Consider the following 144,179-nt stretch of genomic DNA (forward strand, 5'->3'; position numbering starts at 1 on the left):
TTTGCATATGTGTAAACGTAGTCATAAGTTAATTTGCCCTGAATCGGCAGTATTCTTAGACAGTTGAGTGTACAGCTGTGAGAAAGAATTGTTTATGAATCATCCCCCAAGAGATGATTGCCCTATAATTTTAAAGCATCTTTATCAGTTTCTTAAACGGTTTTCTGAAGGTATAATTTTCTCATTTAACTCCACCCTTGATGTCACATTTACATGTAAAAACTATGATACACCTGAGCTACCCTTTACACTAAAATTGAACAATAGTGGATTAACCTTGAATGCCGCACATTGTGATTTATCATGTGAACTATTTGATATGCCTAGTGTGTTGCCAACTACATTTCATGCAACTGGACATTTGCCATTAACTAGAATGTTATCTGTTTATTGCAACGATTCATACATATTAACATATGGAAAGCATTCTTTATCAAGTTTTTCTGTAGACAATAATTTGATTAAGGACATCCATGAAAATGTAATCTCTTCAAATAATGAGTTGAAATTCACTGAAGCAGCAAATAGAATTAAGTCCTTCGATTCCTCCACTAATGTTAATGCTTACTTGATTGTCAGTATTGTGTTTTTATTGCTTTTATTAATTTGTCTTTTTTCAACAGAATTTGTCATGTATGAAATTGTCATCTTGAAGGCACGCTTCTCTGTACCAAATGTTACTGTGGCTGCAAATGAAATACATGTTGCAATGCCTTCTGATGCCACAAATGGCGAAATAGATTCATAACTCCCAGGAGGTCGTTTTGGGCCGCCTATGGTTGCTCTTTTTCTCTGGGGAGAGTGATGTAAGGGTCTACCGATTGTGTGCAGCCGTACGGTATGTTAACGCGCGCCTGCCAGCCGACCTGTCTGGAATGCTGAGGATTCGCGTGGTCAGTAGACCCCCATCCGGCCGCACTGCGACGGAGAGTACGCGACTGGCCGCGGGCAGTATCAAATAGCGCGGCCTCGGGCGCAAATATGTCTCTTTCCTTAGCTCACCATGTAGCCTTTCGATACAACCGTAATTATCCAGTGTTAGGATCTCAGACACAGTGATGACGGGTGCGCGTAGCATGCGTGTTTTATAATCCGCCTTTGTTAATCAAACTGTTTAAACTTACTTCTCGTGTTCGCATATTGCCATACCTCAAGGACCCACTGCTTACAAATTCTGACAAAATATTCGTGTAATCATCATCTGGGGTAACAACACAGACTAATCCCCTTATAATATCACAATCTTGATTCCAGAAGGCCTGCTCGACTGAGAATGCTATTTATACATTCACTCATCAAATAATACAAGCCTTAAGTAATAATATATCGTCAGTTGTTATTTTTTATGATCTTTCCAACGCATTTGACTGTGTAGATCATGTTACACTACTCAGGTTTCATGGAATTGGTGGCTTTACACACAACTGATTTATGTACGTCCATCCTTCTGATTAGAGGTTTGAGGGATTTGGGCCGTTCACTTATATAATAGAATGGATGCTATTATTATATGGCTACCAGTTTCGGTGCTTTAGTGCACCATCTCGCCTTAGCTGATGCAGAGAGGGTTAACTCCAGTCGTATACACGATTCATCAGTGGCCAGCATCTATGAACTGGTTTTCACAGACAACCTGTAACAACAATGTCGTGTCTCGAACAGCCAACTAGTCCATAGATGTTGGCCACTAATGAATCGTATATACTATTGGAGTTAACCCTCCCAGCGTCAGTTAAGCCCTGAAGATGGTGCACTGAAGTACTGAAACTGGTAGCCATATAATAAATAACATCTTAAGGATGGCTGTAGGTGTTCCATTTTATTACATTACACACAGTTTGTTTAAATCATATTTAACAAACAGAATGCAAAACGTTGTACTGAATAATTAAACCAATTTTGAAAGAGCAGAAAATTTTAGTGACTGAGGAGACAAAAGGAGCTTCACAGGATTCAGTTCTGGGTGCACTCCTATTTCTTATATATGAGAATGACCTTCCACTTAACATTCAACAACCAGAATTGGCACATTCTGCAAATGGTACTAGTGTTATAATAAATCCCATTAGAGAGAAAGCAACAGCAAAGATTGTTATTGATCTTCTTCAGAACAAATTAAGTGGTCCCTAGAAAATGGACTCTCCCAAAACATTGAAAAACAGTACTGTATAATAAAAAGTCATACCAACAATTGATGTAGCACATGAAAAGAAGTCAGTAAATACGGTAGAATTCTCCAAATTTTTGGGTGTACATACTCATGAAAACTTGAACTGGAAGAATCGTATTACTGAGATTCTTAAACAATTAAGTTCGGCTACTTTTTCTCTTTGAATAATGGCTGGTCTTGAAAACAAAGGAATTAACTTCATGACATATTTTGCATATTTTCACTCAATAATATCTTATGAGATAATTTTCTTTTCTAGGGTAACTAACAGCTTAGAAAGTAAGTATTGAATATACAAAAGTAAACAGTAGGAATAATACACGGCATTCATCCACGAACATCACGTAGTTACCTCTTCAAGGAGTTACACAACACACATATTCGCCAATGAAATTCATCTACATCAATACTCCAAAAGCCCCTGATGGTGTGTGGAGTAGGGTAACTCTAGTATCACTAACTGATCCCCCTTCCCTGTTCAACTCGCGAATGGTGCGTGGGAAGAATGATTGTTGTTAAGCGTCTGTATTGCCTCTAATTTGTGTTGGAAGCGTCTCAACAGCGCGACAGATCAGGGCGGGAGTGCCACAGGGGTCTGTACGCAGGCCCCTGCTATGTACTCTGTACTACGTAAACCCTGAGAGTTGGTCTGGCGTTATACGCCAATGACATTGCGCTGTTCACGCGCCATGTAGGTATACACATATAAAGATATCACCTGCAGCAAGCTTGCAATGGGCTTAGAGCTTGGGACACAAAGTGGGGACTCAAAATGAATGCAGCAAGAAGCAAGGCTTTAATCATAACAAGAAAAACGCTACCAGCAGACTTAGTACAGATTCGCATCACGCGAGGCCCCATCTTGGGTGCGTACCGTAATGTACCTAGACATGGCCCTCGATAGACATTTGCCGCGCGGGATTAGCCGAGCGGACTAAGGCGCTGCAGTCATGGACTGTGCGGCTGGTCCCGGCCGAGGTTCGTGTCCTCCCTTGGGCATGGGTGTTTGTGTTTGTCCTTAGGATAATTTAGGTTAAGTAGTGTGTAAGCTTAGGGACTGATGACCTTAGCAGTTAAGTCCCATAAGATTTCACACACATTTGAGCATTTTGATAGACATCTAACGTGGGGACTGCATCTCTGAGAGGTCGAGGGGAAAGTGCTGGGGCGTATGACAACGCTCTACCCCATATTAAATCCCAGTTCGACTCTACATGCAAATTGTGGAGTAACATTGTATCTGGCCCTTATACGGCCTGTTCTAGTATACATTGCTGTAATGTGGGTCAATGCAGCCAATAAACATATTGACACAATACAGTGGGTACGAAACTAAGCTTTACACCTTGCACTACATCTCCCAAGGCGTAAACCGAGTACCAACGACGTGCCTGAGATGGTAGGCGTACCATTTCTAATTAATATGTTTAAATAGACTGCTCGTCAATTTTACACACTGGCGCAGCAGTCAGAGAAAAGGTATATCGCCAATCTGGACAACCAGGTCCACTGAGGACCGACCATTCGCTGGCCAGACATGCTACTCGAACAGTAATTATGTGACAATTAGCAAGAGCAGTTGTAGAGTCCAGATACCTTCACAAGTCAACGAGTGTATTGTACGTCGCACTAGTCTCTCTGTGTACTCCCAGAATGATAAACTCGTAACTACTTGAGAATGGCCATAGTGGCCGAAAGAGCCCGTGGTGATCAAGAATACAAGTATAGCCGGTGCTGCTATTTGATTTCAAATATCATTTTTATTCCATTTGCTCGTTGCCAAGTCCAAATCTATTTGTTTTCTTTTGGAAAAAGTAGTAATAACACACATTTTTGTGTCAGTGTTGACACTTTATTTAGCAGTCATAGGCCTTCAGCAGGAACAGAATAACACTGAGCAGAAATGTGAATCGCTAGTATATCTTGTAATAATACACTGATCTATCCCAAAGAGAATCAAGATAGCCAGAAGAGAGGGGTGATTAATATGCTCGTACCACGAGCAAGACGAATATGTGAGCCACAGCACCTCTTGTGCGATGTACAAAACTAGGAAAGTGTTCTGAGGCGCAATGGGTAAACCACAAGTTATATTAGTAGTATAACAGATTCAAACATTAGGCAAAGTGACAAATCAGAAAAAGAAATGCCGGGTACGACCTTTCTGCCATACATTCTCATAGTGACTGACAGAATCGGCCGTATATTTAAAAACCGACAAAGTAGATCAAAGAGTGTCTCAGATCGGCAAAGTAGAAAAGGGACCCACTGGTAACGACGGGAATATACCGCATATCATGCATATGTGGAAAAGTTTATGTTGGAATGATTGGACGATCAATCAACACCAGGATCACAGAAAATAAGCAACATTGCAGGTTGGGGCAGTTGTAGAAATCACCTGTGACAGAGCACGCACTGTACGTAATAGAATTCGCCGACATGAAAGTTCTGGCTGTAGTGAAGAACTATCACACCTTCTTGTTCAGAGAAGCTATAGAAACACATAAACACGAAAATAGCTTCAACAAAAAAGAAGAAAGCCTCAAAGTAAACTGATCCTGGCTTCCCGTGCTGCAGTGAACTACCTTCACAAGCAGCCAGAGAACCGCACCGTAAATGATCGTGGAGAAGCCCTTGGACGTTTGCCCGCGTACATATAGTTTGCGGCCGCGAGCTCGGCTCCAGTTCACGCCAGCAATGGAGTGTGAAACTTTGACAATGCCAGCCACTCGTGCTGCTGAAACGTCAGAAAAACCATCAGACAAACGTCGGCCAAAGAGCTGGAGACAGAAGCCAACAGGCAGTTCGTCAACAAGTGACCACAAAAGCCTTGAAACCTTTGTATTACTCCTCAATGGGGAGGAGGTTTGCAGATTGTACCGACGCCTTGACCAACGACGGAAAAAGAAACCACGATTGATGTCCTCTCTCGTGCTGGGATGAAGGTCCTACACTGAAGTTCTTGAAATGTCAGCACCTATTCACCACCACCCAAGCACATCGTATCTATGTCAGAATGGAACAAGCTTCACTTCGTGAGTGAATTCACACAACACAGAGAGACTCGGCAAGAATGGATGAGGAACTTTTGGACATTTTCTATGAACTAGCAAAATGCATCGAGAAGTAGTGGAACGAGGGGGACATCGCTTAACATTCCATTGTTGCCAGATGATTCAAGATGGCGGCGATGACGTCATCCCAGATGGCGTCGTGTAGATTTGGCAACAGCGCATGATGTCATTCAAGATGACGGATTTTGGCGGGAAGATAGGTCAATTGGCTACCTCCACTAACCTAACCTTCCAGAAAAAATGGCGGGAAGTTCAAATTCCAACAGGATAATGTCACTCCTAAGAAAATCGCTGGAAGATAAGTCACTTGAGGTTTCACTGCTAATCTAAGAAAATCATGTGAAAAAGCTCAATGGTCTACCTTCACTAACCTAAGTCACCCGACCGCCACGTCCTCCTACGAAGCCGGCCGGTGTGGCCGTGCGGTTCTAGGCACTTCAGTCTGGAACCGCGTGACCGCTACAGTCGCAGGTTCAAATCCAGCCTCAGGCATGGATATGTGTGATGTCCTTAGGTTAGTTAGGTTTAAGTAGTTCTAAGGTCTAGGGGACTGATGACCACAGATGTTAAGTCCCACAGTGCTCAGAGCCATTTTAACCATTTTTTTTCCTCCTGCGAAATGGCGCCAAGTTTGAATTTAGGCAGTAAACAAAGCTCACTTGGGGTTTCGCTACCAATCTAAGAAAACGGTTGCAAACGAAGCTCACCTCCACTAACTTAAGTCACCAGACCGCCACCTCTTCCTAGCGGCTGCTGGTAAAAGGACTCAGCCCGCACTAAGCTGATGGAGAGAGAAAGGAGTGTACTTTATTTATTTGGGAGTAATTTATTTAGGGATGGAGTATATGTATCACAGAACACATGCACAGACATGCCCCACAGCATACAGACCTGCAAACCACTCCTACATAACTCATTTATAAGGCTCTACACACACACTTGCTAATTGTAAACCGTCAAAAATAACACCCTGCACAGCCTACAGACATGTGAACCACTCGTAAATAATGCAATACGTTTACGTCCAGATAGCCAAACAATTCGTAAATTCTCAAAATAATAATCCATCTAAAAGACTCTGCTTGCTAATCGTCAACTGTCGAAATCGTACACCAGTCCTTATTTAAACAATTAGAGTTGTTTGGCTCTCTGGACGTAAATGTATTGCACTATTTACGAGTGGTTTGCGTGTCTGTAGACTGTGCAATGGGTTATTTTTTACTGTTTACAATTAGCAAGCATGTGTGTCTGTAGAGTCTTATACACGAGTTATGCAGGAGTAGCTTGCAGGTCTGTACGCTGTGGGACATGTCAGAGCACATGTTCCATCCATAAATAAATTGCTCCAAAATATATAAACTAGCCATCGGCCTAGTGCAGGCTGAGTCCTTTTACCAGCAACCCCTAGGAAGAGCTGGCGGTCTGGTGACTCAAGTTAGTGGAGGTGAGCTTCATTTGCAACAGTTTTCTTAGGTTGGTAGTGAAACCCCAAGTGAGCTTGGTTTACTGACTAAATTCAAATTTGGCGCCAGTTCGTAGGAGGAAGTGGCGGTCGGGTGACTTAGGTTAGTGGGGGTAGCCCATTGAGCTTCTTCACGTGATTTTCTTAGATTAGCAGTGAAGACTCAAGTGACTTATCTTCCAGCGATTTTCTTAGGAGTGACGCATTATCCTGTTGGAATCTGAACTTCCCGTCATTTTTTCTGGAAGGTTAGTTTAGTGGAGGTAGCCCAATTGACCTATCTTCCAGCCAAAATCCGCCATCTTGAATGACATCATGCACTGTTGACAAATCTACATGACGCCATCTTGGATGACGTCATCGCCGCCATCTTGGATACATCTGGCTGCAATGGAATGTTAAGCGATGTCCCCCTTGTTCCACTACTTCGTGACACCTGGAACAAGGTCGACAGCGTCACCCACAGGGGCATGCAGAACGAACTCGAGCGCTGCACTGAGCAATAGAAGAAAAAGTTTGCAAGATGCCAGAAGCAGACTGACAAGGCGATTCCTGACATGTCACGGCCGGCCGAAGTGGCCGTGCGGTTAAAGGCGCTGCAGTCTGGAACCGCAAGACCGCTACGGTCGCAGGTTCGAATCCTGCCTCGGGCATGGATGTTTGTGATGTCCTTATGTTAGTTAGGTTTAACTACTTCTAAGTTCTTGGGGACTAATGACCTCAGCAGTTGAGTCCCATAGTGCTCAGAGCCATTTTGACATGTCACACACAGTAGTCTACCTCAATACTGAATAACTGACCGAAGAGGAAGTGTCTATCCTTCAAAAAGGAGGGTATTTTGCTATCATCCTGAGTACTATACCTATGGAGGACATCATTGCTAATACCGAAGCGGCCATTCGGGCCCTTCCTTGTGAAAGAGCAGAGGAAGTACGCACTGAGGCAGCCAGAATACTGCACCGAGCAAAACCACCATCTTCTAACCTGAAGAAAGAAGAGGTACAAGCAACTAAGAATCTTAGTGGCGACAAGAGTATACTGGTACTGCCTGCCGATAAGGGAAATGCGAACGTCGTAATGAGGCCCGAAGATCATGAGCAGAAGATCTGGGAGCTTTGCTAGAAAAACGACAGCATCAATAATACAGTGCAACACTGCTATCCAGTGAGATTCCTCTATTTTAACTGGTCTTGCAGCTCTCTGTCAATGCCTCCGCTTCCAAGAGAAGTCTCCAGAGCCTTCAAGAGCAAAAATAAAATTTATGGTTTGATGAATTTTCGTGGGCAAGCAATTTTTCACTAAGCTTTTTTCCAATTAACAATCCCTTCCTCTTTGGCTAAGAATGATTTCGACTCAGAATCTGATCCTAAGTGATAAGATAATCTGCAGGGAATGCAATATAAAGCGTTTTTGCTCTCACTATAACCTAGCCATGATCTTTTAACTTGTCCCATTTTTTAACCGCTTTATAAACCAATCTTTACTTAAACTGCGACCTTCTCTAAAGCTCTTACTGATGTCAGGATCATGTTCATTTTCTGTTCTCATTTTTATAATGTTACATCTTTCAGAGTCAGAAAACCTCTTCGGCCATGTACCAGGATCGTTAAACTCAAAGTGAAACTCAGAAGTTTCATCCTTTTGCTGAACAGTAGCTGATGTTCCAGGAAGTAGTGTTTCACATTTCTTCACAGTGTCATCTATTACCTTCGTACACGGGCCATCTTCGGTTTCACCTGAAACCAAAAAATATATAATGATACTGAACTTGAGAGATTTACTGTCTTTGAGTAATTTGTTTACGTCCTTCTCTGTTGTGGTAGTGTTCCAGTAACTGTAAGGGATTGATCCCTGAATCAATCAATATGAAGTGGTCCAGTGAGGATTGATTGACCATTTTTAAATATTTTAATTTTTTATGTGATTACCCTATAATTGAGAAGTTCAAAACAGCTTTAAAAAATTACCTTGCCCCGTTAGTCAATGGCGGCCATTTTTATTTGTAAGTGCAAGACGATTTTCCAGTTTGGAGACGTTAGAGATAATTTACAGATCTTTGATTGGGATTAAGTTACAACTTTGCAATTGGTACACTTGTTTTTAGAAAAGGCTACTTTACAACATTGTTCATTACACAAAATACCCTAAATTCAATTTATATTATATAATCTTACCTGATGTTTTGTTTTCTTTGCTGACAGCAGGCTTTGTGAAAAAGGAATCCAATTTTCTTGTCTGAGATAACACCTCACTTATTTTTTTTCTTCTTCTCTTCTGCTATTTTTCTATACATCGCCCCACTACTCCGTTTTCGACCATCCATTACTATACAAGTTATTAAACAAATTTTAATACACAACACAAGAACAATAGATATTAATACAACAGAAAACAATGATGCGCCATGTAACGCCGTCGCGCCCCAACAATAAATAGCGACGGGAGAAAGTAGGTTGGGCGTGCATAATGTCTGAGAGCTCTAGTGTGAAACTATTCCCTGTCAGCCGGTGTTGACATCTTAGCCGATTTTCGGCTGGTGCTCGCCGATTTAAGGAAAATGTTTTTGATAGTCGACAGCTGAAATTCTGGCAGTTTTCTTGTATTGCTGCACATACAATTAAATAATTTAATTTAACTTACTTGATCCACATTGTTATTAAAATATTAACACTCAAGCATGGAGTTCCAATAAGTTAATAATGGTATTAATATTTTGAATGAACCATTAGAACAGATAGCTTAATACATTATTTGAGTCAGTATTCTGATTGTTGCTGCCAACTGTGTGACGCCTGGTGCAATAAGGCTGAAGCGCGACAACAGTGGTTTCTCGAATAACTATCGCACTTCATAGGCGCAGCCAGTATTTGATTATGGGACGGTTTTTCAACAAATTGGCATTGTAATAACGTAAACTTGTAATAGAACTCTAAAAGGCACTAGCACTGTATGTATTGCATCTTGATCTGCCCATTTCATTCAAAAGAACTGTTTGCTAGATAGTCACAATAGCATGAATGTAACATTAAGGAGCTTCCTAAGAAAAAATAAATAGAACCCCCCAAATTTGCCGCCTCCCTCCCCCCCCCCCCCCCCCCCCCCAAAAAAAAAAAAAAATCTGCCACCCGGGGCAGAGGAGCAATGGGTACTCCACAAGTTATAAGTTATATTAGAAGTATAACAAACATTCGGCGAAGTGACAAATCAGAAAATGAAATGTCGAGTACGGCCTTTCTGCCATACTTTCCCATAGTGACGGACAGAATCGGCCGTATATTGCGCAAACGCGGCGCAAAGGCTATTTACAAACCGACAAACAAGATCGAAGAGTGTCTCAAATCGGCAAAGGAGAAAAGGGACCCACTTACAATGCCGGTAATATACCGCATACCATGCAATTGCGGAAATGTTTATGTTGGAATGATTGGACGATCAATCAACACCAGGCTCACAGAACACAAGCAACATTGCAGGTTGGGGCAGGTGGAGAACTCAGCTGTGACAGAGCACAGTCTGTGTGAGATGGACTACGTACTGGAATTCGCCGACATGAAAGTTCTGGCTGTAGTGAAGAACTATCACGTCCACTTGTTCAGAGAAGCTATAAAAATACATAAACACGAGAATATCTTCAACAAAAAAGAAGAAAGCCTCAAAGTAAAAACGGATCCTGGCTTCCCGTGCTGCAGCGAATGACTGCATCAAGCACCAAGAGAACCGCACCCTAAGTGATCATGGAGAAGCCCTTGGATGTTGGCGCGCCAGGTACAAAAGAGTGGTCTTATGCCAGAATAAACTAAGAGAAATATTTTAAAAAATGCTGTGCTATTCACAGTTTTAAAATGGTGGGGCTTCATTTTGTCTTAGGCCAAAACGAACTTTCTGACAACTCGCCCCGTTTCGTTGTTGAGGCAAGGGATTTCTTTGGCAGAAGGTTGGTACATTTCATTATGTTATTCCAAACTGAACCATGGGACATCACAATATGGCTACTGCGATACATAGCTCGGTCGCTACTAATTGTGAAGACGAGCACTTCTGATGATATAAACCTAGTGATGGCCCCTCTCAGTCATCAGGTGGTAAGTGTATTTTAATAACCAGTTATACTTTCCTTTGTAGAATAAACTCGTTTGTTTTAGGTTACGATGTTTATTTCACATCCCAGAATGTACCATGACCAGGAGCGGAAAATCTAAGGTCACTGCGGGTATGGATGTGTGTGATGTCCTTAGGTTAGTTAGGTTTAAGTAGTTTTAAGTTCTAGGGGACTGATGACCACAGATGTTAAGTCCCATAGTGCTCAGAGCCATTTTAAGGTCACTGCACAATCGATAGTGCTGCCACACAATAATGAAGGGAGAGGAATATTGACTCTGGAAAGAAATGCCTCTTTATTTAGGGCGGGAAATAAGATTTAACATGGAGCTGGTTCACTCTGTCAAAAGAGTTCGTCAGCCACCAAAGTAATGAAATGGATTATCTTAACTTAAGTCTCTTAATAAGTCAATTTTTAAAACGAATTTCTAGATCTAAGTACTTTGCTTCTCAGATGATCATGTAATTTCTGGCAATAAAAGAAAAGAAGGAAATAGGGAACAATGGAAGAAAACCCTAAGGAAGAAGAACCGAAATAGTGGGGAAACTTATGTTAAGAGCAAAGGGGAGACTGTCCCAGGAAAGACATTTGTTGATTTTAATTGTTCATGCTGAGAAAAACGCTGGCAAAAAAACAAATTGTGAGGAGAAAAGAAAGTTTTTGACACATTTTATGGAAGTGGGTCTTGGAATGTGCAGACATCAAGAATATATGGTTCAGCTAAAAATGCTCCCATCAAAAGGAAGCGTTCTAAAACAGACTACGAGAAGTTTTCTAGAAACTATTATATTTCTAGTGCGAATGGAAATGATGTGAAGGTATACAAAGAAACTTATCTAAAGACTCTGCAGATTTCTGGCAGCAGAGTGCATGGAGCCATAGCCAAAGCAGAGGCAAGTTCTTTATGCGACCAGAGCGAAAAACACGTACCTCATAATAAAAGTGCTGACTCAATGATTATTCACATCCATAATTTTGTATCCTACCTGGAAGGCGGCGCGTGGGTCTGCTACTGAAATCTGAAAGTTAGGCCGAATGTAGGAAGCTACGAGGAGCAGGTGAAGTAGAACACTTGGTACTGCAATTAAAAGTGGTCTTACTATATCACCACACAATAACTTCAATACATCAATTGTACTTAACTTTGGCTGAGATAAGCACGTAGGTGCGAAGCTGCACATCAAGTTGCAAAGGCAAAATCTGTAGTGGCTCACCCACTATGAAATAGAAACAATGTTGCTTGATCGTCTACTCAGAATCAAATGGGTTGAATCCGGAGCGGCGCTCGTAGAGCTAGAGGGCGCTGTCGTTGGTGTCTGTCGTAGTGCCAGCCTAAGAACTTGCACCTACGCCGTGGCATCGTAGCTATCGATACCACACATAATAATATTAACAGTTTTCCCACTACATCGAGTCACTACTGCAGAAGAGATTTGTCAAAAAAGTATTTGGACAGCAGACGTAATCTTAGTTAGATGTACAGATTATTCATTGACAAGCTGAAAGAAGAAGATCTCAACGTTAAACCTCCCAGACAATCACTGTACGAAAAAGTATTTAGATGAGGCTTCAATCTCAGTTTCAACCCGCCTCAAAAGGATACATGTCAAACATGCGACATGCTACATACGCTAATTAAAGCAAAGGAGACACTTATGTCTGGTGAGGTAGACACTGAGAGGCTACAAAGATTAAGAACGGAGCACGAATTGCACCAAAGGAAAGCTGAAGCTGCAAGAGATTGTCTGAAAAGGGATATAGAGAACTCCAAGGCAGAAGATAATCTTACAGTTTTTTTCATTTGATCTGCAGAAAGCATTACTGCTGCCAAAATTGACAACAGGTGTTAACTACTGTAAACGTCATCTCTCTTGCTTTAATCTTGGAATTCATGACTTTAAAAGTGGAAAGGCAGCAGTGCATTGCTGGAATCAAAAAAATGGCTCTGAGCACTATGGGACTTAACTTCTGAGGTCATCAGACCCCTACAACTTAGAACTACTTAAACCTAACTAACCTAAGGACATCACACACATCCATGCCCAAGGCAGGAGCCGAACCTGCGACCGTAGTGGTCGCGTGGTTCCAGACTGAAGTGCTTACAACCGCTTGGCCACTCCGTGCTGGAGTCAAAGCCTGAAGAGGAGCTACAGAGGGGGCTCTTGTGTATTGAAGTATATGGAATCTCATGATCTTGGTCCAAGGATGTTAGTATGGTCACATTCGTGTGGGGGGCAAAATAGGAATTTTAAAATTGTGACAATTTGGATGCATTTTGTTCAGAGTGACAAAAATAACATTGAACAAAATACCCAAAAATTTGCTGAACCTGGTCACTTGTATCTTTCGAATGACGGTAATTTTGGGGATATAGAGAGGAAACTAAGACGTTATCCAGTAATATTTGATTCACAACCACTTTCTTGTTTTATTGAGAATGCCAGAGTGAAGAAAGGTAAATTTGATGTTGTAAAAATGGAATGTAGTGACTTCAATAGTGCTGTCGTACTGGAAAAAGGAATGACTAACAGAAAAGTAAATATTTCTTGAGAAAAAATTGAGTGGCTTAGGATGAAGGAAATGAGATTTTCAGAAGAGAAGCCGGGGTAATGCAGTACAAATACAGCCACAATGACATGGAAGAATATTCTTCAGTGAATTTCAATAAACAACTAAACGCTCACTACTGTTCTCTTAGTCAAATTGCACTGCCTACATTGTATTCACCAGGGCGCGCTCTTTACGCCCTGAGAAACTGAAAGATATTCAGAGTCTTCTAATGTATGTACCCCCAGTATACCATGAGTTCTATAAGGGTCTCAAAATGGCTGAAGTAACAGAAATGAGCAATGACAGTAATGAAGAAGATGAGTAATACAGTACCTATATGGATAATAGGGAAGCATAATGTTCTTTCCTAATTCCAAAAATTGTTTAATAATGCTGTAGTACATAAATACTTAAATTATTTCTGTGTGTTTCCGTTGGCAGATAGATCCACGTATGAATATAATACAAAAACAAGAAAACTTTACTTATGTCTTGTATTTGAAGTGGGTTAATGTGGTGTGAAAACAAAATAAACTGACGTACATGGATATTTTACATTGTATCTCTGCAGCATTAAGTTTCATACTGTAATTAAATAATGTGCTGCAAGGCTCAAAATGCTTGTAAAAGTTTTTCACACACATTATGCACCATACCACATGTGTAACCATAAATATTTTTGAATAAATAAGTTGCTGCAAACTCATAACTTCAATCATTTATTTCTCAAAACTAACTAACTGTCACTTAGTTCGTTCTGACAAAAGACCATTCAAATGTTTGTGGCCGCGAGCTCGGCTCTAGTCCACCACCAGCAATGGAGGGTGAAACTCTGACAATGCCAACCACTCATGCTGGAGAAACGTCAGAAAAATAATCAGAGGAACGTCGGCCGAAGAATCCGAGACAGACGCTAACAGGCAGTTTGTCAAATATAATACACTTTCTCAGTGAAACATATGACAACAAGCCAACCATTTACAATAATCTTTAATTTTCTTTCCTACAGTGATTTATACTTAACTCTAGATGCTATCTCCTTCATCCTGTCTCTCTCCCCTCTTCCAGTCCCCCTGCTCCCCCACTACCCTCCTTCACCTCCCCCTCCCTATCTTTATCCCCTCTCCTCCCTATCTCCTCCATCTCCTCTCTCTCTCCCTTTCTCTCCCCTGCGCCCTCCCTTCCACCCTTCCGACATCCTTCTGCTCCACATTTAAATCGTCAGCGATCCGAGTAATATCAAACTCCTCCTCACATCAGTCTTCTTACAGCCCCCTATCACTCTGTAGGGATGACGTGACTTCCGATCATCAAAAACTTGTTGTCCACTGCAGCAGTTTACAGGTATGGAAACATTGTCCCTGCGATACTGAAGTTTTGCATCTAGATCTACATTCATACTATGTGAAACGTCCCCTTAGAAAAATTAAACATGACTGTGCTTAAACTGACACACAATATTTTTAGCGCAACGCAATCTGACTTTCAAAAATCCCTACAAAAGAATGGCCCTGACTAACATTAACCTATACCTTTCACAAATCACTTACCTCACAAAAATCTTCGTTACTCGAACTACTACAATACAGCGAGCGCCACTACTGCCAGCTAAATAAAAGATTCAAACTACGGAAGGCACTAACAACTGATAGGCATAGTTAGCAAATGAAAGATTTTAATAGAGAACAAACAATGTATTTACCTTAATAGTGTTCAAAAATCATAATGTACATAGCAGTTCATGACATCCAGTCTTACAAATTTCAAAACTTCTCCATTTCTCTCCCCACATCCACCACTGCTGGCGGCTCACCTCCAACTGCGCAACGCTACGCGCTGTTAACATCCAGCTGCCCAACACTACAATGGCAGACAACAATGCAAACTAGCCACAGACCGCACACAGCACAGCCAGTGATTTTCATACAGAGCGCTACGTAACATTGCCAATAAGAAAACATAAACAGCCTACTTACATAGGCCCCATGCTCCGCACAAAAGATTTTGCAAATTGTTTTGGGCAGTGGCCAATACGGATTTGAAAAAATTTATCGTAGTTACAATAACAAAGATATCAAATGCACACACTTATTGATACAATGTTGGTCAAATGCTAAAATTTTCTCACAGTCCATAAAGACAGTCCTGATCATCCATCACAGTAAAATTGCAGTGTTTTTTTTTCTCAAAGTCTGAGCAGTAAAAGAAAATGCACACGGAAGTAGTGGATTTCCATGTAATCTTGAAGAAGTTGTGTTGTCCTTCCAACGGAAAGACAGTGCTGACTCTTGACATGCAGACAGGTATTGGTCCACAACAGAGCAAACCCACAGCAGAGTCAGTCGAAATTTTGAAGAGTATTGGTAGGTAGGTCATCAAAGAGCAAACCCACTGTAGTCCTGGTAGACTTTACGGTACTGATGGGCCACCAGAGGTGCAGACCCACTGCAGTCCTTGTAGAGACGGCCAACAGCCATCTGTTGTGACTGTGCAGGTGCACAATCACCATCGAAGAGTCTTGCGGAGAATATAGCAAGTCCATAAACCACCACTTGTGCACTCACAAAGTTTTTGAATTGTCCTTAGAACCAGCAATGCTGTTAACCAGTCCCTTGCTGAATTATTAACACATGTGCAAGCACAAACAGTCCCAACTTCTCACATATTGTCCATATACTATGACCAACAGAAATGTGTGCGGTGAAATGTAACTTACAAGCTACTTAATTTGATGAACTGGTGTCAATTACAATTTTATAACGAAAGAATACAATAACAAAGGTACAAAATACATCATTACAGAACATAACAATACAGATAACATTTGTAGTAATACGGGCTTTACAAAAGAATCGAAATAACATATACATCAGTGTTACAAGAAATATGACATAAGTAAATACATAAAAGATCAGAATAATTATTGAAACATCAACTTCACACATGAGCATTAAAACAGAACAGAATTAATAATGTCTAACATCTTTACAAAGTAAATAACATATTATTAATGCAAATTATATTTGAGGATAACAGTATTCCTCATCATAGTTCATGTAGCTGAGTATTAGAAAAATTCTACAACATAAGTCTTATCAGATAAACATATAAAGACAGGAAGAACATAAATACACAAGGGTACACAAACACATAGTGGGATAACACAAGGAAAGGACAGGGTTTGTTTTACTGCAGTATTTTGCGAACAAAACTTTCTTTACTTCTCGGAGATCTCCCTTCGTTCTTCATTATTTCCAAAAAGTCCTATCTATACCTGCTTTCTGTGGTCTTTTCGTATGACTTCTCAATGCATTTCTTCCAATTCATCGCAACTCATTCTCTTATGTAGTCTACCCCCTCTTAAGCTAACTTAAATCTACTGAGCTCAGATGCTAAACTAAGGGACGAGGCAATGCAGCAGCACAGAACAATTAACACAAACAGCAATGACAAAAAAAATGGTAATTGGCAAAGCAAGCAGCAGCAAATGCAATAACTTATATCTAAACATGACAAAGCTCAAGCAGAAAAAATATTACAGTAAAATTGGCCATGTTTAATACCTATGTCACATCTTAACACTAGAGTGATGCATCACAAGAACCTAGACTAGCAGATAAGTTACCAAATCGTAAAAAAATTAGTTATGCAATTCCTGTGGAGGGAAATGTTTATTTATGTGCCCTCGTTTTCTTGGAAGTAGATCATAAATTTCTTATGGACTGGATCTGTAGGCATAAAATAACTATATTAGCACATCTATTAAATTTTATTTTAACCAATGCTGTAGTGCAGCTAGAAACTAGATATTAACCAAAATGAGTAAATAAATACATAAAGCAAGCCATATGGCATTTCTCTCAACTAGCAAGACAATAGCCATGAAATGTTTCTCATCGTTTCTTTAGGCATTTTAGCAAATATCATAAATTAAGAGCTCCACAGTGTAATCATATGTTTTCAAGTTTGGGCGTGTCGTATTTGCGATGCTTTCTACAAAGAAATGTCAATAGCGAGGATAATGGCCTCTTTTTTTTCTCCACCTGTGCCTCTGAAAGGCACACACTAATGGCTTTTTTCCAGGCAACTCTCGCGCAGCTGGGTGCTTACAGTGACCTACCGAAATATTTACAGCGTCAGTTTCCGCTACAGTGACAGTTGGATACAAATAAAATTTCACAGGTCGAAATATTTGCGTTACAAATCTGTAGAAACAAAATCTTGTAAATATAACAGTGTCCAAAAAATTTTCATCGGCATTGTGGTACATTCACGCATTTACACACATTTCATAACTCTTAAAGTATGATTCTTGGTTTCCAACATCCTTTTTCACAAACCAGAGTCCCTAACCACTACTCATTATTCCTTATCTTATTACACATATACATATTCGTCGACACTTCTTCAATATTTCATCATAATAAATACATAGCATAATCAAATTCCTCATATATCATCAGCTTATTGATCATAAACATACCTCATCAGCATAATACACATCGTCGTCGTGAAAATAACATCATAACACCTCAGTCAAATCTCAAAAACGTCGTAGCTTTCTGCAATAATGTCAAAACCTAAAAAAAATTCTCTGCTCATTTCAATAGTGTCATCTACCTCAAACGTACTTTAAAATCATGCTCCCTTACCAAATACATCATTCAAAGCTCTCATAGTATCACAATGGTTCCAAAAAAATATGAACAGTTCACAAAGTACAGACAAAATACAATTTCATAAGTGTGAAGTTACCCAACTGTGTAATCGCGTAAACGTGTGTCACTGATGTAGTAAAAAAATGTTTATCTCTCAGTTAAATGATCAGATAGCTGTGTAATTTGTGTGTTAGAGAAATATGGTACCGATGTGTGAAGTTGTATAAGACAATACCATATTAGCTAGGGCTCCTTGTGCTTGCCAAACACATGGTACACAAAGTAAGCGTGTACCCCCCCTGAGGATTAATGTAATTATACCATCAGGTGTTACAGATTACAGCAATGGAATGAAATGTATCACGGAAAACCTTTGTATCATTGTACTTCAAATATCTTTAAAAATTAATGTTTTAAGTACAAAATTGATGACTCAAATACGTGTACTGTAGCGCTAAACTGTGCGTCTTGTTGTAAGATAATCTCTGTGGAAGTGTCGTAGTTATCATCCTCCGAAAGCTAAGTTCCGCAAAAGCCAATGTACTTACCTCATGATAAACAAAAGTGAAATGCTTTGCGTATAGATATCTTAGTTATTACGCTTATTGCCGTGATGAAGAAAGTACTGTGCTGTAATGCATTGTTGTGCTACGGAAAAGGCTGTCTCATTGTAGCTATACCACAAAAGTTTTTTAGTTATTACGCTTATTGCCGTGATGAAGAAAGTACTGTGCTGTAATGTATTGTTGTGCTACGGAAAAGGCTGTCTCATTGTAGCTATACCACAAAAGTTACTACTAAAATATGTTTTACTTTCCAGAATAATTCAGAAAAACTGTGCAGATATGAAACAGAAACACCGCAAAAGCAACATTGTAAATTGTCACTCATTAGTAGCGTCATGATACAATCGTGTAGCTGTCACATAAACTAACCACTGTGTCACCTGGTATCTCACAGAAAGTACTTTAAATCCAGAATGTATTTTCAAGTAAACCAAAATGTTGCATTAAAATCTCATTAGCAGTACCAGTATATGTTCTAAGTATTTAAGCCTTATAGTCGTTACGTAATCGTGCAACTAACAAGCAAGAATGTACACACACAATAACATTGTGACGTCTGTTCACTATAACAATGCATTCGTAATTTCTGTTTAAATAAGTTCTCTTGGTTCTTGATTGGATATTTAACTTCAAACATTGTTGCATGGTAACAGTATCTAAGTCTGACAATGCATACTAGAAATGTGAAGTGAAAAGTTTTATGGCAAAGACAAAGTTAAAAAGTAGATTATCTTTCAATAAACGGTTTTACATGTGAAATGTGGTGTAAACCTTTACTCTTCCTAGTACGCAGCGTTTCAACTTCAACGCAATTATCATGTGGTATACGTCGGATTCTGTAAGGTCCATTGTAAACTAGAAAGAATTTGTGACTCAAGTGTTTCTTCTTATGTGACAATGAATCAGCTTTAATGAGAACTTTCTGACCAATATACAGTTTCTTTGCATTTGCTTTACCGTGTAGTTTTCTCCTTTTGTCTGCTGCAGATTTTATATTTTTAAGAGCCAAATCAATTATGTCTTTGTGTCGAAGTTTACGTGTATTCGGGAAAGGTACAAGCTCTCTGATTCTGTTGGGTGGTTCTTCATTCTTCAGTACAAGAGTAGGTGGTAAAGCAGTGGAATCATGAGGCATTTCATTCAGCACATTTTGAAATAAGTGTAAATATCTGTCCCAATGCTGATGCTTTCTGTGACAATAAAGTCTGCAAAGCTTATTGATTTTTTTCATAATCCGTTCAGATGGCTTACAATGTGGTGAGTACAATGAAATAAAAACAGGTTTGATTTTATGGTTCCGAAGCATGCGTGACCAAACAGCAGATCTGAATTGTGGTCCGTTATCTGAAATGACTTTACTAACGTGTCCAACTTCACGTAAGAAATTTTTAACAAAGGCATTGGATACAGACCGTCCAGTGGCTTTACGTAACAGTGTGAAAGAAACAAATTTTGAAGTAAGTTCAACAGCGACTAGAACGTACGAAAATCCATTAGATGTTCTGGCAAGAGGTCCCAAGAGATCAACAGCAGCAAATTCTTTTAATTTAGAAAGAATAATAGGAAACAACGGAGCACGATGTGCGATAGTAGATGGTTTCGCCTTTTGACAAAGTTTACAAATAGATAAGACTCTTTGAGTTCTCTTTTCCATATTGTTAAAATAACAAGTCGTTCGAAGAATATGATAACATTTTCGTGGACCAAAATGTGCGTAGCTGAAATTAATGTACCAAATGAGCTTATTAACAAAATCGTCTGGATTGCAAAGTACCCATAGCTTGTCATCAACAGTGCAGCGTTTGAAGAGTATGTTGTTTCTAACCAGGTAATAATGCCGAATCTGAGTGTGTGTCTTCCCGTATTGGGGCGCGAGTGTCCTCTGAAATACGTAATTCTTGTATTACCTGTGTCAGCTGATCTTGTACTTCCTGGATTTCTCTTTGGTGTTGCGTATTAATTTGATTCTGATTTTGTTTGAATTTCCTAATTTGTTCACACTCTTCTGTGTCATTAAAGACTACCGGTTTTGTGTCATTCAGATTATCATCTACCTTCGTAGATAAATTACTTAGCTGATCCGACAGTTCAACTACTTTCTCTGATAATGAACTAATTTCCTCCATGTGTCTTTCTGAACCAATTTTCAGAGTATCTACTGTGTCCTTTAAGTTTTCCTGAGATTTTTGCAAGTTGCGTAACTGAATCGGTAGATGAAACTGAGTCAATTTTAGCTTGCAAGGTCTCATGATTTTCATGAACAATAGTTTGCAGTTCTTTTATGGCTGCTTCGTGATTCTGTAATGTATTTTCATGACTCGAAAAAATAGGTTGTGTTTTTACATCATTACAGACTTTTTGACATTTCGATTCGATTTTATGTAACTCAGTAGTTAAATCTTCACGTGTTTGTTCAAATGTGGTGTGAAGATTTTGTTCCATTGCGTCTAACAGTTGCTGTGTTTGTCTCTGGTGTTGTTCCATTGTGTCTAACTTATGAAGATTTTGTCCTATTTGTTTCTGATTTTGTTCAAGCGTTGTGTCTAACTTTTGTAGTCTTTGTCCCATTTGTTGCATTAACTGTAATAACAATGCACTGGTGTCTGAAACATGTTCCTCATTGCTTTTCGGCAGTGAAGTTGCACCGGCAACATTCATATTTTGACAAGCAGAAAATGTGTCTTCACTTATTTGAGAAAACGGTGAGGACCCAAAACCTGAATCTACAGTATTTGCAATATTGTGTCCTGTCATTTCGGATTCCTGAGGCGAACTGTTGCTGACCGATCGATCGACAATGCTTCCCTGTTCACTAATTGTTTCAATGTCCACACCATTATTTGCCACCCGCTCCATTTCCCTATGCACAATTACCAAATTACTACTTTGAACATTAGTTAATTCATTACTCGGTGGCGCTAACACACTGCTTTCGTCTTCACTGTCATTTCTCAGTTTACTTTGGAGCCTAGTATTACGTTTTTCACACGCCATTATTGTCACAATAACACAGAAAAACACAATTGGAAGAGTAAAATAAGAAAACACATTAACATAGCACTGAAAATAATATCTAGTTAATTGCAAGCGCAGCTGCGAAATACTTGGTGCAAATCTACATGCATGCCACAACAACAATGAAAGACTGCAACTACAAAGGAAATTCTCTCTACAATTACGCGCTAGCAATAAACAAAGGCTGCACTAATTGCACAAACTACAAGGAAAAAAATCAGAAGATTCCAGTGAGGTATCCTCGGCTAAGGGTGGACATATGAAACGTCCCCTTAGAAAAATTATACATGACTGTGCTTAAACTGACACACAATATTTTTAGCGCAACGCAGTCTGACTTTCAAAAATCCCTACAAAAGAATGGCCCTGACTAACATTAACCTATACCTTTCACAAATCACTTACCTCACAAAAATCTTCGTTACTCGAACTACTGCAATACAGCGAGCGCCACTACTGCCAGCTAAATAAAAGATTCAAACTACGGAAGGCACTAACAACTGATAGGCATAGTTAGCAAATGAAAGATTTTAATAGAGAACAAACAATGTATTTACCTTAATAGTGTTCAAAAATCATAATATACGTAGCAGTTCATGACATCCAGTCTTACAAATTTCAAAACTCCGCCATTTCTCTCCCCACATCCACCACTGCTGGCGGCTCACCTCCAACTGCGCAACGCTACGCGCTGTTAACATCCAGCTACCCAACACTACAATGGCAGACAACAATGCAAACTAGCCACAGACCGCACACAGCACAGCCAGTGATTTTCATACAGAGCGCTACGTAACGTTGCCAATAAGAAAACATTAACAGCCTACTTACATAGCACAGCCAGTGATTTTCATACAGAGCGCTACGTAGCGTTGCCAATAAGAAAACATAAACAGCCTACTTACATATGTATGCCACATACAGTGCATCGCAGAGGGCACTTCAAACCATGACAGGTCATTTCCTTTCCTGTTCCTCTCGCGAATGGGGCGAGGATCAAAACGACTGTCTACATGCTTCCATACAAGGTCTGATTTCTCTTATGTTGGCTTAGCAGTCCTTATGCGAGATATACGATGGTAGCGGTAGAATCGTTCCGCAATCTGTACATTATGACTCTGAATTGCTTCGATGTCTTCCTTTAATTCGATCTGGTGGGACCCAAAACATTCGAGAAGTACACAAGAATGGGATGCACAAATGTTTTGTATATGGTCTCCTTTACAGATACTTCCCTAGAATCCTCCCCATACATCAAAGTCGATCATTCGCCTTCCCAACAACCAGCCTTAAGTGCTCGTTTCATTTTATGTCGCTTTGTAACGTTACGCCTAGATACTTCACCGAAGTGACTGTGTCGAGTAGCACAGCACTAGCACTGTATTCGAACCTTACAAGATTGTCTTTCCTGTTCATCGGCATTAACTTACATTTTCATGCAGTTAGAGCAAGTTGCGATTTATCACAAAAATAGAAATTACCCTCATATCACTCTGCACAGCTGCGACTACACTTCCCCGTTCATTATAGTGCCTTCAGGAAACTGTCGCAGATTCCTGCTCACAATATCCGTCAGATCATTTATGTATACAGAAAACAGGAGCTGCTCTATCATACTTCCATGGGGTTCTCCTGACGATACCTTTGTCTCTGAAGAACATTCACCATCCAAGACAACGTACAGGATTCAACACACATTAAAAAAAGTTTTGCATCACCTCGGTTCCGAGAGTTCCGGAACTGTACAGAAAACTGGAATAGAGATAAACATAAACATCATTTCCGCTCTTTTTATTGCTCATGAAAACCACACATTACATGTTGTAATGTAGGAACTAGGTGTGAGAAATTGGGAGATCAGGAGAGATTTGACGTCATTGCTACCTGAAACCCAGTCCCAGAGAGAGAGTGCCATCTGGATCCAACGCTCCATGTGACAGCCGACAGCAAATACGTGATTTCTCTCCCATGCTCCCTATTGGTACTCACAGCGGTGCATGGCGACTGTTTGTCAGCACGTTCTACAGGAACAGACAACCTTTGCTGAAGCAACGATCCTAGTTGGCATGTAAGCGACAACTTGAACACTGCAGGGGAATACTGAAATCAAAAGCCGGCCGGAGTGGCCGTGCGGTTCTAGGCGCTCCAGTCTGGAACCGCGTGACCGCTACGGTCGCAGGTTCGAATCCTGCCTCGGGCATGGAAGTGTGTGTTGTCCATAGGTTAGTTAGGTTTAAGTAGTTCTAAGTTCTAGGGGACTTATGACCTCAGCAGTTGAGTCTCATAGTGCTCAGAGCCATTAAACCATTTTTTTGAGATCAAAAAATTAGATATATAATAAAAATATGTAATACCCCTAGCCGACCTGCAAAGATCTCTGATGTGCTATGAACCATGCGTTTTGCATTGAGTATCATTCCACTTTTAAAGTCGGTTAACCCACGACGTGCTGGAATGTTTACTACACACCTATGTGTAAAATCCGCTCAGATATCGTGTCTACACCTGTGCCATGCATCTCATCTAGCGGCAACATTAGAATATCATACTTGATACGTGTTCAAATGGGGCAAAATGCCTTATCCAACAGTGACAGCGATAGAGACTCTTCGACAAGTTGCCCTCCGCACCGCCAGCTTACACTGGGAGCGGTGCTCCAGGCGGCGGACACAACCTCTGGCCACCGAGCGAGGTGGCGCAGTGGTTAGCAAACTGGACTCGCATTCGGGAGGACGGCGGTTCAATCCCGCGTCCGGCCATCCTGATTTAGGTTTTCGTGATTTCCCTAAATCGCTCCAGACAAATTCCGGAATGGTTCCTTTGAAAGGGCATGGTCGACTTCCTTCCCCATCCTTCCCTAATCCGATGAGTCTCTTCCCCCAAACAACCCAACCCAACCCAACAAACTCTGGCTCTATGTAGGGGATCATGACGCCAATCAGTGGCCTCTGGGGCGTCATAAGGAGATTGGGACAACAAATTACAGACAGATTCGTGTGTATATTCCCTCACTGTTACCTTGATGCGCTCCTATCGCATCACGAGATGATCACTCTTGCATACTCCACATACACTCTTCGGGTTACTGTGTTGGCTGGATTCTCGCTTGCTATTTACCGGCCACTGTGCCTGGACTTAGTTCTAGGTATTGGACTCATACGGGTGTAACTGTTCTATTACCTGTGATCAATGACCGTGAAGTTGCATCACGCCACAACACAATTATTTCTGTAACTTTTGGCGACTCAGTCCATTACTAAATGAAATACTAACTAACATGGCGTGGCGTGTAATACACACAGAAAATAGATACATATACCATCTGCTCAAATGTATGCAGATGACTGTTAGTAGCCATTAATATGGGGTGTGTACACCCTTTGCCATTATGACGGCTTGAACTCTGCTGGACACACTTTCAGTGAGGTGTCGGGATGTCTGGGGAGGAATGGCAGCCCATTCTTCTCCAACAGCCGAAACCAGAAAAGGTAGTGACGTTGGAGTCTAGGGTGAAGCTAACGTTCTAACTCATCCCAGAAGTGTTTCATTGAGTTCAGAGTGTGTGAATGGACAGGTCATTTCATTTATTGTCCACAAAGCATTGCCTCACGCGTGGTGCTTTGTGAGAGGGTGCAGGTCACGCTGATACAATCATTGTCACCAGACTCTTCCTCTGTTGTACGTAGTACGCAATATGTGAAATGTGTTCATCTCTTTCCGCATTTAGCGTTGCATTAAACACAATTAGGGGACCGCACCCCAAGCACCAAGAACACCGCCATGCCGTGACACCATCCATCATTTTTCACTGTTGGCGCTACACACAATGGCACGTGAAGTTCTTCAGGCATTCGCCAAACCCAAACCCTTCCTTCACATTGGCACAAGGCATAGCGTGATTCATCACCCCAAATCTTTCGTTTCCAGTCATTCGCGATACAGTGATGTCGTTTCTTACACCACCTCAAGCGTTGCGTAGCGTTGGCTTCAGAAATGTGTAGCTTATGAAGAGCTGCTCACCCATTGTATCCCATTCTTTTTAATTCAGTATGCACAGTCGTTGTCATAGGTGAATTACTGGTAGCACTTTGGAACAGGCGAGTGATTCCTGTCGCTTATTTCAAGGGATTTTTTTACAACAACCCTCGGCTATGCTCAGTACATAATGTCCGCTTGGTCTTGGTTTAGTTGTGGTTGCTCCTTCGCGTTTCCGCTTCACAGTCACATCACCAACAGTCGTTCTGGTAAGCTTTAGAAAGGTTGAAATATCCCTAATGGATTTGCTACTCAGATGATGCCCAATAACTGGCCCAGGTTCTCTGCTGACAACACAACAGTTCTAGCGTATTCTTATACTGGCGGGTCCGTCTCTCGTGACATCGTGTGGTCAATTTCGCATTGCACGTGTGTGTCCGGGGCACACAGGTGTGTTCAGATAGTGTACACATACTTCGTCAATTTAAGGTGTTATTGGTTTGAATTTCTTGACTATAAACTAGCGTTCGTACTGAACATTTGGGATGTCATGCTGGTGCGTCCAGCAGTAGTCAGCCAATATCGCTGCACTCCATCAATTGTGGTAACGTGACTCCATAACCATCCACGAAAGAAACGCTTGCTATGTTCATCATTGCCTCAACCTATGCTCTCAAGGAAGAAGTCAAGATGCGAGTCAAAAAGATGTCTTCTGAGCGACGAGTTGCAACTCAGCACTAATACACTTCACATTTACGTTTCCCAGGAAAGCTGACTACGTCTGACTTGAATTCATGACTTTCAGCACCACTCAGTAAGTCTTGGAAGGCTCTGTCGGCAATGATTTTCCGAATTTAAGGACTTACAAACACACCTACTTTCACATTTACTTGGCTCAACCCCAGAAACTTGTTGCACAGGTACCGAAATCCATCTAAACCTTTGTCTAGCTCCTTTCCAGAACTCTTCATAAGCCCCAACCTTATACGCACCAGTGAAATTAACAACAGCGCATGATGGACGTTTTGGTTCCCTGGCTGCAATTTATCTCCGATTGGCCATTTCTGCTTTACGTTGGATGGTTTCCATTTCAGCTGTCCCACTTTCTGATAGAACGGCAGTACTGTCTGCATTCCCACTAGACGAGAATGGTCATTATTTTCAGGTCACCGCAAATACTAGCGATAGTAATATTGTCAAAAAAGTGACCTAGCAACTTGCTTTCGTATTTCGCTTTTAGGTGGTCAGAATCTCCAACTAGTGCTGATGGATATGTTTCCCTTGTGGAGTTATACCGCCTTCAGTTTTGTCTCACTCAGATGAATCAATGAACAGCCGCACACTTCCACGTTATGTTCTCACAGAGGCTTTACGTACGACTTTGGGCATTCGTTCAGCAGCAAATAATGCCACAAGCTCTCGGCTGTGTCGAAAGTACGAAGTCGTGCCTGGTGCACATAAAACTTGATCTCTTTTATGACGTGAATAGAGTTGTTTTGCTTGGCCTTCTGTTAGTGTTAAATCCCATACGAGATCCCGAAATTTAGCATAATTTATCTCCTGAATATCTTCAAAAGGTCAGTAGTTAGAGTTACAGACGTTGAAAAGAGATATAAAATCATTTGTCTCCTTGCATCTCTTCGTCAACTGCGGCTGTTGATGTCATTGGAGAAGTGACAAGATCATTTTGAATTGGTTTATAAACTGGGGAGATTCTGGGTATTTTACAGATACATGAGTTTTGATGAAGATTGTCGTGGTGTCTGTCATAACAGAAATAACAGTTGGTGGTGTGGTTTCTTGCTTCACGCCCTACCACTGAAACTCGAAATGTCAAGGGACTGTTCTTCTTCAAAACTGCGCAAATTGTATGCACATGTCAAGTAGATAAATCTTGGTACCCATACCTTACCACTGCCTATCTTCATATCAAAGAAGTACAGTTCACACACTTTCCTCAGAAACGGTGTGAAACTCTTTTCAAGAAATTTGTCTGTTACGCAGCCACACACACGAAAAAAAAAAAAAACTGTCAACAGAAGTGAAACTACACAGTGCTCTTTTTACATTCGTTTATGGCATAAAAGAGTCATTTCTGATTTCAGTCTTGATTATATACGTGATGAATTAGTATCATCAATGTAGTTTACCAAACAATGTACGATTCTGCAGCAGCAAAAGTATGTAGGCCTCAAAATCATCTGTTTATACACGAATGAGAACAGAAGTACTGCTGTTGCTGTGAACCACTAGAAACGACTCATCGTCAACATCGATAAAAAGAATTAACCTGCAGCCATTAGAGTAACTCCAGTGGGCAATGTTACCCCCAGCTGACGGCAATTAACCTTGAAAATATTTCTATGTACCGTACGCAACAAAAATTAACGTGATAGAGCAAAGCAGTTTTTAGATTTAAAAACATAAACTGCAATGTAACTAGGAAAAATCGTGTAAGATATTTACAGTTTATTTATAGTGGTCTTTGTCCCCTGTCGTCGGTTGTTGTTGTATTACGGCGTGGAACACGTTCGTATAGATGATTAACAGTTAATTAATTTCAAACCTGCTACATTTTGCATGAATCGAGCGTATGAGTCTATTTTGCTGCTTAATTGTGCATAAAGGGGCACTATTGTCCACATTTCAGTTCTGTAAGTTATCTATTTGTTATTATATAATTGGTCGCTAGCTGCCGCATTCATGTCTGGAGTCAGCACAGAAATTCCGGTCATTGCTGACTGATATCTCTCATATGACAGGAAGAGCTGTTAGTTTCCCCTCTCTTGTATACGGTTCTCATACACTCAAATGGGACTGATCAGAGAAGACATTCGGACTATTTTTCTGACATTTTAACTAAAGACAATTAGGCTTCATCTAATTCCTTATCGATTTTTCCCAACTCATTGACATAGAATAAGTGGGTTAGTTTCACATTTTGAATTTTCCTGAGATTTTTATCGAAAGTGACATCATCATGCTACTGCAGCAACTAGAAGTGGCATGATTGGAGGTGCAAACTGAACCTCTGATAATACTGTCATTGCTGTATTACTATTGAGTTGCCCTAAGCTGAGAACAAAGTTCTCTTAATGTTGTTTTCAGAGTTTGCGGAGCACTCAGGCTGAGCTTTCAGACTAGTTTAATTTGGCAGAAGGCTGTCGACTGACCTCAGGAAGACATCTAAACAGTACTGTAAATATATAATCAAAGTAGTAGAACCATAGAGGATGTTTTGGTAGAAGTGAAGCTATAACTATAGTGCTGATTGGCTAAAGTGCTGTAATTTTCATCGGTTTTCTGGGGTTCCACTGAAGCTTGTCGTGATGTGTCATGGAACTGAGGCTGAAGATATTGCAATATTGCTTTCGTTTCGTCACACCAATTATTCGTGCATGAAACTACAAACCAGAATGAATGCGCTAGGTATTTGTTTTTATTGAAACACGCCAGTGTCTATTTCTGTGTTGCCTGTGATAGATTAACAACTAGTAGCATCCTGAAACACAAATTCGAGAAAATATGAAGATTTGCAGCAAATGAGTTTCCATGTTGCTCATTGCCACTACTAGTATTAAAAATATCTCTGTTAGATACAGTATATTCTGGTTTAAAAAAAAATTCGCGTTGATATAAAAACTAGACAGCCATGAGACTTGTGGATATCACTTATGCGATGAAAAAGAACTGAAAATTGTAAGACAAAGAAAAAGCTAATGTAGGTCAACAGGGTTTAGTGAAAATACAAGAGGGAAGTATTCTTTTTGAAATATGAAACTGTGTTAGAGGAATGTTTTGAGAGTAAGAATTTTACCAGTTAACTTATGTGACATAGGTGTAACATGAGGCCACAGGTCTCATTATCCTCTGAACGGCTGCACTTTTCAGCAAGAAGCATCACGAGGGACTGTCTGTAGCTTAGTTCCTTTATCATCCGCACAAACCAAGCTGACACTCGGCGCGGTGGCTGATGTGAGTGATCGTAAAGACATCTTCCATTTGTGCAGATAATACTTCGGAAGAAATCCTTAGAGGACAACCAAGACAGTTGACTGTAAGACATAAATCAGTTGCATATAGTTTCGCGCTTTTTAGCAGAGTGAAAGTTGGTGTAACAATTTAATCTTTCATTATTAATTGCATATGACATAACATTGTTTAAAATCCAATGCTGAACTTTCAGTTGTGTGTAGCGTAACAACTTCAAAAAAGTACTGTGCCAGACGCTTTCCCGGTCGTGTCATAGCCTTAGTTTGAGTCTTAGGTTAAATCATTATACGTAGAATTCAACCTATATGCGTATCTCGACCATCATAAATATCCCAAGCATTATATACGGATTTGGAAGAAAAATTAGCCTTTCTTTACAAACTATTGATTTCAATCTGTTGCACAGCGAAGCAAATCTATTCTTTACCTTTGATAAATAACAGAACTTGACAATTTAGTTTCTCACAGCAAACACAAAAGTCATTTTCCAGTGAACATTGATTTTAAACTTTAAAACTCCGCTATTCTCACGACAAAATCAGAGCTACTAACGTCACGGCCTCCTAGAAGTCATATAGAAGGCTACGACATTTCAGAAAAAACGAAGCTAGAGAAGCCAGTGCTTCGATCGATTTTTAATGTCAGTGCTGTCTAGGAGTATTGACAGTTCGCCAGCTGTTGCCGGTGAGGAGCAGAAGGGCATTAAACTTCGTGTGACAGGTATGGCCATAATATGCGATATTATTTGTCATTTGTTTTGATAGTCCTGGAAATCGTGAATTTGAATGAGAAGCGTCCCGCGGTCTTTGATGATGGTTTGAAACCAGTATGATCAATAGACTACCTGTTGCCCACAGAGATAGCATAAGCTTTAGTTCATCACATGTGTAACATGTCTTGAACAACAGCCCTATTTGAAAGTCAAGAGTTAGTTTGGTAGTATGATTATCGAAATATGTATAGTGCAGACAGTACTGTTTTGGTAGTAATTCTTCAGTAAACATGTACTCTCTGTGCTGTTATCTCATAGTCGCCGCCACTTGTAAATGCTGGTGTACGGTATGAATCATTTGTTGATGAACTTATAGGTACAAACTGCAATGTAGTTCTCCATTTAGAGTTATTAAAATCATCAAAAACATTTTTCACTACATGAAATATACGTGGTACGTGTAGTGTAACTCGGAACCTTTGAGGATCAGCTCGCATGTCCAGATTTTCTTAATTTTGGTTTGAGATGGCAGTCTTTAAATAAATAATAGGATTTACGGTATTTTAGAGTCCGTTCGGTACCGGCGTCATACATTTTTGTGACGTAACATAGGCCATTATTGTAGTTGCTTTAACGTGTAAATTGGCGGTTCAAGCATATTTTGCTGTTACAGAAAAATGGAGGCACTTCATCATGATCACAAAGAAGGCTTCACTTTAGCTTATGGATTGGCTCAGCTTACAGGAACGGCAGCAGTTGTAATGGTTGTCGTTTGGGCTGGTTACTACAAAGGAGGATTTTCATGGCGTTCAAACCCATCAGTTGAATTTAATTGGCACCCTGTGTTGATGCTGATTGGAATGGTTTTTTTGCTTGGAAATGGTAAGTGTGTTTGGTGCAGCTACTGTAAATATTTACTTTTATGCTATGTACCTTATGACATAACATCAGTAGTTATGTAATCAACTTACTGAAAGTGACAAGAGATGAGAATGTTACTAATCAACTGAAGGATCCATTTTAAACTTACAGGACGTTGATGGTTAAGTTTTCAATAAAGGCGTTATTCCATGCGACACCTTACATATTAGTAAGTGAACATACATTGTACATCACCCAAGGACATGTACTACAGTGGTTACATGACTAAATGGTAATTGCTGTTTGAATTTCTCTTTTATTATTCCTCTGTCTAGACAATCGGAATGGCTTTGTGCTGTATGCAAAACAAATTGGTGAAATTGATGAAAACTGAAATGTACCACCACTGAAGATTTAGATGCCACAGCACCACACATTTTATAATCTTTAAGCATCAAAGGGCCACATCTGTGATACAGGTTTTGTGAAGGTAATAAAATGAAAATAAACAGCTCAAAATATGCAACACATCCTTTACTGGGATAGGACAGATTGGTCTGAGGATAAGGCAAGTAGTAGGCTGTCGGCTTGATTCAGGACCCATCCCATGACTTAGGAAAAGACAAATCAGGATGGCTGGACAGAGAAACTCCAGCCTCTCAAATGAGGTCAGTGCTGTGAAAGCTGTACTTCAACATTCAGTTGGTCCCAATTGTACAATTTTCCTTGAGTTACTGAGTTTATTTTGGGTAACTCTTTAAACACATTTTTGTTCTTCATTGCTGAACACAGTGACACTTGCTGGAGACTCCTGGACTATGAAGATGCTACTGTGCCCTTTGCACCAACTCACCTAGTCAGAAAACTGATTCGTGCCTGTACATATTCAGCTATGCTTCTCAGTCCTGTCTCTCTTCAAAAATTAATTTTAACAATGCGCAGAATTTAAAGAACTTTCCATTTACAGTAATTTCCATGCACATTTTGTCACATGTTTGTTTTGCCAGTGCCCTAGAAAAAGTAGGTTTCTTATGTTCTAGGAAGATTCTTTTGTGGTTTTCCAGTTTAGCAGGTTTTACAAAGTGTCTTTAGCATTATTATCTGATGGTAATGATCTGAAAGGCCAATCTCTTATGAATACTTTCCCCTGTCAATATCTATAAGTAGATGGTCTAAAACTGATGCTGAACTTCTTGATACCCTTGTTTCAGTGTTTATTATCTATGCCAGACCAGAATTGCTCAAAATGTTTATTAATTTCACTCTGAACCACTACATTAATATTCATATCTCCCCATATTATTATGTTAGTTTTTGGGGCTGTGGCACTTTCCAGGACTTCAGTTACTTCAACTTCAAGATGGTGTACCTTATTTTTAATGTACTTCGCATTTAATGAATAAGAGAGACTTAAAAGCAAATTCTTTAGTGTATGTGCACTCCAGTGTGGTACATTCTATTTTCTGTGTACATTATGAAGAAATGTCTCAGCTGATTGAGATACTTCAAAGGCTTGGTCCTCCTAGCCATAACAGCTGTGACCATGTGTGGCCCCCACACCCATCTGTTGTAATCTCACTAATAAACTCTTACAACCTCTCTTTCCCAGTCCTGTTGAGGTACAGCCAATGCCTAGTGCAGCACCATCAACTGATAGTCCCCACAGGCACGAAAGCAATGTGGATATGGCCAGTAGTTATCATTGCCATCTTCGGCTCCCCATTGGCTCGCCACACAGCACTGTCACTGGAACAAGTCTGCTAAACTAACACTGTCGCAGCCAATTAAGGAAACTTTCATGCTCAGGTCACCACCTATGTTGTACCCACTGTCCACATCCAAGTGGACCCATTGTCAGTACCTGATGATCTTTTATAAAATCCTTGCACAAAGGCCCTAAACCCTCATTCACTTGATTCAGCCCAGCACTGGGCTTGCAAATGCTGGCGACTTGATACTCTTCCACTAACTCCTCTGGTAATTAGAGACTAAATCTCTGCCATGACTGCTACATAGCAGCAGTGCTCTCCTCTTCATAACAGTTGTGGTTAAAACTAAGAAAGTCTCTTAGAACTTTGGCCACACAGAAGAGTACTATACAGTGAAGTTTCAAAATAATATCGAAGTTGGTACATAAATAACAATGGTAATGAGTTAATATTCTAGCAGATGTAATAGTGGCAGTAGCCGATGTTTCTAGTTGCTTGCTGTGAGGTATCACAGTAAGGAGAGGATGTGTCAGCTGTTCTACATAGTCAATAAGAGCAGCAAGCAGACAACACAAAGAAATACAACAGTGCTGGAAGTAATTATATTCAGAACAGAGAGTGAAACATTGCTGTGAATGAGAATTATAAATTAAATTGCTCCTTGTTTCACTAACTGGTACCTGCTAACCTAAGAACAACCTTGTAGTACATCATTATACTTTATAGAACAGTGAAACATTTTTGACAATAAAGGTGATAAATGTAATTGCTGCTCATTTTGCTAGCAGCAATTTATTCTGTGTTATTAGAGTAAACCTAACCACAACATAGTAATTCATGATGTGTTTGGGGAAAAAACAAAATATTTATGAAGAGTAATATTATTACATAATTTAATTTTTGAGTCACTGTCATATCTCAATCTAACATAGACCTGAAGCTAAGCTATAGATCAGTCTGCCACCACAAGCAGATTTTTTAGCTTTGTTTCATTGGCTTCAACAACTAGCAAGCAAACTTTCACATCCGAACATAAAAAAAATTATGGTAAATGACATAGTTATGAAAGACAGCCAAATATTTGCAGCAGCATTATGCCATGCAGGAACCATTCAATAGCTGCCTATGCGCAGTCTATAGTATTTGTTTGGACACCTTTCGTCACATCCTTAAACATCAGTTTGTGATTCATGTTAGTGTTGGAACATCCTTTTGGAGAAAAAGTCTTATATTGCCGCTGCCCCTACCAAAATATTCTTTGGTTACCAGCAAAACAGCATTTTTTCCCCATCTGTGAAACTGTTTTGCCACACAGAGATTCAGTGATATCAACAATTTGCCCTTCATAAAGTTTCTCGTTCTGTCTTGCACATGCTTAGACACAAATTTCTCTATAAAAATTCTCGTCAACCAGCTTCCTTCACCAAGTCAAATTCTCAGCATGTAAATTTAAATTTACTCGTAGACCCACAAATAAGTAAATTGTAGAATGGTATTCATTTTTAATTTACTTTTGGAACATTTAGAGAAGGGCAGCTTTTGCTGCACTTCAGGTGATTCCATTGACAGAAACCTTTGATTCTGTCAGCCATTTTTAACCCCATTTGATAAATATTCATTTCTTGGCAATTAATCCATGATACAGGTTTCCATACAGAACCAAATCACTTAAAGCATTCAAATTCATTGAATACACATGTGGTAATCACAGGCAAGTAGATCATGTAACTTGGATACCAAAATACAGTGAGCAAGACAAATTGAATTTCGGTGCTAGAAATACGTTGCCTCTCCCCTCACCTCTTTTTGGTTACATGAAACTTTCATCCCATTGGCTATGCGAAACTGACAGTGTCAGCCTACGAGAAGTATAGAAACACTGTTGCGGCAACATGTGGCCCTGATCTAAACCAGCCCAGGTTGCTGAACTACTGCTGGAGCATCCAGTCGGTGGATGAAACTTTGGAAACTGAACAATGCAGTATAATATATTGATTGGAGACCACTCAAAAGTAACTCTTGTGAAAGGGTTCAGGTGACTAGGCTCTAACTTTTGAAGGAACAAGTAAACAAATGCATATCATTTTATATTATTGTCCAGGCAGTTTCTTTCTGAACTTAGACAATGTATTGGGTGATAAATGACATAAAAGCATTCAGTGTACACACATTGTCTCAATCATACATATTGAACAAGACTGTGTGAATAATACTACGAAATTATACACAGTTATTATTTTCTGTAACTGTATCTAGTATTACTCTAACCTATATTATATTTTCCTGCATTTATTGCACAGAGTAGTTATTCTTCACTTTTTAAATACTTTCAAATGTTCTCATGATAAAAACGGAAACCATTAGTGTAAGGATTTGAATGAGTTGTCAGCAAGTAACAGCTCTAGACACTGAGCTGGCTTTACAAATGTAGTAAAGTGCTAAAGTGTGATTGGTAGCATAGTTCTTTTTTAAAGTAAGACATAATGACCTACACTTTGTCTGGACACATGCAGAGACTAAACAGCTTAACTGCCTTGTAGGATCACCTTACCCAAAAGGAATACCATTTGTGAGGTACTTATTCTCACATTTTGTGGCAGTATTCATTGGCATTGACAGTCTATGCTGAGCTATGTCTGTCATCACCCCATTCTATAATAGGAAACGGCACTACAAAATTCAGGGTCAGATACCTGAACGACGTCCTGGATAATGGGGTTCAGGATTTAGATTCCCAGTCGAGTTGCAGATTTTCTCTGCATAGGGACTGGGTGTTTGTGTTGTCATCATTATTTCATCATCATTCGTGACAGTGAATAGATTTGACTGTGTACAAAACGGGACTGTGAAAAAATTGGGGACTTTGTATGGGTGCTGATGACCGTGCAGTTGAGTGCCCCACACACCAATCATCACCTGAATGACCTCAATTTGTCAAACCACATTCTTGAGCCATGTGTGTGCCTCATTATCAACAGGCTATATGTGACTGTCATCGCTCTTCTGGAGGAAATTAATTAGGTGTCAGTCTGGAGCATATTATGTTCCTTAACACACTGTACAACAATGGATAAAACAGTATTGTGATATTGGTACTGAAGAATATTATAGGCATGTGGGGAACGGGTTTTGCATAACTAAAGTGCGCGTCATATATCTTGGCAGCCGAGTTTAGGTTCGTTCTGCGCATCTGACGTCACAAAACACAGTCAGCCAATGAACAGAGAACGACGTTGCCAGATCTCGACAGCAGTGCAGAGCACGGACGAGTGTCTTCAGTTTTAGAAACGTTCAGTCATAAATAAAGTAATAGAACAAAAGCAATGTCTTGATAGCAGACTTTCTTTTACAGAAAGTTTGGAAAAATTATTCTTTATACCAATTGCTTCATATTCTATTAATTAAACCAAACAAGCAATAAGACTCCTAATTCAGGCGATAGCAAGGAAAGGTGTTTTTCAATCTTACGAACTGCTTTTTCGCAATAAAGAACAGCGGTAATTGTTTATTTCCTATTGTACTTCGACGAAGCGTGAGTAATTCATAGTCATACCAACAGTGTTTATAAGTAGTTGCGTGAGGTGTTAAAGTCCTTATCGAGTTACATTGTTCGATGAGCTGAGGTAGCGGAACGGTTAAGGTGTCGGGCTTCCAGGTGAAAGGTTATGGGTTCAAACCTTGTGTGGTGCTTAATATTTTCTTTATTTAAAAACAATATTGGAGTACCTTCACAAATTTTATTCGTTTGAATGAAATTTCTAGTGCTTTGCCTCTTCATTAACTTTTTCGCTGCTGCAGACACGTGCTCCCCGCATTCCGCGCTGTGCGCGATTTTGTCATCACTGCACTTCTCGCCTGTGCAAACACATGGTGTTCCCACTGCTTTGACACACTTATCATTCGATTTCACAAAAACTATTTGGCCAAAAAATTTGATTTTTACACGTCTTCTTGCCTGATACCTTCCCCCCATAAATGACTTAATTTTGTTTTGATGTGCAGCATTAAATGTAGTAAAACATTGCACGAAATTTTGAAGAGTTTGCAGAGGTAAAAGTCCATAGCGTATACTTTCCGTATGGTTGATTTTAGTTGCCACAATGTTGAGAATGAAATGTGGACAAGATACCTAAATTTCATATAATATTTACTGTATAACAATATCTCATTTAATTTAAGTACCACATAGGTGTCTTATGTAATATTGAGAAATATTCCGTCTTTCGCGACTGTAATAAAAGTTTTATATACACACGGCACGTTTGGCTTTATTTTAAAGCACTTCCATCGGTGAAAAGTATGGCACATACACAATGGTATTCATGTTCTATTTCTTGTTTTTGTTCCACAGTTGCAGTTTTACCAATGGTATTGAAATATATCCCTCTTCTGCAACTGTAATAAGCGACTTATTTAGACAAGACGCATTTCTCTCTTTTGAAGCATCATAAGAGGACTGTATTTTGTGTCCTCCATTGCCAAGCCACCTTTCGTAGTTTTGTGCTGCGGTAGCACAATATTCAACGATTGTGTTTGCTCATCAGTGTTTTAGCAAATAAATGCTGTATTTGTGTGCCACACACAAAATTATATTTGACATAGCTCTGAGCACTTCACTGACAGACGGTATATTGAAGTCTTAATGTTTTTGTAAGTCCACAGTTTTGTTTAATGTATTTTGTCTACTTCCTTTTGATTGGTTGAAGTGTTTTAAAATAAAGCCAAACGTGCCCAGTGTAAGTAAAACTTTTGTTACAGTCGCGAAAGGTGGAATATTTCTCAATATTACATACGACGCTTATGTGGTACTTAAATTAAATGAAATATATAGGTATCTTGTCCACATTTCATTCTCAACATTGTGGCAACTAAAATCGATCATACGGGAAGTATACTCTATGGACTTTTACCTCTGCAAACTCTTCAAAATTTCGTGCAAGGGTTTACTATATTTAATGCTGCATAATAACTGCGTTCAACATCGAAACAAAATTGTCATTTATGGGGGGGAAGGTATCAGTCAAGAAGATAGGTAAAAATCTAATTTTTGAGCCAAATAGTTTTTGTGGAATCGAATGATAGTGTCAAAGTAGTCGGAACACAATGTGTCTACACAGGCGAGCAGTGCAGTGACAAAATCGCCCACAGCGCGGAATGCAGGGAGCACGTCTTTGTAGCAGCGAAAGGGTTAATGTGGCCGTGGTGGCTTTACTTCATGAACTGCGCGCTCCCCCCTACACGTAAGCTTGCGAACTATGCTATACTATGGCGCTGCTTCTATTGGCGCGTGCGTCGTGTGCAACTGGCAACGCAGTAATCTCCAGCGTCTGGGCGGGCATGCGCGAGCCACCAAGATAAAAGAATTGAACTATAGTCCATGGTAATGAACTTGTAAAAATCCTGGCAAAATCTTTACATAAATACAGTGCAGTTGAAACATGTTACTGGATTTTCTGTGTCAGTTGGCATGATTTGTTGGCAGTTCCAGGAGCATTGACTAAAAATAAAAAGCAAATTTGTAACTGTCAATTAGAAGCTCTGATTATCATTGCCCATACAGATTAGATTTTGAGGAGGAAGATGCGTATTGTGACTGGCAGAATGTAGTATTTTCCAACAAATAGCTATTTTCCAGTGCTGGGTGGACCAGTATGACATATATAGGCTATATGTGGCAGTTTGGTCATGGGTGTTTTCCCATGGACTTGGTATGCTACCCAGGATAGATGGCAGACTTAATGCTGTCCAGTATACTTAAGTCACGGGTAATACTATGATTCCATCATTATGACAACTATGAGGGTAAGTCAGTTATCCACAAAATAGTTAAAAAATTTTATTGTAATCAAATAGAAAACATACTAGAACATCATTTTTCAGCATAGTCTCCTTGCCTTTCAATGCACGTGGTCCAGTGTTGTACAAGCTTCCTGATGCCCTCATAAAAGAAGGTTCTCAGTTGAGCTGTGAGCCAGGAATGCACGGCTTCTTTCACTGCTTCGTCTGAGGCAAATCAACGGCCCCTTAATGCCTGTTTGAGTGGACCAAACAAATGATAGTCAGAAGGGGCAAGATTGGGACTATATGGAGAATGATCCAGTACTTCAAATTTGAGTTTCTGGAGCATTTCAGCAGTGTGGACAGTAGTATGCAGACAGGCAGTGCCAAGCAACAACGCCTTTTGACAGCAGTCCTCAGCATTTGCTTCGAATTGCAGGTTTTAGCCTGGCAGTAAGCATCTCACTGTAATACAAACTGTTTGTTGTACCCCTTTCCCCATAATGTTCCAATACTGGACCTCGTGCATCCCAAAAATCTGTAAGCGTCAGTTTTCCTGCGGATGGTTGAGTCTTGAGCTTTTTCTTGCACGGCGAATTTGGATATTTCCAGTTCATACTCTGCCGTTTAGTCTCCGGTTTGTAATGATGGATCCATGTCTCGTCACCAGTAATGATCCTGTCTAAGAAGTTGTCCCCTTCATTACCATAGCGATCCAAATGTGTTTTTTTTTTTTTTTTTCCCCATATATCAAAGCCAGTTTGTTTATGCAACTGTGTGAGTTGCTTTGGGACCTGTCTTGCACAAACTTTATGAAACCCAAGTCTGTTGTGGATGATTCCGTAGGCAGAACTGTGACTAATTTGCAGATGATGTGCCACTTCGTCCATAGTTGATTATCTAAAAGAATCATTTCACGTGAACGCTCGATGGTTTCTTCATTTGTGGTGGTAAATGGTCGTCTGGCTCCTTCATATTTCCGAATTTTTCAATCCATTCGCAGACACTTTGTTGTAGAAAAACACTGTTCCTATACTGTACCGAAAGTCTTTGATGAATTTCGGCCCTTGACATGCCTTCCGACCACAAATCGGATGACTAAACATTGCTCTTCTTCGGTGCGAATAGACAGCAAAGCAGCCATGATTAACAGCATGGCTGCAATAACGAAACTAACCTAGCAGCTTGAAAATTCCAAAGATATAACAACAAATAAACAAAGCATTCGTTGTCAATGTAAAATGACAGTTCTACCAAAATAAACAAAAATGCCTGATATGTCTGAGGTGTCATCGTTGAAAAAAAATTTCTGGTCTTGCAGACCAGTTGTCTTATTATAGGATACAAATGCATATCAAAAGTACATAGTATGGCTGACATTGTGCACAATGAGAAACCATAAACATAAAATATGGCACATTTAACAGCTAATATTTTCCTGTGACCTACGTTCACCACTTAGATTCATCAAGCTGAGCTTCAACATCTACATCCATACTCCGCAAGCCACCTGACGGTGTGTGGCGGAGGGTACCTTAGAACCTCTATTGGTTCTCCCTTCTATTCCAGTCTCGCATTGTTCGTGGAAAGGATTGTCGGTATGCTTCTGTGTGGGCTCTGATCTCTCTGATTTTATCCTCATGGTCTCTTCGCGAGATATACGTAGGAGGGAGCAATATGCTGTGACTCGTCGGTGAAGGTATGTTCTCAAAACTTCAACAAAAGCCTGTACGGAGCTACTGAGTGTCTCTCTTGCAGAGTCTTCCAATGGAGTTTATCTATCATCTCCGTAACGCTTTCGCGATTACTAAATGATCCTGTAACGAAGCGCGCTGCTCTCCGTTGGATCTTCTCTCTCTTCTATCTACCCTATCTGGTACGGATCCCACACTGCTGAGCAGTATTCAAGCAGCGGGCAAACAAGTGTACTGTAACCTACTTCCTTTGTTTTCGGATTGCATTTCCTTAGGATTCTTCCAATGAATCTGTCTGGCATCTGCTTTACCAACAATAAACTTTATATGATCATTCCATTTTAATTCACTCCGAATGCCTACTCCCAGATAATTTATGGAATTAACTGCTACCAGTTGCTGACCTGCTATATTGTAGCTAAATAAGGGATCTGTCTTTCTATGTATTCGCAGCACATTACACTTGTCTACATTGAGATTCAATTGCCATTCCCTGCACCATGCGTCAATTCACTGCAGATCCTCCTGCATTTCAGTACAATTTTCCATTGTTACAACCTCTAGATACACCACAGCATCATCCGCAAAAAGCCTCAGTGATCTTCAGATGTCATCCACAAGGTCATTTATGTATATTGTGAATAGCAACGGTCCTATGACACTCCCCTGCGGCACACCTGAAATCACTCTTACTTCGGAAGACTTCTCTCCATTGAGAATGACATGCTGCGTTCTGTTACCTAGGAACTCTTCAATCCAATCACACAATTGGTCTGATAGTCCATATGCTCTTACTTTGTTCATTAAACGACTGTGGGGAACTGTATCAAACGCCTTGCGGAAGTCAAGAAACACGGCATCTACCTGTGAACCCATGTCTATGGCCCTCTGAGTCTCGTGGACGAATAGTGCGAGCTGGGTTTCACATGACAGTCTTTTTTGAAACCTATCTTGATTCCTACAGAGTAGATTTCTAGTCTCCAGAAAAGTCATTATACTCGAACGTAATACGTGTTCCAAAATTCTACAACTGATCGACGTTAGAGATATAGGTCTATAGTTCTGCACATCTGTTAGATGTCCTATCTTGAAAATGGGGATGACCTGTGCCCTTCTCCAATCTTCTGAACAGAAGTGACAAATACATATAATATATGTATTGTGTATCTTCAATAAATGTATACACACAATCTACATATTATGTATCTTAAATATCCTATAATAAGACAACTGGTCTAAAAGACCAGAAATATGTTACACTATGACCTGTCCATACAGGTCAGACCTATTTTAACATTTCAACATGCACTTGAGAAATGCTACAAAGCCAGCACATCAGTGGAACTCGCCAGTGTTCGTCGGACCACTCCATCACTCTCTTGGCCCTGTGGCGTAGTGCATTATCTTGTAGAAAAACTGCCACTGCCGTCAGGAAACAAAATAGTCATGAAGAGGTGTAAATGGCCTGCAACCAGTGTATAATACTCCTTGACAATCGTAGTGCCTTGCACGAGCTCCACTGGAACCATGGATGCCCATGTGAATGTTCCCCCAGAACTTAATGGAGCTGCTGCCAGCTTGCCTTAATCATGCAGTACAGGTGTCAAAGAGCTGTTCCCCTGGAAGAAAATGGATTAATGCCCTCCAATCTGCATGATGAAGAATGTATCAGGCTTAATCAGTCCATGCACTGCTCCGGCAGTGGACGTCCACTGCTGATGATTACATGCTCATTTCAGCTGTCATTGCCAGTGTGTTGTTAACAGTGGCACATTAATGGGTTGTCGACTGTTGAGGCCCATCATTAAGAGTGTTGGTGCACTGCGTGTTCCCACACACTTGTACTCCATCCAGCATTAAAGTCTGATATTAGTTCCACTGCAGTTCGCTATGAGTCCTACGTCAGACATCTGTAATGTGTGGTAGCTGCTCAACTGCATGACATTTGGACACTGTTTCACCATGTGTTGGAAGACTCATCACAGTATTCCTTGAACATCCAACAAGTCATGCAGTTTCCAGTCAGTGTATATCTCATTATGCATAAAATTCCAATCTGTATGCTTTACAGATCTGATGATGGCAACTTAGATTACGAAGACCAGTCATCAGAATAGTTTGTATTTACCAATCTTGGCTGTTTGAAGCTTGTGTTTCTGTATTTCATGACCTTGATATATTTATCATAAACAGGGAAAGGATAAAAGAATCTAATGTTAAATTGCGTACATTAGTTTGTTGAACTTGAGCAACTCGGGTGATGCATATTGACAAAAAGAAAATGCACAAAGTAATCACACCTAAATTGTCAAAATAGTTAAAAGGAAGCTCTGGGGGCATACATATTTGTCTGTCCTCCAACTGCTCCTGACTTTCTTCTAGGTCACCTGACCCCTAAATTACTGAGCACCTCTGAGATACCACTGAGTGAAATAATCATTTGGGATACAATTCAATGCAATCTTCATACATATTGCTTGATAGTAGAGGGGTTGTGCATTGGGGTGGCTCTGTTATGTAAGGTCTCTCACAATCCATCCTGTGAAGTTTCACTGCTGTCATTAGGACAAAAATTCTGTTCATTGCTAGGGAAGTTTCTTTAATTCATTTTTTGTAAGTGCATTTGCTCCTTCAATAAATGGCCCTTCTACATTGGGGAGTAGAGTACAGAGGACTTCGTTGTCTTTAAAATATTGTATCTGGCAACCACTGACAACAGGGTAAAGAGCACTTACTTTTAACTGTTCATCACACGAGACGGTCTTTCAATTTTTTTATGGTATTTGTTTTATTGGTATTAGGCTGTGGTCCACAGCATATTTGTCTGCCTGAAGTTCAGTCTCTCAATGCTGGAGACATTGAGAATAAAACACTGAAAGTAACTAAAATTTCAAACAAGCCTAGAAGCTGAATTATTTATATGTAGACAGGCAACAGTTGGTTTGACATCATCATACCACAGTATATAAAATCCCATGCACATACAGTAAAGTGTACATGGAAATTACAAAAAGAAGCATTACGTCACCTTAAGGAAGATGATCAGTTGTCATCTGGGCAACATGGATAAATCAGCAGTAGCAGGATGTGCACTGAAACCATGAAACAACCAAATTTTTTTATCTGATACCATGATTTTATCAAAGTTGTATCATTACTATGGTAGGAGGTACAGAGGGGCCATAGAAATTCAAAAACACAAAAGCAATGTAAACAGGAGGAGGAGGATTGAAACTGGGGAAGTTGGGGGGCCAAAGTACTACATAAAGCTCAGTAACACAGGCTCAACTCCACAATCTGAGGCACTGGTCTCATGTTATGAACCACCTGTTGGCTGGGCATGTGTAAACTGTTTGGCATGCTGAGCTTATTTGAGATTGTAATTGATTTCTGAACTGTTGTAGCATCTATCTTGTCTAGCACTGGAAGAGGAAATGTTAGGCAGAGAAATGTCTTGGAATAGGGTGTAATCCCCATAAAACAAGATTGAAAGACTGGTAAATCTTGCAATCTTTTATTATTAAAAAAAATTACCTCAGTCGCAAATGAGGGACGCTGTTATGGATTTTAAAATGGCTGAGAGGTTCCCACTTGCCATTATTGACAGTCAGGTGGGGTAATAAAGAGTAAAAGACTTCAGGGTGGACATTTGAAGTCTCAAATGTGCTAGAATGCCTGTGTATGCAGACATTGCTTACAGCTACATCCTGAATATTGGTTTTTCATCTCTGCCTAGTCTGCAACTGTGTAGTTAACATATCCAAAAAGGTGCTGGAACCTGTCAGTTGGAGGTTAAAGTAGTGAGCCGCATGAGTTGGAGGCCTTCATTATTCTTATTTTGGATGCTAGCCTACAGCTCTTCCTCAATTGTTTGTCTGAACCTAGACTGTGCCTGCTACCTTCTCGTAGCATGTGATGGTTGATAGGTTATTCATTAAAATTTGTCGCAGAAAAATTTCAGTACAGATGAAAGCAGTCTTCTACTTTAAATGAGGTTACAGCAGACAAATTAACTTTTTGACTTGTAATCTGTTTGAGCCAAAGCCATGTGGGTTTGGAAAAAGGCGTCATTTGTCACATGAAGAGTGCAAAATTCTTCTGTCCATATGGGTAATTCTATAAAGTCAATGAATATGTTGACAAGCCTGATCTCCACTTGGAAGTATGTTCCACTCTGTTGATTTGCAGACAAAATGTTACCTTATTTTAGGTACGTTCTCTGTTGTCAGATGTGATGATCTTTTCAGTTCTCACAAAGGAGCTTTAAGTGTTGATAATGTATGAAGAGTAAGAATATTGAACATCTCGCAGATACTTTCAAAGAACTTGGTCCACATTTGTGGATGCGTAGTAAAGATAATTAGCCATCATAGTGTCCATTATAAATAACATACTGCAAAGACATCTACTATTGGATTAACTGGCAATGGTGGTAGTACTGACATTATCCAAATTTTTAAATTTGGACGCCCTATTGCAACACCTACTTTCTTTTCCTGTGCTGAAATCTCCTATCTCAGACTACCCTTCCTCTTTTTGTCTTTCTTACGTTGACAGCCTCTGATGTTCTGTTTATTTCCCCACGTTCCATTTTCAACATCTTTATTCATTTCCCTTACATCACTTTTGGCTGAAGTAACTTTGGTCACCCTTTGTGTTTGACCTCAATTTTCAAAATTTTTTCCTGGGGGAAAAATGCCTTAAATAGTGTCTACTGCCTAGATGACTTTCTGCACACTGCAACTGCATCAACTCATATGTGCTTAAAGGCCAACGCGGATCCAGTGTGGTGGGATCATTATGTAGCCTTTCAGTAGAGCCCCCTAACAATGCAGCATCACCACTTCTGATGCAAGAACTGCTAGCTTCTCACACATGCTGCAACTGGGTGGTGCTTGTGGGGAGAGTCCTTGATTGGAGTAGGTGGTATCAGAGTGGGCATCCCCCCTGCGGGTCCGGGGATTAGAATAGGCCCGCGGTATTCCTGCCTGTCGTAAGAGGCGACTAAAAGGAGTCCATCCCCCTCACGGGGGTAGTTCGCGCCTGCGTCCGGAGACGGACGGTTCCACGACCTATCATCGTGGTCCTTTTGGTTTTTTCACTTCTCGTTTCTTCCTTCCTTTTGTTGGTTCCTTTCTTTGCTCTTCTCCACCTCACTGTCTTCCTTACTCTTTCCCTTGCCTTCTCCTTGCCTTCTCATTGCCTTTTTCTCCTTGCCTTCTCATTGCCTTTTTCTCCTTGCCTTCTCATTGCCTTTTTCTCCTTGCCTTCTCATTGCCTTTTTCTCCTTGCCTTCTCATTGCCTTTTTCTCCTTGCCTTCTCATTGCCTTTTTCTCCTTGCCTTCTCATTGCCTTTTTCTCCTTGCCTTCTCATTGCCTTTTTCTCCTTGCCTTCTCATTGCCTTTTTCTCCTTGCCTTCTCATTGCCTTTTTCTCCTTGCCTTCTCATTGCCTTTTTCTCCTTGCCTTCTCATTGCCTTTTTCTCCTTGCCTTCTCATTGCCTTTTTCTCCTTGCCTTCTCATTGCCTTTTTCTCCTTGCCTTCTCATTGCCTTTTTCTCCTTGCCTTCTCATTGCCTTTTTCTCCTTGCCTTCTCATTGCCTTTTTCTCCTTGCCTTCTCATTGCCTTTTTCTCCTTGCCTTCTCATTGCCTTTTTCTCCTTGCCTTCTCATTGCCTTTTTCTCCTTGCCTTCTCATTGCCTTTTTCTCCTTGCCTTCTCATTGCCTTTTTCTCCTTGCCTTCTCATTGCCTTTTTCTCCTTGCCTTCTCATTGCCTTTTTCTCCTTGCCTTCTCATTGCCTTTTTCTCCTTGCCTTCTCATTGCCTTTTTCTCCTTGCCTTCTCATTGCCTTTTTCTCCTTGCCTTCTCATTGCCTTTTTCTCCTTGCCTTCTCATTGCCTTTTTCTCCTTGCCTTCTCATTGCCTTTTTCTCCTTGCCTTCTCATTGCCTTTTTCTCCTTGCCTTCTCATTGCCTTTTTCTCCTTGCCTTCTCATTGCCTTTTTCTCCTTGCCTTCTCATTGCCTTTTTCTCCTTGCCTTCTCATTGCCTTTTTCTCCTTGCCTTCTCATTGCCTTTTTCTCCTTGCCTTCTCATTGCCTTTTTCTCCTTGCCTTCTCATTGCCTTTTTCTCCTTGCCTTCTCATTGCCTTTTTCTCCTTGCCTTCTCATTGCCTTTTTCTCCTTGCCTTCTCATTGCCTTTTTCTCCTTGCCTTCTCATTGCCTTTTTCTCCTTGCCTTCTCATTGCCTTTTTCTCCTTGCCTTCTCATTGCCTTTTTCTCCTTGCCTTCTCATTGCCTTTTTCTCCTTGCCTTCTCATTGCCTTTTTCTCCTTGCCTTCTCATTGCCTTTTTCTCCTTGCCTTCTCATTGCCTTTTTCTCCTTGCCTTCTCATTGCCTTTTTCTCCTTGCCTTCTCATTGCCTTTTTCTCCTTGCCTTCTCATTGCCTTTTTCTCCTTGCCTTCTCATTGCCTTTTTCTCCTTGCCTTCTCATTGCCTTTTTCTCCTTGCCTTCTCATTGCCTTTTTCTCCTTGCCTTCTCATTGCCTTTTTCTCCTTGCCTTCTCATTGCCTTTTTCTCCTTGCCTTCTCATTGCCTTTTTCTCCTTGCCTTCTCATTGCCTTTTTCTCCTTGCCTTCTCATTGCCTTTTTCTCCTTGCCTTCTCATTGCCTTTTTCTCCTTGCCTTCTCATTGCCTTTTTCTCCTTGCCTTCTCATTGCCTTTTTCTCCTTGCCTTCTCATTGCCTTTTTCTCCTTGCCTTCTCATTGCCTTTTTCTCCTTGCCTTCTCATTGCCTTTTTCTCCTTGCCTTCTCATTGCCTTTTTCTCCTTGCCTTCTCATTGCCTTCTTCTCCTTGCCTTCTCTGGTCTCCGCCTCGGCGTTTGAGACAGTCTGTCCTCTTTCTCCCTCTCTCTCTTCTTTTTCCTCTTCTTCCTTCCTCCCTGTGCGTGCCTGAAGGCCGACCCACGCGTTCGCACGCGTAGCCGGTGACGGGGTAACGCGTAAGTCCCCGCCCTGGGTAGACATGTAAGGCACGCGCGTACCCCCTGGTAAAGGCCAGGCCCGGGGAGGGGTGATTGCCTGAGCTGATACCTTCTGACCATGCCGATTAGTCCCTCCGTCTGTTTCTTGGGAGGTGTGACCTGAGGTGTAAACATTCACCTAAGGCGGGAGTGCCCTCTGAGAGGGTCCCCACAAGGAAGGAGCGCGCCATCGGAGACGCTGGCAATCATGGGGGATTCCTCCGCAATGGATTCTACTCCATCTCTTTCGACTTCGACCCAAAAACGGAAACGTGACCAGCCAACAGTGACAAAAGTACTACCGCCTGCCCCACAGTTCCTCGTAGTTTCTCGAACTGAGGACGGAAAGGATTTTTCCTCTGTCAACCCTTTCGTTATTCAGAAGGGCGTAGATGCCATAGCCGGATCTGTCAAATCCTGTACCAGGTTGCGTAACGGCACCTTATTACTAGAAACTGAGAATGCCTTTCAGGCACAAAAACTGCTTCGGGCCACCCTCCTGTACACGTTCCCTGTCCGGGTGGAGGCCCACCGAACTTTGAATTCGTCTCGTGGTGTGGTCTATACTGGCTCCCTCGACGGATTGACTGACGAGGAGCTTCAATCGTTCCTCGCTGAGCAGGGCGTGACGGCTGTCCATAGGGTCATGAAAAAGGTCAACAATGACCTTGTACCGACCCGGACAATTTTCTTGACCTTCGATAGTGTTAAGCTGCCATCGCGCATCAAGGCGGGCTACGAGGTTATTTCTGTTCGCCCCTATATCCCGACACCTACGCGCTGCTACCAGTGTCAGCGTTTCAATCACACTCGACAGTCTTGTTCCAATGCGGCTAAATGTGTCACCTGTGGCAGGGATGCCCATGAGGGTGACTGTCCACCTCCGTCTCCTCGTTGTGTGAACTGTCAGGGTGACCATGCCGCATCCTCCCGCGACTGTCCTGTCTATAAGGAAGAACGCTGTATCCAGGAAATTCGGGTCAAAGAGAAAGTGTCCACCTCGGCTGCTCGCAAGCTATTGGCTAGTAGGAAGCCCACGCTGCTCCCAGCGGGGAAATACAGTACTGTCCTCGCCTCTCCTCGGACTACCCGGGAGGTAGCAACCCAGACATGCGATCTGACCTTCAGCACCACGGTCGTCCGTTCGGCCAGTGCTAAGATCGCGCGGTCGACGTCTCCTCTTCCTCCCATCACCCCACAGACACGAGCACCTTCTTCAGCTTCTGCTAAGACGAAGACACCGAAGTCAGATGCACGGGCCTTCAAGAAGGAACCATCCCGTGCAGACTTCCTCCGTACCTCGACCTCACAGCCTTCGACCGGTACTTCCACTACACGTCCTTCCAAAAAGGCGCATAGGAAGCACAGTTCTCCTTCCCCGCCACGGCGCATTTCTTCTCTTGCGCCACCCAGCGGCTGCCGCCCCAGGCCGTCATCCGTTTCGCCTGGCCGCACCGCTGGTCGCCGTACATCTGGCTGTTCACTGGCGGAGGAAGCTCCCCCTCCCGGCCATCCTCCCGAGATGGCCGATGACCCTATAGACCCAATGGACGATGACTGTCCGCCTACTGATAGCGGCGGCAGTGCTCGCTCGAAGCCAGGCCCTAAGCGGCCTTCGAGGTGACCACTTCTCTCATCTTTCTTTTCTTACGATGGCACTTATTCACTGGAATATTCGCAGCATTCGCTCCAACCGAGAGGACTTGAAGTTGCTTCTCCGCTTGCACCGTCCGCTTGTCGTAGCCCTCCAGGAAACGAAGCTACGCCCATGCGATCAAATTGCCTTGGCACACTACACCTCTGTGCGTTTTGACCTACCCCCTGTGGTAGGTATCCCAGCTCATGGAGGGGTTATGTTGCTGGTCCGGGATGATATTTACTACGATCCCATCACGTTGCACACCGGCCTGCAGGCAGTTGCCATCCGCATTACTCTCCCCACTTTTACGTTTTCCTTTTGTACCGTTTACACTCCATCGTCATCTGCCGTTGCCAGGGCAGACGTGATGCAACTTATTGCTCAGCTACCTGCACCATTTTTGTTAACTGGAGACTTCAATGCCCACCATCCCCTTTGGGGCTCTCCAGCATCCTGCCCGAGGGGCTCCTTGTTAGCAGACCTTTTCAACCAGCTCGATCTTGTCTGCCTCAATACTGGCGCCCCTACTTTTCTTTCGGACACATCTCACACCTATTCCCATTTAGACCTCTCTATATGTACTCCCCAACTTGCACGCCGGTTTGAGTGGTATGCACTTTCTGATACATATTCGAGCGACCACTTCCCGTGTGTTATCCATCTCCTGCAGCATGCCCCCTCTCCATGCTTCTCTAATTGGACCATCTCCAAGGCAGACTGGGGGCTCTTCTCTTCCAGGGCGACCTTTCAGGATCAAACCTTTACAAGTTGCGATCGTCAGGTCGCACACCTCACGGAAGTCATTCTCGCTGCTGCTGAATATTCCATCCCTCACCCTCCTTCTCCACGTCACGTACCGGTCCCCTGGTGGACCGCAGCATGTAGAGACGCTTTACGTGCTCGTCGACGTGCATTACGCACTTTTAAACGCCACCCTACAGTGGCGAATTGTATCAATTATAAACGATTACGTGCTCAGTGTCGTCGTATTATCAAAGAAAGCAAGAAAGCCAGCTGGGCTGCTTTCACAAGCACCTTCAACAGTTTTACTCCTTCTTCTGTTGTCTGGGGTAGCCTGCGCCGGCTATCTGGCACTAAGGTCCACTCACCAGTTTCTGGCTTGAAGGTCGCGAATGACGTCCTTGTGGCCCCTGAGGCTGTCTCCAATGCCTTCGGCCGCTTTTTCGCAGAGGTTTCGAGCTCCGCTCATTACCACCCTGCCTTCCTCCCCCGCAAAAGGCAGAGGAGGCTAGGCCACTTAACTTCCGCTCCTCGAATTGTGACAGTTATAATGCCCCATTCACCATGCGGGAACTCGAAAACGCACTTGGCCGATCACGGTCCTCTGCTCCAGGGCCAGATTCTATTCATATTCAGATGCTGAAGAACCTTTCTCCTGCGGGTAAACGTTTTCTTCTTCGTACATACAATCGCATCTGGATTGAGGGACGTGTTCCCGCATGCTGGCGCGAGTCTATTGTTGTCCCGATTCCTAAGCCGGGGAAGGACAAGCACTTGCCTTCCAGTTATCGACCTATCTCGCTTACCAGCTGTGTCTGTAAAGTGATGGAGCGAATGGTTAACTCTCGATTGGTTTGGCTGCTCGAGTCTCGACGCCTACTTACCAATGTACAATGTGGATTTCGTAGGCGCCGCTCTGCTGTTGACCATCTGGTTACCTTGTCGACCTTCATTATGAATAACTTCTTGCGGAAGCGCCCGACCGCGGCTGTGTTCTTTGATTTGGAGAAGGCTTACGACACCTGTTGGAAGGCGGGCATCCTCCGCACCATGCATACATGGGGCCTTCGCGGTCGCCTCCCTCTTTTTATTCGTTCCTTTTTAATGGATCGACAGTTCAGGGTACGTGTGGGTTCTGTCCTGTCCGACACCTTTCGCCAGGAGAATGGGGTGCCACAGGGCTCAGTTTTGAGCGTCGCTCTCTTCGCCATCGCGATCAATCCAATAATGGATTGCCTCCCAGCTGATGTATCAGGCTCCCTTTTCGTGGACTATTTTACCATCTATTGCAGCGCGCAGTGTACACGTGTCCTGGAGCGCTGTCTTCAGCGTTCTCTTGACCGTCTTTACTCCTGGAGTGTCGCCAATGGCTTCCGTTTTTCTGCCGAGAAGACGGTCTGTATTAACTTCTGGCGATACAAAGAGTTTCTCCCACCGTCCTTAAGACTCGGTCCCGTTGCTCTCCCAATCGTGGAGACAACCAAATTTTTAGGCCTTACATTTGACAGGAAACTTAGCTGGTCTCCACATGTGTCATATTTGGCCGCCCGTTGTACCCGTTCTTTAAATGTCCTCCGTGTTCTCAGTGGTCTGTCGTGGGGAGCGGATCGAACCGTCCTACTTCGTCTATATCGGTCGATCGTCCGCTCCAAGCTGGATTATGGGAGCTTCGTATACTCCTCTGCACGGCCATCCATCTTACGCCGCCTCAACTCCATACAACATCGGGGATTACGACTTGCGATCGGAGCATTTTATACCAGTCCCGTAGAGAGTCTTCATGCTGACGCTGGCGAATTGCCACTCACCTACCGGCGCGATATACTGCTTTGTCGGTATGCCTGTCGGCTACTGTCAATGCCCGACCATCCGTCTTATCGTTCCTTTTTTGACGACTCTCTTGACCGTCAATACGGGTTGTATGTCTCTGCCCTGCTACCCCCTGGCGTTCGCTTTCGTCGCCTCCTTCAACACCTTACTTTTTCCCTCCCTGCAACCTTTCGAGTGGGCGAGAGCCGCACGCCACCTTGGCTCCAGGCTCAGGTCCGCGTTCACCTTGACCTCAGCTCGCTCCCAAAAGAGGTCACTCCCAGTTCGGTCTACCACTCCCGTTTTTTGGAACTTCGTTCGAAGTTCATCGACATGACTTTCATTTATACAGATGGCTCTAAGACCAATGACGGGGTCGGGTGTTCCTTTATTGTCGAGGCACAAAGTTTCAAATACCGGCTCCACGGCCATTGTTCGGTCTTCACAGCTGAGCTCTTTGCCCTCTACCAGGCTGTTCTTTACATCTGCCGCCACCGACATTCTGCTTATGTCATCTGCTCAGATTCCCTGAGCGCCATCCAGAGCCTCAGTGATCCGTACCCGGTTCACCCTTTCGTACACCGGATCCAACGCTCTCTTCAGCAGCTGGTGGACATCGGTTCTCCAGTTAGCTTTATGTGGGTTCCGGGCCATGTCGGTATCCCTGGGAACGAAGCTGCAGATGCCGCGGCCAAGGCTGCGGTCCTCCAGCCTCGAACAGCTTCTTGTTGCGTCCCTTCGTCCGATTTTAGCAGGGTGATTTGTCGGCGCATCTTATCTCTGTGGCATGCCGATTGGGCTGCACTTACCGACAACAAGCTTCGGGCCTTAAAACCTCTTCCCGTGGCTTGGACGTCCTCCTCACGCCCTTCTCGGCGGGAGGAGGTCGTTTTAGCCCGGTTAAGAATTGGACACTGCCGGTTCAGCCATCGCCATCTGCTGACGGCTGCGCCGGCGCCGTTCTGCCCATGTGGGCACTTGCTGACGGTTAGACACATTTTAATGTCCTGTCCAGATCTTAACACACTGCGCCTCGATCTTAACCTGCCAAATACTTTCGATGCCATTTTAGCGGATGACCCACGAGCAGCTGCTCGTGTTCTTCGTTTTATCAATTTGACACACCTCGCTAAGGACATTTGATGATGCTGTTTTTTAATCCTATGCCTGTCCGTCTGTCTTTTATCGTTTTTTCCCTTTTAGTTGTTGTGGTCAACTTGTGCCTCGCGGTGCATTCTTAGAGTAGTCAGGGCGCTAATGACCATTGAAGTTGTGCGCCCTAAAACCACAAAAAAAAAAAAAGTGGGCATTTCATGTATGAAACATCCAGTTGAACTAACACAGTAGCCATTCTGCTTCAGCTGTCCAGACACAGGTCTAGATATTTCAACACAGGCAGTTACAATCTTGCTGCTTTCCTTGCCTGGCTTCCCCATGGGGCAGGGGACAGACCCGACTACTGTGAGTCAAATAATTTGCTTAATGTGTGGTGTGTAGCAGAACAGATGGAGGTAAGTTTATGGTGACAAAAGAATTAATTTTTATTAAACAAATGACAAATTTAGAGAAGTTGACTCATTGGAAAAATTGTGCCCTGGATCACTATTAAGGCCACCTCTGCTGCAGTTTCAAGTTGTGCAGACACCTAAATGATTAGGTGACATACCAGTGACTATTGTCCCACTTAGCACTTTGAGTATGATGCTAGGATTTACCTTTCGTAGAGACCTTATACTCCAGACACAAAAGAATCTCGGAGCAAATATTGGGTAGCAAGCTGTAAAATCTGACACACAAAATAAGAAAATAGCCTCCCAGTAAAAACTACTTATGGTGTAAAAGTGTGAAGTGAAACCTTATGTCCCAGTGCGCATGAGGTTTCCAACGTTTAAGATTTGGTTATATATCATGCTGTACAGCAGATGTAAATGCGAAAACTACAGACAATAACTCCATGAAGCTTGTCCTTGATCATAATTGCCTGTGTGTCATTTGCACTGAACATCGTCTACATTTACTGGTTTGCTCAGTAATCAAAAATGGAAATAAAATCACTTGCTGCTTGTTGCATATTGAGGCAAGGAAAAAAAAGTTCCTGCATCCTGTTGATGTGATGACCAATTATGCAAAAAATGACTGCAGTTACTCCCCATCTCAATTTTTTCCAAACCAGATTACCACCACCCTCCACTCTTAGTTCCTGCAACATAGTCCGCTGGAACAATTTCCCACACCCATCTGGAGCAGCAGCTTCCTCGTAGTGTCTACAGGTGACCCTTCTCCCCAGAACCCACATAGCAAAGACTAGACACTAGCCATTGGCAGAAGGAGCACAGCCCAAAGGGCCCACATCTGCTCATTCTTCATCTGTACCCATGCCTACAGCAAATAAGCCATCATGAGAATCTCGGACACCAAAAGTTCAGGAGGAGGAAGCTGCTGTTCCTCCACTCCATCTATCAAATTGCATTGGCGAGGTTGAGGTAGATGTCTCAAACACAGCCATGCCGCAGGGAATGCTGTTCCTCTTTCATTAGATGTGCTCCAGCCAGTCCCATGATGGACCAAAGACATTCCAACAGTTATTCATAATCATCGTAGGGTCCTGCAGCATCTCAAATGGCATTCTTCACAGGCTGCCATCTTCGCTTTTAAGCTGCTGTACATGAAAGCTTTCTATAGAAGTTGGACATTCCCCTATGTTTCACCCCACTGCCACAGAGCCGAATTATATAATGAACCTTTCACTGACTGAGAACTGCTTCATGCTCTTGCCTTGTATCACGATTTGGTCCCCAGACCTGGATTCAGTTGATTAGATGCTCCTAAATCTGAATTTTACTCAAGGGCTCAATCTGTGTAGGTTATTCAACCATATTTGGCCCGAAGGTATCTTCCCCTTGCAGTGGTGAAATATCATCCTAATCTTTAAGCTAGGCAAAAAACAAATATCTGTTGATAGCTATCCACTGATTAACCTTACCAACATGCTCTGCAAACTGCTTGAAAGAATGTCTACCCTCAGATTATGCTGGGTTCTCAAATATCAGGCTTTTCTTCCCCATACCAGTGTGCAGTGTGGTTTCCTGGAGAGATGGCCATCAACTGACCACCTGGAGAGATGGTCATCAACTGACCATATGGTTAGATTAAAAAATGACAATCCAATTGTCTTTTTCTAAATTTCAATGTTTTTCCACATACATAAGGCATCCCATTTTACTTACCTTCCATGAATGGACCTTTTGAGGCTCCCTATTCATTTTCATCTGTTTTTTTTTTTTTTATCTCACCAGTTGTTCAGGTTGGAGTTAGTACTTCATCTCTTTATGGGTCCAAGAGAATGGCGTTCCACATTGCTCTGTGCGGACTGGCACAGTTTGCCATCAGTGGGATAGTGACTGCTGTTGGGGCCACTATTCAACCTGTACTGTATGTTGATGACTTCTGCATTTGGTACAGCTCCCAGTCCATAGCCTCAGCTGAACACCAGCCCCACAGAGCCATCTGAAGGGCCTCCACTTGGATGCTATCCCATGGTCTGGAGTTCTCTCCTGCTAAAATGTTGGTCATGCATTTTTGTCATACTATGGTCCATCTTGACGCAGGATTTTACTTGGGTATAGAGCACATAACATTGTTGCAGAGTCTCACTTTTTGGGCCATCTGCTTGATAAAAAATGGACTTCGCTGCCCCATTTTAGTCAACTGCATTCAGGGGCTAAGCACACTCTGCTTCCTTGCACACACCTCATGGGGTGCATATCGTGCTACTCTTCTGTATTTACTAGTCTGTAGTCTTGTCTTAGTTGGACTGCAATTCCCAGTTTATTGCTCACTTACACAATAACCATAACACAGTTTCATCGTACAACGTATCTCATTATTTTTGGATACAAAGGACATTGACCTTCCTGGTACTCGCTCTCGATTGGGGTTACCAGTTCGAATGCACCTCGCAGCCCTCTGCCAGAATCTCTGTCTAACCTTAGAATGCACTCACCCTCTCACCTCCCCTTTTAGTTGGTTCTCAGGTGATGAATTAGGTCTGATCTATTCCACAGTCCTAAACTTTGTTGCCCCATGACCTTTTAGCATCTCTTCCTTTCAGTTAAGAGTGTGTTGGGGTGCTACCATGATTTATACTGACAGTTCTAAAACTATGGAAAGGACAAGATAGTCTTTTATGCCTCCCACCAGTCAGGAATAAAATTTATTACTGGGGACACAGTGTTTTTACAGTAGGGCTAATAGCTATTAAGAGCCCTAAATTTTACCAAACAACCCTCACTTGATTGTGTTTTAATTTGCAGTGACTAGGTGAGCAATCTCCAGGCAATCAATCACTGTTACTCTTGCCCCTCTGAGAGATCTGCCTCTGACCTTAGTCTTACTGCCTGCTGAGTGCTCTCTGGGTGACACATCATATGGGTGTCCCAGGAAATGAACTGGCAAACTGTTTGGCTAGGGAAGTGATTACTTCCCCCACATTCACTTTGGTGATCCCAGATGCAGATTTGACTGCAAATAAGGCCTCTGCTCCCTCAGAGATAGGACAACATATTGTCGGCTGCTGCCTCATGATAATCTCCACGCTGTCAAGGATACTATTGCAGCCTGGCGCCACCGTTTCCATTAGTGACAGAAGGAATCCATCAGACGAACACATTGTTGTATTTCATATAATGAACCACCCTACACTAGTTGTGGAGCCTTACAAATAGTAGGTCACATCCTGGTGAATTTCCTCCTCCTTCTGGCCCTCCATTCTGAGCAAGATCTTCAGGATACTTTGCCTCTAATGTTGGCAGTTGATTCACAGACAATTGAACTGGTTCTGAGTTTCGTAGTCTCAGATAGAAGGTTTCAAACTACTTTTGGGGCAGGTATGGGGTGGCGGGAGTCGAGGTAGTCTCCCACTGCATGCTTGGTCTGGGGAGACCCTCACCCCCCCTACTTCCTTTGGCAAGCTGCCTCTTACAGCCCTCTTTTACTGTTCTAATTGGTTTTGAGATTGTTTGCTTCTTTTTCTTTCACATGCTGTTTCCCCATTTTAGGAATAGCACTCTGCTGCATACTGAGTGATCAATAATGGATCAGGGGTGGGACAGCCACCATTGCATCCAAAGCTCAAGGGACAGTCTTACCTACTACCCTTGTATTTATTGTTGATGTCCATTACATTTTTAGCCTTCTCACATTTACTGTTCTGAATCTTTGACTAAAAGACAGTCTTCCCTGTGTAACTGTCGTATCTCTAGATAGAGTTGGTGGGGGTCGGATGCGGGTGGGGTTTCACTTGCCATAGGTGCATCCCATGTCTGCTCTGATGTACATATCAGCCCAATCCATCTACTCATCTGTAAATTATTTCACAACTCTAGCATCAGTGTTGCTTTGAGTGCCTCAATCTTTATGGCTCCTACATACCCACATTGGAATGCATTTCTGATGGAAGTAACCAACTCAAGTTGAACTACCTCTTGACTGCAGGACCAGCCACATCAATGTTTAGTCCCTTAACACCAACCAACCAACCATTGACATTCAGAAGCAGGAACTTTTTTGTTGAGAGCATACCCCAGTGTTAAGTCATCAGGGGGAGAGAATAGTGAGGGGCCTGTAGTGTGGGACATCCAGCACTCTAATAATGGTCACTTAAAATCTGTAATAGATAAAACCACACCAGAAGACACAATTTCTGTATGGTCATTGCACCCCTATATCTAGTTCAGAGTTTTCCAGTATTCTGGCACAAAATACTTGACTGTTGATCACACAAATAAGGTAAGAATTGCAAATGCCTAATTATTAAAAAGCAAAACTAAGTATCTACAATTAATCTCACTCACTGAAATCAGAAATATTTGGTGTTGGTGATTGCAAATACTTAACAATATGAGTGTACATAGCAAAATAACTTTCGGTGTTTTGTACCTTGTTTCCTCTCAATAAGGACTGTTATACTTAGTTGAAGATGATGAAACACAAGAATTAATTGTAATTTGAAGGAAAAGTGGCAGGTTTTTTCTAAAGTGGGGACCTTTCTTCTGGTAAATGTTATGGACTACCATTTTATAAGACTGCATAATGTAGTTAGTCTTCTGTGACATAGGGACATCTATGTTAATGATAATTATTAAGGAGTAGTACACAGGCACAGTTTTCATAATTGCTTTTCTACTTCTTTATTACTTTCACTTTTTGAAGATTTATTTTCCATAGATCCCATGATTAAAAAAGAGTAGAAGTTTTAGTGGGAGCTTAGATAAATTAGGTGTAAGAGTTTTGATTTTAAATCCATTTAAGTTTAATTCTAGATTACTGTTTTGTGTGTGAGAGCAAGACTAGAAGATTTAGTTTTTATTGCCAAGTCGTTAATTTCAATGTACAGATTCCCTGACCAGGAGTGTAAGTTTGGCTATGTTACCCTGTGGTTGAGGGAATTTGAGGGTATCTTCAGTTGACCTGTTAACATGATTTTCTACAAGCCAATTCACTAAACTTCCTCATCCACAAAATTGTTTGAGGCGTTAGGAAGCTCTGCAAAAGGTAATGGACTGTAAAAGTCTTCTGGTAAGTGAGACTAATTCTCAGTATTGAAGAAAATGAAGAATCATAAAATGATATTTTAGTGTTAAATAGTAAGCTTCAGGATATTAGAACAAGGGGATGGAGGAATTGGTGGTGCTTCAAATTTTTGTACACTGGTGGGAGGTAGTGCCATGAACAACATACTAAAAATCTTTGGGAGGGAGGGGAGATTATGGATTTGTGGGGTATTTAAAGATCACTTTTAAACTGTAGTTTCTAGAAAAAAAAAATGTTCCCTAGTCCAAAATTAAATTACATTAGATTTGCTACAAAAAGGGCCTATTCATTTTTCTCTAGGGCTTATAGTTTCTGCCGAGGAGGAAATGGAAGAACCTCGGATTAAGAATAATATTTTAACAATATAGAATTGATGTTTATTCTTAAATGAAGTGGGTTAAGACAAAAGTGTGAATGTATGTAAAATAAGTGCATTATAGCCATATTAAGGAATAAATTGTATTCTGCAGGTGTAGCAGGGTGGAGGAGGGAGGACAGGTGGAGGTCATAGAAGCACAAGGAAAAGTCACTGGATTGTGGTCATGTACTTATTTACTTCATAGGCCTGCAAACTGAAGTCTGAGTAGGCCATTCCCCACTGTCACAAGAAGCAACTACAGGGTTTTTAACAAAGTTACGCTGACCATTCCGAAGTACACATTATTAATTGCAGGTAACATACTACACGCGCATGCCTTGGGGAGGGGGTTTCCTGCAGTGTGCTTCAACACTAGATGGAATATGGCTGTGAGCTACTAATAATAGTAGAACAAGAAATGGATATGGTTGGGTTCTATGTAAATACAAACATACTGTTCCACACTACCAGAGGGGAAAATAGATTCTTAGTCACTTGTATAGGGCTTCACACTCATTCTCAGTCCCGGAGACTGAGCCAGTGAAGTCTTCAGAGCCAGGGAAATCCAAGGAGCAGCGAGATAAATCCAAAAAGAAAACCCCTAAGACCAAGGAAACTGCAGTGGCAAACACACAAACGCTACCTACAAGCTCTGTGGCAGAGGATGGGGTGGAGATTTTTGTGTCTGCTGATGACCTAGATCTTGCCAGACCTTCAGACACAATGGGTATAGACTGCTCAGGCAATAAATCAGTGGCAGCAGGTGACTGAGGTGTAAACTGCCTCATTGAATTTTCCCTGCCTTCAGTGTCATCCTCCAGTGGAATCGTGGTGGTTTTTTTTTCCACCAGCTGGCTGAGCTACAGCAACTGTTAAGTTTTACACCTATCTGCATTGCCCTCCAGGAAACCTGGTTCCAGCAATGCAAACCCCCTACCCTCCTTGACTATAAGGGATGTTACAGGAACCATAGCGACTATAATAGTGTCAGGTGGAGTTGACATTTATGTCCTAAACTCAGTCTGTAGTGAACATATGTCGCTTCAAACCCCTCTTAAAGCTGTGGCTGTCAGAATAAGGATGACACAGGAAATAACTGTCTGCAATGTATATGTTCCTCCAGATGGTGCAGTACCCCTGAATGTATTAGCTGCACTGATTGATCAACTCCCTAAACCTTTCCTACTTTCGGGAGATTTTAATGCCCATAACCCCTTGTGGGGTGATACCATGCTTACTTCCTGAGGCAGAGATGTCGAAACTTTACTGTCGCAATTCGACCTCTGCCTCTTAAATACTGGGGCCGCCACACATTTCAGTGTGGCTGATGGGAGTTACTCAGGCAATCAAGGAACATCGGCAAGCTCTACAGCGGCATAAGTGGCACCCTTCCCTGGAGTACCTCATAGCCTTCAAACAGCTCTGTGCCAGTGTTCACTACCTTATTAAACAACGGAAGGAGGAGTGTTGGGAGAGATAAGTCTCCACCATTGGGTGCCACACATCACCTTCCCAAGTCTGGGCAAAGATCAAACGTCTTTTCGGGTACTAGGCCCCAACAGTTGTCCCCGGTGTTACCATAAATGGCGAGTTATGTGCAGGTGCGAATGCGATTGCCAAGCACTTTGCTGAGCACTGCTTGAGCCTCTGTCGGAGATTTACCCCCCAGCCTTTTGCACACTCGAACAGTGGCTGGAAGGGAACATCCTCTCATTCACTACACTCTGCAGTGAATCCTACAACGCCCCATTCAGAATGGGAGCTCCTCAATGTCCCTGCACATTGCTCCGACACAGCTCCTGCGCCTGATCGCATCCACAGCCAGATGATTAAACATCTCTTATCTGACTACAAGTGACATCTTCTCGTCATCTTCAACCAGATTTGGTGCGATGGCGTCTTTCCATCACAATGGCGGGAGAGCATCATTTTGGTGCTCAAACTCTGTAAAATCCCACTTGATTTGGATAGCCATTGGCCCATCAGCCTCACCAACCTTTTTTTGTAAGCTACTGGAACGTATGGTATGTCGGCAGTTGGGTTGGGTCGGGTCCTGGAGTCACGTGGCTTGCTGGTTCCATGTCAGGGCGGCTTCTGCCAGGGTCGCTCTACCACTCATAATCTTGTATCCATTGAGTCTGCCATCCGAATGGCTTTTTCCAGACGGCAACACCTGATTGCTGTCTTTTTGGACTTACGTAAAGCGTACGACACGACTTGGCGACGACATAACCTTGCCACATTGTATGAGTGGGGTCTCCGGGGACCACTCAAGATTTTTATCTGAAACTTCCTGTCACTCGGTACTTTCTGTGTACAAGTTGGTGACTCCCATAGTTCCATCCATATCCAGGACAATGGAGTCCCGCAGGGCTCTGTAGTGTGCGTGTGCGTCATTAACGGTGTAGCAGCAGCTGTCAGGCCCTCCGTCTCACCTTCTCTGTATGCAGATGACTTCTGCATTTCGTACTGTTGTTGTGGATGGCTCCCTGGAGGTGCCGCTCAGCAAGGCGCAGTCATGGGCTCTAGCCCACAGCTTCCAGTTTTCAGCCACAAAGTCGTGTGTCATGCACTTCTGTAGGCGTCATACCATTCATCTGGAACCTGCACTTTACCTTAATGATGATCCACTCACTGTAGTGGAGACATATCAGTTCATAGGACTGGTTTTTGACACTAGATTGACTTGGCTCCCTTATCTTCGTTGGCTTAAGCAAAAGTGCTGGCAGCACCTCAATGCCCTCTGTTGCCTGAGCAACACGAATTGGGGTGCAGATAGCTCTATGCTGCTGCAGCTCTAAAGAGCGCTTGTCCAATCCTGAATTAACTAGGGGTGTGTGGTTTATGCAGCGCCTTCAACATTGCATTTACTTGACCCTGTGCACCACTGTGGGGTTCTATTAGTGACAGGAGCTTTCAGGATGAGTCCAGTGACCAACGTACTGGCAGAGGCTGGTGTCCCTCTACTGCAGATCAGACATGCGCAACTGCTTGCTAGTTATGCGGCACACATTCATAGTTCCCCTGAGCATCCGAATTATCGGCTCCTTTTCCCACCCGCAGCAGTCCATCTCCCGCATCGGCGGCCCAGATCAGGGCTAACAATTGTGGTTCACGTCTGGTCCCTTCTCTCCGAACTGGAGTCCTTCCCTTTATCACATCTACTTGTGGTCCGTTCACGTATGTCTCCATGGTGTATGCCTTGGCCACAGCTTCGCCTGGACCTTTTGCGTGACCCTAAGGATTCTGTTAACCCCACTGCTCACCACTGTCACTTCCTCTTGATTCTTGGCATGTTCCAGGGCTGTGAAGTGGTTTACACTGACAGCTCAATGGCTGATGGTCATATAGGCTTAACATATGTTCATGGAGGACATATTGAGCAGCATTCCTTGCCAGTTGGCTGTACTATTTTCACTGCAGAGCTGGTGGCAATATCTCGTGCGCTTGAGTACATCCACTCATGCCCTGGCGAGTCATTTCTCCTGTGTACTGACTCGTTGAGCAGCCTACAAGCTATCAACCAGTGCTACCCTCACCACCCTCTGGTAACGTCCATTCAGGAGTCCATCTTTGCCCTGGAACAGTCCCGCCATTCCGTGGCGTTTGTGTGGACCCCAGGACATGTCGGAATCCCCGGCAACGAACTTGCCGACAGGCTGGCCAAACGGACGATGAGGATATCGCTCCTTGAGATAGGCATCTTCGAAGCTGACCTGCATTCTGTCTTACACAGCAGGGTTTTCCGGCTTTTGGAGATGGAATGGCATAACAGCACGCACAACAAACTGTGTGTGTCATTAAGGAGACTATGAATGTGTGGAAGTCTTCTGTGCAGACCTCTCGCAGGGAATCAGTTGTCCTCTGCCGGCTCCGCATTGGCCATATGTGGCTAATGCATGGATACCTACTCCGTCCCAAGGACCCACCTCAGTGTCGCTGTGGCTCCCAAATGACAGTCATCCACCTCTTACTGGACTGTCCACTTTTAGCTGCTCTGTGGCAGACTTTTAACTTTCCCAGCACCCAGCCTTCGGTGTTGGGCAACTGCCTCCACAGCAGCTTTAGTTTTAAGTTTTATGCATGAGAGTGGGTTTTATACTTCTATGTAGGTTTTAGCGCATGTCCTTTGTTCCTCTGTGTCCTCCGCCATAGTGCTTTTAGGGTGGAGGTTTTAATGTATTGCATTGGCTGGCTTTCCCTTTTTATTCTTGTGGTTGGCCAGCCACTGTAATCTTTCATGTTTTACTCTCTTCTGTTTCTAGTGTGTCTGTTGCTTTCTTGTCCTCTTTTGTTCCTTCTGGTGTTCGTTGTCTTCCCTTTGTTCTTGTGGCTTTCCCTTCCCTTCCTTTCCGTTTTTTGTTATGTTTCATCTGTTTTGTTCTCACATTTGTGGCGTTGTTTTATTAGGAACAAGGGACTGATGACCTTGTAGTTTGGTCCCTTCTCCCGCCTCTAAACCAACCAACCAACCAACCAACTTAGTCACTTGTAAGGCAGTTGCAGCATTTTTCCAGAAAATGAGACTTCCCACCATGGTTGCTGCTTGCTTTCAGTTTATAGACAAGCTGTACCACTGCAGTTTTTCATGTCTAGTTATCCTATGTCAGCAGACAAAAGAACTTCACTGAGTTCATGTTCATATAAGGGGATTATTTTGAGTTTGAGTGAACACTTATTTACAGCTGGTAAGTGAGATCTTATGTCAAAAAATCCCAAACTCCACAACTAGAGCTGTCAAATGTCTAACACACTGAACAGTATGCCCCAAGTGTAAACTGCTGTCAACATGGATTCAACAATGCCAATTTTGTCTACACTATCACTGGCTGGAATACTTATCACATGAGGGACAATCAAATGAATCACCCCAGTCTCAGCCCTCCTAACATCTGAAGTAGCTCAGAGGCTTAAATTGGCTCCCTCACCAATAGAAGTCATCTAGGTGTTGTGGGACTTAGATATAAATATTTAAAGCTTCAGGCAAACAATGCATTACAGGAGATTACTGTCTATGGCTTAAACGTGACCAGTTCCATCCCATTAGAGGTTCACACCCACATTGTAAGATGGGCTGTGGATGTGTGATAAGTGGTTCCACTCAATGCAGCCTACTCAGTTGCCAGAAATTCCTGAGTGGAAGAGTGGTTACTTGCCTTATGCTGCCAACAATAGACAACAGCAAAGTGCCGCATTAACCAAGCCAATACTTTTCCCACCAACAGCGCCTAGGTCCCTGCGAACATAATACTAACAAGATACACTTTCAGCCATTGTTTATAGGAACATACCTTGTATTGTACATAAAAGCTCTGTTAACTAGGAATGAGTAAATCCACTGAATACAGCTGAACTCAGGGAAGTTACTTCGTGTATTCTCATAATAGAACAAGACAGGAAATGCTGGGGAGGTATAGTCAGTCTGTAAACTGAAAAATAATTAGCAGTAATGGTGACGGAAGTCACCTTTACTAGAAAGACGGTAAAACTGCCTACCAGGATGGCTAAATATATCTAATCCCCCCCCCCCCCCATTATTACACCACCAGAACATAATTTATCCCAAACATGGCTCTGCTGCACTTTGTTCTTAACCCCCTTCATTTAAAAAAAATTAATACCACTAAAACTATTCTAATAACCTGCAGATTTTTTTCCATCCCCTGCTATGTGGAAAGTATTAGTTCTAGAGAAAGAAATGAGTAGATATTTTTCATAGGAAACAGAGAGTAGTTTAATTTTGAACTAGGGAACAGTTTTGCTACAATCTGTGACTTTAGAGGCACCAATGGAAAAGAGTTGCTTTTAAATGTGTCCCCCTGCCCACACACTCAAACTCCACTGGTTGGGAGTTCTAGTATGTTGTTCATGGTGTGCCCTCCTACAGCTGTACAAAAATTTGGGACTGAATGAATTTTTGCCTTCTTAGACCTTTTTCTGCTCTTTGTTGACTAGGCTGTGTGTATTGCTGATGTAGTTACACAAACCTGAAGATAATTCATGGAGATTGAAACTAGTCATACTGCATAAAGAAATGTAAAACTGGGACTGAAAAATAAATTATATTTGAAAATTATTTTAAATAAAAATTCTATCAAGTTTGGGCACTTTGTAGAGTCAGATGAATGTTGTTGGTTTATTAGCATCTTCCATTTTAAGGCCAGTACACAGTGAAGACTAAATACTGAAATCGGTACTTCAATGTTTCTTCTCTGAAGATGACACTGCTGTCCATTCTGGCACCTCTTCTAGTAATAGCTCACATTTATTGTATTCTGGTCGGTAACGTAGTTAAATAATTGTTGTAAAATGCAAGAAGGCTTCCTGATAGTGTTGGATTACACATTTGCTGAGCAATTTCTAGCCAGTTAGTACCCAAACATAGTGTTTCAGGGGGAGACTTAGTTGCACAGTTCTGGAAGTGTGCCTTCAGAGAAGTCAGGTAACATGTTACTGTCTCCCAGATACTACCCATATGAGAGTGACTAAAATTAGAAAAATTCAAGCTTACACAGTCATATACACAGTTTACGAACTGCAATTTTTATGAACAAAATAGGATAGTTTGTAAAATTATATTCGCACGCTATTAACCCTCCTTCTCATGTAAAGTGCTCGCAGGATTTAACTGTATGAATACACTCTCCTGAGCACTGATGGCAACTATGTTGTTGTTCAGTGAATTATGTTCCTGTAGAAGTAAGTTCCTGCAGGTGAGACTCAATAAAAAAGACATATTCAATCTTAAAACTTACAAACACACACTTTGTTCCAACAACACAAGTTTCATAAAGAACTTGGACCATAACTTTGTGTCAAAGAACTTTGGAATACCATGACTGACTTCAATCATACCAGGACAGTGACTGGATTAACTTTAAAACAAATTGCTTAGGTTAAGATGTGTAGTGGCATCTGTCTCAACTACTTGAGTATGATGAAATCCATTATGAAGATTTGTGTAAAATGGCTGTATAGTCTATTACTTCATTTTCTATTATTATTATTATTATTATTATTATTATTATTATTATTATTATTATTATTATTATTATTATTTCTTGTCTCGGACATTATGTCTGATTAAAAATGGAAGGTGACGCGGACCTTGATCAAGCGTGACTTCCTTTTAACTGTACGGTATATGTTACATCGCATTTAGGAACTTTCGGGTAACTGAACAAGTGTCAATAATTACAGATTTCTGTAGTTTTATACATGTTTGGATGTAGCTGTATTGCATTGATGTACTGGTGGATATTGTGTGGTATGACTCCTGTAGTTGATAGTATAATTGGTATAATGTCAACTTTATCCTGATGCCACATGTCCTTGACTTCCTCAGCCAGTTGGATGTATTTTTCAATTTTTTTCTCCTGTTTTCTTTTGTATATTTATTGTATTGGGTATGGATATTTCGATTAGTTGTGTTAATTTCTTCTTTTTATTGGTGAGTATGATGTCAGGTTTGTTATGTGGTGGTGTTTTGTCTGTTATAATGGTTCTGTTCCAGTATAATTTGTATTCATCATTCTCCAGTACATTTTGTGGTGCATACTTGTATGTGGGAACGTGTTGTTTTATAAGTTTATGTTGTAAGGCAAGCTGTTGATGTATTATTTTTGCTACATTGTCATGTCTTCTGGGGTATTCTGTATTTACTAGTATTGTACATCCACTTGTGATGTGATCTACTGTTTCTATTTGTTGTTTGCAAAGTCTGCATTTATCTGTTGTGGTATTGGGATCTTTAATAATATGCTTGCTGTAATATCTGGTGTTTATTGTTTGATCCTGTATTGCAATCATGAATCCTTCCGTCTCACTGTATATGTTGCCTTTTCTTAGCCACGTGTGGGATGCGTCTTGATCGATGTGTGGCTGTGTTAGATGATACGGGTGCTTGCCATGTAGTGCCTTCCCCTTCCAATTTACTTTCTTCGTATCTGTTGATGTTATGTGATCTAAAGGGTTGTAGAAGTGGTTATGAAATTGCAGTGATGTAGCCGATGTATTTATGAGTGATTGCTTTGTCTATTTTGCTAGTTTCTGCTCGTTCTAGAAAGAATTTTCTTAAATTCTCTACCTGTCCATAATGTAGGTTTTTTATGTCGATGAATCCCCTTCCTCCTTCCTTTCTGCTTAATGTGAATCTTTCAGTTGCTGAATGTATGTGATGTATTCTATATTTGTGACATTGTGAACATGTAAGTGTATTTAGTGCTTCTAGGTCTGTGTTACTCCATTTCACTACTCCAAATGAGTAGGTCAATATTGGTATAGCATAAGTATTTATAGCTTTTGTCTTGTTTCTTGCTGTCAGTTCTGTTTTCAGTATTTTTGTTAGTCTTTGTCTATATTTTTCTTTTAGTTCTTCTTTAATATTTGTATTATCTATTCCTATTTGTCTGTATCCTAGGTATTTATAGGCATCTGTTTTTTCCATAGCTTCTATGGAGTCACTGTAGTTATTCAATATGTAATCTTCTTGTTTAGTGTGTTTTCCCTTGACTATGCTATTTTTCTTACATTTGTCTGTTCCAAAAGCCATATTTATATCATTGCTGAATACTTCTGTTATCTTTAGTAATTGGTTGAGTTGTTGATTGGTTGTTGCCAGTAGTTTTAGATCATCCATGTATAGCAAATGTGTGATTTTGTGTGGGTGTGTTCCAGTAATATTATATCAATAGTTTGTATTATTTAGCATGTTGGATAGTGGGTTCAGAGAAAGACAGAACCAGAAAGGACTAAATGAGTCTCCTTGGTATATTCCACGCTTAATCTGTATTGGCTGTGATGTGATATTATCTGAATTTGTTTGGATATTAAGTGTGGTTTTCCAGTTTTTCATTACTATGTTTAGAAACTGTATCAATTTAGGATCTACTTTGTATATTTCCAATATCTGTAGTAACCATGAGTGGGGTACACTATCAAAACCTTTTTGGTAATCAATGTATGCGTAGTGTAGCGACCTTTGTTTAGTTTTAGCTTGATATGTCACCTCTGCATCTATTATCGGTTGCTCTTTACATCCTCGTGCTCCTTTGCAGCAGCCTTTTTGTTCTTCATTTATAATTTTGTTCTGTGTTGTATGTGTCATTAATTTCTGTGTAATGACTGAAGTTAATATTTTGTAGATTGTTGGTAGGCATGTTATGGGGCGATATTTAGCTGGGTTTGCTGTGTCTGCTTGATCTTTAGGTTTCAGATAAGTTATTCCATGTGTAAGTGTATCAGGGAATATGTATGGGTCTGCAATGTAACTGTTAAATAATTTAGTTAGATGTGAATGTGTTGAGGTGAACTTCTTTAGCCAGAAATTTGCTATTTTGTCATTTCCAGGGGCTTTCCAATTGTGCGTAGAATTAATTGCTCGGGTGACTTCATGTTGCAAAATTATCACTTCAGGCATTTGTGGTATCATCTTGTATGAGTCTGTTTCTGCTTGTATCCACCGTGCATGCCTGTTATGTTGTACCGGGTTTGACCATATGTTGCTCCAGAAGTGTTCCATGTCTGTTATGTTTGGTGGATTGTCTATTTTTGTGTGTGTGTGTGTGTGTGTGTGTGTGTGTGTGTGTGTGTGTGTGTGTGTGTGTGTGTGTGTGTGTGTTATCTATTGTTTGGTAAAATTTCTTTTGGTTTGTGTTGAATGTTTGGTTTTGTTTCCTTCTATTTTCACTTTTTTTTGTATCTTCTAAGTCGTTTGGCGAATGCTTGTAATTTCTGCTTCTTTTCATCTAATTGCTCTATCACTTCTTGTTGTGAGATTTTACCTAACCTTTTTCGTTTTTTTTTTTTTTTTTTTTTTTTTTTTTTCTGACATTTCATTTCTTATAAATTGTGTTAGCTGTCAGATGTCTTTTCTCAGTTTTTCTATTCTGATCTGTAGCCTGTGTTGCCATGCTGGTTTTGTGGGTTTCTTCTGTGTGTTGGTTGGTTCTGATCTCTGCCTAGTGTGTGTATTTAGTGTAGTGAGTGCTCCATATAAACTAGTAGTTGTAACTCTTCCATAGTTGTGTTTTCATTTATTTTGTTGTGTATGATTGTGTTGATAGTTGTTATTGTTGTTTCGACTCGTGGGTTATTTGGTGGTCCATGCAAGAATGGTCCAATGTCTGTATTTGTGTCTTTGTATTCTATATATGTCAGCTGAAATTTTTCTTCTATATCTAACATGTGTGTCACTTCGTGTTCTATTTGTGCTTGTTCTGGTGGCTGTCTTAAGATTTCGTTTTCCTCTGACTGTTTAATTGATGCGTGTTGTTCTTTGTTTGTTTGCTCTGGGATGTTTGAGTCCATTACTGTATTTTCTTCTTCTGATTGCACATTATTTTGTTCCAGTATTTGTTGTACTTGTTGTTTGATGTTTTCTAATTCTGACTGGGGTATCTTATTTTTGATTATTACACGGATCTGATCAGCTAGTCGTAAGTTCTGTTAAAAATTTTAATTCTGGGTATCTGGTAATAAATGTTGTGTATACTTGTGATCTGTATCCAGTTGTGATGGTTCCTAGGTTTGTTGCTTGGTAATAACAGAACATGAGGTGTCGATTAACTTCATCCGACCATCTCATCCTCTGTCTTTGTTTTCCTTCTAGGGTGGTTGCAGGAAGCATATCCTGCAAAACACCTCTATTTGGATGTGAATCATTTTCCAGTTGGCTAGCAGTGTCGTTACCATTGTGGGCGGGCATAGGGTTCAAGCGTCGTCCCCGACCATGATGGCGCTTGTCCGAGGCTTCTTTAGTTCTGTCCTGAACCAACTAATCACACTAAAAGGGGGTTAGCCCTACTAGTGGTTTGTTCTTTTCGTCGCCTTTTACGACTGGCAGAACATACCGGAGGCCTATTCTTTTCCCGGGCCTCCACGGGAATTATTATTATTATTATTATTATTATTATTATTATTATTATTATTATTATTATTATTATTTCTTTACTTTCTCAGGCATTAAGTCTGGTTAAAAAAATGGGACCTGATGCCGACCTTGATCAAGCGTCACTTCCTTTTAACTGTACAGTATAGGATGTTGTTGTTATTGTTGTTATTATTGTTGTTATTGTTGTTATTATTGTTGTTATTAAATGGTAATAGGCTCATGAGTTTATTAAAAAACTTATTAACATTCACTGTGGAATACCTTTTAGTACAAATTTTAAAGTAAATAACAGTAGTTGAATGTGTTAATAACACATTAACTGCTGTCTCTGACATAGTTGGGTATTCACTGTTTATTTACAACCAAAATGTATCTAAAGAGACTTCAAAAAAAATTTTGATTTCATTGTTTTGTCTGCGTTCTGATCTGCCAGTTCTTCCTGTAAGCCTAAACCTAAGGTATTCGGAAGATGCTTTGAATCCACAAATGGATCACAAATCCAGTCAAAATCTTCTACACTTTCTCCAAAATGTTTTTGAAATTCTGCTGTAAGATTACTAAATGTTCTTTAAATTCTTGCCAGCTTGTGTGGCCGAGCAGTTCTAGGCACATCAGTCTGGAACCCCGCGACCGCTACGGTAGCAGGTTCGAATCCTGCTTCGTGCACGGATGTGTGTGATGTCCTTAGTTAGGTTCAAGTAGTTCTAAGTTCTAGAGGACTGATGACCTCAGAAGTTAAGTCCCATAGTGCTCAGCCATTTGAACTTTATTGATTTTTTAAAAAAAAAAAAAAAAAAAAAAACACCTTGTTAGCTGTAGTTAAGGGCATTATGGTTGGAAAAGTGTCATACAGGCAATTTTAAATTGTCTGTATCCACAAATTTAACTTATTCTGACTAGGATGGATAATATTAAAGCATTATTAATATTTTTGTTTCTACCTTGTATTTTTCTGTTTGGTTAATACTTTACTGCTCCAGGCAGAAGATATGCTTTGTTACTGTTGAACAGTTTCATGACTTTGACTGATATAGACTGACATTGTAGTGTTCATCTTTGGTATGCCAGTGTAGTCACGCAAAAAATTTGTTCAGTTTACACATTTGTGTATATGTAAAAGCAGACTTCAGAAACCACATGTGCTGAGATTTGCATTTTTTACTGTTTGTGTACTTTCTGCACAATCTTGTATTGATTTTATCAATACTTTTTTGTACTGTGATGTATTGTGCAACTTCACATTTGCAAGTGCTGTGATAAACTCATGCTGGTTTTAGTCAATTGTGAGCTTAAAACTTACTTGTGCTCTTCTAATATTTTTTAGAACAGTAGTCCTTTGCATAAACTAACTCATAATAAATTGGCATTTGATTGTTACTGTAGCATATGTTATAACTAAAACTGTTAAATCTAGTTTCTCCTTTCAAGAGGAGTGAAGACTACCTACATTTTTGTGGCTATAATTAACCTTAAAGTTTCACAATTTTAGGCATGGGCGACTGCAGCAACTGTAAATAGTTTTAAATATAAAAAGTGTATATACAACAGGTTCCATAAGTTTAGTGTAAAAGTTTTGAGAAACTAGTAATTTTTACCACAGCTTTTTCTGTTGCCTTAATAAAACTCATTTTGTGTATTTGCTTAAATTCTTACATGGAATTAGTAATTCTTTAGATCAACAGATTAAGATAGTCAGCAGGTGTAGTTTAAAGTTATTTGTTCACTGCCCTGTAAAACAGTGCACCAGCCACAATGCAGCACAACTGTGAATGCTGATCTCACTAACAAAAAAATAAGTTAGTTGATGTTAACAAGCAGCTGGAAATCTCCCTGACTATTTTCAAACAATTGGGTGCTGCAAATTGATATGTTGGAAGAGCTCCCTAGAATCATGTAGTACCAAAGGTACATAAAGTACTATCCTCTGCTGTAGATACAGTGTTCTCCGTGATAAGTATAGAATCTCACTACTTGTCCACTTGACTCTGACTGACTGGCGTGCCAATGGTAGAGCTAGGCATCCTATACGGGGTAAATAGAGATGACAGATGACTTAGGGTGTTGTATCGATCCCTGTAACAAACAATAACAAGTTGCTCTCTTTAACTGAAACTGAGTCAATGGGACTCTCCACTTGTGGACAAATTTACTTAATTCCATGTCAGTAAGAGGCAAGTGCAAAATGGTAGACATTTATGTATCAATTAACCATCAGCAGTTCAAACTTCTTGCCGACTAATGGTACCCTTTTGGGAAATGACAGCAAGGGACAGGAACACAGTGCTCTGTGTCTGCCTGGTGCCTCATTCAGCATACTTAAGAGGTTATTCTGGCAGCCATTGATGACAGAATGCAACCAACTGCAGATTATGGTGCATGTTGAAACAAATGCCTGTCAGAGTTAAGAGGTCATACTTGTATCATCTAGTGACTACTAGTTAAGACTGAGAATACCAGCCTTACACATGGAGTTTCATTGAAGATCACAATTCACAGCATTTTCGCAGAACAGACTTTGCTTGCTCCCTCTCCCCACACTTCTTAGTTGAGTGGAAGTACTGAACTGGAGACTTAGAATGTTCTGTGGCAAGCTAGGCTGTGACTTCCTGAACTCGTACCATAGAGTTGAGAGCTGTAGGGTCCCCTTAAAATGGGTCATGTGTGCACTACACATCAAAGGCTGCTACGTAGGTAGCTAGCTCTGTGTGGGGTGTGCACAAGGGTTTCTTAGATTGGATGACTCTCCATCCAGTCCAGATGATGACAGCTGTAGGGGACGCAGAAGTCTAAGGAATTCCCCCACAAGTGAGAGGATTAAAGTTCTTGTAGTTAAGTGCTGAAGCATTTGCAACAAAGTGCCAGAGTTTGAAGCACTCCTGAAAAGCAGTGAAGCTCACATAATACTAAGTACAGGAAGCTGGTTGAAACCTGGAATTGATAGCTCTGAGATTTTGGGAGGAAATTTGTTTACATCGAAAGGATGGGCTAATGGGGACTGGAAGTGGTGTATGTGTCACAGTAAACAAGAAACTCAGATCCACCATGATAGAAATTGAAGCTGCATGAGCAATTGTTGAGCAAGATGCAGTATCAGGGGTGGGCATAAAAAGGTAACTGGAGCCTTGTATTGCCCACCAGACTCATCTTGTGTTGTAACCAATCATAGTGTCATCAGTGGAGACTTAAATAATCCAATAATCAATTGGGGAAAATCAGTTTTGTTAATGGTGGGTGTGATGGGACATCTTGTGAAACGTTACTAAATGCCTTCTCTGAAAACTCCCTAGAGTAGATTGTTAGGAACACCTACCTTATTATGAAAATATATTAGATCTAATGGCAACAAATAGACTTGACCTGTTTGAGGATGTCCACTTCGAAATTCATGTCGGTGACAATGACATGGTTGTGGCAGCAGTGATTACCAAAGTACAAAGGAAAATTAAATAAAGTAGGAGGTATATGTTCAGCAAACTAGATAAAAAAGGCAATAGGCATATATTAATGAGGAACTTTCAACACAGGACAGGTGCATGTAGAGGAACTATGGCTAAAATTTAAAAGGATAGTTGACCATGTACAGGATAGATACGTGCCCAGTAGAACCATTGATGATGGAAAGGTCCCTACATGGTATACAGTCTCTGCAGAGAACTGTCTAAAGGAAACATATTACTACATAATAGGTGTAAAACAACTTAGATCTGTAGATAGAGGTGCTGAAAGAAACACAGTTGTCAAGAGACTAGTGTGTTAAACCTTTAATGATCACTGTAGCAGAATATTGTCAAATGGACTTAAACAAAGAAATTCTAGCCATATGTAAAGGCTGTTAGTGTTAGTGGCACTAAAGTTAGTGTGCAGTCCTTAGGGAATGAGATACAAACTGAAATTGTGGGTAGCTTACCAAAAGCTCAAATGCTTAACTCAGTTTTCAAATGTTCCTTTACAAAGGGAAACCCAGGAGAACTGCCCCATCATACCACTGAAAAGATGGGTGAAAAGTGTTGCTGTCAGTGGTGTTTAGAAACAGCTGAAATGATTAAAATTGAATGAAGCTCCAGGGACCAATGAAATCCCTGTCAGATTCTATCCTGAATTTGTGGCAAAGTTAGTCCCTCTATATATACTGTATCATAGAGCCCTTGAACAAAAGTTGTGACCAGTAGTTGGAAGAAAGTACATGTCACAACTATTTACAAGAATAGTAGTAGACATGATCCCCAAAACTACTGCCCAATATCCTCGACATCAATTCGTCACAGAGTCTTTGAGCATATTCTGAGCTCAAAATAATGAGATATCAAACAGAATGATCTTCCCCATTCCAACCAGTGTGGATTCCAAAAAATATTGATCATACGAAACCCAACTCTCACTTTCCTGCCTTAAGATACTGAAAGTTTTTTTTTTATAGAGACAGTTGTGTAGGTGGAGTATTTCTTGATTTATGAAAAGCATTTGACTCAGTACATCATCTACACCCCCCCCCCCCCCCCCCCCCCCATGAACCATGGACCTTGCCGTTGGTGGGGAGGCTTGCGTGCCTCAGCGATACAGATAGCCGTACCATAGGTGCAACCACAACGGAGGGGTATCTGTTGAGAGGCCAGACAAACGTGTGGTTCCTGAAGAGGGGCAGCAGCCTTTTCAGTAGTTGCAAGGGCAACAGTCTGGATGATTGACTGATCTGGCCTTGTAACAATAACCAAAACGGCCTTGCTGTGCTGGTACTGCGAACGGCTGAAAGCAAGGGGAAACTACAGCCGTAATTTTTCCCGAGGGCATGCAGCTTTACTGTATGATTACATGATGATGGCGTCCTCTTGGGTAAAATATTCCGGAGGTAAAATAGTCCCCCATTCGGATCTCCGGGCGGGGACTACTCAAGAGGATGTCGTTATCAGGAGAAAGAAAACAGGCGTTCTACGGATCGGAGCGTGGAATGTCAGATCCCTTAATCGGGCAGGTAGGTTAGAAAATTTAAAAAGGGAAATGGATAGGTTGAAGTTAGATATAGTGGGAATTAGTGAAGTTCGGTGGCAGGAGGAACAAGACTTCTGGTCAGGTGACTACAGGGTTATAAACACAAAATCAAATGGGGGTAATGCAGGAGTAGGTTTAATAATGAATAGGAAAATAGGAATGCGGGTAAGCTACTACAAACAGCATAGTGAACGCATTATTGTGGCGAAGATAGATACGAAGCCCATGCCTACTACAGTAGTACAAGTTTATATGCCAACTAGCTCTGCAGATGACGAAGAAATTGAAGAAATGTATGATGAAATAAAAGAAATTATTCAGATTGTGAAGGGAGACGAAAATTTAATAGTCATGGGTGACTGGAATTCGAGTGTAGGAAAAGGGAGAGAAGGAAACGTAGTAGGTGAATATGGATTGGGGGACAGAAATGAAAGAGGAAGCCGCCTGGTCGAATTTTGCACAGAGCACAACATAATCATAACTAACACTTGGTTTAAGAATCATGAAAGAAGGTTGTATACATGGAAGAACCCTGGAGATACTAAAAGGTATCAGATAGATTATATAATGGTAAGACAGAGATTTAGGAACCAGGTTTTAAATTGTAAGACATTTCCAGGGGCAGATGTGGACTCTGACCACAATCTATTGGTTATGACCTGTAGATTAAAACTGAAGAAACTGCAAAAAGGTGGGAATTTAAGGAGATGGGACCTGGATAAACTAAAAGAACCAGAGGTTGTACAGAGATTCAGGGAGAGCATAAGGGAGCAATTGACAGGAATGGGGGAAAGAAATACAGTAGAAGAAGAATGGGTAGCTTTGAGGGATGAAGTAGTGAAGGCAGCAGAGGATCAAGTAGGTAAAAAGACGAGGGCTGGTAGAAATCCTTGGGTAACAGAAGAAATATTGAATTTAATTGATGAAAGGAGAAAATATAAAAATGCAGTAAGTGAAACAGGCAAAAAGGAATACAAACGTCTCAAAAATGAGATCGACAGAAAGTGCAAAATGGCTAAGCAGGGATGGCTAGAGGACAAATGTAAGGATGTAGAGGCCTATCTCACTAGGGGTAAGATAGATACCGCCTACAGGAAAATTAAAGAGACATTTGGAGATAAGAGAACGACTTGTATGAATATCAAGAGCTCAGATGGAAACCCAGTTCTAAGCAAAGAAGGGAAAGCAGAAAGGTGGAAGGAGTATATTGAGGGTCTATACAAGGGCGATGTACTTGAGGACAATATTATGGAAATGGAAGAGGATGTAGATGAAGATGAAATGGGAGATATGATACTGCGTGAAGAGTTTGACAGAGCACTGAAAGACCTGAGTCGAAACAAAGCCCCCGGAGTAGACAATATTCCATTGGAACTACTGACGGCCGTGGGAGAGCCAGTCCTGACAAAACTCTACCATCTGGTGAGGAAGATGTATGAGACAAGCGAAATACCCTCAGACTTCAAGAAGAATATAATAATTCCAATCCCAAAGAAAGCAGGTGTTGACAGATGTGAAAATTACCGAACTATCAGCTTAATAAGTCACAGCTGCAAAATACTAACACGAATTCTTTACAGACGAATGGAAAAACTAGTAGAAGCCAACCTTGGGGAAGATCAGTTTGGATTCCGTAGAAACACTGGAACACGTGAGGCAATACTGACCTTACGACTTATCTTAGAAGAAAGATTAAGGAAAGGCAAACCTACGTTTCTAGCATTTGTAGACTTGGAGAAAGCTTTTGACAATGTTGACTGGAATACTCTCTTTCAAATTCTAAAGGTGGCAGGGGTAAAATACAGGGAGCGAAAGGCTATTTACAATTTGTACAGAAACCAGATGGCAGTTATAAGAGTCGAGGGACATGAAAGGGAAGCAGTGGTTGGGAAGGGAGTAAGACAGGGTTGTAGCCTCTCCTCGATGTTATTCAATCTGTATATTGAGCAAGCAGTAAAGGAAACAAAAGAAAAATTCGGAGTAGGTATTAAAATCCATGGAGAAGAAATAAAAACTTTGAGGTTCGCCGATGACATTGTAATTCTGTCAGAGACAGCAAAGGACTTGGAAGAGCAGTTGAATGGACTGGACAGTGTCTTGAAAGGAGGATATAAGATGAACATCAACAAAAGCAAAACAAGGATAATGGAATGTAGTCTAAGTCGGGTGATGCTGAGGGAATTAGATTAGGGAATGAGGCACTTAAAGTAGTGAAGGAGTTTTGCTATTTGGGGAGCAAAATAACTGATGATGGTCGAAGTAGAGAGGATATAAAATGTAGGCTGGCAATGGCAAGGAAAGCGTTTCTGAAGAAGAGAAATTTGTTAACATCCAGTATTGATTTAAGTGTCAGGAAGTCATTTCTGAAAGTATTCGTATGGAGTGTAGCCATGTATGGAAGTGAAACATGGACGATAAATAGTTTGGACAAGAAGAGAATAGAGGCTTTCGAAATGTGGTGCTACAGAAGAATGCTGAAGATTAGATGGGTAGATCACATAACTAATGAGGAAGTATTGAATAGGATTGGGGAGAAGAGGAGTTTGTGGCACAACTTGACCAGAAGAAGGGATCGGTTGGTAGGACATGTTCTGAGGCATCAAGGGATCACCAATTTAGTATTGGAGGGCAGCGTGGAGGGTAAAAATCGTAGAGGGAGACCAAGAGATGAATACAATAAGCAGATTCAGAAGGATGTAGGTTGCAGTAGGTACTGGGAGATGAAAAAGCTTGCACACAGCAAGAAGCTGCATAAATATTGTTAAATCTTGATAAGATTTGAATGTTGTGCAGATTTTGAACATGCTTTAAATGTTCATAAACATAAAACTGCGCTTTCATGACATGAAAATTTATCTTAAGATGGTAATTTTAGTGAGACATAATTAGAATTGGTCAAATCGTACAAATACTTGGGTGTAATACTGTGTAGGGATATGAAATGGAATGGTCACATAGGTGTAGTCATGAGTAAATTGCTGATTAGAATTCAGTTATTGGTAAAATATTGGGGAAATACAGTCGGTATACAATGGAGATTGCTTAAAAATCACTTGTGTGATCCATTCTAAAATATTGTTAGTGTTCGGGATCCATACCTGATAGAACTAGCAAGGGATATTGAATGCATGCTGAGGTCAGCACGAATAGTTGCTAGCTTGTTTGGCTGAACCATAAGCCTCTAGAAGATAGATGTAAACCGTCATGAGAAAGCCTACTTAAAAAGTTCCAATAACTGGCTTTAAATGATTTCTCTAGGAATGTACTAAAACCCATATGCATTGCTCACATAGGGTGCTTGAGGACAAGTTTACATTAATTACAGCATACACAGAGGCATGTAAACAAGCATTCATCACATGCTCCATACATGAATGGACACATGCAAGCATGCATGCAGGCATGCACACACATGCTCTCTGTGTGTCTGTGTGTCTCAAAAAGCCACATATTTAGAACCATGGGTTTTACTACTTTGCACATTACAATTTTGAGAGGAGATGGCAAAGACTTCAAACAACAGTGGCTTCCCAGTGAATGAGACAATGATCAGTTTGTTAGGATTCAGTTTGTGTGCATTACCCACAAATCCTTTCACTCAGCATGTCATACAGGCAACTCTTTCTGTACCAACTATAATGCAGTCCTCCCCCAGTAATTCATTGCAAACCACAAATTTATTAGTCACAAAAAGAAATTACTTGAAATGATCTGGAGTGAGAACTTAAAACTGGTCTTTATTTTCTTCTTCATAATTTGATTCCTCCAGACATGTCACTCGCTCAGCAGCTGATGGTGTCAGCAGACAAAGGTTTTTAAATTTCATTAGAATCTTCTGAACCAAGGACTATTTTTACCATTTCTTTATATGTGGGCATTTACTGTGTTTCTGCTACTGTGTGTGATTCTTTTTGGCATTTACAATAAGGTAAGATCCTGTACATGTGCTGATGTAGCACTAAGTTTCACTTGTTTTCATTTTGTTGTATCAACCGACAAAAATGATTCATATCTTTGCTTAAAAGAGAGGAATGTTTTCTTGACAAATGTTTCAATTTAATGGGAACTGCAGCAGCATTAGTTTTAACAGACAACACTGTCTGTGATTGGGCATATTTTATCACCACACCAAAGAAACTGATAAGAGTGATAATCATTACTGTATTGACTTTTTAACTGCTTTCTTTGGGCTCAAGGGTTTCAGCAATTGCACTCAAGGCCAGATGACACCATACAATGAACTTATCCATATCGAAAAAAATTTAAGACTGTAATATAAAATGCTGGTGTAGCAATCACAATATTCATTAGTGCAGAGCACAGCTGTAATAAAACTGAACTGAAATGCTCTGTGAGAAGTCCAGGATGTAATAACAATATTGTCAAACTGAAATACTGTATTGTTGTCTGACAATTTGTGGGTCCTTTGGCAGTGAATGAAAAGATCAATAAAGTTTAAGAATTGGCTAAAAACTGGAACAAATATCGCACTAAGGCAATAAAAATGAGAGGGTGTAATACCCAGAATTTTAGGGGAAAATATGGCATTACAAAGAACTCCAATCTTAATGGCATAGCCAGTATACTGATACAGGCAGGAATACAATCAACTTAAGCGAGGTATAACAACAATATTGAATAAATAAAATGTTTAGTTTGTGTGAAAGTATGTTATCTGCATGTATTAAATAAAGAATAAAGTACCTTTTTACTTAAAGCTGAAAGAAATAATTCAATTTAAATTTCTTTTCAAACATAAAAATTTGTAGTGTCTAAAATAGACTTATCTTAATTTATTACAGTAATATTTAAATGTTCAGGTAACACCCTTCAGTTTGTGGTGGCACAACAGTGTGCTACAACACACCAGTTGCAGACCACTGATGTAGACTACGCAATAAGTGAATTTTAAATATGGCTCCTTCCCCTTTATTTGAACTATAACTTTGTTGTTGGTCAGTTCCCATTTTACAGATAAGTTTTGCACAGGTAAAGAGGAGCATACCTCTTCCTTCATAAATATATCCAGAAGAGAACTAATTCAACCATTAGTCAGAGGCACAGTATTTGTTGCACTTTACAATGGCCTAATGTACAGTGACAGATACATGGAAATAAGTGCACATAACAAAACTTGCTGTACAGTCACCAATCTGAAATACACTGTGCAGAAATAATAGTGGCCAAATATTAACAATTTGAGGATACACACACAATACTTACATCTTACACATGATGTCACAGCACAGATTTTAAGACATTGTGTGTTGTAATGAGAACCCTGAGCGAGGTATACATCATTGTTTGCCTGTTGCAGGCTTAAAGCTGCATAGATGTTCAGTGTTATTCCCAACAGCAAACTTTCACTTTGACACACACAGGAGTTAAAATGTTGCCAGGCAGACTGATGATTTTGGTGGAGGGGTGACTATTTAGACAGGTGTAAGCATATGGCGAGATTTGTGAAACTCCTCAATGCTTTGAAAATCGTTAGTTTTTACTATTTTGCACAGACTCTAATACATCATTATTATATGGTATATGGTAAGTGTTGCAGGTTATTATATTATAAAAGTACATAGAACATTATTATTAATCTGCAGTGTGACATCCCCTATTTACAAGTATGGCATCCAGCTTGAAATCAGTCTGTTATGATCCTAAGTTTCTCAATCATAGTGACTAAATTAATTAGTGAGAAATGTTTTCTGATTCAGAAAACATAGCAATAAAATGCTTTTAAGTTAAGAATCTTACAGGAATTTGAAATTAGGATTCAAACTTTTAATGTCAGTTATTTCATATGTAAATTATTTTCAAATAATTTAAAATATGTTTCCAAAAAACTGGAAATGTTTGCTTTCTAATGAGTGGTAACAATACCACTTATGATGCCTATTAGCTCAAAATGGTTTCTAATGAGATGACATTGTAATTTAGGTTAACCATAACTTTAAATTGCTCAGGCTTATACTAAAACCAATTGTAACCTTGTAATCAGGAAGGTAAAATAAAAAATTAACTATACATTCAAATGGAGTTTATCTTGAGTAACAATTTGATGTATGCCTCTATGTATTTCATATTGCGTGTGCAGCTGTACTAAATGTAGAATAAGAGTAAAAACATTTTAGTTATTCATGGGAGCAGAACACACAGAAAGTGGAGTAGTTTCCAACTTGCTATGTCTCAAACTGTTTTTTTGCATAATGTACCAAGCTTCATCAGAATAGATCCACTTAGTAGCAATGGACAAGCAGTTCAGTACAGTCATGCCACTGTGCTCCACCAGAAAATGTGCAGAACAAAAGGAGATACATGTGATGTAAAGTTGTGGACTTCTGAAATAAGTTCATTTATTGGTTGTCACCTTCAGTGTTCAACCCTTTGGGCATCTAATGGCCATAGCAGTTTCTTCAACTATTTGAAACATTTCAGTGGGTTATTTACTGGAAGGCATTTCTAGATGCTAGTAGTGCACAAGAACATTTGTGCTGGTTGCACTTCTGAAAGGGCTCAACTAGATCAGAAGACTGTAATGAAAAACAGTAGAATCATAGCTTCATTCATATGATGAAACTTTAAATTTTCAGAATGAGTCTAGACTTCTGGAATGAATGGGAAGGACAAAAAGAACTAGACCTCTCTACTGTTGGATGATCTGTCAAGTGCAAATTGTATGGCATAAAACAATATTTATTAAGATGCAGTTTATGCATATGAATGAATGTTATCCCTATTTTTTTGTTTCACAGGTGTTATGGTGTATCGTGCTTATCCAAATTTCCGCAAGTACCACTTGAAGGTGACCCATGCTGTGATGCAGATAATTGCTTTTATATTATCTGTGATTGGCCTTCAGGCTGTCTTCGATTCACACAACCTTGCTACACCTCCAATTCCTAATATGTACTCACTTCACAGCTGGATTGGGTTGACAGCTGTTATACTATTTGCTTGCCAGGTATTAGAAAATAAATTTTTTTGCGTAGAAGCATTTGTAGTGTTGACAGAGCTTAACTGTAACAAAACATTTGTCATCAGTTTTGCAAACTTCCACATTAAGTTCTAACTAGCACTGCTGTGTGTGAATTCAAACATGGACATAATGTTTCTAATCTTTTTTTTTTCTATAAAATTTGTGGAAGATGTTTGCTGAGTGTGTGTTAATCTTAAAGTCAGTCAGTTGTGAAAAAGACTGAATGGTATTGGTAAATGTCATTTTTCATTGTTCCCAGAGGCACAGAGGTATGAGCAAGAGCTTGATCTAGTGTAAGACGATGCGAAAGTGAAACTGTCAACAGATTACTGAACGATAAGAAAAACTAAATAACTTATTTTTAAATGAACAATATTTTCTTTCCACAATGAACATTTGAGGTGTATCTTGTGTATGTTTGTGTTAGAAGAAATGTAGAATTGTTAAATTTTTGAATTCACAGGTAATTCACCTTGATAAGCAAGTCAAAGATAGTTATTAGAATTATTCCATTTGATATGACAATTTCTGGAATTCATAGGTGGTTCTTCCTTCACCTGCATGTCACCTTTATCTTCATGCTAGTTTGTGAAACTATGCTAAAAGTCTTTAGTTATTAAAATAAACAATGTTTAACAAAGAATCCTCAGTTGAATCACTTAAAAAAAGTAGCTTTCACCATTCATATGTTATTTGTTCCTTTTGTTTTTGTTGTATGGAATGTAGTTGAATTAAATCAGGTGGTGCTGAAGAAATTAGATTAGTAAACGAGACACTCGTAGTAGACGAGCTTTGCTATTTGGGAAGCAAAATAACTATGGTGGAAGTAGAGGATATAAAATGTAGAGTGGCAATGGCAAGGAAATCATTTCTGAAAAAGAGAAATTTAACATAAAGTGTAGCATTAAGTGTCAGGAAGTCTTTCCTGAATGTATTTGTATGGGGTGTATGCATGTATGGAAGTGAAACATGGATGATAAACAGTTTAGGCAAGAAGGGAATAGAAGCTTTAGAAATGTGGTGCTACAGAAGAATGCTGGAGATTAGATGGGTAGTTAATGTAACTAATGATCAGAATTCGGAGAAGAGGAATTTGTGGCACAACTTGACTAGGAGGGATCAGTTGGCAGGACATGTTTAGAGGCATTAAGGGATGAGCAATTTAATATTGTAGGGAAGTGTGGAGGGTGAAAATCAGAGGGAGGGAGAGATGAATACTGTAAGCAGATTCAGATGGATGCAAGTTAAAATAGTTACTTGGAGATGAAGACGCTTGCACGGTATAGAGTAGCATGGAGATCTGCATCAACCTGTCTTTGGACTGACAACAACAACATATTGCTTGGGTGCATGGCTCATGTATTTCCCTTGGCTTGTTTCCTGTTGATTCCCCAACCATTTCCTTTTCCATGAATTGAAAGCAACACACAGTTGTTCCTTTCCAGTCAGCTTTCTACATTGTAAACTTAAAGTAGATTGTATAAGTCATCTTTGATGGACTAAATACATTGCTTCCTCTAATTGGTTGTTTAGATTAATACCTTCCTGCCTCAACTACCTGGTTTGATTTCTGTTGGAAATTGCTGTAGCAGTGTAATGGTGGTGAAGGAATATCATGAACTGTGCTAATTCTAGAGTCCATTGTGGGACATTTATAAAAGCTTATTTTTTGGCTGTATATATTACTAAAATAACAATGTTAATATCTCCACACAGCTGTATGCACAGTTTACTTTGATGTTCAGTTAAAGTGCAACCAATTGACGGGAAAGTCTCATCAGGTACCTCCAGAAAACAAAGTAGATATGTAATCACCCTCATTCCAGTTCTCACAATGTAAAATATAATTAATAAAGAAAAAGCAAAAAACATACTATTGAAAGAATTTATACATATTATTATTTGCAACCATTGTTACTCAGTTGCTACTTAAATTATGCTTAATCATCTTTCTACGTCGGAACCACAACGGAGTCCAAATCCAAGGGTAGACTTGTTAATAAAGTAATATACTTAGTGCTGAAAGCACATACACTGCTGACTGACACCCCCACACAGCCAGAACAGAAGTGAACTCCTGCATGGAGAGTGCCACTATTCTTATTAACATCCTAGAATGCTGGTGTTCATGCCAACCTTGAATATTTAGACATCATGTTCATAAGATATTTAAATAACATTCCAGAACTGAGGAACACTACATAAAAAATTACTAGTGACCTGCAGCACACCAGCTAGCATTGTTAACCTCTACCCCACACTTCTTACTATAGAGCCCATGATGATATAAATAAGAGAAACTTCCACTTTCTGCAACTGAGTTGTATTTTTACATATCAGAACATAGGTGAAACATGTTTGATAGGCAAAAATAAAACATTAAATGGCAATAGTTTTTCTTACCTGTATGATGCAGCACAATAAGAATTTTACTTGTAAGTAAAGATAACGGGAAGTGATCTAAGCAACTAAATATCAGAACCTGTCAGTAAACACTAGTAAGACTACTACATCACAGAATTCTTAAGAGTTAACCTCTTTCTCTCAGAATCATCTGTGGATGTCATATTTGAGAGAATAAATCTTTTAAATTATCAATAAAGTTTCACTTTTGTATGATCATCTACTAATATTCAAGAAGCTATATTCTACTATGGCATACTATATAAAGGGCTTGAGAGCAACGTACTTTTATGTATATGAGGTGACATTATCAAGTAAAGTATTGGACTGGTCCATTTTAACATATTGTTAGAAGTCTGCGTATAGGCTGTTTCATATGCTGGGGTTATGACAGCACAATGTATCTATACTGCACACTCTCCTTAGCAGTCGGAAGTTAATGATCTTGCTTAGTTTGTATTCAAAAAAAATTAAGAGTGTGTGTATTAAAACATAAAGCTTATGTTTCTAAGCTTAACAACACAAACTAGCAAAAAGCTTCCTACAAATAATTAACAAATTCTGTTTCAGTTTATAACTGGGTTCGTCACATTTCTCTTCCCTGGCTTAAAAATATCACTGAGGTCGGCATATTTGCCTATACATGTATACTTTGGAAATATGGCCTTTGTATGTTCTGTTGCCGCTTCTCTTCTTGGTATGACTGAAAAGGCATTCTTCATGCAGACTCCGTAAGTAAAATTTTTGTATTGAATGTTTAGTAAATCATGATTTTTAAAAATCTGCATTTGCACACCAGGGAAAGAGCATGGTGACACAGTAGCAGAAATTTATACTTTTGAGTTGGGAGTGTTAAGGTTCACTGCTTGGTCGGGCATGTGAAGAGCTTGTATTTGGGGTTAGTTTAAGACAGTCAGTCTTCATTCACAAAAGTTGATATCAGTGAAAAGTAGTTGACTGAGAAATTCATTAATAAAAATAATGTGCATATAATTTTGCTCTTTTAGTAGTCTGTGACTTGTCACTGTTACTGATGACTGAAGAAAAATATTGATTTATATAGAGCCATGGGAATTGAAAATGCAAGGAAGAAAAGTGGTGTGTAACTAAGTATTCCTGTTGTGGTGTCACATGAAGACCTGTTGCTGTCACTAATTATTTTGTAAATATATTTTTAATTTGATTTATTATTTAACATTAGCTTTTAGATTTATTCATTTTTATAAACTAAACATTGCTATCAAATGGCAACGTTAGTGGTGGGACATTTAAGTGTTATCCATACTGTGTATTCCTACAGGAAGTGTATTATTATTATTATTATTATTAATTTTTTTGCAAGATAATCTAGTCTCCATAAAACTAAAACTGTAAATAACTGGAAATTTTTGGACTCCTTGCGGGAATTTTAACTCAAAAGTTCAGATCTTTTCCTGTTACAAAAAGAAATCTGAAACGTTAATACATTAATGTTTCTTTGATATCTATTGACACTATGGATAAAGAAGATTGTTAGCTTAGTTAATTTCCCACAGACACTGAAGCAGATAATTTGTTGCTTGAACACTCCTTTATAATGAAATAATGCACGACTGATGGTGTGGCACAAGTTACTGGAATGGTATGATTACTGTCTCTTGAGAAGAGATGAATGTGTTAGGAATACTAATAAAGGGTATTAAAGGGGGGGGGGGTGAACATAATGTCTGCAATCCTTTTTGTCATTATGCAACTATATTTGCACATCCAAAATTGAAATGACCCCTCAAAGCACAATGTGCAAAAGCTGTATTACATCATTCACAATTAGACAAGATACAGTCTTCTTAACTATGAAAGCATACCACATCTTTTGTAAAAGCTTTAATGCAAGTTCACATAAATTTTGAAGTTTCACCCCTTAGTTTTATCAAATGTCATGAGATGTAAATGGGTTGTGGTATACTAAATAAATTAATTATGCTTGTAATTTTCTTTTCAATTTGTGTATGAAATATTTACCACTTTCAGAAAATGCAATATGTTTTATTTTTATTATAAATAAATATATTTAGCTGACAGTGGTTTAAAAACTTCACTATTTTACATGCTTGTGCAGCTGCAGGTAGTTCATTCTGTCCAGACAAATCAATGTGTGAGTATTGTTATTGCTTTATCCAATGAGGAAAAGAATTCTGGTCACTGTTTAAACTGTAATACTCAGGTTGTTGCTGTTGCTGCTGCTGCTTTGTTTCTTTAAAGTGAACTGAGCTGACAGGGAAGATATTCAAAACAATATCTCCTGTACCACAAAGTGTCCGTTGGTCACAACAGTAAAAGGAATGAGGCAGTAACACTCTGAAGAATCTTACACGTATGAAGAAATAGCAGAGGGGTTGGATGGAGGCACTACAAAGTCGGGTTGAGAAATGTCCGTGAGCGGTATGAAGAAACTGAGTTAACAAAATCTGCTCTAAGAACTGTCAGAAAAGCAATCTTGACTGTTCAAAATGTGTAGCTTGTGTTCTCCCTGATCTCAACATAATTGAGGCTGAAAGGCTGAAAATCGGTTACATTATGGAATCCCAGTAAAGAGGGAACTGATACAGTAACTGCTCACTTCAGGGTTCATAGTTATCTATCAAGATCATCTTGGACACCTGGTAGACTTGATACTGAGCGAGATTGAGGCAATGACTAAATCGAAAGGTTATCCCATGAAATGTAAAGAAACATTGCAATAACTTTGGTACCAAATAATTTATAACTTCCTGAAATTGTTAAGTCATGAGTATTTTGTTTAATTGTAATTAGGTTTAATTAATTTTTATATTTATCTCAATTTTTCAAACAGCAGACATTAGATCATGTTCCCTTAAATGTTGTTAAAATTTATGGGTCTTTCAACTAAAATAAACCACTGTATGCATTATTCACATAATCTCCAGTGTCCTGAAATCTCACTGTTGTATATAAACACATGATACCACATTCATAAGTGCAGATGGGTTTGTTTTGTGCAGAGCATTCCAAACTAGCACCACTAGAATACCACCCATACTTGATGCCTAAACAAATACCAAAAGTGTGGCAAATCTTGCTTTGTAGGCTCAGTTCTTGAGGGGTAAATGTGTTCACTGCTTGTTATATAACTATCACTTCAAAATTACTAAGCAATGAACTGTAATAGACTTGAAAACTAAGCTACTACTCAAAATTGCATCTCGGGGTCGCCACTCCTCGGCGGGTTCGTGCTTGGCTAACACGGGGCCCCAACCTTTGCAGCATCTTTCTTCCCCTGCGTGCTGCATGCCTATCCTCTTGCTATTCTTTCTCCCCTCCCTTGGGAACATGTTTGTGTTGTTTTTTGGGAATGTTCTGCATTGTCTGTAGCTGACATAAGAACAATCTCACTACTGGTTTTTGCTCCTTTCATTTTTTACCTTCTCCTAGCCTTCCTCCGCTTCAGTGTTTGAAGTTCCTCTTTTTCTTCCTCTCTGTGCACTTCTGAAGGCCAGGCAACATGTCTGACACATAACAGGTGACTGGGTAACACATACTTCCCAGCCCTGGGTCACATGTACCCCCTGGTAAAGGCCAGGTCCAGGGAGAGCTGATTGCCTGAGCTTCCAAAATTGCCGATGATCCCTCTGTAAGGTGTTTGGGAGGTGTGACATGAAGTATGAACAATCACTTACAGCAGGTGTGCCCCCTTGTGAAGGGGGCCCCCAGTTGCAAGGAATACACCATCAGAAATGCTGGTAATTGTGGGGATTTTCTCGCAATGAGCCAATCATCTTCACAGTTCGTCTACAAAACGTAAACGAAGTGGGATAACTATTCAGACCCTTCCAGCTGCACAAAGATACCTCGTGGTTTCACGTACTGAAGACAGTCAATTGTGATGGTAAATCAGTTTATTATTCGGAAAGGTGTCGATGCAATTGCCAGCCCTGCGAAATCCTGCTCTCGTTCACAGAATGGAACTTTGCTTTTGGAAACTACTTCTGATTCTCGGGCAAAACTGCTTGCTGCTTCGCTGTTCAATGGTCCAAGGCCGAAATCCAAAGATACCTCTCTGGTGAGGGTGTCATTGGCGTCCATCAGGTGAGGAAATAAGGTAGATGACTCCTTAGTGCCCACACACTTTCTTTATACAGTGCTGCTTCCAGAATGAGATTTTCACTCTGCAGCAGTGTGTGCGCTGATACAAAACTTCCTAGCAGATTAAAACTGTGTGCCAGATCGAGACTCAAACTCAGGATCTTTGCCTTTCATGGGAAAGTGCTCTGCTGACTGAACTACCCAAGCATGACTCGTCCCCACAGCTTCATTTCTGCCAGTAGCTCGTCTCATACCTTCCAAACCTCGCAGATGTTCTTCTGCAAACCTTGCAGAACTAGCACTCCAGGAAGAAAGGATATTGTGGAGACATGGCTTAGCCACAGCTTGGGGTTGTTTCCAGAATGAGATTTCACTCTGCAGCAAAGTGCGTTTTGATAGGGCACTTGCCCACGAAAGGCAAAGGTCCTGCGTTGGAGTCTCGGTCCGGCACACAGTTTTAATCTGCCAGGAAGTTTGAGTGGTGCTTCTGTCAAAGATCAAAGCAGGCTATGAAGTTGTCACAGTCCGCCCATACATTCTGAACCCGATATGCTGCTACCAGTGTAGTCATTTCAGCCATACTTGAATGTCTAGTTGACACTGGGCCAAATCTGTAACCTGTGGTAGGGATGCGCAACAGTTAGATTGTCCACCTCCTCCTACCCGATGTATCAACTGCAGTGCTGACCATGCCGCTACCTCTAAAGATTTTCTCATGCATCTCAATGAATGGGCTGTCAAAGAGATCTGGGTAAAGGAAAAAAATTTCTTACCCAGTCACTTGCAAGTTATTGGCTAGTCGCAAACCCTGCATTCTACAATCTGGCACTTACAGTACTGTTCTTGTTACATCTCACTCTATGAAGGACATGGCCACGCAAAAATGACATCAAATTCAGCTCAGAGGATGTGAAAGGATGTGAAATCGTCCAGTGTCATGGTAGCATCACAGTTCCCTCGTCCTGCTGTGCAAAAAAGTCCGTCAAACTCTCGTCACAAGGGGTGAGGTCATCTGCTACACAAACAGCATGCCAGAAAGGACAGGAGCAGTAGTCCCGTGAAGACTTCCTATGTTCCACCAGCCAGCCAACCAACACCTGAGTCTTCCTCTGCTTACCCGAAAGGATCAAAGTAGTCCAACAAAGGCAAATGGTCTTCTCCGTCGCTGACTCAAAGATCCTTTCTGACGGTATCGCCACGGGATACCTTTGCCCAGCCAACTTCCATGTTGCTGGTGTGCACTACCAACCATTTTTCTACATTGGACTTAGGGAGACAGACAGCACAAGACAGCTGGTGCTTCTGTGGACCTCAAGGAGTAGGATCCGTCTCGACAGCCTCTGATCTGACACTCCTCCATTTTTCTCATTGTGACTCTCCTCCAATGGAACATTCACGGCCTTTGATCCAACAGAGGATTTACAGTTGCTTTTAGAATCGCAGCATCCACTTGTACTCTGCTTTTAGGAAATAAAATTGTATCCTCACAACCACTTGAAGCTTCTGCATTTCTTCCCGGTCCGTTTTGACATTGTCCCCCCCCCCCCCCCCCCCTCCTCCTCCCTGAGGTCAGCATTCGGTCTCGTGGGGGAGTCATGCTGCTCATAAAGGGTAATGTTCATAGTCAACCCATCTCCCTGACTACCCATCTCAAAGCTGTTGCAGTCCGACTTTCCTTTCTCACTGGACCTTCCCCTTTTGTACCCTTTATATCTCTCCATCATTCGATGTCACCAGGCAAACTTTCTCCAGCTTAATGGGCAGCTACCTCACCCATTTCTGCCGCTTGGTGACTGTAATGTGCACCATTCCCGTAGGAGTTACTACACAACCTGTCCAAGAGGTGCTCTCTTGGCTGACCTTCTTAATCAACTTAACGTCTTCTGCCTTAACACAGGAGCACCCACATTCCTTTCAGACTCCTTGCACACCTATTCCCATTTGGACCTAACCTTCTGCACTGCCCAGCTTGCCTATCGTCTCGAGTGGTCTGGTCTCTGACACATACTCGAGCAACCATTTCCCATGTGCTATCTGTTTGCCGACTTGTACCCCACCTGCGTGCACATCCGACTGACAGCTTACTAAGGCCAACTGGTGGGTTTACTCCTCCCTGGCGACCTTGGATGTCAAAGATTTCCCCAGCTGTGATGAAGAGATGGAATATCTTACAAATGTTACCCTTACCACTGCAGAACATTCCATTCCTTGCACTTCCTCTTCAAGCGATAGCCCAGTCCCTTGGTGGACTAAAGCTTGCTGTGATGCAATCTGCACATGAAGACATGCTCTCCGCAATTTTAAGCCATTCCATGACAGCAAACAGCATTCATTATAAACAGATGGGTGCACAGTGTCGTCGTATCCTTCGTGATAGCAAAAAAGCTGGCTAGATTTCATTCACTAGTTCTTTTAACTATTCCAAAACACCCCCCCTCCCCACCCCCATCATGTGGGCTAACCTCTGATGGCTCTCTTGGACCAAGATGCATTCCCCAATTTCCAGTCTGACAGTAGCAGACGATGTCATTGTGGACCCTATTGCTATCTCAACACCTCGGGCTCCCATTTTGCGGAAATTTGGAGCTCTTCCCAACATCACCCTGCCTTCCACCATTGGGAATGAGCAGAGGCGGCTCAGGCAATACCCTCCTCTTCTCAGAATTGAGAGTGCTACAATGCTGCCTTTACTGTGAGGGAGCTAGATCATGCTCTCACTTCATCCTGGTCCTCTGCCCCAGGGCCAGATGCTGTTAACATTCACATGTTGCAGCACCTTTCTCTTGCGGGCAAGCACTTTATCCTTCATACATACAATCGCATCTGGGAAGAGGGCCCATATCTGAGATGCTGGCATGAAGTCACTGTCATATCCAGTAAGGACAAAAACCTTCCTTCCAGCTACCGCCCCATCTCTCTCACCAGCTGTGTTTGGAAGGTGGATTCATGCCTGGCTGGTATTGTGGCCCGAGTCTCGCAATTTACTAACCACTGCAGAGTATAGAATGAGAGTGCACTGTTCTGCTGTTCAATATCTCGTCCCTTTGTCAACCCAGGTTATGAATGGTCTTTTGTGGAAATCCCAGACACTGGCAGTGTTCTTTTATTTGGAGAAAGCCTAAGACACCCACTGGAGGACTGGTATCCTCCATACTGTCTACACGTGGGGCTTCTGTGGCCATTTGCCTAGTTTCCTTGAGGAATTTTTAAAAGACAGAGTTTTCAGGGCCCATGTGGGTTCTGCCTTGTCGGACACCTTTATCGAGGAAAATGCTATGCCTTAGGGTTCTGGCCTGAGCATCGTACACTTCGCTATCACCATTAACTCTATAGTGGCCTGTGTCTCACCAGACATCTCCGGCTCCCTTTTTGTTAACAATTTTGCCATCTATTGCAGTTATCCAGATATCTCATTGAGCGGCACCTTCAGCAATGTGTCGATTGTGTTTACTCGTGAAGCACTGATGATGGCTTTAGTTTTTTCCACTGTCGAAACCCTATGTGTTAATTTCTGGTGGCACATGTGGTTTCTCCCACCATCTTTACATCTTGGGCCTGTTGTTCTTTCTTTCATTCATTGAAACTACGAAATTCGTGGGACTCATGCTTGATAGGAAACTTCCTTGGTCATCCCATGTACACATTCCCTCAACATCTTGTGTGTTGTCAATGATGCTTCCTGGGGTGCAGATTGCGTCACCCTCCTCAGTTTGTACCAGTCCCTTGTCTGTTCAAAACTACGCTATGGGTGCTTTGTTTATGCATCTGCACATATGTCCCTCTTACGCTGTCCCTATACTATCCACCATTGTGGCATCCATTTGGTCACTGACACCTTCTACACTAGTGTGGTTGAGCATATGTATGCAGCTGCTGCTGAACTACCACTGTCCTACTGCAGTGACTGTCTCCGCAGGAGGTTTGCGTGCCATTTGTCTGCCATGTGTGGCCACCCAACCTATTCTTCCTTCTTTGATGACTCCTTTGATGACTCCTTTGATCTCCTGTACTGGGTGCATCCATTTTGTCTGTTACCTCCTGGAGTTTGCTTTCGATTCTCGCATAGAGTACATCCGACTACGCAGGCTTTTCAATTGTCCTCTGCTCACTCTCTCAGCACCCTTCGAAGCCTCTGTGTGCTATACACTGCCCATCCCTTAGTGCAATGGGTCCAGGAAAGCTGTCGCTAACTCGTGCAGTTTTAGAAATTGTGCTTGAAAAACAAGAACCATGAATGACTCACAAATGAAATGCACAGTTAGCACTTGCAACAGTCTTAACCAGACTGTGCTTGAAATGTCGCCATCACTACACCAAACAGGGTCCAGCGACAAGTGTCTGACTTCAATCTTCAGAGCGTGCCGGAAGATGAATTTTGGCAACTACATTTCTCATTATCTCATGCTGGTTAGAGTATCGGAGGTCGTGAAGATAAGGCATACGAGGCAGTGCAGAAGTTTTTGCCATTTGCCTATTGACCTGTGAGGCAGGTTAACTTCATAAAAAAATGTGACTAATGCAAAGCATCCTTCTGCAGAATGTGTGAATTAGGAAGCAGTTTGCAGTCCATGCCCCAATATGTTTAAACTACAGTGAGTGCTGGTTTACTTTTACCCCAACTACTCGGGTATCCATACATAGTAATTGTGTGGCGTCAAAAGAATAATGAAAGTGAGGCTTCTGATAAAAAGCCAACTGCAAATCGTGAAAGTGCAAAACATTTTTTCAGCAGTTTGTGCTGTATTCTGCATCCATGCTTAGTAATGGGAAGGCAGGCTGAAACGTGCTGTGTGAATTATCTTCCCTTATCGAAGTTGCAATTTTGGCATGGACTAGTTACACACAAATCATTAAATACAGTACTTGAAGGTTCTTTTTTTTCCCAGAAAATGGAACAAATTGTCATGTACAGTTTTGAAGCAGTTATCAAGATTTGCATCATGTCCTCAAGAAATTCAAAATTTAATAGAATCCTGCATTTGAATTTGCATTCTTAGTGTGGGCATAGGATGTGACATTATTTTTAAGAGGATAAGGTTCAATATACCAGATGCATGATACTAAATCTTAATTGTGGCTTAAAAAAACAAAGACTGTAATGTCAAATTTTCTGGCAAGTCATTGTAATCATTTCCCTTATGATACATGAGACACATGTTGGATACCAAATAATATATATTGATAAGTAGCTTTACAATTGTCACAACAAATTGAAATGATATTAAAAACAGTTGTGTGTGCTGTATAAGTGATCGTAATTGCATGCATTAACTAGACATTTGCGTATTTGTTACTTCTTCTAACTGAAATCCTTTTTCAGTCTGTTATTTACCTTTAATAAATATTAATGCAAAACTTCTGTTATCTCAGTTTATAATAAAATGTTTTCTTCGAGCATGTTGTGAATTTGGACCACAATTAAAATGCAGAGTCTCGTTTATATTAATTATAGTAACATATCTGGTTTCACTGGTTTACATCATCTTCATTTTTCCATTTAGTTTTGAACATTTGTGTTTTTCAGTTCAGTGACCTCACTTTCAATACCCTCAGTGATTCCAAGTTAATAGTTTTCTACCCTGAAAAGATTATGGTCTGCAAATGTGAAAAGAATTAGCACAACTCAGTTATAGGTAGTATTATGGCATAGTTGTATAATTATATTAAATGCAGTGACACACTTCAGAAATTGTGCTTCTACAGGCAGAGAAGTTTATCAGAGATTTTAATGGCATCCTAAGGAGGCAAATTTCTGTGCATATCCACAAGAGCAAAATGACTGTTGGAGGTAAAAATAAGAGGACAAGACAACCAGTCACACGAATAAATACTAACTCGAAAGGTAGAGGTATTTCTTAACAATATGGAACATATGTCCAGTGCATTCCGATCCCTGAGTCGTGTGTATACATCCAAAGTAAAGGCACCAACACTCCTTTATGTTACACTGCACTGTAGAATGAATTTCAACCTAGTTGATACTTCACTGCTTGCTCCTGCATACCAGCCCGCTCATTTAGAAAGTATCGAACTTTCTCCTTCAGTTACTAAGTATAGTTTCATGGAAGTAAGATACATATTTTACTATACAAGGTGGCCTGTTTGATACAGGTGAAGGGTATCTCATTTGTTCCAGTGAACTTAGTTGATCTGCTTTTGTCTCCTAACTTGAGACAGGATTGTCGTTTATTTTTCAGTTTCCATGCACCGAGATACCTGAATGTAAGATTACCATGTACTTAATATTCTCCCTCCAAAGTGTTAGTAGTTTTGAGCCAAGAAATTGTGATGTAGTCTTGAGTATCCTGAGTATTTCATATCTGCAAGTAATAAAATTATAACTATTACTGCTTGAATTTTTTTCAATTCAGTAGTCTTGAAATAACAAAAGTACTCTAATTACCTCATTTTTTTCATTCCAGGAAATACAGTGACTTGACATCTGAAACATTATTAATTAACTTCATCGGTGTTGCTGTTGTGGTGTTTGCATGCCTGGTAATGTTTATTTTGACAGAGTCAAAATACAAACGCCAGCCACGACCTGAAGATGAAATACTTCTTGGTGGAGGTTATGAATAATCTGCAGTAAACATTTTCGTGGTTGGCCTAAACCTTGTGATATTTTCTGTTATGTAATTTTAAATGTACAGTGCTTGCTGTTGCATTCCATGTACTTAAGTTATTACTTTTTATATGTCTTTACCTCATTTTTATTTGTGTACTTTTTGACTATTGTATAACAAATAGTATGAAAGTATAATACAGATGTTTGTCCTGTTTAGTTCTGTATAAACATTAAAGCAGAAATAAAACAGAGATAAAATGCTGTAGAGAAGTTTTTGTTGGACATGTAGTGCTCAGAATACAGTGGTTTTAAAAATGCAATATTGCTAAAATAACTGGCTTGATAATACACCATGTGTGAAACTACAGTTCCAATTGCAGAATTAATTCAAATTTAGATCATGCTTGAAACAGGATTGCAGAAGACCCAATCAACCATTGCCTAAAAGGAGTCGTTGCAGATCTGGTGAGGCTGCATATTATTAAGAGAGGTGCATTATTCACTACTGTTGGCAAATTCCAATGAAACTGTTATGTTAAAGTGCACATGTGTATTTAGACATATGCGCTCTCTCTCTCTCTCTCTCTCTCTCTCTCTCTCTCTCTCTCTCTCTCTCTCTCTCTCGTGTAAAAATTCTTGCAGTGTTATAGCAGCACTTTTTTAGACTGAATGCAGCTGATAAATATTTTTGCTGAGGTAAGTGTTTGTAACAAAGGAACAAAAATGAAGTATTAGAGACAGTGAACTGTTTGTTGATGTTGACTTTGACATTGTTGGTATACCAGAGCACCACTTAAGCAGTAGGACAATTCAGATACTTCCTATAACTGGGTACAGATTAGCTGGCTATTTTTCAGGGTGTTCTTTGCAGAGTGGGGAGTGGCCATACACATGAAAAGTGGCATTTCATTTGAATCTGTTGATGTATCAAAGCACTGCACTGAATAAGTCATTGAATGTTGTGCAGGGGCAGCTGGATTCTGTAAAAAATATCAGTCTCTTTTTTAAAAAATCAGTCTCTTTAAAAAAAAAGGTGCATGTCAACCCCTCCTGTGCTCTGATAGCAACATTTTCCATCTGTTACACATTAGATAAAATTACCTGTAAATCCTTTGTCTGTTCAAGCTAGAAAGTTCTTGGTTCATTTCATAGAAAGCATGTGTGCGTGCACATTTGTAGGAACACAAAATAGAATTAAAAACATATTTAAAAATATTAATCTACTGGCAACAAATAACTTAGAAATTCGTAGTGCACATATCTTTAGAGAAGAAATATAATGTTTTCCTCAACACATTTGTCATGCTCTTTGAAAATTGCCATCCATTAACATGTTTAAGATAAGGTGCTGGCACTAACAGGCAATGTGGGTGGCTAATGGGGACAAGACTATGATTTAGAACAAAGTGGGAATTATATCAAAATTTTAGGGGTAGTAACAACTGAGCTGCAATAGGTCATAACAAAAACTAGTACAAGGTGCTTTAAAATTTCATTAGGCAGGCAAAAAACATGCTGTATGCAAATAGGAAAGCCAATTATCAGGATAAGATTAAAACCATATGGTGAGTCATGAAGGAAGTGTCTGGCCAACAGCACAAGGTTGAGGATATAAAATCGGTATGTAGTAAAGATGTTAAGATGTTTTGGTTACCAATAAAGCAGATACATGGGGTATGATGAAAAAGTAATGGCATTTTTAATTTTTTGTGCTTTGTACATAACTTTTTAAAAAAGTTAATGACATGGTGCCCAATATATGTTTGCATTTTCAGCTGTCTGAAATATTTAGTTTATTGTTGACAACCAAAAAGGTTATATTTATTTCAGTGCTAGGCAAATTTTTACCTTCAAAGAAGATTGCATTAAATTGTACTTGAAAAATGAAATGAACTGCAGCACCACATTCAAAATCTTGACGTTGGCTTTTGGCACCTGTGCTATGATTAAGACAAAGTTAACAAGTGGTATAAACGTTTCGAAGATTACTGAGAAGACATTAAGGAAGATCACTGCCCTGGATGCCCTAGCACATAAATCACCAGAAACAGTGAGAAAGAAATAAAAAAAAATTTTACCAGAAAATCAACTAATTGCCATCGGACAGATTGCTGCTGTGTAGGCATATTCTTTGGCATAAGCAAAGCAATTTTTTTTTACCATTTTGGGCATGAAACATGTAACATCAAAGTTTGCTCTGTAGGTATTGAATTTTGACCAAAAATGTCTCCATCATATTTACTCATGGAGCAGCAACAGCAGGTTTTGCTTTTCCACTGACAAAGCAGTTTGTATAAATTTCAGACAACGAAATAGATTTCTACTTCCGTCGTTGTCTTGGGCCTGTTGTGCTTCTATTTGTTGAAAGTACAATGGTGGGTGTATAGTTATCTAGCCAATGCTCTTGCCAATCGAAAGCAATGCGCCCGTTTGCCAAAACTGAGTGCGGATATCATAAAGATCAAATTTTTCACCTTCTTTCAAACTCGTTTTTGACTAGATCTCGCAGGGCTCTGAAGCCGGTGGGAGATGCATCTGCATTGCCTTGAGCTATAGTCTCTCAACAGCCTCCATCACAGAGAAGGTGACTTTCCTACCACATTTATGCCCAACCCGGACCACATGTCGCAATGCAGTGCTCAGGGTAGTCAGCTGCTCCAGCCTTGCCAATTGCATGACATGTTCGATGCTCGGATATACTCTGACAGGGTCTGCAGCTGCAGGTAGTATTCTGACAGGAGTGGATTCTTCTATAGGTGGGAGCACACTGGTGATTGTTATTGCGTTTTCCTAGACTGGATACTGTTCCACCCTGTGCGTTTCACTTTTCTGCGTGGCCACTACCACAGGATGCTCTTGCCGCTCTAGGTCTTCAGTCGGCCTATATACCCGATTTTGGGAGGAGGGAGCTGCAGCCAGCATAGGAAGCTCCGTCTGTATTCTGATGATCATTTCTATTTCTTTGGGTGCCTGAAAGCGACCTAAAAAATTCTTTAAATTGGCTAGCCCTCAATGCGTCCCTCCTCCTTTTGTTCAGGGATTTTCTCTTTGGCATCCTGTTCCCTTTTACATTCCATGCCATAATCAATTCTCAAAATTACTATCGGTCTGAGCATCCTATATGTAGGGCAGTTTCGACATGATCTTTTACCTCGCTTTTTACATGGAATTCATACCCTTCGTGTATGATTTTCCTCGCTACACTTGGAGGAAGCCGACCCCATGGTACAGTGCTTGAGAATGTGGCAACGAGGTACCACAAGATAGTCCCTTACGTTTACTGCGTGAAAACCTGTGTACAGCTTGCCCATTGATATTACTTTCCTCTACATAGCTCTGGTAACTTCAGCAACGTGACGGACATCATCACATTCCCGAGGTCCCATTTTAAATCTCAGCTTATAGCCATTTTTGAACTCGTCGTCCTCTGTCTTAAAAGTTCTGCCTTTTTATTGTTTCGTATAGTTCCTCATGTTTCATACAGAGGCTACATCATATAGAATAACAAGAGGATTTAGTTTCTTTGGTATTTCTCATTTAACCACCTTACACAACTTTTGGTTATTCAGCAATTTTTCCTTCTCTTCCTCCGTTGCTACATCTACAATTGCTACGTTTTTCCCTGGTCGACCTTATTAATCTTAATTTTGTCTTTTACTGGGTTTACAACTGCCTTAATTTTTTGTACTTTTTTAATGCCCTGGCCAGAGGGGCCTAAGGAAGACAGCCGTGTCTGGCCATTTCGTAACTCTTGCAATCGTGTCTTGTGTGGTTTGCGGTTTGGGTGGCGCCTGCGCGACCACGCCCGCCCAGGTCTTTATCGGTTGCTTGCGTAATCTGTCGTTCTTTTTCAAGCTCTTCAGCGTGGCCTTAGAGTTCGGCATTGACAATCGCCCATGCTGCCAACTCATTTTTGATGGGCGTCAGAGCCGCTTGACTTATTTTACAATTTCTAATGTTCTGCTCCAGGAGCAGCGTAATTCTAGTATGCCTACTTACCACATAATCATCTGTGGCCTGTCCCAGCTCGTCCTGAGGAGAGGGGCCTGCACCAAGTACACTGTGCATGCGACCGAGGAACTGCGAGCTTGTGCCCACGCTCAACTCATCTGACCTCCCTCTTCCATTGTGTGGACCAACCTCTGGTGGCTCTCTGGGACCGAGTTCCAGTCCCCAATTTCTGGTCTGATCGTAGCAGATATCTTGTGGACCCCATTGCTATCTCCAACAACATAGGCCGCTATTTTGCGGAGATTTCAAACTCAACTGACTATCACCCTGCCTTCCTCCATCAGAAACGAGTGTAGGAGGCTAGAGTGATCTAAATCTACATAGATACTTCACAAGCCACCATACTGTGCGTGGTGGAGGGTACCCTGTACCACTACTCTTGGTTTCCCCTCCTGTTCCACTCACAAATAGAGCGAGGGAAAAACGACTGTCTGTACGCCTGTGTATGAGTCCTAATTCCTCATATATTATCTTCGTGATCCTTGCACGTAATGTTTGTTGGCGGCAGTAGAATTTTCTCAATAGTGTTTCTCGAAGAAACGTCTCCTTCCCTCCAGGGATACCCATTTCAGTTCCTTAAGAATCTCCGTAATGCTTATGTGTTGTTCAAACCTACCCGTAACATATCTAGCAGTCCACCTCTGAATTACTTCGATGTCTGTCTTCAATACAACCTGATATGGATGCCAAACAGTCGAGCAGTACTAACGAATAGTTCTCTCCAGCCTGTGGTCTCCTTTACAGGTTAACCACTCTTTCTTAAAATTCTCCCAGTAAACCGAAGTCCACCATTTGCCTTCCTTACCACAGTTTCACATGCTCGTTCCACCCCATATCGCTTAAAAACGTTATGCCCAGATATTTAAACGACTTCACTGTGTCAAGCAGGACACTAGTAATACTGTATCCAAACATTACAGGTTTGTCCTTCCCACTCACCCACATTAACTTAAATTTTTCCACATTTAGGGGTAGCTATCATTCATCACACCAACTAGAAATTTTGGCAAAGTCGTCTTGTATCTTCCTACAGTCACTAAACTTAGACACCTTACCGTACACCACAGCATCATCAGCATACAACCATAAATTGCTGGCCACCCAGTCTGCCAAATAATTTATGTATACACAGGACAACGGTGGTCCTATCGTACTGCCCTGGGGCACTCCTGATGATACCCCTGTCTCTGATGCACTCACTGCTGATGAAAACATGCTGGGTCCTATTACTTAAGAAGTCTTCAAGCCACTCTCATATCTGTGAACTTATTCCATATGCTCATATTTTTAACAGCCTGCAATGGGCCACCATGTCAAATGCTTTTCGGAAATCCAGAAATATGGAATCTGCATGTTACCCTTCATCCATAGTTCTCAGAGAAAAGGGCAAACAGAGTTTCGCATAAGCAATGCTTTCTAAAACCATGCTGATTCATGGACATAGGCTTTTTAGCGTTAAGAAAGTTTATTATATTCAAACTGAGAATATGTTTAAGGATTCCGCAGCAAACAGAAGTTACAGATATTGATCTGTAATTTTACAGGTCCGGTTTTCTTTTACCTTTCTTACATACCAGTCACCTGCACTTTTATCCAGTCACTTGGGACTTTATGCTGGGCAGGAGATTCACAATAAATGCAAGCTAGATAAGGGGCCAATGCCAGTAAGTAATACCCTTCTCTCAGAATCGTGAATGCTACAATGCCGCCTTCACTGTGAAGGAGCTAGACCATGCTCTCAGTTCATCCTGATCTTGCGTCCCAGGGCCAGATGCTGTTCACATTCAGATGTTGCAGCACCTTTCTCTAATGGGAAAGCACTTTGTTTCATTCATACAATTGCATCTGGGCAGGTGGCACGTTTCTCAGGCGCTGGTGTGAAGCCACTGTCATATCCATATGTAAGCCTGGTAAGGATAAACACCTTCCTTCTAGCTACCGCCCCATTTCTCTCACCAGCTGTATTTGCAAGGTGATGGAACATATGATTCATGCCCAGCTGGTGTGGTGGCTCAAGTCTCACATTTGTGGATTTCAAGTGCACTGTTCTGTTGTTGGCCTCCTCATCACTTTGTCAACCCACGTCATGAACGGTTTTCTGCGGAAATACCGGACTGTGGTGGTGGTATTTTAGTTGGTGAAAGCCTAAGACACCTGCTGGAGGACTGGTATCATCTGTACTCACTACACACCAAGGCCGCCTGTCCCGTTTCCTTCAGGAATTTTTAAAAGACACGAATTTCCATGATATGTGTGGGTTCTGCCTTGTTGGACATCTTTATCCAGGAAACCAGGGTGCCACAGGACTCCAACTATAGTGTCGTCCTCTTTGCTATAGCCATTAACCCTATTATGGTGTGTCTCCATTGTGCATATCTGGCCCCCATTTTTGCCGCCAATACTGTGACATATTGCAGTTCTCCATGGACTTGTCTCCTTGAGTGGCATCTTCAGTGAGGTCTTCATTGTATTTGTTCGCCGGACTGTGTGGCCGTGCAGTTCTAGGCGCTTCAATCTGGAACCGCGTGACCGCTACGGTCGAAGGTTTGAATCCTGCCTCGGGCATGGATGTGTGTGATGTCCTTAGGTTAGTTAGGTTTAAGTAGTTCTGAGTCATAGGGGACTGATGACCACAGATGTTAAGTCCCATAGTGCTCAGAGCCATTTGAACCATTTTGTATTTATTCATGGAGCATCGATACTAGCTTTCGCTTTTCCACTGATGAAACTGTTTCTTCCACAGTCCTTTCATCATGGGCCTGTTGCTCTTCCATAGACTGAAACTACGAAATTTCTGGGGCTCATGCTTGATAGGAAACTTTCTTGGTCCTCCCACGTGTCTTACCTGACTGCCCACTGTACCTGGTCCCTCCGTGTTAGACGGGTCCTCAGCAGTACTTCCTGCTGGGGAGTAGATCCGACAACCCTCTTCCATTTGTACCAATCCCTTCTCTGTTCGAAACTAGATCATGGATGTTTCGTTTCTGCATCTGTATGTTCATCCATCGTACGCTGTCTTAATACAATCCACCATTGTCTAATCTGTTTGGCCATGGTGCCTTTTACATTAGCTCGGTTGAGTCTCTGTGCAGAAACTGCCGAATTACTGCTGTCATACTGGCGTGATATTTTCCTCATTGCCAATTGTCTAGCGTGCCCAGCCACCTATACAATGCAGTCTGCTTCGATGACTCCTTTGACTGCCAATATGTGGCCCGTCCCTCTTCTGTCTCTCTGTGAGACATTTTAGCTAGGCTGCGTATTGAACACCGTCACTTTAGCTATAGCCATTTTTTAAGTGGTGGTCCCCCACTATTTTGTGCTAGTTATCATAAACCTTTGATGGTTCACAATTACCTGACAGAATGCCCTTTTTTAAATCACTTGCACTCTGATGTATGTTTGCCAACTGAATTATCGGCCGTTATAACAGACGACGCACAGGCTGTCGCCCGCATTAAAATTTTCTTTTTCCATCGTAATAATATGGCAAAGGACATTTAATGTTTAGTTTGGAAACTCCTTTGTCTCTATGGCGTATTTTGTGGACCTTTCTCCATGAGGAAGTCCTTGTTCTTAAATCTCTTTCCTTCCATCTACTGGGCCTAACATGTAGTCGTTTTTAGGTCCTTTTTTGTATCAGTGTTCCAAGGTTCTGACATGGGTGCATATGATGGTAGTTGTTTTTGCGCTCTAAAACAAAACAAAAACAAAACCACTCATCTCAGTGCTTGTTTGTGATTTTTCAGCAAAAAAATGTGTTGCCTCAGCCACCATATTCGCCAGACTCCCTGCAACTTCTTTCTATTCCCGAGGCTGAGAACCATGAAAGGGCGTCATTTTTGACACCATTGATGCAATAAAAACAACCTCTGAAGGAGCTGAACACCGAAACGAAATGTGAGCTACGGAAGTCCTTCCAAGAGTGGAAAAACTGCTGGCACAATTGTATTATATCTGAGGCAGATTACTTCAAAGGAACAGCGTTGGTGGTGGTGGTGGTGGTGGTGGTGGTGGTGGTGGTGGTGAATAGATTCTTTAAGAAAAAAAAATTCCATTCCTTTTTGATCACACCTTGTATGTGCAGTATTTAACAATCACTTTCTGAATATAGCAGTTGAATTAAATAAAAACAACTTCTATCTGAAATACGCTTCTGCAATACTGACAGGGAGAGATTGAGTCAATAATTAAATCGATGAAGACTAAGGACTCTCATGGATACGGTATGATATTGTTATGTACAAAAAGGTGTGATTAGATGAATGACTAACACTAACTCACTTAACTAAGGTTTTTTCAGCACTAGCGCACACACAGAAGTGCGCGGAGCGAACTGCCTCCAGCCAGAACACATACAGTATATATTAGGGTGTCCATTCCTTTTTCATTGAAAAAGGGTACATTTAAAATTAGAGAAAAACCTAGGACAATCAAGAAGGGAAAAAAAATGGGACATAAATATTGTATTGACTAAATTTAATACACGTACAAGTTTACCTTTACGTGCACTCAGATGATCCCAAATCAATTTTTACAGTTATTCTGCCACACTATCATCATACTTTTCGCTTTTATGTACTTTATCAAGAAGTGCACTTTCGTTTGAAACTGTATCATAAAAGTCACTACACGATACACCATTAAAGTGTGTTTTGACAATGAGCAAGGCCATCACTGTTTCAACTTTCATTCTGTTTTTTTCATCTGACCACAAAGAGTTCACTAACGAAAACACGTGTATCACAGCAGCATTTGACCCAGGAATTGCCAGACAAAACTCCACCAGATGAATCATGTTTTTCATGTTAATGTTTTTACTTTTGAAGTAAGCAAATATTTTACACAACATTGCACTAACACTTTCTTTGTCTCTTTCTTCACTTTTTATGAAGTTCTGTGCACATGAAAATTCATTGAACAGTTGGTCTTCATAAACAGGAAAATGTGGTACAATACTTTTAACAAAAACACAACAGTCCTGAATATCCTTTTTTGTAGCTGCTCCTTTTCAGTATTAACCCAGTCAAATGCCTTAAAAGGTGTGAGAAATGATAAACACCATTCTTTAATATACTCAATGCAAGAGTCATAGAAGATGTCAGCATAAATATAAAATTGTTCTACAGTAATTTCACCCTCTTCTTCCAGCTTTCTTAGAGTCTCATGTACAAAAGGGTGTGAGAAATCTTTCAGATTGTCTACATTGTAATTTGCCCAATAATTTGTTTACTCTTGATAAACTTCCACTATTGTGATTTGTTTCGCAATACATTTAATTGTTGTGGAGAAAGGTTTTAGATGGCTAACAAGAAAATGTAGAACAACAATAGACACAGGGTTATCAAAGAATTGTTTAAGGATAACAGGACACTTATCAAGGGAAATGAAATATGATTTCAAAGCAGGAAATATCTCTACAATTCTTTCCAATGCTGGTAGCAGAGATAGCCACCTTGCCTTGCTGTGCCAAAGTACAGTTTTGTATTCAGTTTCAGTAAACTTAAAGAATGACTTCAGAGATTCAACCCTTACTGTATAAATGTGGAAATGCTGGTAGATTTTGTTTACAATTAATTGGCAGTCGATGGGTAGGCAATCTGAGCCAGTTTGTAAGGAATTGTGCACTACATGTGCTGGACAGCCAACACCTACTATATTAGTCACTGTGTTCTGTGCAAAACATTAACAGTGTGGTGACGAAAGCCAGAGAGCAAGTATCAGTGGTCCAGAGTATCTCTGGACTGAAAGGACGGATTCAGTGGACCGATTTAGAAGAGAATCTTCGTTGTTATTCGTAACCTATAGTGTGTTTAAAATTACTTGCGATTATTGACAGTTCGGTACATGTTTGGGGTATGCTGAAAGTCATCACACGCTTCCTAGCGTAAATAATTGCGCAGTTAATAGCAAGTCAAACAACCAGTAGCGTAAAATACTCTAGCCAAGCGGAATCATAAAAAAACGGGACATTTGAGCGTCCCCAAAAAAGCTTTTGGGACAGCGGGTCATTTGGTAAAAAACGGGACTGTCCCGGAAAAAATTGGACGAATGGACACCCAAGTATATACACAGCTACAGAACATTCCAGTACAATGATTCTTGACATTCGTGGATACTTCTGGAATGTACTCGAACTGAATATAGAAATTAAAATGGTACATTTCAGGTGAGTTTTGAACTCGCGACCCTCCATTCAACAGTTTAGAATCATAACCACTACATCACGGCACTACTCAGCTTCTGCGACATTGCTCCCTCCTTAAGAGAACAGCGTCTCGGTGTTACGTTCTCCTAGTCTGGGAACGAGTCATCGGTCCTGCGTATTCCGGCTCCTGATGACTGATGCTCACCCTATAAGTGATCTTCTTAGAACTTCTTTTGCCGCTATGCTCTCAGTCGCCTTTCCGCTTGTTGCCTGTCGCTGGAGCTTCGAATTTGCCCTCGGTGGCAGGATCCTTGTAGGGCCTCATTCGAAGGATGTGGACCAGTCTCTGATCTTTCGTCGTCTTGTGTCAGGGTCGAAATCTTCAACTTCTTAAGTAACATCACACAATTGTCTTACAACCTTACAAGGTCCAAAGTAGCGCCTGAGGAGCTTCTCAGAGAGACCAACCTTCTGAACAGGAGTGAAGATCCAGACGAGGTCACCAGGCTGGTAGGCAACAGGGCGGTGGCTCGCGTCATACCTTTGGCGATCGTGTCATACCTTTGGCGATCGTTTTCTTGAGCCTGCAGCCTGCGGAGTCGAGCTAACTGCCGAGCTTCATCAGCTCTGGTTAACACCCGGCCGATGTAGTTGTCGTCCACGTCATCAGGATGTAACGGAAGCTCAGTGTCCATCGTCGTCGTCGCCTCACGCCTATGCACCAGGAAAAAATGGCTTAAATACTGTGGTGTCTTGTGTTATGTATGAGGCGGAACTATGGGCCTCATGGAAAGAGGGTGACCCGGCTGAGTCACGCAATTTGACTCTGTCTGATCATGAGGTGTGGCCATTAATTGCACGCATTGATCACGTAGACTGAGGTGAGGATCAGTGAACAATACTTGATGGGATGTATCTGAAACATCTTAGGTGATTAAAAAGTTAGTAGACAGGAATACAATTAAATACTTAGCTTTAATTCAGCATCAGCGGTGAACGTCGATCTTGACTTTGTACAATATTATTTACAAGTGCAGTTATAGACTGAACTGCGAATACTTCTTTACAATTCTGATTGCTTCACACATATAGATCAATTTTCAATGCATAAACTGTATGTGGTGCCTGGCTAGGTTGTAGCTACTGACTTAGCTGAAGGCTATGCGAACTAGCGTCTCTGCAAATGAGATCTCTGAAGCTATAAGAGGTGAACCATTTCTATTAAAGTTGGCTGTAGAACTGGCAGTGCGCTAGCTTGTTTCGCAAGACCAGCCGAGTGGCGGCGCTCGGTCTGCTAGCGTCGACAGTGGCGACTCGCGGGTCCGATGTGTACTGACGGACTGCGACCGATTTCAAGCCTACAACCTAGCGAGTGTGGTGCCTTGCGGTGAGCGGTGACACCACATCTTGTTCGGCAGTGTTGTAGGCAAATGTCATGAAAGGTAGCACCTCATCCCAGTTGCTCTTCTCAACATTGACGAACATTGATAGCACGTCGACCAAGGTCTTATTAAGGCGTTCAGTAAGCCCGTTAGTTTGCGGATGGTAAGCAGTCGACATGTGATGAGTAACGTTGCATCGACGGATTATCTCTGTCACAAGATTCGATTGAAAAACTTTCCCTCGATTCGTAATTAACGACCTTGGGGGCACCGTCGTTTAATACAATGTCTTCCACGATGAATTTGGCTACCTCGGATCCTTCGGCTGTTTTCACGGCTTCTGTAATGGCGTAGTATGTCCGATAATCAGTGCAAACAGTAATCCATCTATTGCTACTAGCAGACGTTGGAAATCGTCCAAGGAGGTCTATCCCAACACGCTGGAAAGGCGTTTCGGCTGGTGGAATTGGTATGAGTCGGCCAGGTGGATTCTGAGGAACTGCCTTTCTCCTCTGGCATTCTCGACTGTGCGACACACAGTGACGGACACTCCTAAATAAACATGGCCACAAAAATCTTTGCGGATTCTATCGTAGGTCTTAATAAATCCTAAATGTGCGGCCTCAGGTGTGTTATGGAATTTCTGTAGAACATCTAAGCACATGTGTTTAGGAATCATTCGTAGCCACCTCTTTCCAAACGGATCAAAGTTTTTCTTGCAAAGTAACCCATTAACTACCTTAAATTTTCCTTTCACATCCTCTGACCGATTTAAGGCAAACATAAGTTGAGATATCTTGGCGTCGTCGTCCTGCTCAGTAGAGAGATCCTGGAGTTCTGCAAGACAGTCACTATCTTCATCAAAGTGTTGATGGTCTTGCCCAGGGTTTGTTGAGAGACAGTCGGCATCTTGGTGTTTCCTTCTACTTTTGTACACTATGGTACTGTCGTACTCTTGAAGACGTGGTGCCCACCTGGCGAGTCGTCCTGTTGGAGCCTTAAGACCTGTTTGCCAACAAAGTGAATGATGGTCTGTAACAACTGTAAATGGCCTTCCATACAGATACTGTCGAAATTTGCACATGGCCCAGATCACAGCAAGACATTCTCTGTCTGTAGTTGAATAGTCTCTCTCTACCTTTGTAAGTGTCCTAGAAGTATAGGCTATAACATCTTTTCCATCCGAAATTTGCACCAGAAGAACACCGATCCCATACCCAATGACGTCTGTGTGCAGTTCTGTAGGTGCTCTCTCATCATACAGACCAAGTACAGGGTCAGTTGTTAGAGCTTTTCGCAACACATCGAAAGAAACTTGTTGAGCACCACCCCAGATAAATTAAGCATCAGCTTTTCACAACTCTTAGAGTGACCTGGCTTTGATACAAAAGTCTTTGATAAAACGATGATAATATGAACATAAACCGAGGAAGCTTCTCACATCTCTAATACTCTTAGGAATAGGAAATTCCTTTTCTGGGTCTGGCCGCACACCTTCGTTTGACACAAGGTTTTGATTTCTTTTGCTCCAAAGAGATGCTTTCTTGGATCAAGTTTCAGTCCGCCTTGTTGGACACTCTTAAGAACGGCCCTCAGTCTTTCTATATGTTCATCAAATGTCCCTGAGAACACCATAATGTCATCTAAATAACAAAGACACATCGTCCACTACAGGTGACTTAGAAGATTATCCATCATACGTTCAAAAGTTGCTGGTGCATTACACGAACCAAACGGAATTGCCTTAAACTCATACAGGCCTTCTACCCCGATTTGCCAGTATCCCGATTACATGAGATTGAGATTGAGAAAAACTTAGCTCCCTTCTGACAATCTAGTGTATCTTCAATTCGTGGAAGAGGGTAAACGTCCTTTTTAGTTATTTTATTAATCTTCCTGTAATCAACACAAAAGCGCCAACTGCCGTCCTTCTTCCTGACGAGGACCATTGATGATGACCATGGGCTCTGCGAAGACTGAAGGTCATTCTTCATCATTTTCTCTACCTCGTCGCGAATTATTCGACGTTCCGCTCCTGAAACATGGTATGCTATCTGGCTTATTGGTTGATGGTCTCCAGTGCTTCACCGTCGATTTGTCTAATTTGATCTTCACCTGTGGACTTAAGCATTCAGAGAACTCTTGAAGAATGGCAAGTAGCTTCTTCTGTTGTTCCTTAGTGAAATCTGGTGATAGCCGAGCTAGAAGATCTTGTCTCGTAGTGGTAGCGCTAATTTCGCCCACAGACTCAGCATGGGAGGTTTCTATGACAGCTCAGCTGTTCTTTAATTAACGGATTAACGGCTCAGCGTTTGCTATGCACGTGCATCTTGGAAGAATCTGCAGTTCTCGGTGACAGTTAACTATCCACAATTCACCGAATACGTTCTTAAATGGGACAACAGAGGCTTTGAGCGACCAAAATCTATAATTGCCTGAGAAGCTTTCAAAAAGTCCCATCTGAGAATGACGTCATGACTACACTCTTGTAAGACAATGAATTCTAAGGACTGTGTGGCCACTTATACCCACACGAATGGTACATCTTCGTGCAGGTTTTACATATTTCCCATTAGCCACCTTCCGCAGAGATGTTTTGTTGTTGACGAATACGATTTTCTGCAACTGGCGACGGTACTTTTCCGAAATGACTGAATATGATGCTCCAGAGTCCACAAGAGCTTGGGCTGGTCTGCCATCCATGAGGATATCGACGTAGTTTCCTATCTTTTTGTAGTGATCGACGGTGGAGGATTTTTCTCTTCAGCGGCCAAACCTCAAAGGAAGGTCGCACACCCTTTGGTTTTCCAGGTTGCGGCGGCTAGGTGATTGGCTGGAGCTTCTAAACGGCGATGGAGACCTTGATCGGCGTGTTGAGGAGCGTCCTCTCCAGTAGCGCACCACATGGCCCGGTCGTCCGCAGTGGAAGCAAACTGGTTGGTTATCCTGGGTCCTCCAGACATCAGTCTTCCTTGGTGCCCAAATAGGTTCCTCATGCGGCATTGTAGGAACGTATCTCCGCCTGGGTCTCGACTTTTTCACCGTTTTAAAGGGAAATGAAGGACGAGAGATTAGGTTCAATGTGTGTTCCACTTCCTCCGTTATGACCTCTAGAAGCGTCCCGGTTTTTTGCTCGCCGTGCAATCCAAGTGCCTTCTGAACTTCCTCTCTCACTACCTAACGAACACTTGCGAAATCAGTTGCTTCCTCCATCACAGACATGGACACGACGTTTGCAAGCCGTTCAAACTTCTTGCGTGAAATTCTTTTTTGATGCATTGTCTTGATATACTGCCATCCTTTTATGAAGTCGTCTGCTGTCGAAACCTACTTCAGGAGTAGGGCTTCTTGATCCATGTCCTCAGCAACACCCTTCATGAGATGTGCAACCTTATCTTCCTTTTTCATCCTAGGATCCACTATTTTACACAGCTGCAAGACGTCTTGAATGTAGGATGCTGTCGTTTCTCCTGGACGCTGTGCCCTGCATTTTAATTTATCTTCACCCTTGCGCTTCTGTCATTGTGCGTCGCCGAAATACTTGCGCAGTTCCGCCTGGAATACTTCCCAGCTTGAGAATTGCCCTCCAAGTAGAAAAATACGTCAGCCAAACACACAGTGTCATCCCATTTGTTACATTTGGCTATACGCTCATATACCTTCAGCCACTTGTTTGGATCTTGGCCATCGTCACCAGAGAACCCGGAAGGATATCTCATGTGCTGGCACGCAGTTGCTGTCATCGTAACGTCCTTCTCTTCTTCCGTCTGCAGTAGATTGCGATCTGTTGAATGGGGCTCGAACTCGGGTTTCTCGCCACGTAAACGGCGGCTCTGTCGTGGCCTGATGGAGCCACTGTGTCGTCTATAATATGCGCTATCACAAGTTCAAATACCCAGCGCCTCCACCAGAATGTCACGTAGAGGAAGGTGTAAGAAGACAAATAACGAACACTATCTTCACTTAACAAAGGTTTATTCAGCACTTGCGCACACACAAGAGCACGGAGCGAACTGCCTCCGGGCAGAACACATACAGTATATATATATATATATATATATATATATATATATATATATATATATATATACACAGCTATAGAACGTTCCAGTACAATGATTCTTGCCATTTGTGGATACTTCTAGAATGTACTCGAACCGAATATAGAAATTAAAATAGTACAGTCCAGGTGAGTATTGAACCCACGACCTTCCAATCAACAGGTTCATTTTTTTTTTTTTTTTTTTTTTTTTTTTTCTCTCCAGGTGAGTATTGAACCCACGACCTTCCATTCAACAGGGTTTCTCTCTCTCTCTCTCTCTCTCTGGCCGAACACGCTGAGCTACCGTGCCAGTGGTTTAGAATCATAACCACTACACCATGTTACTACTCATTTTCTTCTGCGACAAGAAATGGTTCAAATGGCTCTGAGCACTATGGGACTTAACAGCTATGGTCATCAGTCCCCTAGAACTTAGAACTACTTAAACTTAACTAACCTAAGGACATCACACAACACCCAGTCATCACGAGGCAGAGAAAATCCCTAACCCCGCCGGGAATCGAACCCGGGGACCCAGGCGTGGGAAGCGAGAACACTACCGCACGACCCTTCTGCGACATTATGACGTTTAGAGGGATCCTAAAGCACTGTGCTGCATATTTTAGCCCAGAACTTAGCCACATTAATTTTTCCTTTAGGGATGTCAGTTTCTTGAATGATTAAAGTCTCTATAGTTAAACCACTTGATACGAAATGGGGTAATGTAAACGATTTTATACTTGCTTCTATGCCACTGGTGCCTCCTAAAGTTATTGGAAAGGATGTACTTTCAAAGGTAGTTGATCATTTCAGTTCACACAATTTCCTGTCAAATGTACTGTTTGGTTTTAGAAGAGGCTTGGTAATTGAAAACGCTGTATTTTATTTCTTGGTGAGGCACTGGACGAATTAAACAAAAAGTTTCAAATGCTAGGTATCTTCAATATAACTAAGGTGTTCGTGTGGAACACAAAATACTACTGCAGAAATATGGTCATTATGGATTAAGAGGAGTGTTTCACAATTGGGTCCTCTCATAACGTAACAACAGGCTCCAAAAGGTCATCCTCCACAAGAATGAGAACGACCATAGGGTAGTGTCTGATTGGGGCATGGTTAAACTGGGGAGGTGCATCAGGGGTCAGTGCTAAGACCATTACTGTTTCCTTCTCCTAACATGACAGGTCATTGTAAAATATTTGTTTGCTGATAACAGGATCTTGGTAGCGAAGGATGTTGATTTCAGCTTAGCAAATTTATCAAATATTGCTGTTAAATTCACTACTGGCCATTAAAATTGCTACACCAAGACGAAATGCAGATGATAAATGGGTATTCATTGGACAAATATATTATACTAGAACTGACATGTCATTACATTTTCACGCAATTTGGGTGCATAGATCCTGAGAAATCAGTACCCAGAACAACCACCTCTAGCCATAATAACGGCCTTGATACGCATGGGCATTGAGTAAAACATAGCTTGGATGGCGTGTACAGGTACAGATGCCCATGCAGCTTCAACACAATACCACAGTTCATTAAGAGTAGTGACTGGCGTATTGTGACGAGCCAGTTGCTCTGCCACCATTGACCAGACGTTTTCAGTTGGTGAGAGATCTGGAGAATGTGCTGGTCAGAGCAGCAGTCGAACATTTTCTGTATCCAGAAAGGCCCGTACAGGGCCTGCAACATGTGGTCGTGCATTATACTGCTGTAATGTAGGGTTTCCCAGGGATCGAATGAAGGGTAGATCCACGGGTCGTAACACATCTGAAATGTAACGTCCACTGTTCAAAGTGCCGTCAATGCCAACACGAGGTGACAGAGACATGTAACCAATGGCACCCCATACCATCATGTCGGGTGATATGCCAGTATGGCGATGATGAATACACGCTTCCAATGTGCGTTTACCGCGATGACGCCAAACACGGATGCGACCATTATGATGCTGTAAACAGAACCTGGATTCATCCGAAAAAATGACGTTTTGCCATTCGTGGACCCATGTTCGTCGGTGAGTACACCATCGCAGGCGCTCCTGTCGGTGATGCAGCGTCAAGGGTAACCGCAGCCATGGTCTCAGAGTTGATAGTCCATGCTGCTGCAAACGTCGTCGAACTGTTCGTGCAGATGGTTGTTGTCTTGCAAACGTCCCCATCTGCTGACTCAGGGATATAGACGTGGCTGCACGATCCGTTACAGCCATGCGAATAAGATGCTTGTCATCTCGACTGCTAGTGATACGAGGCCGTTGGGATCCAGCACGGCGTTCCGTATTACCCTCCTGAACCCACCAATTCTATATTCTGCTAACAGTCATTGGATCTCGACCAACGCGAGCACTGAGCAGCAATGTTGCGATACGATAAACCGCAATCGCGGTAGGCTACAATCCGACCTTTATCAAAGTCGGAAACGTGATGGTACGCATTTCTCGTCCTTACGCGAGGCATCACAACAACGTTTCACCAGGCAACGCCGGTCATCTGCTGTTTATGAGAAATCGGTTGGAAACTTTCCTCATGTCAGCACGTTGTAGGTGTCGCCATCGGCGCCAACCTTGTGTGAATGCTCTGAAAAAGCTAATCATTTGCATATCACAGCATCTTCTTCCTGTTAGTTAAATTTCGTGTCTGTAGCACGTCATCTTCGTGGTGTAGCAATTTTAATGGCCAGTAGTGTATGTAAGTTCATGGTTTGGAGGAAGCAAATTGATGCTAAATCACAGTTAAGACTCAGTTTTTTCGGTTTCTAATGTACGATTCAACTAAAATTGACCTTTTGATTATCCAGAAGGGTCATATGATTAGCGACTCTGAACAGTTCACATGTTTGTGTTCAGATAGGCAGTGAACTGTTGTGGAAAACACATGTTAAAGATCTTGTTCAAAAACTGAGTAGTGCTATATTTCTATTAAACAGTCCAACACGAAAATTAGTCTACTTAGCTCATTTTTATTTGCTTATGACATATGACATTATATTCTGGGCTAACTTTTCGCCTTCATAAAGTGTATGTTTTGCTCAGAAGCGTGCAGTTCAAGGAATATGTGGACACATCTTTGACTCTTGCTGGTTGTATTTCATTGGTCCTGTCGGCTACAAAATCAGCTTATTCATAAGACATTGGACAGGTCAGTTTATAAGTATGCAGGTGAAAGTGATTTCTATGTATACTTCTCGAAGATTACGGTACAATAATACACTTAATACACACAGTATTTATGTAGAAAACTCCATAAATTTAAATATTCTTCATTTGAGTAAAAGCAGCGATGCTGTAAATATGACTTTAAGGATTTTCCAAATTTTTACCTCGGCAATTGCTTTTATGTTTTGGGCCGGCCGTGGTGGCCGAGCGGTTCTAAGCGCTACAGTCTGGAACCGTGCGACCGCTACGGTCGCAGGTTCGAATCCTGCCTCGGGCACGGATGTGTGTGTGCTGTCCTTAGGTTAGTTAGGTTTAAGTAGTTCTAAGTTCTGGGGGACTGATGACCTCAGAAGTTGAGTCCCATAGTGCTCAGAGCCATTTGAACCATTTTTTTTATGTTTTGGGATATTTGTTACGAAGTTTAATTTCCATACGAAAAGCACCATTTTCGCATAGGCGTGTGTTGATTTGGGTCATATGTCAGTTTTCGTTTTGTGAAAGTAGGTATTATATGCATTCATTACTGTTTTCTCACTACAACAGGATTTTAGTGAACAAAGAAGGAAGCATGTCTTCCTAAGAATTTGGTCTCTACTCTGTTACCAACCAGTTCATTTTGAAAGACAAAAGTGGGACTTAGTCTTAGACATAAAAATTGGCTACTGCAGAAACCAAGCCCGTCATTCCCTTAAGGTGCCAATAAAACTGGCGACACCTCACAATTCAAAGTCCAGCCGTCTACACAATTTGGTAATAGAGTATAATGCGGAAGTATCTGGAGAAAGTGCTGTCATCTCGAGTTGTAGTACTGTTTCAGCTCATGGTCTTAGTGACAAATGTCGCGCAATGTAGACAGGAACTCATGAGTTAGTCCACAACTTCCTCTACCTTTTTGGCTGCCTGCTAAAGTTATCAGCCTGCTAGAGACTCAAAGATAACTCACTTCGCTTTCTTACATACTAGTAATAGCAAAATCTTCCAGAAAATCTGAGGACAAAACAGCTTATGACTACATCTGCTACATCTAAGGTTAGCTCGAGTGTCTCCACGCCCTACTCCAGCCACGGGCTACAATCCACACACTGCCAGATATCCTGCGCTGTCAGACCAGGTGTTCGCTGTGCAGAGCTACATCTACATCTACATTTATACTCCGCAAGCCACCCAACGGTGTGTGGCGGAGGGCACTTTACGTGCCACTGTCATTACCTCCCTTTTCTGTTCCAGTTGCGTATGGTTTGCGGGAAGAACGACTGTCTGAAAGCCTCCATGCGCGCTCGAATCTCTCTAATTTTACATTCGTGATCTCCTTGGGAGGTATAAGTAGGGGGAAGCAATATATTCGATACCTCATCCAGAAACGCACCCTCTCGAAACCTGGTGAGCAAGCTACACCGCGATGCAGAGCGCCTCTCTTGCAGAATCTGCCACTTGAGTTTGCTAAACATCTCCGTAACGCTATCACGGTTACCAAATAACCCTGTGATGAAACGCGCCGCTCTTCTTTGGATCTTCTCTATCTCCTCCGTCAACCCACAGTGATGAGCAATACTCAAGTATAGGCCGAACGAGTGTTTTGTAAGCCACCTCCTTTGTTGATGGACTACATTTTCTAAGGACTCTCCCAATGAATCTCAACCTGGTACCCGCCTTACCAACAATTAATTTTATATGATCATTCCACTTCAAATCGCTCCGCACGCATACTCCCAGATATTTTACAGAAGTAACTGCTACCAGTGTTTGTTCCGCTATCATATAATCATACAATAAAGGATCCTTCTTTCTATGTATTCGCAATACATTACATTTGTCTATGTTAAGGGTCAGTTGCCACTCCCTGCACCAAGTGCCTATCCGCTGCAGATCTTCCTGCATTTCGCTACAATTTTCTAATGCTGCAACTTCTCTGTATACTACAGCATCATCCGCGAAAAGCCGCATGGAACTTACGACACTATCTACTTGGTCATTTATATATATTGTGAAAAGCAATGGTCCCATAACACTCCCCTGTGGCACGCCAGAGGTTACTTTAACGTCTGTAGACGTCTCTCCATTGATAACAACATGCTGTGTTCTGTCTGCTAAAAACTCTTCAATCCAGCCACACAGCTGGTCTGATATTCCGTAGGCTCTTACTTTGTTTATCAGGCGACAGTGCGGAACTGTATCGAACGCCTTCCGGAAGTCAAGGAAAATAGCATCTACCTGGGAGCCTGTATCTAATATTTTCTGGGTCTCATGAACAAATACAGCGAGTTGGGTCTCTCACGATCGCTGTTTCCGGAATCCATGTTGATTGCTACAGAGTAAATTCTGGGTTTCCAAAAATGACATGATACTCGAGCAAAAAACATGTTCTAAAATTCTACAACAGATCGACGTCAGAGATAGAGGTCTATAGTTTTGCGCATCTGCTCGACGACCCTTCTTGAAGACTGGGACTACCTGTGCTCTTTTCCAATCATTTGGAACCTTCCGTTCCTCTAGAGACTTGCGGTACACGGCTGTTAGAAGGGGCGCAAGTTCTTTCGCGTACTCTGTGTAGAATCGAACTGGTATCTACATCTACATCTACATCTATACTCCGCGAGCCACCTTACGGTGTGTGGCGGAGGGTACTTATTGTACCACTATCTGATCCCCCCTTCCCTGTTCCATTCACGAATTGTGCGTGGAAAGAACGACTGCTTGTAAGTCTCCGTATTTGCTCTAATTTCTCGGATCTTTTCGTTGTGATCATTACGCGAGATATATGTGGGCGGTAGTAATATGTTGCCCATCTCTTCCCGGAATGTGCTCTCTCGTAATTTCGATAATAAACCTCTCCGTATTGCGTAACGCCTTTCTTGAAGTGTCCGCCACTGGAGCTTGTTCAGCATCTCCGTAACGCTCTCGCGCTGACTAAATGTCAGGTCCAGTGGACTTTCCTCTGTTGAGTGATTTCAGTCGCTTTTATATTCCTTGGACACTTATTTCGATGTCAGCCATTTTTTTGTTCGTGCGAGGATTTAGTGAAGGAACTGCAGTGCGGTCTTCCTCTGTGTAACAGCTTTGGAAAAAAGTGTTTAGTATTTCAACTTTACGTGTATCATTCTCTGTTTCAATGCCATCATCATCCCAGAGTGTCTGGATATGCTGTTTCGAGCCACTTACTGATTTAACGTAAGACCAGAACTTCCTAGGATTTTCTGTCAAGTCGGAACATAGAATTTCACTTTCGAATTCACAGAACGCTTCACGCATAGCCCTCCTTACGCCAACTTCGACATCGTTTAGCTTCTGTTTGTCTGAGAGGTTTTGGCTGCGTTTAAACTTGCAGTGAAACTCTGTTTGCTTTCGCAGTAGTTTCCTAACTTTGTTGTTAAACCACGGTGGGTTTCTCCCGTCCCTCACAGTTTTACTCGGCACGTACCTGTCTAAAACGCATTTTACGATTGCCTTGAACTTTTTCCATAAACACTCAACATTGTCAGTGTCTGAACAGAAATTTTCGTTTTGATCTGTTAGTTAGTCTGAAATCTGCCTTCTATTACTCTTGCTAAACAGATAAACCTTCCTCCCTTTTTTTATATTCCTATTAACTTCCATATTCAGGGATGCTGCAATGGCCTGCACTTACAGTGCGAAAAGTTTGGGTCTATTTGTTATCAGTAGGTCCAAGATGTTATCTCCACGAGTCGGTTCTCTGTTTAATTGCTCGAGGTAATTTTCTGATAGTGCACTCAATATAATGTCACTCGACACTCTGTCCCTACCACCCGTCCTAAACATCTGAGTGTCCCAGTCTATATCTGGTAAATTGAAATCTCCACTTAAGACTATAACATGCTGAGAAAATTTATGTGAAATGTATTCCAAATTTTCTCTCAGTTGTTCTGCCACTAATGCTGCTGAGTCGGGAGGTCGGTAAAAGGAGCCAATTATTAACCTAGCTCAGTTGTTGAGTGTAACCTCCACCCATAATAATTCACAGGAACTATCCACTTCTACTTCACTACAGGATAAACTACTACTAACAGCGACAAACACGCCACCACCGGTTTCATGCAATCTATCCTTTCTAAACACTGTCTGTGCCTTCGTAAAAATTTCGGCAGAATTTATCTCTGGCTTCAGCCAGCTTTCTGTACCTATAACGATTTCAGCTTCGGTGCTTTCTATCAGCGCCTGCAGTTCCGGTACTTTACCAATGCAGCTTCGACAGTTTACAATTACAATACCGATTGCTGCTTGGTCCCCGCATGTCCTGACTTTGCCCCGCACCCTTTGAGGCTGTTGCCCTTTCTGTACTTGCCCGAGGCCATCTAACCTAAAAAACCGCCCAGTCCACGCCACACAACCCCTGCTACCCGTGTAGCCTCTTGCTGCGTGTAATGGACTCCTGACCTATCCAGCGGAACCCGAAACCCCACCACCCTATGGCGCAAGTCGAGGAATCTGCAGCCCACACGGTCGCAGAACCGTCTCAGCCTCTGATTCAGGCCTTTCACTCGGCTTTGTACCAAAGGTCCGCAGTCAGTCCTGTCGACGATGCTGCAGATGGTGAGCACTGCTTTCATCCCGCTAGCGAGACTGGCAGTCTTCACCAAATCAGATAGCCGCCGGAAGCCAGAGAGGATTTCCTCCGATCCATAGCGACACTCATCATTGGTGCCGACATGAGCGATTACCTGCAGATGGGTGCACCCTGTACCCTTCATGGCATCCGGAAGGACCCTCCCCGGTATGCACACGGAGTGCACATTGGTTTTCTTCCCATCTCTTGCTGCCATATCCCTAAGGGGCCCCACTACGCGCCTGACGTTGGAGCTCCCAACTACCAGTAAGCCCACCCTCTGCGACCGCCCGGATCAACTGTCATTTCCTTATCTGAAGTTATAATATTTATCTCGCAGTTGCATATTGGACCTTGCATATACTTGAAACTTACGAACATTGAAAAAGTCTAACATTTACGACGTTATTGTTCACATTAGGTTTTATAAACGGGTGAATGCAGCTCGGAACCTTTGTATTGTGTGTGGGGCGACTGCTTTTGCGCAAAAACATGTCAGAAATGTATTTTTATTGTTTGAAAAAAGATTGTTCTGGAATGTGTGTTTTCCTCTTGCAGGAAGTATCGATAACTGACATTTGTGATGAATTGCAAAAATTTAACTGTCTTGTGACGTTTACATTGAATAAGCAGGGTTCAGAAGTTGGGTGTAGGAGTACTGCATGCTCTAATTCAAAGCAACAAAAAAATCAAAGTGGTACCTATTACTGAATTTTTGCTCAAACATAATGAGTTTACTTACTCTTATTGACCATTTCTATGCAATTTGTTACTTTTTACAAGTTACGATGCCATTAAGTTAACTTTTTTAAAAAGAAACTGACTGAGCCCTAACAAGATATATACTCAAGCCAAGGTCAGTGTGAACATAATTCGAATCTGAAGCCTCAAAAAGGGTTTTGTCCCCTACGAACTCCTATTCAGCTCGTACATGTTGCCAGCTACCTGAGACACATCAATTCACAGGAATCAGACACTTCCCTTGATCTATATAGGTCAACCGCAGATGACGATGCCAAAACACCAACGCCTACAGCAAAAACTACGAATATCGGAATCAGACATTTCCCTTGACCAGAGCTGACGATACCAATACCCACATACAAAACTACGAAAATTGGAATCAGTCATTTCCCTTGACCTGTATAGGTCAACCATAACTATTGATACGAAGAAACCACCACCTACAACTACGAAAAACAAAAACAAAACCACAACACCTGACAAACTCAAAAAATTAAAACACATTCAATACACAATAAATACACAAAAAACACAACAAGACGACATCTATAAACACAACCAACTCATAAACTCTGTGTCATAATGACGTCACACACCACAACACCCTTACGTCATGGGTCAAAGCAGATGGGTGGAATCGGACACTTCCATTGACCCCTAATTCCCTACATTTCGGTGCTTATACAGAGTGTTTGGGGAGGAAAGGTCAATATTTTACACAGTGTTAGTATAAGTAATTGTGAACAAAAAATGATAATATGAACATAGGTCCGCAAATGCTTCGTTAGGAAGGTGTGGGTATTGAAAGGAGCTTTAATTCTACAAAATTGATGTGCACAACGTGAACATATACGCAATACAACTAGACCGTAACGTGATCTTCTTGAAAACAATGTTACAGAGAAATACAGTTATGTTACACGTTTTTATATAATTATTTACTTTGCTTTCAGTACATAATGCATTACATAATGCATTACAACATGCTTGTTACATGGATTCAGTTGAAAAAGACATACTATGTCTTTTACAAACAGCTTTAACATTTATCGTACAGATGTTGTACAGGTCACAGAACAGGTTCGAATATCCCAAAATGTACGTCAATGCGCTTCTGGGCTCTAGCAATAACGTGTTATGTTGCTTGTTCAATTGCTGGTTCCTAATAAATTCAGCAGTGTCCATGATGCAACGAAGCAGTTCATCTCATATATTTGCCTTCACTTTGTGCACCTCTGATTTCATCCAACCCCATAAACAGAAATGGTGATATTGGAGGCCAGTTAATAGCACTGCCAGGGCCGATCCAGTGATTAGGGTAGATGTGGTTGAGATGGTCCCTCACATGTAACATGTGGAGGGGCACCGTCATGTTGAAAGTACATTCCAGTTGACTTGGCTCATGGAATGTCTTCAAATAGTTCCACAAATGGATTTTCCAAAAAATTCAGGTACCTCTCTCCCGTCAATCAATGACTGACAATAAATGGACCTATCAAACGGCTACCAATCATGCCGCACCAAACATTTATGGCAAAATGAACTTGGAAATTGTTATCTACTGAAGCATGTGCATTTTCCCATGACCATCGATGATTTTCGCGTGTGTTGTTTATTCCATGTCATGAAAACTGGGCTTTGTCGGTGAACAGTATGCATGGAAGCAAGTGACTATTCTCGATTACCCAGTGAATTGAAGTCATTGGGCATTGTCGCCAATGTGGAGATTTTGGACACACTGTATTTGAAATGGATACAGGTTTTCCACACGTAATGTTCCCCGTACACATGTCTGCGGGACATTCTTCGTATGCTCGTACTGGGAATTCGCTCAACACTTCAATAATTTCTTCCTGTTCTTGCAAAGTTTGTTGACGTGCATGCTCAGACGAAAAATGTCTACTTGGAAGAGAGCCTGTTGCACGCAAAGTGATAAACACCCTGCGATCAGGTAATCGTGGAGTCGGAAAGCGCCTGTGGTATTCTTCTCTTGCAGCCGTAGCACTACCATCGCAGAGGCCACAAACATACACCATATCTGCGTATTTCTCATTACTGCAAATGTGTGGCATTGTTAGTAGCGTTTGAGCGAACACAGTTAACACCATACACTACACAGCTAACTGATCCGTCGCTGGTACACTACACAATGTGGCTTACACGGCTCAACTGCACAAACAACAGGTGATTGTACTACATACCCTTACATGACCATAATATGTGGTAGGCTGCATAGCGTAAACATGACATTTACCTATGCATCGTTTGGAAGAAAATCACGTTAAAATCCAATTGTATTGCGTATACATCCACCTTGTGCACATCAATTTTGCAGAATTAAAGTTCCTTTCAATACCCATATCTCCCTAACAAAGCATTTGCAGACCTCTGTTCGCATAACATTTTTTGTTCAGAATTACTTATACTATCAGTGTTTGAAATATTGACCTTTCCTCCCCAAACACCCTGTATGCCCACATTGGAGTCATGCTGCACTGCATATAAACTGCAGCAATGTCCTCAAATGTAAACTTTTTGATCGCCCCTGTGCTGTGCAATTCTTTTGTTATTGGATCTCTTATGAGGACTTTACTTTTGAGGAAACTGCTGATGAGGCTGTAAGCAAGTTTCCATAATCAATGCCCTACTATGGAAATGCTTTACAGATCTGAGTGTACCTGATTTTCCCTGTAAACATTTCCATATACAGAGTGGATACATACTGTCACATGACATTTCTTTAGCAACTACAAAAACATTTCGACACAAGTTCTGTTACAGGTGTTTACCATTTGCTCTGCTACCATATTTTTTTTTAAAAAATTATGGTTTTAGGGCGCCAAACTGCTAGAGTCATTAGTGCCCATTCTGTGCCTTAGTGAAGGGTAAAAAACCGAAAGTTAAAATCAGCAGCAATGGAGTGAAACTCATGGAGGAGGGAAACTAAAAAGGAAGGAAATTTTTAAAAACTCCTATTGAAGGAGGGTTGTTTTTTCAAAAGAGCTTCAAATGACCGCTGTCATCTCACTGACACTGATAACTCAAGGATGCAATCGGCTGAGCGCGTCATCTGCTAACAGGGACGATATAACAGGCGTGTAGCGGATTAAAATAAGGGCACTGAAGTAAAAGGTGTCTCACTATCCAGGTTTGAGAGCAGTGGTGACAAAGCAGGGGAGGATCACCACTTAAAAGATGTTGATGGCTAAAAAGACACTGCCCAATCTGGAGTCTAGTTAAAATTACTTCCTCCCAACGATGAGGCCAGGAGGAAGAGATCCAAGCACAAGGAAGAGATTTTAGGTCCCATAATTTATTATTGGGAAGTACAGACCAATACGTGTGCCGTAAAAGAGCAATACGATGACATAAAACACTCTGTAGATCGGCAAAGGGAACGATGCAAACAGTGGGCCGGGGAAAAGAGACTGCAGCCTTTGCCACTATATCAGCGGCCTCCTTTTCAGATACCAACATGCCTGGGATCAATAGGAATGCCACAGAGACACCCCCCAAGTGGAGCATGTGGAGGCAGTCCTGAATCTGATGGACCAGAGGGTGGACGGGATAAAGAGCTTGGAGGCTGAGAAGAGATCTAGGCGAATCCGAGCTTATGGCGACAGCTGTATTGGACAGCCTGGAGAACAGCATAAAGCTCTGCAGTAAAAACTGAACACTGGTCGGGAATCCCAAATCTAATAGGGGTGTCGTCAACAATATAGGCACTCCCAACACCAAAGGTGGTCTTTGAGATGTCAGTGTAAATAAATGTGGCATCCTCCATTTGTGTGCATAGAGCAGCAAATGCCCGACAAGCAACTATTGGTGCACTATCCTTGGGAAGCTGACAAAGGTCACGCAGAAGGCAGGTCGGAGGGTGAAGCCAAGATGGCACTGTAACCCCATTTGTCAAGACAGTTTTACGAAAGTGGAAGAAAAGGGGATATAGCAGTTGACAGAAGCGGATTACCAGTGGTAGCAGAGTGGTAGGGTGGCCTGCCTACCCTAAATCCAAGGAGGCGTTGAGAAAAAGGGTATGGGTTGGATGAGCAGGTATGGAAAACAGATGACTAGTGTAATGACTCAGAAGGACAGTGGAGGTCCAGCAATTTCAGCGTAAATGCTCTCCACGGGGCTGGTGTAAAAAGCTCCAGACGCTAAACCCAATCCACGGTGGTGGACAGAGTCTAGACGTCGAAGAGTAGACGATCATGCAGAGGAGTAAACTCTGCTTCCATAGTCCAATTTCGAGTGCACTAAGGCATGATACAGGCGGAGGAGGACCACTCGGTCTGCTCCCCAGGAGGTACCACTCAGGACACGGAAGGTGTTGAGGGATCACAGACAGCAAGCCGAAAGATATGCAACGTGGGAAGACCAGCACAGTTTTCTGTCAAACGTACGTCTCAAGAATTTGGCAAACAGAAGGTCGACAGGGCCTAGATGTAGGGAAGGTGGATAAAACTCCATACGGCGCCAAAAATTTACACAGACCGTCTTACTGGGAGAAAATCGGAAGCCTGTTTTGATGCTCCATGAGTGGAGGTGAACGAGACATCCTTGAAGACTGTCATTCAAGAAAGCTGGTCCACTGAGAGCTGTAATAGATAGTAAAATCATCGACAAACAGGGAGCCCGAGAAGGAGGCAATCCATAATTGGGTTTATGGCAATGGCAAACAGTACAACACTTAGCACAGAGTCCTGGGGAACCCTACTTTCTGGGGAGAAAGTGCATGAGAGAATAGGGTTCACCCGCACCTTAGAGGTGCGCTTAGTCATAAATTGACAGATGAAAAGGGGTGGCCGACCTCGAAAGCCCCAAGAGAACAGTGTGCAGAGGATGCCCGACCTCCAACAAGTATCGTATGCCCTCTCCAGATCAAAAAAATATAGCTGCCGTTTGGCGTTTACTGAGAAAACTGTTCATGATATAAATGAAGAAAGCAACAAGATGGTCAACTGCGGAACGACGCTTTCGGAAACTGCATTGGGCAGGTGTTCGGGGCTCCAGCCACCAGCATAAACGGCAATTTGCCATACGCGCCAAAACCTTTTGTACACTACTCGTGAGAGAGATGGGGTGATAGCTAGAGGAGAGATGTTTGTCCTTTTCAGGTTTCAGAACAGGAATGACGATAGCTTTCCGCCATCTTCTGGGAAAGGTACTGTCAGTCCAAATTCAATTATAAAGGCGAAGGAGGTAACGCAGACTATGGTATGATAAATGCCATCTGGTCCTGGGGCAGAAGAGTGAGAAGAAGAGAGTGTGTGTTGGAGCTCCCGTATAGAAAAAAATTGTATTATAGATTTCGCTATTTTGAGAGGAGAAATCAAGAGGTCACACTTCCGCTGCTTATTTCTTCAGGAGAAAGGCTGGTGGGTAATTTGAAGAGCTCGAAATCTCAGTGAAGTGTTGACCCAATGAATTAGAAATTGTGACTGGGTCCACTAAGGTATCCTGTGCGACAGAGATCAGGGAGAAACTAGACGTACCGGATAACCATCAAATTCAATTCCAAACTACAGATGAGGGAGTGAAGGTTTTAAAGGAGCTGGTAAAGAAGTCCCAGCTTGCCTTCTTGCTATCACGGACTATGTGACGGCATTGCGCTCGTAACTGCTTATAGCGGGTACAGTTGCCCAATGTAGGATGATGGCGGAAAACGTGAAGAGCACGTCTCCACTCATGTATTGCGTCACAGCACGCCTTGTTCCACCAAGGAACTGGGGGGCGCTGAGGCAAAGGGGAGGTATGAGGTATTGAATGTTCCGAAGCTGTGAGAATAAGTTCCGTAAGATTAATGACTTGATCATCAATACTAGGAAATTGACAGTCATCAAATGTTGGTAGAGAGGAGAAAAGTGTCCAATCGTCTTGGGGAAAACTTCCAGCATATTGGGCGCATAGATGGCAGTTGTGGCTGTAATCGAAGGACACGTGGAAAACGGTCATTCGAGTGTGTATCAGCAAGAGCAAACCATACAATGCGCCGAGCTAGCTGAACAGTACTGACCGAAAGGTCCAAATAAGAGTAGGTTGACGTGGTGGCAGACAAAAGTTGTCCCCCAGTGCTGAGGCAAACAAGATCCACTTGGTGGAAGAGATCAATCAATAGGGAGCCTCTCAGACGAGGAGGCGGAGATCCCCAAAGCGAGTGGTGGGCATTTAATTCCCTAAGCAGGAAATAGGGGGGTGGGAGCTGACCAAGGAGATGAAGGAGACAGCTCTTGCCACTGGTGTGGAGAATGGAATGTATATGGTATAAAGAGAGGTGTATCCAGAAAGGGAAAGACATACAGCAACAGCTTGGAAGGAAATGTTTAAGTGGATCAGGTGATAATGGATAGTATCATGGAGAAGAATCATAAGTCCCCTGAGTGCTGGAGTGCCATCAACGGTGGGGAGATCAAACTGGACTGATTGGAAATGAGGGAAGACAGAGTAATCATGGGGACGTAGCTTTGTTTCCTGAAGACAAAAGACGATCAGGGAGTAGGATTGTAAGAGGATTGACAATTCATCTCGATTGGAGCGAATTCTATGGATATTCCAATGGATAATAGACATAGAGTGGACAGAGTAGGGAAAAATATCACCACAGTTGCCATCAACTCAACAACTGCTGAGAGGCGGTGGCCGACAGCATGGAACGGCATTTGGCCAAAGGCAGAAGCTCCTGATCCATAGGTTGTTCGGGGGCAGCTCCTGCCGCCAGTGATCAGCCGGCAGCGGTGCGTCTCAGCAACACGGAAAACAGCTGAGAGCGGCTACCGCTGTGTGACTCTGTAGACGAGAAACGGCGTGGCAGAGGAGAGGAACTTTAGTTTCTTATGAGCCTTCTTGGAAGCAGGACATTGAGATGAGGGAGGAGTCGATGGTTATGAGGTCCAGGTATGTAAACAATTTTCAGGAGTAGGCTCTTTTTTGGAAGTCTGGGCGTCCAATTTTTGGGGCCTGTGGTTTGGCAGGAGCCGATGAAGGTTGAGCCTTAGAGTGAGCAGTTGATAGTGCAGAGGTTGGTCAGGCGATCTTTGGGCTGGCCAATCTGACAACTGTGGCACTAAAGGTGAGGTCACAACTCTGCATGGCTATCTCCTTAGTAGGTCAAGGAGAGGCGAGGCCAGTGCTATATTTACCTACTTGGAGCACAGTGGGCTTTCTACTGGTGAATAACTTACGAGCAGCAAAGGTAGAAATATTTTCCTTCACTTGGATTTCCTGAATAATTCGTTCATCTTTAAAAATAGGGCAATCTCTAGAGGAAACAGTGTACACGCCCATACAGTTGATGCAACGAGGGGATGGAGGTGGACAATCACCCTCATGGGCATCCCTGTCACAGGGTAACACATTTGGCCATATTGGAACACAGCTGGCTGGTATGATTAAACCACTGACAACAGCAATGCATAGGGTTGAGGATGTAGGGGCGAACTGAAATTATCTCATATCCTGCTTTATTGTTTGATGGAAGTTGAACTCTGTCAAACGTCAAGAAGAGAGTGCGGGTCAGTACCAATTTCTATTCAACCCTTTTCATGACTCGATGTACGGCCGTTACACCCTGATCAGACAGGTAATTTTGAACATCTTCATTGGATAGACCGTCGAGTGATCTTGTATAAACCACCCTGCATGATTAATTTAAAGCACGGTGCACTTCCACCCGGACAGGGAAGGTGTGTAGCAGTGTAGTTCGAAGCAATTTGTGTGTATGGAGGGCACTGTCTGTTTCTAACAACAAGGTGCCATTTCATAACTGGGAACAAGACTTTACAGGCCCTGCAATTGCGTTGACACCTTTCTGAATAGTGAAAGGGTTGACTGTGTAGAAGTCTTGAACTGCATCAGACCTAGAAACAACTAGGAACTTTGGCACTGATGGAAGAATTGTCCGTGGGTGAGTCTCATCTAGCTTTCTCCTTTGGGCAGAAGTTGTAGAAGTAGAAGAAACCATTGCAAAAGTATCCCCCATGATTACCGGTGTCTCCAATGGCATGCTGCTTCCTAGTGGGGTCCTCTCTGAGGGCACTCCTACCTTATGTAATCACTCCTCCCTGGGCCTGACCTTTACCAGGGGGTACATGCATGTCCTAATTGTCTACCAGGGGTGGGGAATTATGCATTACCCTGTCACTGGCTATGCATGGGTCAGCCTTCAGACACACACAGGGAGGAAAGAAAGAAAAAGGGAGGAATAAAGAAAAGGAAAGAAGAGAAGAATTCTCAAATGCTGCAAGGGAGAAGAAGGTAAAGAGAAGAATCAAGGAAAAGAGGACAAAATAAGGACATAGGCTTTCCAGTATAGAGATAAAAGAAAAGAAACCATGTCTTACACTCACAAGTGTCTGTCTCCGGACAAAAGCACAAAACATACTCCCAGAGAGAGGGAGAAAGGGAAGGGAAGGGGCGGGGGAGGATCAGGGACGGACGGGGGAGTGGGGGGGAGGGATGTGGAAAGGGAAGGTATGCAGCCTGGAATGGAAAGAGAGCTGCACCAGTTCAGGGTCCCGTGCTTGCCACGCACGTATTCACAAAAGAGTTGTGGACCCCCGGGGGACTGCTACCATATGAGGATATAACAGGTATTTGGATGTTTACACAACTGTATTAAGAAAAACTTAAGAAGTTTGAGGAAAAATTTTTGTCTGAACATTCATTGCCAAATGGACAAATGGGGTATCAAACTGAACAGTGTTAGATGTAGCTTTGGAAAAAATAATAATAATAATAATTTTGACTTCCTTCAAATAAAATACTAAATTTAGGACATCTCAAGAGCACAAGATAATGTAAAAGCAAATAGAGGTGTCAAAAAATTTCTCTCTCTTGCAAGTGTAGCTGCACTGTGTATAAAAAGTTGCAACGGTATCACATTTGATTACTAAAATGGGTTCCTTCAAATCAAGTACTAAATTTAGGACATTTAGAGAACAGTTTTCTAAACAAAACTTGAGAATAAATAAAAAAACTGGAAAAAAAGAAAAATGTCAAATCTTTTGTGAAATAATTTGTCTAAATGTAAGAAATAAAATAGATTAGATAAATTGATGCACCTTTGAATGATGCTTGAAATCTATAGCAAATTAGGTGCCAACTGAGGATGTGCAGCCTCTTTCCCGATATTTCACCATTCTCTATTGAAAAACTATTTGAACTTTTTTATGTCTTTGGGCATTGATGATAGAAATATGTCAAGGCCACACAACAGCATGCTGCACAGTATACATAATCCACCACACAAATATCTTCTAGTACTCTTTAAAATTCTAAGTTAAAAGTTAATCATTGAGCTTTAAACTTTCAATCAGCACCTCATTTGCTGTAAATGATTTTGAACTTTATTTTTATTTTTTTAATTTATTTTTGCCAGTTACTGATCATTCTGTGATGTACGGGAAAGTGTTGTCAATGAGAGACTGTAGAATACAGATAACTTAAGACAAAATTTTTAGTTGGTGAGACAAGTGTCAGCTCGCTCTAAATGTAGAAAAATGTTTGTTAATGCAGATGAGTAGGAAAAACAATTCTGTAATCTTTGAACACAGCTTTAGTAGTGTGCTGCTTGACACAGTTATGTCGATTAAATATTAAGGTGCAATACTGCAAAGTAATATGAAATGGAATGAGCACATAAAGATGGTAGTAAGGAAGGTGAATGGTCAGCTTCAGTTTACCAGGAGAATTCTAGGGAATCATAGCTCACCTATGGAGACTGTACATAGACCATTCGTGCAACTCATTCTCGAGTTCTTCTCGACTGTTTGGGACCCCCACCAGGTTGAATTAGAGGAAGACATTGACATAACAGAAAGGTGTGCTGCTAGCTTTGTTACTGACAGGTTTGATCAACATGCAAGTATTATGGAGACGCCTCATGAACTCAAACAAGATGCCTGGAGGGAAGACAATGCTCTTTTCAAAAAGTGCTATTGAGAAAATTTAGAGGACTGGCATTTGAAGCTGACTGTAGAATAATTCTGTTGCCACCAATGTATATTTTGTGTAAGGACCATGAAGATAAGAGAAATTGGAAGCGTATCGACTGTTGTTTTTCCTTCGTTCTATTTGTGAGTGGAGCAGGAAAAGATCTGACTAGTAGTATATGAGGTACTCTCTGCTGTGCACCATATGGTGGCTTGCAGAGTATATGTGTCGATGTACAATCCTGCACGTTTTACCTTGGGGTAGAAAATGAGTAAATATAAATACATGTCATGTGCCTCCCAGCAAAGAGTAAGCTTTTTGATATGATGTCACTTTGGCAACTTGTAAGTCAATTTTACCACTTATTTTATTAAGCAGCTTTCTACCTAACCTCATGATGCTAAGTGGATCCTATTCCAGACATTTCCACCACAGAAAAATCTGAAGTGTGACCAAGAATCAAACCTGAGCCCAATATAGTACCGAGTAAGCCTAACCAATAGATTATGGAGGTGACTACAATATGAACCAATTAAGTATATTTAACTTGTTTAAAATTGCATCTATAAAAATTATATATGGTGTGTTTTTTGCAAAAATCATTTTATTTCTAGTATCATCTCCATTCTCTTAAAATATCTCTCATATTAAACTGATCTGAAAGCACAAAGAAATCCAAAGACCACATGAGAGGTTAAATTACCTTGTAAATAGAAAAACAACTTTAATGTAAAAACTATTAGAAGTAAACATCCTGTTGTAGAGTCACATTGTTAGAACTAATAAATTTATACATTAATTCACAAATTAACAATTCAGGAAAGAGTTAATTCTGAGTAGAATGCATTGAAAGAACAACCGGCTACAAGCAAAGATTATATTACCATTAGGCAGCATGGAAAGTTCATATATAAAAATTCTCAGGCAATTAGTATATTCAATAATAAAATACAACATAGAAAATTCAGTCAAATGACTCAAAAGAAGCAAGGGAGTTTATTGGAAAAACGAATAGGACAAGAAAGTTAATTAACTGAGTTAATTACAGAATGTACGTATAGCCCCCTCGGCTGCATAAAATTGTTGTCAAATTGACCATGGTTTCGACAGCTCTAAGGCTGTCTTTATCAGAATAAAAATTACATAGGGTTACCTAGGAAATATGACGACACCCGCATTCTCATAAGATGGCCTTTTTTCATTCAGCTATTCATAGAGCCACCTCCACACCCCTTTCTTCTGAAAATCTCAATTCTGAAATCAGTTTGATTAAAACTGTGACTGTCAATAATGGCTATGATCCTTCTATAGTAGATAGTATTTTTAGAAGGAAAACCAATAAGAGTGTCACTACCCTAGGCCTTTCTAATAACAAACCTAACGAAAAAAAAATTTTTTTCTCCATACCATATCTGGTTCCAATTTCTTACAGAATACAGCATTTACTTCAAAATAAATATAACTGTGGAGTAGCCTCCTCCACTAATAATTCTTTAAAAAGCAATATCACACATAACTTGAAACCTACACTTTCTCCACTGCATAATTCTGGTGTCTATAAAATTAGTTGCAGCAATTGTCCTGCCTATTACATAGGCCAAAAAGGCCACGCTATTGCGACAAGATTCAAAGAACACCTTCTCGGCAAAAAGGCACCAATGTTCACAATCCAACTTTCACTGACCATTCGCTTGATCACAGTGCATAATCCTAAAGGTGTAAAAGACGCCCAGATCTTGCACTCGGAGAAAAAAGGCTTTAGGCTTAACATCTTAGAAGAGCTAGAGATTTTGAAACACCTCTCTCTGAAGGACAGTCTCATTCTGAACGAACAGTTGCAATTACACAATAGAAACTTTTTTTTTAAAGTTATATAGCCGCCAATTAAAAATGGTCTGAATGGCAATACCCTCCTCAATGTAGACTCTTAAACATTGTTTTCCTTTCCAGTTTCACATTTTTATGTACATTTGAACTATATTTCATTTATAAAATAAGACCGTTATGGTACGTTGTAATTTTCATGCACTGATTCCTGTTATTGTCTGTAATGGTAATTGTACATACAGTGCCTCATTTGCTCTTGTCTGTAATTTGATCACTTCTTGCTAGATGGAGTGAATCTGTTTTCGTGTCCAACTCGTGGCTGCCTTGGCCTGTTAGCCGTCTAGTCTGGCAGTAGTGGCAGTTTGGCTTTGTGCAACCTCGTGACTGCCATTGTATTTCGATGGAACATTTTATTCCAATTGACAAACATGTTACATTTTCCCAGTTTAATTTTTATTCTTGTGATTAATTTGACAAAATTTTTTTTTCTCTGATGTTTTTCAACTATGGTGTGATTACATGTAAGTACATTGCTTGTACAGTATATGGAAGTAATCCTATTAATTTATATTATATTTTTGAGCCATGTCATTATATTTTCTAGGTAATCCTATGTAATTTTTATTCTGATGAAGACAGCCTTAGAGCTGCCGAAACCATGGTCAATTTGACAACAATTTTATGCAGCCAAGGTGGCTATACATACATTCTGTAATTAAGTTAACACTCGATTGCTGGACTTCAGCCTATAACAATGTTTAAAATTTCAATTAACTGAGTCCCAATCTTAGTTCATCTACATCTACATCTACATCCATACTCTGCAAGCCACCTGACGGTGTGTGGCGGAGGGTACCCTGAGTACCTCTATCGGTTCTCCCTTCTATTCCAGTCTCATATTGTACGCGGAAAGAAGGATTGTCGGTATGCTTCTGCATGGGCTCTAATCTCTCTGATTTTATCCTCATGGTCTCTTCGTGAGATATACGTAAGAGGGAGCAATATACTGCTTGACTCTTCGATGAAGGTGTGTTCTCGAAACTTTAACAAAAGCCCGTACCGAGCTACTGAGCGTCTCTCCTGCAGAGTCTTCCACTGGAGTTTATCTACCATCTCCATAACGCTTTCGCGATTACTAAATGATCCTGTAACGAAGCGCACTGCTCTCCATTGGATCTTCTCTATCTGGTACGGATCCTACACTGCTGAGCAGTATTCAAGCAGCGGGCAAACAAGTGTACTGTAACCTACTTCCTTTGTTTTCGGATTGCATTTCCTTAGGGTTCTACCAATGAATCTGTCTGGCATCTGCTTTACCAACAATCAACTTTATATGATCATTCCATTTTAAATCACTCCTAATGCGTACTCCCAGATATTTACGGAATTAACTGCTTCCAGTTGCTGACCTGCTATTTTGTAGCTAAATGATAAGGGACCTATCTTTCTATGTATTCGCTGCACATTACACTTGTCTACATTGAGATTCAATTGCCATTCCCTGCACCATGCGTCAATTCGCTGCATATCCTTCTGCATTTCAGTACAATTGTCCATTGTTACAACCTCTCGATACACCACAGCTTCATCTGCAAAAAGCCTCAGTGAACTTCCGATGTCATCCACCAGGTCATTTATGTATATTGTGAATAGCAACGGTCCTATGACACTCCCCTGCGGCACACCTGAAATCACTCTTACTCCGGAAGACTTCTCTCCATTGAGAATGACATGCTGCGTCCTGTTATCTAGGAACTCCTCAATCCAATCACACAATTGGTCTGATAGTCCATATGCTCTTACTTTGTTCATTAAACGACTGTGGGGACTGTATCGAACGCCTTTCGGAAGTCAAGAAACATGGCATCTACCTGTGAACCCGTGTCTATGGCCCTCTGAGTCTCGTGGACGAATAGCGTGAGCTGGGTTTCACACGACCGTCTCTTTCAAAACTCATGCTGATTCCTTCAGAGTAGATTTCTAGTCTCCAGAAAAGTCATTATACTCGAACATAATACGTGTTCCAAAATTCTACAACTGATCGACGTTAGAGATATAGGTCTATAGTTCTGCACATCTGTTCGACGTCCCTTCTTGAAAACGGGGATGACCTGTGACCTTTTCCAATCCTTTGGAACGCTACGCTCTTCTAGAGACCTACGGTACACTGCTGCAAGAAGGGGGGCAAGTTCCTTCGCGTACTCTGTGTAAAATCGAACTGGTATCCCATCAGGTCCAGCGGCCTTTCCGCTTTTGAGCGATTTTAATTGTTTCTCTATCCCCCTGTCGTCTATTTCGATATCTACCATTTTGTCATCTGTGCGACAATCTACAGAAGAAACTACAGTGCAGCCTTCCTCTGTGAAACAGCTTGGAAAAAGACATTTAGTATTTCGGCCTTTAGTCTGTCATCCTCTGTTTCAGTACCATTTTAATCACAGAGTGTTTGGACATTTTGTTTTGATCCACCTACCGCTTTGACATAAGACCAAAATTTCTTAGGATTTTCTGCCAAGTCAGTACATAGAACTTTACTTTCGAATTCATTGAACGCCTCTCGCATAGCCCTCCTCACACTACATTTCGCTTCGCGTAATTTTTGTTTGTCTGCAAGGCTTTGGCTATGTTTATGTTTGCTGTGAAGTTCCCTTTGCTTTTGCAGCTGTTTTCTAACTCGGTTGTTGTACCACGGTGGCTCTTTTCCATCTCTTAAGATCTTGCTTGGCACATACACAATTAACGCATATTGTACTATGGTTTTGAACTTTGTCCACTGATCCTCAACACTATCTGTACTCGAGACAAAACTTTTGTGTTGAGCCGTCAGGTACTCTGTAATCTGCTTTTTGTCACTTTTGCTAAACAGAAAAATCTTCCTACCTTTTTAATATTTCTATTTACGGCTGAAATCATCGATGCCGTAACCGCTTTATGTTCGCTGATTCCCTGTTCTGCGTTAACTGTTTCAAATAGTTCAGGTCTGTTTGTCACCAGAAGGTCTAATATGTTATCGCCACGAGTCAGTTCTCTGTTTAACTGCTCATGGTAGTTTTCAGATAAAGCACTTAAAAAAATTTCACTGGAATCTTTGTCCCTGCCACCCATTATGAACGTTTGAGTCTCCCAGTCTATATCCGGCAAATTAAAATCTCCACCCAGAACTATAACATGGTGGGGAAATCTACTCGAAATATTTTCCAAATTATCCTTCAGGTGCTCAGCCACAACAGCTGCCTATAGAGACATCCTATTACCATGTCTGGGCCTGCTTTAACCGTGACCTTCACCCAAATCATTTCACATTTCGGATCTCCGTCAATTTCCTTCGATACTATTGCACTTCTTATCGCTATAAACACGCCTCCCCCTTCACTGTCCAGCCTGTCTCTGCGGTATACATTCCAATCTGAGTTTAGGATTTCATTACTGTTTACGTCTGGTTTTAGCCAACTTTCTGTCCCTAGTACTATATGGGCGTAGTGACCGTTTATTAATGAGAGCAGTTCTGGGATCTTTCTATAGACGCTCCTGCAGTTTACTATTAGCACATTAATATTGTTATTCCCTGTTGCATTTTGCCTACTCCTACCTTGTCACATCTCAGGAGGCGTCTTGTCGGGCCTAGGGAGGGAATTCTCTAACCTAAAAAACCCCCATGTGCACTTCTTGTGAAATCCAGGAAGTTATCGGTTCACTAACAAAGTAAAAGCTCATATAGCTTTCACAGACAATGGACTACAGGAACTGTTCTCACGCAACAAGTAATAACAAGAATATGTAACACAATCCAGTTTTGAACATTTCTTCAGAGAGATTAAAATGTGCCATGTTTAACTTCTTTACAATAAAGACATGTCTGAAAATAATTCCTTGTTTAATGCTGATATTTACTAAAATTTTTAAGTTGGTAACAGTCATAATACAAATACCCTCGGGTCCTCACTACAGATGGTTCTCTCTTATCCAGGGGTCACAGAGATGTTCCCTTCCTGTTTAACTTTCAATATATCACTCTCTGCTCCCCCCATGAAGAAACTAATAGCTAGGACGGCGGTGTTACTTTTACCTTCATGTGTGTATATTGGCAGTACTAATCATTAAACCTCTTGACGGTAAGCATTGGCTGGCAATTGTGCCTCAATTTACCAAATACGATCCTCTCACTGTCATAAAAAGAAAACCAAAATTCAAAATTTCCTGTAATTAATGCATAAAAACTGATAAAAGAAACAATGCATTCAACCTAACATGATAAAGGTCAACAGATCTGAGTGAATCATATTTGTCATCAAATATTGCTGCACTCAATACACACAGTCAGCAAACCAGTGAGATGATGCCCAGCTATTGGGATCTGGCAGATGAAATAAAAGCCATGTGGAAAATGAAATTTGTGCACATCATCACTGATGTTACCTCCAAGCAGTCTGAAGACCCTACAGTAGCAGGCAGTAGTGCTGAACACACGCAAAATAGTTCACTTAGATCTCAGAGAAGAAAGTTACTGCTTAAACTGCTATTATGAGCAGTTGTCCAAACAAGTGAGGCAATAAATAATATAGTTAATGAATAAGTCTGAATACAGAACTGCTGCTCACTCTGAGGATTACAGAACAAAATAGTTTCAACTCATATTTTGACATATCCAAGACTTTAGAGGTAAATTATAATATTTTGCAAGAAAAGCTGAGTTGTGCGAAATTAATGGTGCAGAAAACAATTGCTCCAAAATGTATATCTGAAAGACTGCACAAAATGAATGGAAGGAAGGAAAATTAGGGTGTAACATCCCTATAATACAAGGTAAGAGATGGAGCGAAAGCTCGGACTGAAAAAGACCGTGGAAGGATATCAGCAGTGTCTTTTCAGTGTTTGACTTAAGTGATATATGGAAACCATAAGAAACCTAAATCTGGATGGCTGGACAGGAATCCGAATCGCCATCCTCTTGTACATGAATCCTGTGTGTTACCACTGTGCATCCTCACTTAATAAATATTGCACAAGGTGAAAGTAATTCAGGTAATGGAGACAGGAAAGGTTTTGAAAGTGAGAAGTAATTTTCTTAGGTTCAAAACTTAGTTATACAACTACCTATAATTAAAAAAAAACTGTGTAGTACTGCTGTGCCTCAGTGGCTAAGTATCTGGCTACACATCCAAAGGTTCCGACGTATATTAAGTCTAGGATGTTTTCAGTTATTTAGTGTTTCTTTCAACTCTGGCAATGATTTGTATACTTAAAAACTACTACGTTGCAACATGGTAAGGAGTCCTTGTCGAACTGTACACTTCCCTACAATGGACAGTGTAAGTCTGTTCAGAAGTCAGAGAAAGAAAAGGTCATATAACTGTCAAGTGCTGTGGTGCTCAAATTGCACAAAGGGCAGATTTAGTCAGTAAACGATCAGTAACTTATCAGAGAGGAAAAATTCTGCAAATTTTTGGGTGTAGATGTGGATGAGGAAATAAACTCCAAGAAGCTCTTCTGACATAATGAGCAGTGCGTAATCATATATGAAAATTAAATATATTAAATAGGCCATATCTGATACAGCCCACACTATTATATGTTGTAAATATAATTTATAGATGTGTACAATCACAAAGGAGACAATGAGCAGTGGATAAGCAATAAACTGGAATTTGAACAATATGACACCAATACTTACTTACTTTCTTCTTCAGAAAATGTGCACATGCACATACATAGTAGTACCACATAACTATTTATGGCCATGCTGACTATAAACTGATCTTTTTACAAGATGAACACAATATTTCCATAAATTTCCAAATCTCTCTTGCTGAAATATCTGGTTTTCAAAAACCATGTACACGTAATTACCAAAACAGCTCACAAAATCAACAGGTTTTTCTTCAGTGGTTTGAATAGGAAAGTGAACAACTCGTTGATTTACTGTGATTGGCAATGAAATTTGGGTGCCTACTAAACTCTCAAGATGAAATCATGTAGTGGTCACATTCCTCCTTATCATCAGTGAAAAAATTTAAAATGGTTATTTCGGCACAAAAACTATTGGCCTCTGCCTTTCGGGACCATAAAGGGATTCTCCACATTGAATTTGTGAAACGGAGGGGAACAATGTTGCAAGGTACTGTGAAACCCTAAGAAACTGTGGATGGTGATACAGAACAAAAGAAGGGGAATGTTGAATGAAAGGAGCATACTTTTTGCACGACAATGAACATCGACACACAGCCAACCCCATAAAGCAAGTTTTGGCTTCATTCGACTGGAACATTGTCAACCAACCCACTCACAGGCCTGATTGGGAACCTTCACCTTTCTGAAGCCTTCTGTTGAAGAAGTTTTTCTACAGACAATGAGGTCCACAGTGCTGTCAAACAATGTCCCAAAAAGGTGGCAGGAGACTCTTTTTGATAAAAGTTATCAGAAAATTCATCCCCCGGCTCACAAAGTCCATTGAGAGCAAATGTGACTACGTCGAAAAACAGTGCTTGGTGTACATCTGCGAATCTGTAAATTTTGATGAAAATATTGTCTTTTTGATCTTTAAACAATTAAAAACTCTTACTATCAGGACACGTCTCATAAGAATTTCTATTACAGAAAGGCTAAACTGAGACACTTATAAGAAGCTGAATGCATTTCTTACGTCTCCATATGTCGATGCTTGTGCATCTTTGTAATGCTCCCATCACACACAACAAATTTTTCACAAACAGAGCATTTTTCCCCTTCTTTTCTTATGCTTTAATTATTAATGAAAGACTGCAGGTGGATGACCACCCATTGCGGTAAGCGTGCTGCTTCCTCCACAGTTAAGTCACACCCACCCAGAACTCTCGGTATCGTAATCAATCTGGCATCTACTTTTTACCATTACATGATTTTTCACATTTAACCTATGCTGGTGCAAAGCAGTCTTATGATCATTTGTAAAAATAGGAGCCACTCATGTTCCTTTCCTGTCACCTGTGTCAGTAAGCATCCGCTGGCCAAGACAGAGCAATAACAGGGAAGTAATGATTTTGTGACAGTTCACGATATTTTAACCAGAAGCAAATTATGAGTTTCATCTGCGTGTCTTGGTAGTTTACTTTTTCTGTGTGTTAATTTAATATTTAATAAACACAGTTCTAGCATTTTTGTCTGTGTCAGAAAATAAACCAATTTTGTAGTTTAGTTTTTGAACCTCTACATTGCACTTTTTGTCAATGCCTAAAGTAGAGTTTGCCAATGTGTGTCGCTAGTCCTTTGTCTGTCTGTGTAGTGTAGTTTTGCAGGGTCTTTAGGATGCGTAGGGACAGTGATTGCTGTGCTCAGATGCAAGCCGAGTTGGTGACACTTCGCTCTCAGCTCCAGGTTGTCAGCTTTGGTTATACACTTGAGGCTACAGTGGATGGGCATCACTGTTGTGGGAATCCAATGGATGTCCAGCACAGTGCACGAGTCAACCTCTCACCAGTGGTTGAGTGGGAAGTCACCTAGGGGCCATGGAAGGTTGCGAAAGAGTTCCCAGGGTTGGAATATTAGGCCTCCGTGGTAGGCTTAGCAAACAGGTTACAGGTACTGTCTGTGCCTGACACTGTCCCTCAGTCAGATGCAGCTGTTTGTCCTATTCCAGAGGAAATTTCTCAGCCTACAAGATCCGGGCAGTCACAGAGGGTGTTATTAGTGGTAGTTGGGAAATCTAATGTTAGGCATGTTATGTGGGGCCCCTTAGGGACATGTGTGTCAAGGGGGGAAGACCAGTGTGCACTCCATGTGCATACCAGGTGGAGTCATTCCAGATGTGGAATGGGTTCTTCCACATGCCATGAAGAACACAAGGTGCAGCCAACTGCAGGTGGGGACTCACATAAGTACCAATGATGTGTGTTGCTTTGGATCTAAGAGATTCTCTCTGGTTTCGAGCGGCTATCAGAAGTAGTAAAGTTTGCCACTCTTGCTTGGGAGACGAAAGCACAGCTCACCATTTGCAGTATAGTCAAAAGAACAGATTGTGGATCTCAGACTTCTGGTACAGAGCCTAGTGGAGGGTCTGAATCAGAGGCTCAGGCAGCTCTGTAACCATGCAGGCTGGAGATTCTTCGACTTGTGCCATAGGATGGTGGGGATTCAGGTTCTGCTAAATAGGTCAGCAGCCCACTACACACAGAAGGCACTTACACGAGTAGCAGGAGCTGTGTGGCATGGACTGGGTGGTTTTTTAGGTTAGAGTGTCTTGGGGAAAGAGAAGAAAAGGATTTAGTCTCAAAGGATGGCAGTTGACCACAGGAAGGCCGTAGATCTCTGAATCTTTGGTATAACAGTTGTAAATTGTTGTAGGTGTGTTGGGAATGTATCAGAGCTTCAAGTGCTGATAGAAAGCAATGGTGCTCAAATTGTTATTGGCACTGAAAGCTGGAGATAAGTTCAGCTGAAATTTTTGTGAAAGACCTAACAGTGTTCAGAAAGGATAAGCTAAATACAGTTGGCAGTAACATGTTTGTTGCTGTTAGAAGTAGTTTATCTTGTAGCGAAATTGAAGTAAATAGTTCCTGTAAGCTAGTGTGGGTAGAGGCCATTCTTGGAAATCAGAAAAAAATAAACTGGATTCTTTTATTGATCTTCCAATTCAGATGATGTAATTGGTGAAAAGTTCAGAGAAAACTTGAGTCTAATTTCACAGATTTATCTGACTCATACAATTGCCGATAGTGGTGACTTCAATTTACCCTCGATATGTTGGCGAAAATACGTATTAAAATCCGGAGGTACACACAAATGAAATTGTTCTAAATGCATTCCCTGAAAATTATTTCGAGCAAGTTCACGAATCCACCCGAATAGTAAATGGTTGTGAAAACACACTTCATCTCTTAGCAACGAATAATCCTGAGCTACAAACAATCACCAAAATGGATTAGTGGAAACAGGGTTGTAGCGAGACTGAATATCATAATTCCCAAATGCTCCAAAAATAAATGAAAAATATCTCTACTCAAAAAATGCTGATAAAAATTTGCTCAATGCCTTCCTAAGAAATGATATCCACTACTTCTGAATTAACAATGTAGGTGTAGACCAGACGTGGCTTGAATTCAGAAAAATAGTATTGCCACTAATTGAGAGATTTATACCAAATAAATTAACAAATGATGGGGCTCAGCCCCATGATACACAAAACAGGTCAGAACAGTGTAGCAAAAACAATGAAAAAAAGCATGCCAAATTTACACCTACGTACAATCCCAAAGATTGGAAATCTTTCACAGAAGCTTGAAATTTAGCACAGACTTCAATGCGAGATGCTTACAATAGTTTTCACAATGAAACTTTGTCTCGAAACCTGGCAGAAAATCCAAAGAGATTCTTGTCGTAAGTAAAGTTTGCTACCGGCAATGCACAATCAATGCCTTCTCTGTGCAATAGCAATGGAAATGTTATCGATGAAAATGCTGCTAAAGCAGCCTTTCAAAATACCTTCACCAAAGAAGATGAAGTAAATACTACAGAACTCGACTCAAGAACAGCTGCCAACATGAGTAACTTAGAAGTAGATCTCATCAGAGTAGTGAAGCAACTTAAATCACTTAACAAAAGCAAGTCTCCCAGATCAGATTGTATACCAGTTAGGATTCTTTCAGTGTATGCTGATGCAATAGCTCCATACTTGACAATCATACACAACCGCTCGCTCGACAAAAGATCCATTTCTAAAGACTGGAAAGCTGCACAGGTCACATCAATATTCAAGAAAGGCAATAGGAGTAACCCACTAAATTACAGGCCCATATCATCAATATCAATATGCCACAGGATTTTGGAACATATATTGTGTTTGAACATTATGAATTAACTCTAAGAGAATGGTCTATTAACATACAGTCCACACAGATTTAGAAAACATCATTCTTGTGAAACGCAACTAGCTCTTTACTCACACGAAGTGTTCAGTGCTATCGACTGGGGATTTCAATTTGATTCTGTATTTCTAGATTTTCAGAAGGCTTTTGACACTAACTAATAAGCAGCTTGTAATCAAATTGCATGCTTATGGAATATCGTCTCAGATATGTGACCGGATTGGTGATTTCATGTGCATGGAAAGTCATCGAGTCAAACAGAAGTGATTTCCAGTGTTCACAAAGGTAGTATTATAGGTTCTCTGCTGTTCCTTATCTACATATATGATTTACGAGACAATCTGAGCAACCATCTTAGGTTGCTTGCAGATGATGATGATGTTTATCGTCTAGTAAAATCGTTAGGAGATCAAAACAAATTGCAACATATTTAGAAAAGATAGCTGTATGATGCGAAAATTGGCAACTGACCCTAAATAATTCGACATGCGAGGTCATTCACATGAATGCTAAAAGGAATGCGTTAAACTTTGGATATATGGTAAATCAACCAAATATAAAGGCTGTTCATTCAACTAAATACCTAGAAATACCTAGAAATTACAAACAACTTAAATTGGAAACAACTTAAACTGGAAAGAACGCAAGAAAACGCTACAAGGAAGGTGAACTGAAGACTGCATTTTATTGGCAGAACATTTAGAAAATGCAACACATTTGTTAGAGAGACTGGCTGTACTACGCTTGTCTGTCCTCTTCTGGAGCACTGCTGCATGGTGTGGTATCCTTACCAGATAGAATTAACAGAGTACATTGTGAAACTTCCTGGCAGATTCTGGATACATTGTGAAAGTTCACAGAAGGGCAGCATGTTTTGTATTATTGAGGAGTAGAGCAGAGAGTGTCATGATACAGGATTTCAGGTGGACATAATTAAAACTAAAGCTTTTCTCATTGCTGTGTGACCTTCTCACCACATTTCAGTCACCTCCTTCGAATGTGAAAATATTTTGTTGGTGCCAACCTATGTAGGAAGAAACGATCATCATAATAAAATAAGGGAAATCGGAGCTGGCATGCACTTTTCGAGAATGTAATAATAGAAAATTATTATTATGGTGATTCAATGAACCATTGGCCAGGCACTTAAGTGTGATTTGGAGAGTATCCATGTAGGTTTAGATAACACAGAATTTAAAGGAAAGCTATAAGGTCCAAGAAGTAACAAAATTAGCCACGTTGGCAAGATGAGCCTTAAAAAAACTCCCCAGATCATTAATTTAAACCTTAAAGTAAATATCCTTACAACATTTTAGCAGGTACCTATGACAGGGTAATTCTGCAATATTACAGAAAAGTCAGTGAATCATGTTGCACAAAATTGTTTTGAAAGCACTGAGTTCAACAAAACATACAAAAAATTTTGTTCATGTATAACATGTTCAGAAATATTAGGTGTAACAAAGAATACACTTACACAAAAGAGCACACAAGAGTAATGATTCATCATATCAAAATATAATAAAAATATAATTACCAAATAAACTTAATATGTGAAGTATTTCAGGTGGAGTTACAAAGTTAAGACTGTAACAAAATACATTCTTTTCATTTAATAAACAATTAATACACACAACACAGCTCACGTAATATTTATATTTCTATACATCAAACTTAATTTTTGTAGCATTTATTTAACAAATATTTCACAAGCAATATATTTTATCTGGCATTGTACACTTTATACATAAATTACATTTCAGTGAAATTAGGACATACAGTTACACATTTATCTGTGTATAACTATGCCTACACAATAGTCTGATTTCAAAACACCAGTCAGTAGAGTTTAAAACAACTCTCTTAAAGAAATAACACAGCATTCACAACAAATGCAATTAACATATTTTGTCATATATCACATTCTTTCATTAAATGAGAAGAACATTCATAACTCACAGTTAAAACAGTTATGTATGCACAGTACAGCAATCACTCACTACCGTTACTGGCTATCACCTCCCACAGTATCCTCGGTATGAGTCTGTATATCGAGGGGTAGGCTACGATAGGAACACGAGTGGGGAACATCGGCAGCAGTAGATTCTCTACCAAAAGGAGCCGACCACCTCTGTGAGGAATTTGCGCTCACTTCCTTTGAATCTTGTGGCCTGTCATGATCAGTACGGTGCAACAAGCTGTGCAGCAGCAATGCACCACTCATTCCTTGTATAGCACAATTTGGCAGCAGAGAATTCGTGACACTTTCGTGCTCACTCACTTCTGGGAATGGAGAAGATATTTTTAAGCAATTAGTAGTCCAGTGTTACAGCAATAATTAATTATCTTACTATAGTATTACTAATAAGGTTGAAATCATTGGTTGAAAATTTATTTTATTGAGTTGTATCCACATACGGTTAAAATAAGATTCATTAAATTAGTGGCTAACAATATCACACAAAAATGATTTCTTGCCAGTCAAGCTCAGTCATTGCCTCCATCTGCTATGTTTTAAAAAACATGACTAAAACTGGATCAAGCCTTAATTTTAAGTTACTATGCCAACAACACTCATGAAATCTATCAACAAAATTTAAAACAATACAACATATGGTAAATATGCTGCTGTGCCTATCTTTACATTTATTAACACAATGGTAAAATCTCAAATTTATTTTGAACTACTTTTCTATGTATCAAACAATATGTATTCTCACTTGTCACATTCATTTAGTGTATGTCACTCAATTCTGATGATAGCTAATTGTGCACCATAGCTACTAAACACATTAAATTGGTCTACTTGGCAGTTAAATCTATGACTGTTACAAAACTTTAACATAAAACTAGCCTTTTCCCCATGGCTCCATTCGTATACGCACGCAACGCACATATTGCAATCTTCTTCTGACCCCTGGCCCCCTCCTGGTGTTCGCCTCTTCCTCCTCCTCCTCCTGCTCCTGCTGTCTGTCCACCTCATCCTCCTACCTCGATCTGTTCATCTCCTACTCCCCACTCTCTTTGTCCATCTCCTCCACCCCCTCTCTGGCCATACATTCCTCACCCCTTCCTCTGTCCATCTTCTCCCCCTTCTTCCACTTTCCCCTGCCTCTACACCTTGCACTTGTCTACTGCATCTCTCTCTCCTGCCCCTATCTCTGTCCTCCTCCTCCTCCTCCTCCCCACTACCATCCATCTGCTCACCCCACCCCCTCTGCTCAGCTGTGCCCATATGCCCCCGCAAGGCATGCAGACACTAACAGCACAATATGCCTGTCATGAAGGGCAGCCTACATGTCAGGGAGTAGAAAACCCCATTTTGGCTGCATCTCTACTCCTATGACAGCTAGGACACCCACAGTGCTGATTCTCATACAGCAAGTAGTATGTGCAACAAATTTGGTTGAAACCAATGTAGTGGTTTAGAAGGAAATGCTGGACACACACTCACTCTCTCTCTCTCTATTTCCTGCAACTTCAATTGTGTATGCATTCGTCACATCTATTGCCCCCTACTTCCTCCACTGTGTGTGTGTGTGTGTGTGTGTGTGTGTGTGTGTGTGTGTCCTCTCCTCCCACCGTTTCTATCCACCCGATTCTGCCACCTCTATCTATCTATCTACTCCTTTCCCTCTCTTTGTCCATCTCTTCTGCCCCTCCCTCTGTCCATATCCTCCTCCACACACTCTTATCATCCCCCTTCTCTCTGCTCAGCAGTGCCCATCCTTGTGTGTAGTCCCTACAAGGTGTGCTATTGCTGCATGCACATGCCACTCCCCTTTATCTCTGACCATCACCTCCTACCTGCTTTCTCTGTCCATTGCATTCTCTCCTTTTTTTTCTCTGTCTCTCCTCCCTGTCTGTCTATTTCCTCCTCCCCCTCTACTGTCTACATCATCGTTACCCCCTCTCTCACTCTCCATCACTCCCACCCCCAAGCTCCGCACGTGTAGCTCCTGCAAGGCATGTCGATACAACACTTACAACATGCAGGGCAGCCTACATGACTGTGATTTGTGTACCACCCTGGCCCATGCTGATGGCTACCTCCATGCGGCAGCATTACTCAATCACTGCTGGAGTACTGATTATTCTTTGTATTTTACAGTCCCTGTTATGACATGTCGATAAAATGA

The 144,179-nt window shown here is 41.2% G+C and overlaps 2 protein-coding genes across 2 annotated transcripts in view; one reads left to right on the top strand and one right to left on the bottom strand.

Annotated features, from left to right (window-relative positions):
• Positions 1 to 30,162: 30,162 nt before the first annotated feature.
• Positions 30,163 to 94,661, top strand: LOC126469724 (transmembrane ascorbate-dependent reductase CYB561). Its single transcript, XM_050096915.1, has 5 exons — positions 30,163 to 30,285; positions 30,951 to 31,159; positions 81,122 to 81,330; positions 84,319 to 84,479; positions 94,254 to 94,661. Exons 2-5 carry the CDS (start codon positions 30,955 to 30,957, stop codon positions 94,411 to 94,413), a joined length of 735 nt encoding a protein of 244 aa, XP_049952872.1. The 5' UTR covers positions 30,163 to 30,285; positions 30,951 to 30,954; the 3' UTR covers positions 94,414 to 94,661.
• A 46,977-nt stretch (positions 94,662 to 141,638) lies between these two features.
• LOC126469725 (leucine-rich repeats and immunoglobulin-like domains protein 3) overlaps positions 141,639 to 144,179 on the bottom strand; it is a 74,119-nt gene continuing 71,578 nt past the window's right edge. The window contains exon 13 of the mRNA XM_050096916.1: positions 141,639 to 142,323. Within this exon, the coding sequence (XP_049952873.1) occupies positions 142,046 to 142,323 (278 nt within the window). The 3' untranslated portion in view covers positions 141,639 to 142,045. The remainder of the gene's footprint in view (positions 142,324 to 144,179) is intronic.

The sequence above is a fragment of the Schistocerca serialis genome, chromosome 3, assembly GCF_023864345.2.
Source record: "Schistocerca serialis cubense isolate TAMUIC-IGC-003099 chromosome 3, iqSchSeri2.2, whole genome shotgun sequence".
NCBI lineage: Eukaryota > Metazoa > Arthropoda > Insecta > Orthoptera > Acrididae > Schistocerca > Schistocerca serialis.

What these genes read in the sequence shown, in the direction of transcription:
- LOC126469724 (XM_050096915.1), top strand. Translation starts at nt 30,955, where the DNA reads ATGGAGGCACTTCATCATGATCACAAAGAAGGCTTCACTTTAGCTTAT. An exon ending in TTATACTATTTGCTTGCCAG is followed by an intron (nt 81,331 to 84,318) that starts GTATTAGAAAAT and finishes ATTCTGTTTCAG; the next exon opens with TTTATAACTGGGTTCGTCAC. An exon ending in GCATTCTTCATGCAGACTCC is followed by an intron (nt 84,480 to 94,253) that starts GTAAGTAAAATT and finishes TTTTCATTCCAG; the next exon opens with GAAATACAGTGACTTGACAT.